We start from the raw sequence: 144179 nt of genomic DNA on the forward strand, positions 1-144179 counted from the left end.
TGTTCTGTGGTGGGTGTTGTGGCGGGAGGGAAGGGGGGAGGCTGTCTAACTCAATCTGTCCCTGGTCGTGTATCTGTCACGGTTAGCGTAAGCCAGCAGCCTTCCTTGACAGACACTCAATGACCGTCTCTGTAAGCAAACCTGCTTTTTCTACCCTCCATTTCATATGAGGAGTTTGAGGAAAGAGAGGAGGGGAAAAGGGAGGGAGACATGCAGCAGAGTCTCCAGAGAGAGTCAGCATGACATACTAGTGTAACGAAGATGGTGAATGACAGAGAGCATACACGCCAAACAGAAACACATACCGTATGCAGAGATGTACCCAAAAGTGTTATGTGTGTTTATGCATGCACCTTAAGCACTCGTTCTCTTCCACACGCACACACACACATTCTCTCTCTTTCTCGCTCTCCACCTCTGACGGACAGTCAGATGGATGGGGAGGCAGCGCGACAGAGAAATTGTATCTCTTCTAAGAGCGTTAACTCTGAGGAGAGAGGTGGCTGCATGGTTTCTCTCTCCTCAGCCTCTCTCTGCTTCTCTCTTTCTCTCCTCTTCCTCTCATTCCCAGTCGATCTCATTCTCTCCCATCACAGCCGCTCTCTCCCTCCCCCTCTCTCTCTCTTTTCCACTATCTCTCTCTCCCCCTCTCTCTCTCTCGTTCTCTCTCTCTCTCATGAATGTCACCTCTACTGATGGTGGCTGCTGAAATTCACACACAAACACACACACACGCGCACACACACACACACACACACACACACACACACACACACACACACACACACACACACACACACACACACACACACACACACACACACTCTCACACTAACTTGCTGGCTTTGGGTGGGTGGAGGGAGGGAGGGGGGGGGGTTAGGTGAGGGCTGTGTGGAGAGAGAGTATGCCAGAAGAGGCGGAAGAGAAATCTCTCTCTGTCCATCCCTCTGTTCCGTTCCCGGCTTCATTCTTGTGAGTCCGTCACCGTCCCGCCTGTATGCTGCCACTGGATCTAAGTCTGCTGGATTACCGCGCCGTTTCTCCGCTCATTATTCCTGACGCCTGCTTTTCCTCGGCAGGCAAAGTTGGGCATCCAGAAACTACATGGTGACTGCCTGTATATTTTTTATGCTGTTTAAGCTTCAAAATGATTTCACTCTTCATTGGAAGAAGTGTAATTTTTATATGACAGAGAAAAGAGCTCTGTCTCTTTTTGGGGGATTGTATACTTACAGGATAGGCTAGTGATTTTGCAATATTTTGAACTTCGTTGTCTGGTGATTTGGTCGTGAGGGACAAGATGGGTGGGGTTAAAAATGTAAGAAATGGAGATGTCTTGACATGGTTTTTTTATCGAACAGACATTCTAACCTCAATCACCCTTCTTTATTTTGACTGATGATGTGACCTTACTGGTCTTTGTTTTGGCTGTTTGTTTTAGTGTTGGTGTGTTTATTTATCATCACACTGGAGGGTCAACGTTGGATGTTTGACTGCACTTGAACTTTCACCTTCTCCAGCTATTTCCTTTTCCAGGGGGCTCTGAACCTAACCCCCATATCTGTAACACCGCGTAGAACCCCTCTCCCCCTCTGGGGCTCTCCCTGGACCTTCCCATCTCTCTCTGCTGCTTGAGGACAGAGACAGCCCCACCAGGAGAGGGGTTGTTGGGTAGGAAGACACCCCCCTCCCAAAGGTGAGAGGGGGGGAAGATGGCAGCTCTCGCCAGCTCTCTCATCAGACAGAAACGGGCGGTCAAGGACGACGGACAAAACCGACCTGTAGCCAACAAAAGGAAGCCCTGTCCCAAGAGCAACAAGTCTCTGTGCCAGAAACAGATCTTAGTCCTTATCTCTAAAGTAAGGCTATGTGGGGGTCGAAAAGGTCGAAACGAAAAGAGACCGGGTGAGTCATCGCTCTCTTCTTCCTCCTCCTCCATCTCCTCCCCTTCCTCTCTGCCAAGTCACTGATTGGTTGGTGGAATGGTGGTCACAGGTAAACACAAGATATGCTTTTGAGCCTGTCTGTAGTTTTTTGGGGTGAACATTTTGGGGGTTCGATTTTTTTTGCCTAATTCATAACAAACAGAATGTGGGGATGTTCATGTTGGAATTATTTGTCTTTTTTTGAATGAATGAATGATTAGAGAATTAGATTCTATCCCATGTGTTCGTTTGGGTCAAACCATGTCACAATGAAAAGGAACGCCATATTAGATGCCGCTGGTTGTAGTGGGTATGCCCTAGTCACAGAGAGACAACAGAGCCAAATCAGCAGTGGTGAGCAGGAGTCTCCGTCACACTGCTGGATTATATAGTGTACAGTCAGCCTTCCCCAAATCCACACAGCTGTTCCCATCCTGGGTAGTGGCTAGTTGCATAGTGGGTATGTCATGTGGAGTGGGTTATTACTCTGTCCATACTGGAGGGACCACGTGATGCAGTAGACTACAAAGAGAAAACCCACATCTCACATGCATACACTAGTCTTAGTTCGGTGCACCTTTTAGAACTGCCTTTGGGGAGGTAATTAGAGCCACTTATTTCTGTCTAAGTGTGTGTGTGTTGATAATGTGCACTGTAATGACACCTCCGGTTAAAATTCAGTTATGTGAAAGACCCTTCGACCTTTCCACCCCCACTCCAGAGCTGATTAATACATTTCAGATTGAGAGCAATCTAACCTGTGTTCTGATCTATGTAACCTTGCCACATGCAAAAAAATACAATGATCACAACATTGTTCTCTTCAATGTCCATTGGGTGGCCATGAAAATGTAGACCACATGAGCCGCCTGATTAATGAAAATGGCTGCTTTCTGTGAATTCTTCTGTGCTTCTGGATAGTGAAGAGTTGAACATAAAGGATCATAGCAGCCGCCATATTGAGTATATAACCCATAATGCATTTCATACTACACTAATATTTTATTATAACCCCAGATCATCCCTGTTTGGAGAATCACCACTTTTCTACAAAGGCTAAAATGTCTGCTACGTTATAATGGTGTTTTCAAAATGTTGCTGAATAGTGTTGCAGAGTCAAGAGATGCTGCTTCATGGACACAGTAAGGACAAGTCAGAGAGGGTCATTTTAACTACCATTTATCCAATAGCAAAAAATACAAGACGGTTTAGGTACTGAATGGAAAGAATAGTAAATGGTAAATGTAATTTTCCATGCAGTTTTTGACTATAACTTAATATGCAATTTATCTACCCAATGCAACACTGTACCTTTTCTTACATGACTTGTCAACTGATACAGTATCGCCTGTCTCTCTCTGCTTGAAATTCATCAGCTTACAATGCATAAATGACATTCAGATAGTAAGTGGAATACACAGCGTGTACAAATCATTAGGAACACCTGCTCTTTCCATGACATAGACTGACCATGTGAATCCAGGTGAAAGCTATGATCCCTTATTGATGTCACCTTTTAAATCCACTTCAATCAGTGTAGATGAAGGGGAGGAGACAGGTTAAAAAGTATTTTAAAGCCTTGAGACAATTGAGACATGGATTGTGTATGTGTCCCATTCAGAGGGTGAATTTTTCTATTGAAACATTTTATTTCACCTTTATTTAACCAGGTAGGCCAGATGAGAACAAGTTCTCATTTACAACGTGGCCTGGCCAAGATAAAGGAAAGCAGTGCGACACAAACAAAAACATAGAGTTACATATGGAATAAACAAACATACAGTCAATAATACAATAGAAAAAGTCTACATACAGTGTGTGCAAATGAGGTAAGATAAGGAATAAATAGGCTGTAGTGGCGAAATAATTACAATATAGCAATTAAACACTGACGTGATAGATGTGCAGAAGATGAGTGTGCAAGTAGAGATACTGGGGTGCAAAGGAGCAAAATAAATAAAATAAATAACAGTATGAGGATGAGGTAGTTGGATGGGCTATTTACAGATGGGCTATGTACAGGCGCAGTGATCTGTGAGCTGCTCTGACAGCTGGTGCTTAAAGCTAGTGAGGGAGATATGAGTCTCCAGCTTCAGGGATTTTTGCAGTTCGTTCCAGTCATTGGCTGCAGAGAACTGGAAGGAAAGGCGGCCGAAGGAGGAATTGGCTTTGGGGGTGACCAGTGTAATATACCTGCTGGAGCGCATGCTACATGTGGGTGCTGCTATGGTGAGTAGTGAGCTGAGATAAGGCGGGGCTTTACCTAGCAAAGACTTATAGATGACCTGGAGCCAGTGGGTTTGGTGACAAATATGAAGCGAGGGCCAGCCAACGAGAGCATACAGGTCGCAGTGGTGGGTAGTATATATGGGGCTTTGATGACAAAACGGATGGCACTGTGATAGACTGCATCCAATTTGCTTAAAGAGTGTTGGAGGCTATTTTGTAAATGACATCGCCGAACTCAAGGATCGGTAGGATAGTCAGTTTAACGAGGGTATGTTTGGCAGCATGAGTGAAGGATGCTTTGTTGCGAAATAAGAAGCCGATTCCAGATTTAATTTTGGATTGGAGATGCTTAATGTGAGTCTGGAAGGAGAGTTACAGTCTAACCAGACACCTAGGTATTTGTAGTTGTCCACATATTCTAAGTCAGAACTGTCCAGAGTAGTGATGCTGGACAAGCGGGCAGGTGTGGGCAGCGATCGGTTGAAGAGCATGCATTTAGTTTTACTTGCATTTAAGAGCAGTTGGAGGCCACGGAAGGAGAGTTGTATGGCATTGAAGCTCACCTGGAGGTTAGTTAAGACAGTGTCCAAAGAAGGGCCAGAAGTATACAGAATGGTGTCGTCTGCATAGAGGTGGATCAGAGAATCACCAGCAGCAAGAGCGACATTATTGAAAAATACAGAGAAAAGAGTCGGCCCGAGAATTAAACCCTGTAGCACCCCCATAGAGACTGACAGAGGTCCGGACAACAGGCCCTCTGATTTGACCCACTGAACTCTGTCTGAGAAGTAGTTGGTGAACCAGTCGAGGCAGTCATTTGAGAAACCAAGGCTGTTGAGTCTGCCGATAAGAATGTGGTGATTGACAGAGTCGAAAGCCTTGGCCAGGTCGATGAATACAGCTGCACAGTATTGTCTCTTATCGATAGTGGTTATGATATCATTTAGGACCTTGAGCATGGCTGAGGTGCACCCATGACCAGCTCGGAAACCAGATTGCATAGCAGAGAAGGTACGGTGGGATTTGAAATGGTCGGTGATCTGTTTGTTAACTTGGCTTTCGAAGACCTTAGAAAGGCAGGGTAGTATAGATATAGGTCTGTAGCAGTTTGGGTCTAGAGTGTCTGCCCCTTTGAAGAGGATGGATGACCGCGGAAGCTTTCCAGTCTTTGTGGATCTCAGACGACATGGGAAAGACAAAAGATTTAAGGGCCTTTGAACGGGTATGGTAGTAGGTGCAAGGATCTCCGGTTTGAGTGTGTCAACAACTGCAGCGCTGCTGGGTTTTTCAAGCTCAACAGTTTCCCGTGTGTATCAAGAATGGTCCACCACCCAAAGGACATCCAGCCAACTTGACACAACTGTGGAACTCATTGGAGTCAACATGGGCCAGCATCCCTGTGGAAAGCTTTCAACACCTTGTAGAGGCCATTCCCCAAAGCTGGTGCAACTGAGTCAGGTTTGTAGGCCTCCTTGCTCACTCAAGCTTTTTCAGTTCTGCCCACAAATGGATTGAGGTCAGGGCTTTGTGATGGCCACTCCAATACCTTGACTTTGTTGTCCTTAAGCCATTTTGCTACAACTTTGGAAGCATGCTTGGGGTCATTGTCCATTTGGAAGACCCATTTGCGACCAAGCTTTAACTTCCTGACTGATGTCTTGAGATGTTTTTTCAATATATCCACAAAATTCAGATAGTAAGTGGAACATGATGCTGCCCCACAACATGATGCTGCCACCCCCGTGCTTCACGGTTGGGATGGTGTTCTTCGGCTTTCAAGCCTTGCCATTTTTCCTCCAAACATAACGATGGTCATTATGACCAAACAATTCTATTTTTGTTTCATCAGACCAGAGGACATTTCTCCAAAAAGTACAATCTTTGTCCCCATGTGCAGTTGCAAACCGTAGTCTGGCTTTTTTATGGCGGTTTTGGAGCAGTGGCTTCTTCCTTGCTGAGCGGCCTTTCAGGCTATGTCGATATAGGACTCGTTTTACTGTGCATATAGATATTTTGTACCTGTTTCCTCCAGCATCTTCACAAGATCCTTTGCTGTTGTTCTGGGACTGATTTGCACTTTTCGCACCAAAGTACGTTCATCTCTAGGAGACAGAACACGTCTCCTTCCTGAGCGGTATGACGGCTGTGTGGTCCCATGGTGTTTATACTTGCGTACTATTGTTTGTACAGATGAACGTGGTACCTTCAAGCGTTTGGGAATTGCTCCCATGGATGATCCAGACTTGTGGAGGGCCACAATTTTTTTTCTGAGGTCTTAGCTGATATCTTTTGATTTTCCCATGATGTCAAGCAAAGAGGCACTGAGTTTGAAGGTAGGTCTTGAAATACATCCACAGGTACACCTCCAATTGACTCAAATGATGTCAATTAGCCTATCAGAAGCTTCTAAAGCCATGACATCATTTTCTGGAATTTCCCAAGCTGTTTAAAGGCACAGTCAACTTAGTGTATGTAAACTTCTGACCCACTGGAATTGTGATACAGTGAATTATAAGTGAAATAATCTGTCTGTAAACAATTGTTGGAAAAATTACTTGTGTCATGCACAAAGTAGATGTCCTAACCGACTTGCCAAAACTATAGTTTGTTAACAAGAAATTTGTGGAGTGGTTGAAAAACAAGTTTTAATGACTCCAACCTAATTGTATGTCAACTTCCGACTTCAACTGTAATTTGGTTTTACCTTCCAAGATAAATTGACTCAAATTGAAACATTTATGAGGTAAAAAGATATAAATGTACAGTGTTCAGCACTTATCAAACTATATCCGTTAACTAGGGACTATATCATTTTAGTTTAGTAGTTTTGAGCAGTTAGATTAAGTGATAGTTCATTTTATTGTTAACAAATGACCACAAAATCATATCAAAAGTAAAGTGAATATTGCTTTTTGAAAAGCAGATACTCAGATTAAATATGTATCCAAATGGAAAGAACCACTGGGCAAAAACTGGTTAAATCAACGTTGTTTCCACGTAATTTCACCCCCCCTCCAAAAAAAAGTTGTATGTGACGACGTTGAATCAATGTAAAAAATGGATACGTAAGGGTATTTCTTTTTTTTTTTTGCGTAAATCCAATGACATTGTGATTTTTTTTATTGGTTTCACATTGAATTCACATTAGTTAGACAACTCAACCAAATGTAAATCAAAACAAGACGTTGAACTGACGTATGTGCCCAGTGAGGAGTAATTTGGTGCAGTGAACAAGTGACTTTGTGAATTAGTTTGTTGTAATCAGTCAACTGAAAATGTGCTTCGATGATCTGTTTTGATATTTGTGCTTAGAGTTGTGAAACATTCTGATGATCTGTTTTGATATTTGTGCTTAGAGTTGTGAAACATTCTGATGATCTGTTTTGATATTTGTGCTTAGAGTTGTGAAACATTCTGATGATCTGTTTTGATATTTGTGCTTAGAGTTGTGAAACATTCTGATGATCTGTTTTGATATTTGTGCTTAGAGTTGTGAAACATTCTGATGATCTGTTTTGATATTTGTGCTTAGAGTTGTGAAACATTCTGATGATCTGTTTTGATATTTGTGCTTAGAGTTGTGAAACATTCTGATGATCTTTTTTGATATTTGTGCTTAGAGTTGTGAAACATTCTGATGATCTGTTTTGATATTTGTGCTTAGAGTTGTGAAACATTCTGATGATCTGTTTTGATATTTGTGCTTAGAGTTGTGAAACATTCTGATGATCTGTGTTGATATTTGTGCTTAGAGTTGTGAAACATTCTGATGATCTTTTTTGATATTTGTGCTTAGAGTTGTGAAACATTCTGATGATCTGTTTTGATATTTGTGCTTAGAGTTGTGAAACATTCTGATGATCTGTTTTGATATTTGTGCTTAGAGTTGTGAAACATTCTGATGATCTGTTTTGATATTTGTGCTTAGAGTTGTGAAACTCTAAGCACAAATACAAGAATAAGAGCACCTCCTCCCAGCTGCCCACTGAACTGAGGCAAGGAAACACTGCCACCACCAATAAATCCACGATAATTGAGAATTTCAATAAGCATTTTTCTACGGCTGGCCATGCTTTCCACCTGGCTACCCCTTCCTCGGTCAACAGCCCTGCACCTCCCACAGCAACTTGCCCAAGCCTCCCCCATTTCTCCTTCACCCAAATCCAGATAGCTGTTGTTCTGAAAGAGCTGCAAAATCTGGACCCCTACAAATCAGCTGGGCTAGACAATCTGGACCCTCTCTTTCTAAAATTATCCGCCGCAATTGTTGCAACCCCTATTACTAGCCTGTTCAACCTCTCTTTCGTATCGTCTGAGATCCCCAAAGATTGGAAAGCTGCAGCCGTCATCCCCCTCTTCAAGGGGGAGACACTCTAGACCCAAACTGCTACAGACCTATATCTATCCTACCCTGCCTTTCTAATGTCTTCGAAAGCCAAGTTAACAAACAGATCACCGACCATTTCGAATCCCACCGTACCTTCTCCGCTATGCAATCTGGTTTCCGAGCTGGTCATGGGTGCACCTCAGCCACGCTCAAGGTCCTAAACGATATCATAACCGCCATCGATAAGAGACAATACTGTGCAACTGTATTCATCGACCTGGCCAAGGCTTTCGACTCTGTCAATCACCACATTCTTATCAGCAGACTCAACAGCCTTGGTTTCTCAAATGACTGCCTCGCCTGGTTCACCAACTAATTCTCAGACAGAGTTCAGTGTGTCAAATCGGAGGGCCTGTTGTCTGGACCTCTGGCAGTCTCTATCGGGGTGCCACACGGTTCTGACTTAGAATATGTGGACAACTACAAATACCTAGGTGTCTGGTTAGACTGTAAACTCTCATTCCAGACTCACATGAAGCATCTCCAATCCCAAATTAAATCCTTCCTATTTCGCAACAAAGCATCCTTCACTCATGCTGCCAAACATAACCTCGTAAAACTGACTATCCCACCGATCCTTGACTTCGGCGATGTCATTTACAAAATAGCCTCCAACACTCTACTCAGCAAATTGAATGCAGTCTATCACAGTGCCATCAGTTTTGTCACCAATGCCCCATATACTACCCACCACTGCGACCTGTATGCTCTCGTTGGCTGGCCCTCGCTTCAAATTCGTCGCCAAACCCACTGGCTCCAGGTCATCTATAAATCTTTGCTAGGTAAAGCCCCGCCTTATCTCAGCTCACTGGTCACCATAGCAGCACCCACCCGTAGCACGCGCTCCAGCAGGTATATTTCACTGGTCACCCCCAAAGCCACTTCCTCCTTCGGCCGCCTTTCCTTCCAGTTCTCTGCTGCCAGTGACTGGAACGAATTGCAAAAATCACTGAAGCTGAAGACTCATATCTCCCTCACTAACTTTAAGCATCAGCTGTCAGAGCAGCTCACAGATCACTGCGCCTGTACATAGCCCATCTGTAAATAGCCCATACAACTACCTCATCCCCATATTGTTATTTTTTTTGCTCCTTTGCACCCCAGTATCTCTACTTGCACATTCATCTTCTGCCACACCTATCACTCTAGTGTTTAATTGCTAAATTGTAATTACCACTACAGCCTATTTATTGCCTTACCTCCCTAATCTTACCTCATTTGCACACACTGTATATAGATTTCTTTCTATTGTGTTATTGACTGTACGTTTGTTTATTCCATGTGTAACTCAACTGTGTTGTTGTTTGTGTCGCACTGCTTTGCTTCATCTTGGCCAGGTTGCAGTTGTAAATGAGAACTTGTTCTCAACTGGCCTACCTGGTTAAATAAATGGTGAAATAAAAACAACAAACAGATTCTGGGGATCTGTTTTGATATTTGTGCTTAGAGTTGTGAAAATGTAGCACATGCTGCATCTGCGTAAATTGCACCAAAGTGCTAAAGAAAACGATCTGCTGTTTCAGCTATAAGCTCTTTGTGTGACATACATTTTTTGTGTGTCTTTGTTAGTGTTTATAGATCTCTATTTACATGTGAGTGTGTGTGTGTGTGTGTGTGTTTGTGTGTGTGTGTGTGTGTGTGTGTGTGTGTGTGTGTGTGTGTGTGTGTGTGTGTGTGTGTGTGTGTGTGTGTGTGTGTGTGTGTGTGTGTGTGTGTGTGTGTGTGCGTGTGTGTGTGTGTGTGTGCGTGCGTGCGTGTTAATGTATGTACAAGTAAAATAATGGAAACGAGTAAATAAGGATACAAAGTATAATGAAGGCAGCTACTTCCACACAGCTGAGGTTAATTAAGCACCCAACATCGCATTATGCTTAGGCTTACGTATCAATATGCTGGGCAGGTCATTATTTTGGCACATTTTTGGGCTACCATGGCTATGCCCCCATAGGAAGACAATTCCCCAATCCACGGGGCACGAGTGGTCACTGAATGGTTTGATGAGCATGAAAACAATGTAAACCCAGGCAGGTCACCCGTGATACAAGTCGGTATTCGATGTCCATCCATGTCTGAGGGATGTCAGGAGATGACGTGGAAACAGATCCCTATGGGCAACAGTGATCACTTTTACCTTCAAGTAGGCTTTAGTTTTGCTTGGGCATAAGCATCTCCCTCTGGTTCCAAAGGTTGTATGTTAAAATCCAGCGATAAAGTTTGTTTTGTTTATATTTTTTGTTTTAAGCCTAGCCCAAACCTTAACCCTTACTTGACACATTCATAGTTAATCCCTAACCTTAAGAATTCAGCTTTAATGCATAAACTTAACCTTGGAACCATACAGCAACCACGCACTTCAAAATGTGACGTTTGGAGCAACTTAGAAATTTGATGTTTGAGATACATGGATGAACATCTAATTCTGATGTGAGACTGTGTGAGCTTGTTGTGTAAACCATATGCCTTGGCCGTCTCAGGTCACCAGATCTCAACCCAATTGAACACTTATGGGAGATTCTGCAGCAGCGCCTGAGACGGTGTTTTCCACCACCATCAACAAAACACCAAATGATGGAATCGCGTTCTTCCAATAGAGTTCCAGACACTTGTATAATCTGTTCCAAGGTGCATTGAAGCTGTTCTGGCTCGTGGTGGTCCAACGCCCTGTTAAGACACTTTATGTTGGTGTTTCCTTTATTTTGTCAGTTACCTGTATGTGTGCCTGTGTGTCTGTGAGTGTGTGTGAGTGCTTGCCTCCCGTATATGTGTGTTTGAGTTTATGTGCATGTTTATGTCTCTGTGTGTGAAAGACCCAGAATAATGTATGATAACAACCTCTCCACGGGCCTGAAATAGCACCGTGCTGTATTCCCATTCTTCTAGTGGCTACAGAGTGCACTGCTGCCATGCCTCATAGCTTTGTTATGGTAATACCCATTGGTGTTGCAACTGTGAGCGATATCATAAACAACAGTGAAAAACAACAGGAAAGCTTCGATGCTCTCACATATGACTGTATATTTGCACAACACAGCTTCAGGCCACTAAATGTCTCATAGTTGAGTTCACTGCACTTTAGGGTACTCACTTCGTTCCAGTGTTTGTGACTTCCATTTAGGGTGTGTGCAGAGAGTGTTATATAAGTGATCCATCGTCATTCCTCCATTTTAAGTGCATTCTACAATCAAGCCATCAGCATTGGCATGGTAGTAGTTGTCTTTTTTACAATACCACCAGGAAAAATATTTAGGCCGAGGCTGCAGATCCGTAGGTAACTGCCTTGTCCCGCCCCGCCCCCCTGGAAGACCCATATCATGTTCTGCGCATGTATTTATTTACCTTTACTTTACACACATATTTTTGTGGTCACCCTCCATTCACATTTCTCCCTGCCAATCGGAAATGATAATTCTTCCAAGTTTAACCGGTGAAACATCCATGCAGCGTCTTCATGCTAAGCATTTGATCTCAGTTTCATAGGAATATGCATTTAGGTCTTCTTAGTTATGTACAATGTTACTTTGAATTATGTACAGTGAGCAGATGGTGTTAAACTGTAGCATACCTGTGTTTTGTTTCAGTCAGATCCGCAGCCACTCTGAAGTATTTACTACTCTCATTAAACTGTAATATTTGCAGTATACACATTTCCTATAATGGTGGTAGGTGTACAGTGTTAAAGATGTCATATTACTATCAACAGTGTGATAGTTGCAAAATGCAGCATCAGCCTCTGCTCCCACCTTCCCTCCACCTCTTCCTGTCCTGGCCTTTCTTAAGATGGCCGCCTGGCTGGCCCGCTATATGAAAGCTCTCCGCTAGTGATCTGCAGTGATTCTCCCCTCTCCGATCCATCCAGCGCATTAATGTAGAGTATACTGATTAATCAATAATTACCCCCTTAGTTTGTTCAAGGAGGAATCTGACCTGGAAAGGGTGGGATATAGAGCAGTGACCCTCTTCTCCCCTCACACACACTGTCTAACTCGCTCACACACACACACACACACACACACACACACACACACACACACACACACACACACACACACACACACACACACACACACACACACACACACACACACACACACGAATATTCACGCTCACACACACCTACAACCTGGCCAATGACACCTTGGCAAGATGAGAATGAGACAGTAATATGAACCAAAGCTAAAGAGGAATGTTTGATCTGCAGTTAGTGCATGTTGACAGCCAGACAGACAGGAAGTGTAGTATAGTCCCAGATGTCTTCTGGCGCAGAGGTGGGCCGTAGTAAAGCATGAGTAGGCATCAGTAGGGCCAATCGACTGTACTCTGGAAAAGTGCTGCGGGTCACAAATCTGGGACCCTATCGGCGAGCAGGAGAACAGGGAATGTGGTGAGATCCAGCGTAGGATAGCATTTAGCTGACCACAAGAGATGAGGGCCCTAAAGTCGCTTACTGGACAACACCTGATCAGACTGAGCGGTGTTAGGTAGCCTCCCATCAGATCTTTACTGACAGCGACAGGGGTCAGAGAGAGAGAGAAGGGAGCAAGAGAGAGAAGGGAGCGAGAGAGAGAAGGGAGCGAGAGAGAAAGAGAAGGGAGCGAGAGAGAGAGAGAGAGAGAAGGGAGCGAGAAGGGATACCATGAGGTTGAGAGGTAAGAGACCACGGTCAATAGAAAAAGTATTTATTTCTACACGTTAAGCCCTTCTTTTCCCTTTTGACAAAATAAAGCATCACTATAAGCACTGTCAGATCTGACAGTAATACATTTAAATGGCAAACTACTGTACATTGAATAAGCCGTGTTGATAGCCATCACATCTGTACAATAATTACAATGTTTTTCTTTTTTTTACCCCTTTATCTCCCCAATTGGTAGTTACAGTCTTGTCCCATCGCTGCAGCTCCCGGTATGGACTCGGGAGAGGCGAAGGCCGAGAGCCATGTGTCCTCCAAAACACGACGATGCTAAGCTTCTTGACACACTGCTCACTTAACCTGGAAGCCAGCCACACCAATATGTCGGAGGAAACGCTATACAACTGGCGTCCGAAGTGAGCATGCATGCGCCCGGCCCGCCACAAGGAGTTGCTAGAGCGCAATGGGACAAGGATATCCCGGCCGGCCAAACCCTCCCCTAACCCGGACGAAGCTGGGACAATTGTGTGCCGCCTCATGGGTCTCCTGGTCGCAGCTAGCTGCGACACAGCCTGGGATCGTACCCGGGTCTGTAGTGATGCCTCTAGCACTGTGATGCAGTGTCTTAGACCGCTGCACCACTCGGGAGGCTATAATTACAATTATTAAGTGCTTTTATCACGAGTAAACCATATGCAATTCTGTTTTTAAGCTTGGTGTTTTATTTGAGATTTAAAAATGTCTTTAGCCATGACAAACAAGATTTAAAAATAACCTTTGTGTCTATTTTCAGAGTGTACTGTATTATGGAATAAAACCTAGGGAAAGAGTCGAGACCCAGCTTGTGTCTGTCAGTCGCTGGGCAAAACAATGAGCAAAGATCATTGTCCAACCAATTTCCGTGGATTTTCAAATTTGTCCATGAACAACCCTTGTTGCGTCACAATGCCTAAAATACCTCTTAGCAAATAGCATCCAAGGACCAGGATGCTAGTATCCATGCGTAAGCCTATCCGATTAGTTTAGGAACAGAGGGAGAATAATGTCCTATATTCCACAGTTTGATAATGAGAATGCCCAAGATGCATCACATTACAGCCTTATGCAACAGCAAAGATTTGGGTCCGTTCCATAATCTTTGAGGATTTTTTTGCTCAAAAGGAAAAAACACAGTTAGAAGTGAAGGGATTGATGTTTTTGGTTTGGTGGCTTAATTTTCTGTCCATAAAATAAGTCTCCAAGCTGGAGCTCCTAACTGAGCTGCAGGATACAGTAGATGGAAAGCTTCCAGAATCACGCTGATATCTAAAATAAATGCAGAATGCATAAATCAGATTATCATTCTCTTTGAATGGATCAGAGGAAACGTGGCCTTTGGCCAAATACACAGTGATATTAGAGTACAGTAGCCCTGATAGCTTTAGTGGCGGTAATCAAATCAAATTGTATTAGTCACATGCGCCGAATACAACAGGTGTAGACCTTACAATGAAATGTTTACTTACGAGCACCTAACCAACAGTTAAGAGATAAAAGTAACAAGTAATTAAAGAGCAGCAGTAAAAAATAACAATACATACAGGGGGTGCCGGTACAGAGTCAATGTGCGGGGGCACCGGTTAGTTGAGGAAGTATGTACAGTGGGGGAAAAAAGTATTTGATCCCATGCTGATCTTGCACGTTTGCCCACTTACAAAGAAATGATCAGTCTATAATTTTAATGGTAGGTTTATTTGAACAGTGAGAGACAGAATAACACCAAAAAAATCCAGAAAAACGCATGTCAAAAATGTTATAAAATGATTTGTATTTTAATGAGGGAAATAAGTATTTGACCCCTCTGCAAAACATGACTTAGTACTTGGTGCCAAAACCCTTGTTGGCAATCACAGAGGTCAGACGTTTCTTGTAGTTAGCCACCAGGTTTGCACACATCTCAGGATGGATTTTGTCCCACTCCTCTTTGCAGATCTTCTGCAAGTTATTAAGGTTTCGAGGCTGACGTTTGGCAACTCGAACCTTCAGCTCCCTCCACAGATTTTCTATGGGATTAAGGTCTGGAGACTGGCTAGGCCACTCCAGGACCTTAATGTGCTTCTTCTTGAGCCACTCCTTTGTTGCCTTGGCCGTGTGTTTTGGGTCATTGTCATGCTGGAATACCCATCCACGACCCATTGTCAATGCCAAGGCTGAGGGAAGGATGTTCTCATCCAAGATTAGACGGTACATGGCCCCGTCCATCGTCCCTTTGATGCGGTGAAGTTGTCCTGTCCCCTTAGCAGAAAAACACCCCCAAAGCATAATGTTTCCACCTCCATGTTTGACGGTGGAGATGGTGTTCTTGGGGTCATAGGCAGCATTCCTCCTCCTCCAAACACGGCGAGTTGAGTTGATGCCAAAGAGCTCCATTTTGGTCTCATCTGACCACAACACTTTCACCAGTTGTCCTCTGAATCATTCAGATGTTCATCGGCAAACTTCAGACAGGCATGTATATGTATTCTTGAGCAGGGGGACCTTGCGGGCACTGCAGGATTTCAGTCCTTCACGGCGTAGTGTGTTACCAATTGTTTTCTTGGTGACTATGGTCCCAGCTGCCTTGAAATCATTGACAAGATCCCCCTGTGGAGTTCTGGGTTGATTCCTCACCGTTCTCATGATCATTGCAACCCCACGAGGTGAGATCTTGCATGGAGCCCCAGGCCGAGGGATATTGACAGTTCTTTTGTGTTTCTTCCATTTGCGAATAATCGCACCAAATGTTGTCACCTTCTCACCAAGCTGCTTGGGAATGGTCTTGTAGCCCATTCCAGCCTTGTGTAGGTCTACAATCTTGTCCCTGACATCCTTGGAGAGCTCTTTGGTCTTGGCCATGGTGGAGAGTTTGGAATCTGATTGCTTCTGTGGACAGATGTCTTTTTTACAGGTAACAAGCTGCGGTTAGGAGCACTCCCTTTAAGAGTGTGCTCCTAATCTCAGCTCGTTATCTGTATAAAAGACACCTGGGAGCCAGAAATCTTTTTGATTGAGAGGGGGTCAAATACTTATTTCCCTCATTAAAATGCAAATCAATTTATAACATTTTTGACATGCGTTTTTCTGGATATTTTTGTTGTTATTCAGTCTCTCACTGTTCAAATAAACCTATCATTAAAATTATAGACTGATCCTTTCTTTATCAGTGGGCAAACGTACAAAATCAGCAGGGGATCAAATACTTTTTTCCCCCACTGTACATGTAGGTAGAGTTATTAAATTGACTACAACAGAGAATGGAAGTGGTGTGGAGAGGGGATGCGGTGCAATGCAAATAGTCTGGGTAGCCATTTTACTAGATGTTCAGGAGTCTTATGGCTTGGGTGTAGAAGCTGTTTAGAAACCTCTTGGACCTAGACTTGGTGCTCCGGTACCGCTTGCCGTGCAGTAGCAGAGAGAACAGTCTATGACTAGGGTGGCTGGAGTCTGACAATTTCTAGGGCCTTTCTCTGACACCGCCTGGTATAGAGGTCCTGGATGGCAGGAAGCTTGGCCCCAGTAATGTACTGGGCCGTTCACACTGCACTCTGTAGTGCCTTGCGGTCGGAGGCCGAGCAGTTGCCACACCAGGCAGTGATGCAACTAGTCAGGATGCTCTCGATGGTGCAGCTGTAGAACTTTTTGAGGATCTGAGGACCCATGCCAAATCTTTTCAGTCTCCTTAGGGGGAATAGGTTTTGTCATGTCCTCTTTAGGACATGAGCTGTAGTCAATGAATAGCATTCTCACATAGGTGTTCCTTTTGTCCAGGTGTGAAAGGGCAGTGTGGAGTGCAATAGAGATTGCATCATCTGTGGATCTGTTGGGGCGGTATGCAAATTGGAGTGGGTCTAGGGTTTCTGGGATGATGGTGCTGATGTGAGCCATGACCAGCCTTTCAAAGCACTTCATGGCTACAGACGTGAGTGCTTCGGGTCGGTAGTCATTTAGGCAGGTTACCTTAGTATTCTTGGGCATAGGCACTATGGTGGTCTGCTTAAAACATGTTGGTATTACAAACTCGGACAGGGAGAGGTTGAAAATACCAGTGAAGACACTTGCTAGTTGGTCAGCGTATGCCCGCAGTACACGTCCTGGTAAACCATCTGGCCCTGCGGCCTTGTGAATGTTGACCTGTCTAAAGGTCTTACTCAAATCGGCTGCGGAGAGCATGATCACACAGTCTTCCGGTACAGCTCATGCTCTCATGCATGTTTCAGTGTTATTTTCCTCGAAGCGAGCATAGAAGTAGTTTAGCTCGTCTGGTAGGCTTGTGTCACTGGGCCGCTCTCAGCTGTGCTTCCCTTTGTAGTCTGTAATGGTTTGCAAGCCCTGCCACGTCTGACGAGCGTCAGAGCTGGTGTAGTACGACTCGATCTTAGTCCTATATTGACGCTTTGCCTGTTTGATGGTTTGCCAGAGGGCATAGAGGGATTACTTATAAGCTTCCGGGTTTGAGTCCCTCTCCTTGAAAGCGGCCGCTCTAGCCTTTAGGTCAGTGCGGATGTTGCCTGTAATCCATGGCTTCTGGTACAGTGGGGGAAAAAAGTATTTGATCCCCTGACGATTTTGTACGTTTGCCCACTGATGAAGAAAGGATCAGCCTATAATTTTAATGGTAGGTTTATTTGAACAGTGAGAGACAGAATAACAACAAAAATATCCAGAAAAACGTATGTCAAAAATGTTATAAATTGATTTGCATTTTAATGAGGGAAATAAGTATTTGACCCCCTCTCAATCAGAAAGATTTCTGGTTCCCAGGTGTCTTTTATACAGGTAACGAGCTGAGATTAGGAGCACACTCTTAAAGGGAGTGCTCCTAACCGCAGCTTGTTACCTGTAAAAAAGACACCTGTCCACAGAAGCAATCAGATTCCAAACTCTCCACCATGGCCAAGACCAAAGAGCTCTCCAAGGATGTCAGGGACAAGATTGTAGACCTACACACGGCTGGAATGGGCTACAAGACCATCGTTAAGCAGCTTGGTGAGAAGGTGACAACATTTGGTGCGATTATTCGCAAATGGAAGAAACACAAAAGAACTGTCAATATCCCTCGGCCTGGGGCTCCATGCAAGATCTCACCTCGTAGGGGTTGCAATGATCATGAGAACGGTGAGGAATCAGCCCAGAACTACACGGGAGGATCTTGTCAATGATCTCAAGGCAGCTGGGACCATAGTCACCAAGAAAACAATTGGAAACACACTACGCCGTGAAGGACTGAAATCCTGCAGCACCCGCAAGGTCCCCCTGCTCAAGAATACATATACATGCCCGTCTGAAGTTTGCCAATGAACATCTGAATGATTCAGAGGACAACTGGTGAAAGTGTTGTGGTCAGATGAGACTAAAATGGAGCTCTTTGGCATCAACTCAACTCGCCGTGTTTGGAGGAGGAGGAATGCTGTCTATGACCCCAAGAACACCATCTCCACCGTCAAACATGGAGGTGGAAACATTATGCTTTGGGGGTGTTTTTCTGCTAAGGGGACAGGACAACTTCACCGCATCATTTGACGGGGCCATGTACTGTCAAATCTTGGGTGAGAACCTCCTTCCCTCAGCCAGGGCATTGAAAATGGGTCGTGGATGGGTATTCCAGCATGACAATAACCCAAAACACACAGTCAAGGCAACAAAGAAGTGGCTCAAGAAGAAGCACATTAAGGTCCTGGAGTGGCCTAGCCAGTCTCCAGACCTTAATCCCATAGAAAATCTGTGGAGGGAGCTGAAGGTTTGAGTTGCCAAACGTCAGCCTCGAAACTTTAATGACTTGGAGAAGATCTGCAAAGAGGAGTGGGACAAAATCCCTCCTGAGATGTGTGCAAACCTGGTGGCCAACTACAAGAAACATCTGACCTCTGTGATTGCCAACAAGGGTTTTGGCACCAAGTACTAAGTCATGTTTTGCAGAGGGGTGAAATACTTATTTCCCCCATTAAAATGCAAATCATTTTATAACATTTTTGACATGCCTTTTTTTGGATTTTTTTTTGTTATTCTGTCTCTCACTTTTTTATTGATCTAGTCACTGGTGCTTCCTGCTTTAATTTTTGCTTGTAAGCAGGAATCAGGAGGATGGAATTATGGTCAGATTTGCCAAATGGAGGGCGAGGGAGAGCTTGGTATGCGTCTCTGTGTGTGGAGTATAGGTGGTCCAGAGTTCTTTTCCCTCTGGTTGCACATTTGACATGCTGATATAAATTTGATGAAAGATGTCTGTTATATTAATGTTGTTATGGCTATACGTATGCTAGTCCCTGGTATTTAAAAGATTAGTTCACTATTTTACAATTTGATGTAAGATGGTTCCACACCCTGAAAGTAGTCTATGGACCATGAGAAACTGTAATCCATGGTTCAGTTCTTTAAACAGCCATTGCAAACTTCAGCTAACTTTAGCCACCGCTAGCAGAAAATCTGTGGAAGTGATGGAGGCATTTGATTATGTTGTATTTGTTAAAGGCAAAATCACCTTTAATTAACATGAAACCAAATATGGATTTGATTTCAGGTAATTTGGACATTCTTTTTTAAACATGCTCACATGCCCCCATCACTTTCATTGGTTTTTAGCTAGCGGTTGCTAAAGTTAGCTGAAGTTAGTAATGGCTGAATAAAGAAAATGTAACCATGGATTACAGTTTCTCCTTGCCCATAGACTACGTTCAGGGTGAGGAACCATCTAACATCAAGTTGTAAAATAGTGAAATACTTACTCCTTTAATCAGAAGTTACGTAGTGAAATGGCAATTACATCATACTGTATGAATAACTCTTCTTTTCTGGCATTAATTAAAACAAACACCATTACCATTTTGCATCAGGTTGTGTTGAACTCATTAAAGTAAGTACCAAAAACTACTGTTACTACATAACTTCCAAATAAATACTAAATCCCAAACAGGAATGCAAAATCCAGTCTGGTCATGTATTAGTATTGTGCAGCAGTACTGTGCAGTGGTAAGAGTTCACTCTGTCTATGCTGTGTAACCCTGAGTGTGCACTGAACTGAGCTGAGCTGAGGGTGTTGCCACAGGCCCTGAGGCTTATTTACCGTCACCCAGCTCAGCTAAGGGAATATGTTTGCACAGGAAACACCTTTTTGCCTTCTCTCGGCCCTAAAGATATCGCAAAAAGACAAAGAACGCAGTCAGTGCACCCCAAATATAACAGCTGAAATTGAAATTATGGAGACTTTGATTAGACCGGACAAGGACAGATTGAGTTTAACCGCTAACAAGAGAAAGACAGAGAGAGAGGGGGTGGTGGAGGACAGGCAGAGAGATAAAGATGGAGGGAGTGTGAAAGAGAGACAGGGGTATAGAGAGAGAGAGTGGGATAGAAAGTGGGTGTAGAAGGCGTGTACCATTCCTGTCCATCTGGATTAAAGTAATCTATAGAAGAAAAATAGTGCATAAGCAACGTGCCTCTGTGTGTGTTCGTGTGTGTGTGTTCGTTCGTGTGTGTGCGTGTGCATGCACGAGTAAATGTACATGTGTGTGGTTAGTATTGACTTTGTGTCAGCTGTAATCTATCTCAGGCAATGTTGGGCTGAAAAGTGGCTGATCCCAGGCAGCACCAACACAAAACGCCTCTCACACAACACCAGTACTACATAGCACCACTCCATTCATGACCCACAATGTTCTCACACCAATTTAGTTTCTCTATATGCTACAACAATCCACACATAGTAATATCTATACCAACAGTACCATTCTTCATATTGTTCATTTACTGACTGATTTATCTGCAGTTTCAATCCACTTTATTAAGAAATGCAACTGAGAAGGAGATTAGGGTCTTGGAGGCGTTCTTTGATGTGGTTGTCTCCTGTGTGTGTGTGTTTGCACGTGGGATGTGTTTGTACATTCACTCTGCCTAAACTGTACATGTGTACACAGTTACAGTCACTCACTGTTCTAGATAACTTGAAACAGTCTAACCAGGCTGGAAGTAGCCTAGGCTAACCTAACTAGCAAGCTAGCCAACCTCTTTCGCCAATTAGCCAGTGGGCTGGCTGAAGTAAGACCGTGGGAAAATTGGTTTGACCTTGTATTGCCTCTGTGGGGCTAGTTAGGGACTGTCAATAATTTAAATGGGAAAACATTTTCATATTGCACACCTTTTACATCTCATTTAATGCTTTCAATATTTGTATATGAATTGCTGACATTTAAAAATATTGTTCCATTTCCATTGTGTAATTTACCTATCGTCCCTAACTAGCCCTATAGTGATATCCAAAGTTAAACCAAATTTACCATGGGCATCACAATCAGGTTGCATGCAGCTGCGCTCTGAATTGATGACTACTAAGGTGCTGCCAGCTGTGGGCATTATTGAAATAAACCCACCCAAGGAATACTGTGGCGTACCTTTAACCCTTTACACTCATGGGAATTGGCCTATATGGATAGGGCTAAATTGAAATGTTTCTTACAAAATAAATATGAAATGCATATGCATGGTAGCAATTGAAAGGGGTAGGTGCAACATAAGACAAAACAATTACAAGAATTTGAGTGAGCGGACTAACTGGTGCCTCCAAGTGGACACACATCCCTCCAACGTGGGCACAGTTCCTAAGTCATTTCATATTTTTTTATGATTCAAAGAAGAGTCTTCAACTATAAGGTGCTGTTTTGAGCTCTCCTAGCTGTGCCGTTGAGGAACTAGAGCAAGCACACTTGTAGTTGTTTTGTTTGGAACACAACCCTGAATCTCCGGCATCACATAATTACTGTTTTTGTTTTACGCAATCCAAAAACGTCCCATTATAAATCACAATGTGGGTCAGGTGGGCATCATATGAAAGCTTGTTCTACTGCCAACATGACTAGCTAAGTTATAGAATATGATCATACGGTGTTAGGCTTTGACAAGGCAATTCGGAGAAACACATTGTAGTTTTGGAGTGCATAGAAAGGACTCAGGAGTGCATTCAGGTTTCAAATCAAACTGTATTTGTCACCTGCGCCGAATACAACATGTGTAGACATTACCGTGAAATGCTTACTTACAAGCCCTTAACCAACAGTGCAGTTCAAGAAAGAGTTAAGAAAATATTTACCAAATAACCTATATCAAAAATAATAAAAAGTAACACAAAATAACAATAATGAGGCTACAGTGTATACAGGGGGTACCGGTACAGAGTCAATGTGCGGGGCTACAGGTTAGTCAAGGTAATTTGTACATGTAGGTTGGGGTGAAGTGACTGCATAGATAATAAACAGCGAGTAGCTGCAGTGTAAAAATCAAATGGGGTCAATGTAAATAGTCTGGTGGCCATTTGATTAATTGTTCAGTGTTATGGCTTGGGGGTAGAAGCTGTTAAGGAGCCTTTTGGTTCTAGACTTGGCGCTTGCCGTGCAGTAGAAGAGAACCTGGGTGACTGGAGGCTTTGACAATCTTTTAGGCTTTCCTCTGACACTGCCTAGTATATAGGTCCTGCATGGCAGGAAGCTTGGCCCCAGTGATGTACTGGGCCATACGCACTACCCTCTGTAGCGCCTTGCTGTCAGATGCCGAGCAGTTACCATACCAGGCAGTGATGCAACCGGTCAGGATGCTCTCGATGGTGCAGCTGCAGAATTTTTTGAGGATCTAGGGACCCATGCCAAATCTTTTCAGTCTCCTGAGGGAGAATAGGTTTTGTCGTGCCCTCTTCACGACTGTCTTGGTGTGTTTGGACCATGATAGTTCGTTGGTGATGTTTACACCAAGGAACTTGAAACTCTCGTGGAGGCTGGTGACTTGAAAAATTGAGGAGGATGGGAGACCCACGGTATAGGCAAATAACGCACAAAGACGACAAATTGTGTTTCAGAAATCGTCAAAGACTAATTATTTTATCCTAAAGCATTTAATAAAGAAATGTATAGTACAATATTATGGGGTATGGGAATGAGAGGGCTACTTACAACGTGTTGGAAAGGGATCACAGCAGTGATTGAATGAGGGTATGAGGCATGAGTTGAGGTGTTCAGAGGCTTGACAAGTGCAGGACAGGATTTGACTGGGAAGACAAAAAACTATAACACAACACAGTTAGACAAAAGAGCTTAGAATGAGTTAGTCCAAGCAAGGAGTAAAATCGTTGATGTGTAATAATGTGATTGACTCTACATACAGGAATGAGAGAAAATGTATAAGGGTACTCACAGTGCTTGGAGGGGAAACATTCAATGTGCCAGTGGACGAGTAGGCACATGAGACGTGGCTTCAGTTCATGTCAGGAAAGAGTTGACAAAAGTAGTGGAGTGGAGTGGTCATCACTTCTTAATCAGGGAACAGGAGGGGACTTGGCTGTGAATACAAATAGAAGATACATTCCATTACAGCTGCGCCATCGTAGGTTTGGACAACGAGTTTCTCTATGAACTTAAAATGAATTTAGTCAAACACAGACTGCACATCTCGCTTACTTGAAACATCAAAGTAGCCCAAGAAACGTTCCTGAATGAAGCCCTGATCATCCACATACAGTACCTGACGATAACTGACAACTGCAAGCAGACTGGTGGCACCATAGGTCCCAGAGCGGTGTAGCAATTTTTACCCCCTGGGGCCTGGAGTTTTTCCTTATACGTTAACCTAACTAGGAAAACTCTGGACCCTATAAGGTATGACAGTGATTCATTTGTAAAAAGGTTTTATATGGGCTATGATGGGACCAGTTTTCCCTAATCAGGTCACATGATTTTTTTAAACTCCTGAAACAAACTCCTGGCCCTGGGGAGATGAAAACCCTGTCAAACTGCAGCTAATTTATATTTGTTCGTATGAATTTTATTCGACAAGATTAGGAGGGGGATTTCCTCTACCCAGACACAGAGACAACAACATATAGACGATAGAACTCACAGGACTGAGCTTTATGCATGTTTGCATCATGCAGGCAACTGTAGGCTTTATAAAACATTTACTCACACGCGTCAACACTATTATGTTGAATCATTAATTCCAGTTAATCATTATGGATTAAAAGCATATAGGCAGCCTAAGCCAGTTAAATGTTGAATATAAACTAAATTTGATCACATTCTCTCCTGACACACAAATGGACTATAAATACATAACGTTACCAATTATTTTACCCTGACCAGATGGACAGGGCGCATAACCTACAGTTGATCAAACTGAAAAATAGTCTCATTTTCATCCAATACAGCATGTCAGATTTCTAATGTTTAGGTGTAGCCTAGGCTGTTGCAACATTTATATCATGAGTTTTTGCTTGTGTCTGTCCGGAGTGATCATGTGTTATCATCTTCGCTAAATAAATACCTGAGGAAAGTGGAAAGGCTACTTGAGCGCACGCGAAAAAAATGCGCTGCGTCAGACTCTCTCTTTAAACTTGTAATGGATGATGCGATGGAAGCGATCAAATCATTCTGAATTATTTTCTACATCCCAGAAAAGACAGTCGAAAGTGTGATATGTTCAGCAAGTAAAGCATCGTAACGTGCAATTTCCTCTGCAAGCTCCTTGTAGTTGCCCTTGTCAGCGGAACTTTCCATCTCGTCGTGTCCTCTAAAAGCAAATTATTGCATGCCCAAAAACGCAGGCAAGGCCAATAATACATGATGAAAGTCACCCTGTTAACCAGCTATACTTTTGATACCAGTTGGTATTGAATGCCCTCACCTTTTCATACTTCTTCATGAAACTAATCTCAGGCTGAGGTCGACCCTCGCATTTAATTCGCACCTTTTCCGTGTACCCCAGAGAATGAAAGGGGTTCTTCAACAAAAAGTCCACAACATTTTCGGCAGCGTTGGCCATTCTACCGTTCTGGCGCAGAAAACTGCACACTCGCGCTGGTAGCTAGCTGGCTACTGAAGTTAGCAAGGCACATTTAAATAAATTGCACTAACTGGACACAAAAATAAAGTTCTAAAACCAAGAAAACAATTTGTAATATACCTCCTCAGTCTCCTGTAATTTGAAAAAGCAAATTTGAATTGAATAAAATCAAATAAATGCTCAACTATCACTTCACACTTAATCTCTATCCAACAATGTCACCAAGAACCTCAACACATAGATGCTCTGTGGCACAATCCCAATACAGCTCAACATGTTCAATCTCTGATCCTAATTCTAGGATTGGATGGACAACATGTCAATTCATACTGCAAAAGCTTTGATTGGTTGGAGGATGTCCTCCGGAAGTGGTCATAATTACCATGTATGTCTATGGAAGGGGGTGAGGCCTATGAGCCTCCTAGGTTTTGTATTGAAGTCAATGTAGCCAGAGGAGGATAGAAGCTTAGCTGTCCTCCGGCTGCACCATGGTACTACCCCAGACAGTGCTGTTGAAGTTATTGTAGACCTTCATTTCAAAAAAGTGTTATTTAATCAATTATTTGGTGACATATACACAATTATATTTAATATAATTTTATCTAAAAAGGATAACTTTTTTAATGTTTCACTATTTTTTTTAATGACATTTCACTGAGGAGGATAGTCCTCCCCTTCCTCCTCTGAGGAGCCTCCACTGGTCCACGATCAGCTCCTTTGTCTTGGTCACATTGAGGGAGAGGTTGTTGTCCTGGCACCACACTACCAGGTCTCTGACCTCCTCCCTATAGGCTGTCTCATCGTTGTCGGTGTTTGGCCACACAGTTGTGGGTGAACAGGGAGTACCGGCTACCGAGAGCGTTATCACACAGTCGTCCAGAGCAGCTGTTGCTCTCATGCATGCTTCAGTGTTGCTTGCCTTGAAGCGAACATAAAAGGCATTTAACTCATCTGGTAGGATCCTGTCACTGGGCAGCTCACGGCTGGGTTTCCCTTTGTAGTCCGTAATAGTTTTCAACCCTGCCACATCCTACGAACGTCGGAGCCGGTGTAGTAGGATTCAATCTTAATCCTGTATTAACGCTTTGCTTGTTTGGTGGTTTGTCTGAGGGCATAGCAGGATTTCTTATAAGTGTCCGGATTAGTGTCCCGCTCCTTGAAAGCGGCAGCTCTAGCATTTAGCTCGATGAGGATGTAATCCATGGCTTCTGGTTGGGATATATACATACGGTCACTGTGGGGATGACGTTGTCGATGCACTTATTGATGAAGCCGATGGCTGGGGTGGTATACTCCTCAATGCCATTTGATGAACCCCGGAACATATTCCAGTCTGTACTAGCAAGTCACGGGTACTTCCTGCTTTAGTTTTTGCTTGTAAGTACGAAATAGGAGGATATAATTATGGTCAGATTTGCCAAATGGAAGGTGGGGAGAGCTTTGTATGCATCTCTGTGTGTGGAGTAAATGTGGTCTAGAGTTTTCTTTCCTTTGGTTGCACATGTGACATGCTGGTAGAAATGAGGTAAAACGGATTTTAGTTTGCCTGCATTAAAGTCCCCGGCCACTAGGAGCGCCGCTTCTGGATGAGCATTTTCTTGTTTCCTTCTGACCTTATGCAGCTGGTTGAGTATGGTCTTAGTGCCAGCATCGGTTTGTGGTGGTAAATAGACAGCTACAAATAATATAGACGAGAACTCTCTTGGTAGATAGTGGGGTCTACAACTTATCATAAGGTACTCTATCTCAGGCAAGCAATACCTCGAGACTTCTTTAATATTAGACATCGCACACCAGCTGTTATTGACAAATAGACACAAACCCGCCCCTCGTCTTACCAGACGTAGCTTCTCTGTGCATGGAAAATCCCACCAGCTCTATATTATCCATGTCGTCATTCAGCCAGGACTCAGTGAAACATAGGATATTACAGTTTTTAATGTTTTTAATGTACCAACATTTCTTTACAGTAGACAAACATAGGCTCATTCTGTTTGTTCAGAACAACCCATAGTATGACATCATGTCATCTTGTAACTGTACATCAAACATAGTGATCATAAACGTTGACACTGTATATGACATGAGTTTTATGATATGAAAATGTGAACTGCACATTTGGACTCATGGGTGTTTGGCTTGCATGTAGGACTTTAAAGCAGTATGTATCATAATCCTCAAAGTGTTGTGTTTCAAAATACATTGAATCCTCTTAATTTACAGTGTTTCCTTCAGTCTGACAACCTAAAAATGGCAAAAGTTGGCCAATTAGTAGAAGGGATGGGGGAACTTCTTGTCACATACAAGTTCAGAAAGGCTGTCAGTCAAAACCCATACAGCGCTGTGAAGCACAGAACCTGAGCTCTGACTGTAATTTATAACATGTACAGCCACTACGTTCCAATTTAGATGCTTATCAGTGTCCAAATCTGCCATTTTCAACCCATATACAGGTATGAGTGTAAAGGGCTACAATAAAAAGAAAATCTGTCAGCAGTCACTTTTTGAAGATATTGGACTTTCAAGGAACAAAGTATCACTTGCCACATCCACATGATGATGCAAACTTGACTGTTGACATGTAAAACCTTTTGGGACTGTATTGACAGTGGACATATTCCTTTAATTCCGTGTCATACCATTTTCATTTTCAACCAGCTTTTTGATTCAGCTGCTCTTTAAGCAATACGGCCAGAGGGGGTGTATATGGCCAATATGCCACGGCTAAGGACTTTTCTTATGCACAATGCAATGCGGAGTACCTGGATACAGCCATATATTGGCCATATACCACAAACCCCTGCCGTGCCGTATTGGTATTATAAACTGGTTACCAACGTAATTGGAAGAGTAAACAAATAACTTTGTGTCATACCCGTGGTATATGGTCTGATATACCACAGCCTTCAGCCAATCAGCATTCAGGGCTCAAACAACCCATTTTTTTATGTCCACTATAACACTAGTTGTTTGGATCCTGGATGCTGATTGGTTGATAGCAGGGAGTTATAGCACCACAATCTCGGCATTCTCCGTGTAATGCCTGTTAGTAGCTCCATAACATTTTTCAATGTGCATCAACTGTCCCACAGCCCAGCCAGTCAATTTATAAACTTAATCTCCCCTGAAAAAAAGCATTTAGACAATATTTCCCCATGCTTCTAGGCTAGCATTTGCAACAGTTGGGGTTTGTCTAAACCAGGAATGGGCATCTGGCTGCCTGCCCCCCTTTTGTAGGCCAGCGAATCAATTTCCACAACAACAAAAAATAAATAGATATGACATTTTTTGAGGTAGTCATTTGGGGTCATAATTTACTGTTGCCAGTTAGAATACTAGAAACATAAGGTACAATTTCGAAATGTAGTTGTGCATCAGCAGTTTTTCTCTTGTTCTGTCAGAAACTGACAGTTACTCAATTAGCGAACATTCTTTATATTGGTAAGTTAGTCTAGCAGCCAGCTATCTAAGCTTGGAGTAATCATGGTCAAATTACCGACCGGGTGGCCCACATTGATTCTGTTAGTCACTCTATTTCAGATATCATATAAAAACATTTCTCTCTACCCCAAGGCAAAATTTGTAGAATTGCATGAAATTAGTGATAACATTGAAAAATCTTCTCTCCACCCCATAGCAAAATGTGTAAAATTGCAGCAAGCTTTCTTTAAAACTGCCACATTTTCTCTACGCCCCATGGCTAGGTATGGATGTCAGTACGCAGACCCGCGAACCACTGTATGAGTTCAGATTTTTTGGTAGCCCCCAGCCACATCAGTCCATCCCTGGTCTAAACGTTGCAGTCTGCCTCTCCAAGCTGTGTAATAATGCTGCAGTTCTTTTTGCGATCTCCACCGTGCCATGCATATGAACGTGACGAGACTGACAAATTAATTTATCAGGATCATTACATTTGCATTTACATTTAAGTCATTTAGCAGACGCTCTTATCCAGAGCGACTTACAAATTACAATGGATATATCCAAAGAAACTGCAACAGAAACAAAGGTAGAACAAACAAAAGTTTGCACATAGTTTGCTGTCATTTCATCTGCTTGACGTGATTGTGTGTTGGCTTTAGTTGGATAGCTAGTAAAGGAGAAGTAACTAGCCTGCATAACTACATGCCAGGGATTTGTTTAGCATAGCAACCATTGCAAATAGAATGGATAGAACGACCAGCCCAGTAGTTAGGTGGGCAGGTAGCCTAGTGGTAAGAGTGGTGGGCCAGTAACCGAAAGTTTGCTGGCTCAAATCCCTGAACTGACAAGGTACAAATCTGTTGTTCTGCTCCTGAGCAAGCCAGTTAACCCACTGTTCCCTGTGGATGTTGATTATGGCAGCCCCCGCACCTCTTTGATTCAGAGGGGTTGGGTTAAATGTGGGAGACACATTCAGTTGGGATAACTGACCCCCTTTCCTTTTAGCTAGCAACTTCAGAATCTCAGATAATTGTGTGTTGTGGAAGGATGAAATAAAATGAATTTACTCAAAATATTTTTAAAAACTATGAAAACATGTTGCTAATCTTTATATGTTGACAAACGTTTTATAAAAGCAACAACGCCCTCGTACTCTGGAATGATCAAGAATAACATCTTCCTAATAACAAATTTGAAGGTAAGACCCAGGTGCAGACAATGTCGAAGTAACAAAAGTTTATTAAAGGTAGAGGACGGTAGGCAGGCTCAGGGTCAGGGCAGGCAGAAAGCTCAAAACCGGGAAAACTAGAAAACAGGCACTATAAACAGGACAGGAGCAAGGGGAAAATGCTGGTAGGTATGAATGAACAAAACAAACTGGCAGCAGACAAACAGAGAACACAGGTATAAATGCACAGGGGATAACGGGGAAGATGGGCGATACCTGGAGGGGTGTGGAGACAAGACAGGTGAAACAGATCAGGGGGGTGAAGACAGGTGAAACAGATCAGGGTTTGACGCCTATGTGCTGTTTCTATGACCAGCCATTAGTCAGGAATTATTCACAAGATAATTACCAGGTTCTCATGCCTTATTGGTTCTCATCCCTTATTGCTTAATTATAAACTGGGTGGTTCGATACCTGAGTGCTGATTGGCTGACAGCGTGGTATATCAGACAGTATACCACAGGGATGACAAAACATTTATTTTTACTCTAATTACCTTGGTAACCAGTTTATAATAGCAATAAGGCACCTCGGGGGTTTGTGATGTACGGCCAATATACCATGGCTAAGGTCTGTGTCCAGACACTCCATGTTGCGTAGTGCTTAAGAACAGCCCTTAGCCGTGGTATATTGGCCATATACCACACCTCCTTGGGCCTTATTGCTTAAATATACCACGGCTAAGGGCTGTGTCCAGGCACTCCGTGTTGCATCGTGCTTAAGAACAGCCCTTAGCCGTGGTATATTGGCCATATACCACACCTCCTCTGGCCTTATTGCTTACATATACCACGGCTAAGTGATATTCTTTGACACAACGTGAGGCACAACCCTGATGTGCCTAATTGCTATTAAACTGTTTACCAACATAAATAGAATGGTAAACAAGCATGTTTGTGTCATACCTGTGGTATATTGTCTGATATGCAAACGGGTGGAATGCTTTTTTAGCCTATCAGCATCCAGAACCAAAACTACCCAGTTTATTATCTACTATATACACTGGCCAATCAGAATGATCTTCTGGTTTAAATATCATGACCCAGTTCTCCAGTTGACAGATTGTTCCCCTAACACACCACGCTGTGCACTGCTGTAGGGGGAGGATACCCCTCTTTCTGTTGTGAGGATGAACCCTCATGGGACAGTGTTTGTCTTCTCTGGTAAATCAGAGGTGCCTGGCTGAACTTGTGTGCGAGTGCAGACGTGTGTGTGTGTGGTGTGTGGTGTGTGTGTGTGTGTGTGTGTGTGTGTATGTATGTGTGTGTATGTGTGTGTATGTGTGTGTATGTGTGTGTGTGGTGTGTGTGTGTGTGTGTGTGTGTGTGTGTGTGTGTGTGTGTGTGTGCGTGTGCGTGTGTTGAAGGGTTCATGGGAAAGACATGGTACATGAGGGTTTGAGGGCCATGGGAAGCTGTTGGATAGGACTGAAGGGAGAGTGAATAGTGTGTGTGATGATGAACAGCACTCCTGCTGCTTTGCATTGGTTTTCTTCACCTGCCTCCAGGGGCGAAAATCTGATATCCACTTTGGAGGGGACAATTACATGAAATTTTCTCAAGAGCAATTCCTGAGGGGGACACCAAAAGTAGTGCTGTAACACATAGCCTACATTGTAATATGGTAAATGTATATTGAGGAACCAAAGAAATAAGGTGTTTGCCGTACTCCTAACTACCGGTACCCAAAACTACACAACTAATCACAACAGCAATACCATTGCCTTTAACAAATCTTAGTTCAGTCACCAGTTTAAGTTGAGAGTGGGGGTATCCATGGCATTTTCCAATTATGTTCCTATTTTACAAGTCAAAAAAATTGAGAACCTTTCATAATGTTGCCAAAGAAAGACTCAACAAACTTACGTGAGACTCCCTAACTCTGCTGTCTGTGTGCCATCTGTTGCCTGCTCTGCCTAATGACATCATTGTGAAACATTTCCATTAGAATTTCATTTCTTTCTTATGAACATTTTATCAACTAGTCTTTGAGATATTAGGCTACTAGGGTTCTTACTATGCGTTTTGGTGTATTGAAAAATACTCTGATGTCTGTCTTTTATTTTTATGCCATTTTTCTAACTGGCTGGCTACACACACAGTGTGTAGGTTATTTACAGTAGGAGATGGGCTTCTATCATCTTCAATCATTCTATATGGGCTTCGATCTAAAAGGTAGCTAGCAAATGTGAAACGGATTAAAATGACAAGAGTTGACAGCTGTATGAGTTCACCATTTACACAACATATGCTGCAACCTTTTGTAATTTTAATAGTTTGTTTCATATTGGCTGGCTTCCAACAATAGCTGAATTTGCAAAGCTAGCGAGCACCAATTCAGTTTCAGTGGTGTTTGCTATAATCTTTGCTACCCGGGTTAAATAAAGGTGAAATAAAATAAATAAATAAAAGTTCACTTGCGACAATTTAGCTTTTGCAACGAGACCATTAAATATATTTAAGACAATGGTAGAAGAGAGTGTAGTTCTGTTCAGTTTGGACTTCAGTTTATCGCTAACCTTATCACAGGGACTTTGAAGCACTAACTTACATCATCTGCATGCTGATTCCATCTTTGACGACGCCACATAAATGGAATAGGTACTAGCTAGCTTAATAGTTAATATTTGTGCGCTAGCTCTGCATATTCAGCTAGTGTGTGTGTGCGCGATTGACTGGATGAACCTCACGGCAGTTACGTAGCAAGCGAAGGAACTGGCAGTGGATCAAACCATTGTGAGGCAAAGGGCGGGGGGGTCGCAATCTTTTGAAAGTTAAAAACGCGCTATTAAGTGTCTATAATCAGCACAATTGCTTTCATTGCGTATTATTAATATTATTTAAATTACATAGTTATGTTTCAGTGATATATTGGGGGGGACAAATCATATTTTTCCCAGGATGGGGGGGTCGTGTCCCCCCCGTCCCCCCCCAGGATTTCCGCCCCTGCCTGCCTCTGGACCTTATTTCTCCAAGTAAGCAGGGTGGAGGCATTGGAGTCTGCAGCTAGTTGTTATGGAGAAAGGAGGGAAGAAACCATGGTGTATGGAGGTCTTAAGAGCAGTCCTTGCGGTGTATGGAGGTACTGTAGTAAGAGCAGTCCTTGGGGCGCACTATGGTGCTCCCTTTCTTTCTGAGCTGACAGCTCCTCAGACAGTCTTTATTGCTAATTACTAAGGACACGGATCTGTCATGATGCCAATGAGACAGATATGAAATATGTGAATATTTAATGTGTGTCAACTAGGGAATCAGTCAGTGGGAGCTCTATTTGCGTCGCTGTGTGTTTGACATGTCCTTGTCAATGTCATTAATAAGTAGCAGTAACTCTCGCCTGGCTGGCTGGCTGCTGGGTGTTTGACATGTCCTTGTCAATGTCATTAATAAGTAGCAGTAACTCTCGCCTGACTGGCTGGCTGCTGGGTGTTTGACATGTCCTTGTCAATATCATTAATAAGTAGCAGTAACTCTCGCCTGGCTGGCTGGCTGCTGGGTGTTTGACATGTCCTTGTCAATGTCATTAATAAGTAGCAGTAACTCTCGCCTGGCTGGCTGGCTGCTGGGTGTTTGACATGTCCTTGTCAATGTCATTAATAAGTAGCAGTAACTCTCGCCTGGCTGGCTGGCTACTGGGTGTTTGACATGTCCTTGTCAATGTCATTAATAAGTAGCAGTAACTCTCGCCTGGCTGGCTGGCTACTGGGTGTTTGACATGTCCTTGTCAATGTCATTAATAAGTAGCAGTAACTCTCGCCTGGCTGGCTGGCTGCTGGGTGTTTGACATGTCCTTGTCAATGTCATTAATAAGTAGCAGTAACTCTCGCCAGACTGGCTGGCTGCTGGGTGTTTGACATGGGTAACCGTTTCACTGTGGTCTAATTGAAATAAAGAGGGGAGTGTTTGATTGGCAGATGAAGAGGTCATTAAACACCCTTCTCACGCTACTACTGCATGATTTACCCAATGTACCTCTTCTCCTCTCTCTTTCCCGTTCTCTTCCTTCTAATGTTTCAACCTTCCTCATATCACATCCTTCTCTCTCTCCTCCTCCTCTTCTCCTCTCTGTCCTCTATCTTTCAGCTTCTTGTCTATCCTCATCCCTGCCTCCCTATTGTTATCCCTCTCTCTTTCTATCTCGCTCTCCACGTCCCATGTAGCATCGATAATTACCAGCGATACTCCAGAATTCATGGCTCTGTTTGGAGGGATTGAACACTCCACCAGAGACAAACTGCTCTCTCTCTCTCTCTCTCTCTCTCTCTCTCTCTCTCTCTCACACTCTCTCTCTCTCACGCACACATACAATTCCCTCACAATCTGGTTGAAAGAGGAAGGCAGAGAGCGAGGACAAATGACAAGAGGGGAGGGGAGAGGCAGAGAGTTCTTCTAATGAAAGGAGAGGGAAGCCCCTGTAGTTTAGCCCGGTCACAGAGCAGAATGAGAAATGCCCTTGGCTGCTAAGTCAAGCAGTGCTTGTGATTACTCTCCACACTTATCAAGATGAGGTAAGTCACAGATAACCCCAGCAAGCTACAGTTCCCAGGGAGCAATAGACTAACAGAGCGTTGCAGACACACTCACTAACATATACACAGGCACACACACAAAGACACACACACACACCACATACACACATGCACTCATACAAGCGCACACACACACACCAACACACACACATACACAGAAACAAAGACACGAACACAAAGACACAAACACACACATGCACACACGCGCACACACACACAAAAGGGTTCCAAAAGGGAACCCTTTGTTGGCTCCACTGACTGGCATCCATGGTTGATGATGGCACATGCGCTGTATGACTGCCCTCACCCTGGACTGGAATAGTGATGCAATAGTGATGGCTCAGCATATAGGTGCCAACAAGGGGAGTGGGTTAATTGGCTCACACTGTGGGTAACAGCAGCGAGAAGGAAACAAAAGGAAACAGCAAGAAAATCCCTCAGCCAATCATATTAATTAAAGGGTATTGATGTGTGAGATTAAATTAGACAGAGCCAGGGGTAAAAGTAGATTATTGTGGGTAGAGGGTACGGTGTGTCTGTGTGTGTGTGTGTGTTACCCTGTCTGATGAATGAATTGAGCATGGATCTGTTACTGTGGTGACAGTGTAACATTTTTGCTGTGGCACTGAGGTTGTCACCCCTACCCGTATGCTACCTGACCATTAACTAGGAGGAAAAAGCATGTGTGTCACAGGTGGCCGGTGGCACCTTAATTGGGGAGGATGGGCTCATAGTAATGGAACAAATGATAATGGTATCAAACACATAGTTTCCATGAGCCGTTCTCCCCTCAGCAGCCTCCTCTGGCGTCTGTGTATGAAAGAGAGAGAGAGAGAAGAGAGAGAGAGAGAGAGAGAGAGAGAGAGAGAGAGAGAGAGAGAGAGAGAGAGACAGAGAGAGAGACAGAGAGACACAGAGAGAGAGAGCGACACACAGAGAGAGAGAGAGACGTCCATGTGTTCATGGTAATGTAATGTAATGCATGGCTGCAGTATCCTGTGACATGGAGTACAAGGAGTCAGTGTTATGATTCTGCACTATATAGTCCGCTGTCTGGTTGACATTCACATCAATGTCATTGTGCCCATTCAAATGTGTGTGTGCATATGTCTTCGTGAGACAGCCATGGATGGAGTATTGAGGGGAGATTGTAAAACGGCTAACTAGCTTGAGGGAACCATTTTGGTAAACATATAGGTAGACGGTCATTTGGAAAATAGCATGTGTGCCTGCACTGAGATCAACTAAGAACTATGAACTGAATAAACTGAACAGTTAAACTGTGGGCATATACGTTGACATGCCAGCCTCAGTCTGACTGGGAAATGTCCTTCTGCCTTCCCCTCTCCCCTCTGGTCTTGCTTTCTCCCAGTCACCCCCTCTCCCCTCTGGTCCTACTGCCTCCCAGTCACCCCCTCTCCCCTCTGGTCCTACTGCCTCCCAGCCATCCCCTCTGGTCCTACTGCCTCCCAGTCACCCCCTCTCCCCTCTGGTCCTACTGCCTCCCAGCCATCCCCTCTCCCCTCTGGTCCTACTGCCTCCCAGTCACCCCCTCTCCCCTCTGGTCCTACTGCCTCCCATCCATCCCCTCTGGTCCTACTGCCTCCCAGTCACCCCCTCTCCCCGCTGGTCCTACTGCCTCCCAGCCATCCCCTCTCCCCTCTGGTCCTACTGCCTCCCAGTCACCCCCTTTCCCCTCTGGTCCTACTGCCTCCCAGCCATCCCCTCTCCCCTCTGGTCCTACTGCCTCCCAGTCACCGCCTCTCCCCTCTGGTCCTACTGCCTCCCAGCCATCCCCTCTCCCCTCTGGTCCTGCTGCCTCCCAGTCACCACTTCTCACCTCTGGTCCTACTGCCTCCCAGTCACCCCCTTCCCCTTCTCCCCTCTGGTCCTACTGCCTCCCAGCCATCCCCTCTCCCCTCTGGTCCTGCTGCCTCCCAGCCATCCCCTCTCCCCTCTGGTCCTACTGCCTCCCAGCCATCCCCTCTCCCCTCTGGTCCTACTGCCTCCCAGTCACCCCCTCTCCCCTCTGGTCCTACTGCCTCCCAGTCACCCCCTCTCCCCTCTGGTCCTACTGCTTCCCAGCCATCCCCTCTGGTCCTACTGCCTCCCAGTCACCCCCTCTCCCCTCTGGTCCTACTGCCTCCCAGCCATCCCCTCTCCCCTCTGGTCCTACTGCCTCCCAGTCACCCCCTTTCCCCTCTGGTCCTACTGCCTCCCAGCCATCCCCTCTCCCCTCTGGTCCTACTGCCTCCCAGTCACCGCCTCTCCCCTCTGGTCCTACTGCCTCCCAGTCACCCCCTCTCCCCTCTGGTCCTACTGCCTCCCAGTCACCCCCTCTCCCCTCTGGTCCTGCTGCCTCCCAGTCACCCCCTCTCCCCTCTGGTCCTGCTGCCTCCCAGTCACCCCCTCTCCCCTCTGGTCCTGCTGCCTCCCAGTCACCCCCTCTCCCCTCTGGTCCTACTGCCTCCCAGCCATCCCCTCTCCCCTCTGGTCCTACTGCCTCCCAGTCACCCCCTCTCCCCTCTGGTCCTACTGCCTCCCAGTCACCCCCTCTCCCCTCTGGTCCTGCTGCCTCCCAGTCACCCCCTCTCCCCTCTGGTCCTGCTGCCTCCCAGTCACCCCCTCTCCCCTCTGGTCCTGCTGCCTCCCAGTCACCCCCTCTCCCCTCTGGTCCTACTGCCTCCCAGCCATCCCCTCTCCCCTCTGGTCCTGCTGCCTCCTAGACACCCCTCTCCTCTTGTCCTGCTGCCTCCCAGCCATCCCCGCTCTCCTCTTGTCCTGCTGCCTCCCAGTCACACCCTCTCGGCTCTAGTAACTCTCCAGGGTTGCTCTGCTCTGGGGAAGAGTGAGTTGTGACATAATGGCCATCTGTAACAGGCTTGCCTGGGATTGAAAGATCAGCGTGACACAGCCTCCCCAACAATCATGTCTCTCTCTCTCTCTGCTGCCCAGTAAAGAGCTCCGCTGGGAGCGCTCTCTCTCTCTTTTTCTAGCACTAACTATCTGTCTCTCTCTTCAGTGATCATTTTTTCTGTCTGTCTGTCTTTATTCTATTTACATTTTTTTTGGGGGGGGGGGGTTCACAGCAAAGCTGTGTTGTTCTTAGATATGGTTTTTCCTTGACATGCTCAAATAACAAAGATTGGTAACTTTTTTTTGTAATCTGTTTGACTAAGAGACTTTGAACTTTGTATGTCGGTGTCTTTCCTAATGTTGAACAAATTTGTCCATAACATCCGTCAGGATAGATTTTCCTCCATCTTTGACATTTTGGAAAACTTTTTGTTATTAACAAATCAAAAATCACATTTTACACTTTAAATCCACTCCACAGTAGCCTATCAACTCAAAACGTGTCATCACCATCCTGGACGTCCCTAAGATGAACCTCACTGAATGTGGTATTGATATCTAGAAAAACAAGGAAACTATATTAACAGTAATTCTTTGCAATATATAACACTATTGCTCAAAATCATCATCTCCTCATGATCCATATGGCAGATTCACTCCAGATTTGGTATTTAGACTTATTACATCAGTCTTTACTGGTTTTGAGACAAATATGGCCGCAATGTACCTATAGATGCATGTTAGCACATATGTTAATGATAAAAATGCTTAAAACATCTTCTTCTCATGAACCATGAGTCAGATTGGCTCCAGATTTGGTATATAAACTCAATTAATTATCCTCTAATGAATTTGAGAATGATTCGTTTCTGCATTCAAAGTCGGCCACTACACCACTAGATGGTACCATATCACACCAGGGCTATAAGAACTGAACCCATGGACATGAGGCCATGAAATTTGGTATGTAAACCTTATGTATTTGTCCTTAGAAGCTGTGTGAATATAAACTCACTGCAACCATAGATGGCTGCACCAGGCCAGTTGGTGACACTATAGATGTCATTGGCACCAGTGGCACCATAGAATGCTAGAGCAGTAACTATTGATTCAGTGATCTTTGTCTCATGCAATTGAAGGTTAGATTTACATTTTACAGATGAACAACGAGAAATATCGTGATTAGTATATCTGCATAATCACATATTGTTGCCATATCACATGTTGTTGCCATATCACATGTTGCTGCCATATCACATGTTGTTGCCATATCATGTGGTCTGAACATAGTGAAACATTTATATTTTATTCTGGAAAATGAGAAACCTGAAGTCCTGCCGCTTGAGCAGTCAGTGTATTACAGCTGTGAGCGTGTATTGAAGTATTTTGGAATGCGAATGTGGAGTGTTAATGAACTTATCTTGTGTTCTTTCTGTCATCCTGTGAACCCTGTTCATTGCTGCTCTCTCTCTCTCTCTCTCTCTCTCTCTCTTTCTCTCTTTCTTTCTTTCTTTCTTTCTTTCTTTCTTTCTTTCTTTCTTTCTTTCTTTCTTTCTTTCTGACCAAGAATTTAACAGAACTCTAGTCAGTGACAAATGAAACCCTCCTTTGGCCTTCTGCACCAACTGGCTTGACATCCTTGTGACAATGTATTATGCTGTTCCTCATCCCAAAGCCACAGTCTCACTTGTTTCATGGTATAAAGAGGCTACTAGAGCTGCAATGCTTTTTCCATTGATCGATGTAGAGCGTTAGCAGAGCAACACAAGAGCCCTAATGGCACCTGGGAGATTCCCAGTGGCACTTCCTAATGGCTAGAGTTGGTAAAAGCCACAGTGGGCCATTATTTACCTCTGGTGCATATCTGGTGTGTTGAGGACTGGTTAATAGCTCTTGTCTTCCATTTGTTCTAAGCAGCCTGAGTTTGTATTGTACAGTATGTTGAGACAGTGGGACCTGTTCAGTGTGGGAGTGAAGCATCAGATGTATTGGCCCAGACAGACAGCAAGCAGTGGTGTTTATTAGCCCTGTCTTGCATGAGCTGTCTGTTGAACAGCACATACAGTCATCTTTCCCAATGAAATGACACTGTCATCTCTCTCTCTCTCTAAGATCCCTTGTTGTCTCCCTGCTCTCCCACAGACATACGCAGGGACATGTAATGAACGGCTTCCCTGCTCTGATTGGGTGATGTATGGTGTTATTGGGTAGGATGAATCCCACATAACTCAAAGGATATGAGAAAGAGAGATAGAGAGAGAATGGGGGCGATAAAGAGAGGGAGACAATGGGGAACGATAAAGAGAGAGAGAGAGACAATGGGGAACGATAAAGAGGGAGAGAGAGAATGGGGGCGATAAAGAGAGAGAGAGAGAGAGAGACAATGGGGAGCGGTAAAGAGAGAGAGAGAGAGAAAGCAAGGAAGGGAAGTAGAGAAAGAGGGAGAGAGGGGGAAGTGTGAGTGTTGTAGCTACATGGCTGTAAATATGAGAGTCTCTGTCACATTTTTACAGACCCTGACTCTGTTCCTATGGGAAATAACCCTTCAAATCATATACCCAGTCACATACCCACATAGTGAGTACACACACACACACACACACACACACACACACACACACACACACACACACACACACACACACACACACACACACACACACACACACACACACACACACACACACACACACACACACACACACACAGAGAGAGAGAGACCAATCTTGGGTTCTTCATCAGGATCTGTGTATCGATCGGGATCCTGCGCCGGTCCTGAATGTGAAGAAAAAAGGCAAGCAAATGGCTCTCAGGGAGGCTGAGAGAGGAGAGGGCAGAGTAGGAGGAGGTTAGAGGTTAGAGGAGGTTAGGAGGAGGTTAGGAGGAGGTTAGGGGGAGGTTAGAGGAGGTTAGAGGAGGTTAGGAGGAGGTTAGGAGGAGGTTAGGGGAGGTTAGAGGAGGTTAGGAGGTTAGATGAGGTTAGGAGGTTAGAGGAGGTTAGAGGAGGTAGGAGGAGGTTAGAGGAGGTTAGAGGAGGTTAGAGGAGGTTAGGAGGTTAGAGGAGGTTAGAGGAGGTAGGAGGAGGTTAGAGGAGGTTAGAGGAGGTTAGAGGAGGTTAGGAGGTTAGATGAGGTTAGGAGGTTAGAGGAGGTTAGAGGAGGTAGGAGGAGGTTAGAGGAGGTTAGAGGAGGTTAGAGGAGGTTAGAGGAGGTTAGAGGAGGTTAGGAGGAGGTTAGGAGGAGGTTAGAGGAGGTTAGAGGAGGTTAGGAGGAGGTTAGGAGGTAGGAGGAGGTTAGAGGAGGTTAGGAGGAGGTTAGAGGAGGTTAGGAGAAGGTTAGAGGCATGGGAACTAACATCTGACCTCCAGAGGGTTTCTCACAAACTGCTCTCTCATCCATGTTTCATCTCCCTCATTAAAGCTGCATTGTGGAGGAGAGGCGGCCTGCTAGCTTAGCCCGGCCAGGATGTTCTCTCTAACTGAGAGTGACTGAGCATTAAGCCATGGCACCACAGCACCTGCAGCCTCCTGCTGGCAGACTGTCAACTAGGAGCACCACAGAGCAGGGAAAGGGAAAGTGAGGAAGGTTGTAGGAGTGAACCGGACCAGACTCAGTGGCTGCATGTCTCCTAGCTGCAAGGATTCGTTATCTGTCAGTTTCTTAAATTAACAAAAGTAGACGGCAGGGACCCTGCTCATGAAACGTTGAGTTATTTTATTCCTCTGACTCCTCCTCCTCATCTCTTCCCCATCACAAATACATGTGTGATGCTGATGTATGGAGCAGAAGACAGGCTCTTTCACTTGACTAAATCCTCCAATGACCCCAAACTTTCTGCTTAAAATACCAACATGCATGATAATGGGCAGAGAGAGATAAGGTGCTGGCGAGTTCCAAGAGAGAGCCAGCAGCCACTGTTCATGACATCAGTTTGTTTATTTTTGTCGTTAACTTTTATTCAAATATTATTCATCATTATTAGATGACGTTGCAAATATTCATTGCATTGACAACTAAACAATTTGTATACCTGTCTAAAAGACAAATTTGATTGTGTGTGTTGTTTACTCAGACTACTACAAGTATTTTCCTACCTTCCTAACTGACAATCTCCTATTAACCCATTTTGTTCAACTCCATGTTCCTCTCAACCCTAAATATCTATTACATGACTCTTCTATCTGTCCCTGTCCACGGGCCCTGTCTAATAAAGTTGTGTGCTGACTGTTTCCTCTGCAGAGCCCCAGTTGAAAGGCATCGTTACCAGGCTGTACAGTCAGCATGGATACTACCTGCAGATGCAGCCGGATGGCACCATGGATGGCACAAGGGACGAAGGCAGCTCCTTCTGTAAGTGTGTGTGTGTGTGTGTGTGTGTGTGTGTGTGTGTGTGTGTGTGTGTGTGTGTGTGTGTGTGTGTGTGTGTGTGTGTCTCTGTGTGTGTGTGTGTGTGTGTGTGTGTGTGTGTGTGTGTGTGTGTGTGTGTGTGTGTGTGTGTGTGTGTGTGGTATCTGTGTGTGTGTGTGTGTGTTTTGGCACATGGCCTGCCAGTCTGGCTAGTAGCCAGGTATTGTATACTTCTCTCAGTGTCTGGTCACTGGCACCAGTTGATTGCTCATTCAACAACCGCTGATCAGGGCTATTGGTCTGTGGCTGAGGTACTGAAGCCTACGCTTTTCCAGAATAGGTGGATACTAGATACTGGTATCCTGGTATACTGGAATAACTACACCTATACGCAGCACACAACCCAATCACCATTAACACCAACTCAGATCAGGTCATGGCAACAGTACACAAAACCACACTAAGCACACAATTTGAAACACTGGAATATTCAGTGTTACACACAATGCATGACAAGTCTAAAATGACAAGGTGCAAAAAAAAATCCCTCATCCATAAAATCCTTCATATAGTGAGGTCATGTGAAGAGAAGATAGAATGAGAAGTGGAGAAATAAAGAGAGAGATGTAGCAATAGAGCAATAAAGAAAGAGAGAAAGAGAGACGGAAGAGAGAGAATGGATCCGAAAGAGAGAAGGGGGAGTGAGAGGGATGTGTGCGGTGTGTGCTGACTGGGTCTGTCCACAGCTCTCCTCCTCTGGCCCAGCTGTCTGTGTGTGTGAGGAGGAGAGCAGAGACGAGCGTGTGGAACAGATTGACTGGTCTTTGATTGGGCTGGAGGTTGTCAGAGGGTTTGGTGCAGGGTGACTATGACACTACAGAGTGATGAAAAGGGAAGAGAGAAGACAGCAGCATAGTGAGGCAGAGAATGGGGAGGTCACATCGGAGACTTATAGACATGGCTGCTTTCTTGATGGACCATGACATCAGTGTACAATAATATTGTTGTTATTCAGCAGGTAAATAAATAACCACTTGAGATGTCCTCAAGGACCGCTCGCTTTGCAGGTTCTTTGTTTCAGTGAATTGTTTATTTACTTTTAATATGGATTGGATTTATGTATTGACTTTCAATATTAATCTTATTTGATTCCCAAAAGCGCCTTTAGAAACTGTCAACAGTGAAAATACACAAAATCAACAAGAGGATTTGACAAAGATCTTATTGAAATATACTTAGAGATTGGGAAAGCCAGATTCCCCCTCACATACAGCAAGGTCTGTAAATAAACCGACAACACAATCACATGTTGACAAAGACGCTGTGCTTCTTGTTGCGTCGGGTTTAGGTTTCAGAATGGGTGTGGATTTGATATTTAGTTGGCACATTTAAAATCCATGGAAGCAATAATTGTTCCTTTATCTCTCTCATCTCTACTTTCTCTTTTCCACCCGATCTGGCTTCTACTCTCTCCACTCTGTTTTCCTTTTCTGATGGTTCCATTGGTCTCTATGTAGAAAAGCTCAGTAACACCCCTGAAACCCGACACGCCCCAGAGAGAGTGAGAAGAGACAAGAGAGATAGAGGATAGACTTGTCCTTTCTCTTCCTTCCTTCCTTCCTCCCGCCTCTGCCCCTTCCTGACGTCTATTTCTGTCATCTTTCTGTCACTCCATCCTCTCTGTTGTTCACGCTCTCTTTCTCCCTTGTTTTCTCCCACTATCTCTCTCATATGCTCTCGTTCTATTCCTTTGTTTCACCAGTCCTCTTAACTGTCTTCAGGGAGGTGCTGCACCCAGGGTAGAGCAAGAGTATGGCAAACCTGAGGTGACGTGATGATAGCGCCTCACTCCAACAACACTGCATATCTCGCTCATGTAACTCTGGCTTAGGCTCAGCGAGGTCGTGACCTTTGTGCCTGGTAGGGTTATTCAGAGGTGAAACAACAGCCATATTAATTCCTATAGAAGACATCCTAGGAAGCTCTTGATTGCTGCTCTCTGGGTCGGTCTAATGTCAGTCTCATGTTCTAATGTTTCTCTCTCCTCCCTCCCTCTTTCCGCCTCTCTGCAGCACAATTCAACTTGATTCCTGTGGGTCTGAGGATCGTGGCGATCCAGGGGGCGAAGACAGGGCTCTACCTGGGCATGAACAGCGAGGGGTACCTCTACACCTCTGTGAGTCCACATGCTCAACAATACATAAACCAGTAGCAACATTGGACAATATGTCTTTAACAGTAATGTTTCTGAGTAAATCTGGGGGAAATGGCTGTGTGGCAATAGGCCAGGGCCAGCAATAGAGATACTCAGTGAAGCTTTGGCTCTCTAAATGACAGTTTAATGACCATGCAATGGCTGGAACAGCCATATCAGGAGTGGACTGCTGTTGCGAAATCTCCTCAATTACGGTCTGTGTTGTTGCTGTCCATGGTGCTGAACTCTGTGCCAGGAGAATCTGTTTGCTGTCCATGATGCTGAACTCTGTGCCAGGAGAATCTGTTTGCTGTCCATGGTGCTGAAATGGACTTCAATCTGGAGTTGCACATCCTGTTCCATGGGCTTGGATTCAGCGGTGCAGTTGAGCCACTTAGAAATATACACCCCTCATTCAAAAATATGGGGTCACTTAGAAATGTCCTTGTTTTTGAAAGAAAAGCACATTTGTTGTGCATTAAAATAACATCAAATTGATAAGAAATACAGTGTAGACATTGTTAATGTTGTAAATGACTATTGTAGCTGGAAACGGCTGATATTTTATTGAATATCTACATAGGCGTACAGAGGCCCATTATCAGCAACCATCACTCCTGTGTTCCAATGGCACGTTGTGTTAGCTAATCCAAGTTGATCATTTTAAAAGGCTAATTGATCATTAGAGAACCCTTTCGCAATTATGTTAGCACAGCTGAAAACTGTTGTGCTGATTAAAGAAGCAATAGAACTGTCCTTCTTTAGATTAGTTGAGTATCTGAAGTGACCCCAAACTTTTGAATGGTAGTCTATATATTTATTTTGTCCATGTAGCCTGCAGGTATACATTTGCGTTGAATCTGCAATGTACAATTTTATGGGGGTTGAGTACCGTATGCAGCTATAGTACAGCGTCTGTACTGAGGATGTACTGTTCAGCGTTAAGTCTCTTTACCGAGCTTAGGTAATAGGGTGTAAGCTCTGTGTGTGATTAAGGATGAAAGGTTACTGTGCCCCGAGCGTCTAGATTGCCACACAACATAAAAACAGCAGAATAATAACAAGGGATTAGCCACTGAAGTGTGACCAATTACCTACACTGTGGCTGGTGCTACTGTAAAGGACATAGAGCAATAGCATTACAGAGTGGTGGAACATTCCCTCACTCTCACTGTGTGTGTGTGTCACAGCATCCATTTTTTAAAACACAGGGTGTAACTGTGCGATACTTCATTCGTAAAGGGGCGGCAGCGTAGCCTAGTGATTAGAGCGTTGGATTAGTAACCGAAAGGTTGCAAGTTCAAATCCCTGAGCTGACAAGGTACAAATCTGTCGTTCTGCCCCTGAACAAGGCAGTTAACCCACTGTTCCTAGGCTGTCATTGAAAATAAGAATTTGTTCTTAACTGACTTGCCTAGTTAAATAAAGGAGGGGGGGAATATATAAAGTCTGCCAGTGGACAGTGCATGTAGGGCAGATGCATTCAAGTTGGGAGAGTCACGGAGAACAATCATTTGTCAGTCGTTGGAGCGTTGGTGTAAGGTTGTAACAGCTACACCTCTGTCAGTGTGAGAGAGAGAATATCCCTGAGCTGAAGATTAACATTCTGCAATGAGAAGGCGTTTGTCTCTGTGTGTACAGAGGCAATAGGAGTATCGGGTTCAAAGGAAACACAGTCAAAACCCCTTGGTATGTGGCTTCAAGCAGACAGACAGAGTGTCTTCCCTTAGAATAGAATCATGCTGAGGATGTGTAACCTTGTGTGTTTGGTGTGTGTTACAGTCACACACCGGTAAGCTGTTGTTTGTGAGTGTGGATGCATGTTTGAAACATTGATGTATTCTGTTTTGTGACTGTGTGGGTGAGAGGCTGAGGTGAGTGACAACAAGAGACACAGAGGACACTGCCATTGGGGAAAACCTCTGCAGCGCTCTCACTCTCTCTCACTCGCTCTCTCACTCACTCTCACTCTCTCTCACTCACTCACTTTGATTCTTTGTCCTCCTCTTTTCAATTAGGCTGTGCATTGCAGTAAAAGCGTGATCAGCCAGCTTTTCTCAGGCTAGTGAAGCACATAGCCCAGGAGCGCAGTATGGAGCTAATGACAAGGGGTCTCAGCCATGAGCCTTAGCTTCCCTATACCTGTAGGAGACTCCAGGAAAATGGCTTCTTTCCTGGTAAAAATAGTGCTCAGCTCTGTCCTGACCCATTTTATCATCTGTGTTCTCTGGAAAACCCTCCTGGGCCATGAGAGGGGGGAGATGTGCGAGAGAAGGGGGCCGATTGTGTGTGTTTGTGTGTGTGTGTGTGTGTGTGTGTGTGTGTGTGTGTGTGTGTGTGTGTGTGCGTGTGTGTGTGCGTGCGTGCGTGAGAGAAAGACAGATAGAGCGATGGTGGGTGGGAAGTGGCACAATTGAGAGACTAGATTTCACAGATGCAGTGCCAGTGCATGCCAATCAGGCCTCTGACATGAGCCGCGGTGACTGCGAATTTAATGCGTGTGTTGATGTATGCATGCATACCTTAAATTAGAATGTCTATGATGTGATATATGTTCAGCGCATTTGTGTAGTGGTTGATGTGTGTGTGTGGGCAGGTTTTACACGTGCGGTTGTGTATATTTGAGTGGATAATTGGGTTTGTGTCTGTGCTTGTATGAGTAATTTCTATTGTCTGCGTTTAATTGCTTGTGAGGTTACACATGTAAATCACTGTAATATCTATGTGGTGCTGTATCCGTGTGTGTGTGTGTGTTTTTTTGTCTGTGTGCATGCATCCGTGTGTGTGTGTGTGTGTGTGTGTGTGTGTGTGTGTGTGTGTGTGTGTGTGTGTGTGTGTGTGTGTGTGTGTGTGTGTGTGTGTGTGTGTGAGTGTGTCTGTGTGAGAGAGAGAGAGAGAGAGACACACACCTTTCCTGATGAATGGCTGTGTATTCCATTCTTCACCTGTGAGGGCTGCATTGAGATGCAGGACAACACAGCCGTCCAGATAGCATCACCTCCATCACAATGGGGGAGAGAGAGAACAGGAGAGAGCTGGAAAAAACAGGAAAGGGGAAGAAGAGAAGAGTAATCGGGCAAAACGGCAGGGATAGAGAAACAAGGGATGAGGTAGAGAGAAACGGAATGGAATGATACAGAGGCAGACATGCTGCCAGCCAGGCAATGAAGTGCACTTAGGAGAAGTAATGCTGTGTGTAGGCAGGGTTCCTTCTTTCTATTCATTTATCATTAGCCAGCCCCAAGGCCCTCTGCTAAGATGGTACTAATAAGTAAGAGATGTAGACTTGGTTGCCGCACCAGTGGCATCTGTTGTTGGAGTCTTTCCAGCCACACAGCATTAGATAGTGTGTACATATCTGTATGTGTATTGGGTGTGAGTGTGTTGTGAACAAAGAGCTTTGTTTTGACAGATGTATCACTGCTGTGTAATTTGCCCTGAGCCTATGAAAAAGACCACTGCTGGTCTAATGACACACAGAGACATCATAAGTACACTATCTCCCTCCGTTCTCTCTCTCCTATGAAGGGGATATTGAAAGGGGGATGACAAATGGAGGTATAAAGGGATGAGAGGTGGATGCGTGGTCACCTCTGTCACTCCCCTGCATGTGAATCACATCAACAGAGACTGTCAATCAACCCAGAGATGAGTGTACAGTAGGCAGTAGACTCCACTTACACACCCCCTAGCCCCAACTCACTCTGCTCCTAGCTATCACTCACACAATATAACATCATACCAAGCCGTGGCATCATAAACCATTAGAGAAGGGCCATGTAGTTATGGTGACAGAGGGCCATCTGCATGCCTCACATGCTGACTACACCGGCCAGGCGCTCGCGTCCGCCGTCGCGCTCATGTTGGTTTTGTCCATCCACACCAGACACAATCTGGGCAGGCAGGTTAAAATACCAAAACCAACTGTGAATCAACTACATTCATTTCGGGGCAGGTCGAAACACACATGAAACATTTATGGATCTTTAGCTAGCTTGTCCTGGGAGATGAACATTTGGTTGTTATTTTAGATGGCATGCATATGGTCCTCTTTTTAGCTGGTTCTTTGTAGAATTTTGACCCGGAGTCATACAAAATCGTGTGTTTCTCTACTCCGACGATTAATCCACAGATAAAAAGGGAAGCCTAGTTTGTTTTTAGTTCATCGATAATGAATCTCTCCTCTTTTGTCTTTCAAGCTTCCACGTAGGTCTGTAACTTCCTGATATCCAGTTAGGACGGGATTTTCAGCGTGTGGTGCGTCTCAAATAGAAACAAGCTCTATTTTAGCGCTTGGGTACGCAGGCGCTCGTTCACAACCTCCAGCCCAATCAAAGACCAACGCTCGAGCGGTGTGGGTGAAATTATTAAATAACATGTATTTTGCAATGCTCGTGCACACAACATGACCAGTGAGGTCAGCCTCACCCTCTGTTAACCCCTCTTTTTAAGTGCATATACAGTGCCGTGAAAAAGTATTTTCCCCCTTTCTGATTTTTTCTATTTTTGCCAATTTTTTATACTGAATGTTATCAGATCTTCAACCAAAACCTAATATTAGATAAAGGGAACCTGAGTTTATAAATAACCAAAAAAATGGATACTTAATTTTTTAAATTTAATTAACAAAGTTATGCAACGCCCAATTCCCCTGTGTGAAAATGTAATTGCCCTCTTACACTCAATAACTGGTTGTGCCACCTTTAGCTGCAATGACTGCAACCAAATGTTTCCTGTAGTTGATCAGTCTCTCACGTTGCTGTGGAGGAAATTTGGGCGACTCTTGCATGCAGAACTGCTTTAACTCAGCAACATTTGTGGGTTTTCAAACATGAACTGCTGGTTTCAAGTCCTGCCACAACATCTCAATTGGGATTAGGCCATTCTAAAATGTTAAATGTGTTGCTTTTTAACTATTTTCATGTATACTTGATTGTGTCTTTTGGATCATTGTCTTGCTGCATGACCCAGCTGTACTTCAGCTTCAGCTCACAGATGAATGGCCTGACATTCTCCTGTAGAATTCTCTGATACAGAGCAGAATTCATGTTTCCTTCTATTAAGGCAAGTCGTCCAGGTCCTGAGGCAGCAAAGCATCCCCAAACCATCACATTACCACCACCATACTTGACCATTGGTATGAGGTTCCTAATGTGGAATGCAGTGTTTGGTTTTCGCCAGGCATAATGGGACCCATCTTGTCCGAAAAGTTGACTCAAGTGTGCCAAAAGGCAACTGAAAGCACCTGGATGATCATCAAGACTCTTGGATGTTCTATGGACAGATGAGTCAAAAGTATAACTTTTTGCATGACATTGGGTATTGCATAACTATGCCACTATGTTTAACAGCAAAGAAAAAACCCTAAATGATAGTTTTTCAACTTGAATTTTCTGACTTTTCCTAGAGTGACCCCAACGTTAGAAAAAGTGAAACATCGTCTTTGTTGATATTTCCATGAAAGCTGTACACCACCAGAGTACAAAGATTGTCTTAGGGTCATTTTTGCCCCGGCAGTTATAAAATAATTTACACACCACAAAAACAACAAAGACACGCACACACACACACACACACAATGAGAAATTGAGATTATGTGTGCTACTGATTGAACTCAGCCAGCAGCTCCTGAAGAGGAAGATCCCCATGGTTGGCACAGTCAGAAAGAACAAGCCTGAGCTCCTCCCTGCACTCCTCACAACAAGGGAGAGAGAGGCCTTCTCATCAAAGTTTGCCTTCACCCCCACCACCACTCTATTTTCTTACCTCCCAAAGAGGAACAAGAATGTGGTCCTCCTGAGCACACTGCACAAAGTGGCTTATTTCAGTGATCATGAGGACAGGAAGCCAGCCATCATCCTGGACTACAACCACAACAAAGGAGGCGTGGACAACCTGGACAAGGTGATTGGAACTTACAGCTGCAGGAGGATGACTGCCCGCTGGCCCCTGGTCACCTTCCATAACATCATTGATGCCTTTGAGATATGGAACAAGATCAACCCTACCTGGATGCCTGATAATGGAAACAAGAGGAGGGTGTTTCTGGAGCAGCTGGGAAAGGCACTAGTAACACCACACATTCAAAGAAGGGAGCGCCTGCCCCACACAGCAGCCTCTGCAGTTCTTGTGAAAGCTGTTCAGGGGACTGAATCTTGTCCTGATCCACCTGAGGCTGCAGCTGGGGCAGGCAAGAGGAGGAGATGCCAATTCTGCCCCCCAAAGAAGGACTGTAAAACAAATACTATGTGCTGCACATGTGAAAAATACATCTGCAAAGTCTATGCACACACTGTCTACTTGCATACTGTCCTACATGTGCTAATTAGAGATGATTGATTTATGTTCTTCACATTTTTGTTTTGTATCTATTATCTTATTTTATTTGTATTTATTGTTGTTGTTTATACACTTTGTGCTGCTTTATTTTAAGGGTTTAGTGAAGGCAGGTCATTTTTTACCCATAGGACAAGGGGAGTATACAGAATGTTAAGACTACACAAGGGTTAACTTATGTAATAGGCCATGTCACAGAACATCTGCACCTGGTTCTAAAAACATCAACAACATGTGCTAGTGTCCCCCACCTCTGCACACGCCCACACACACACACACACACACACACACACACACACACACACACACACACACACACACACACACACACACACACACACACACACACACACACACACACACACACACACACACACACACACACACACAGAGGAAAGACCCAATAGGAGATTCAGTAAAAGTTTTGAGGGGGGTTGTTGCTACAGCGTTAATGCAGCACCATGAAAATATGGCGGGATTACTGTAGCTAGGCAGATTTCACAGCATCTCTTAGAATACTCAGGACTGCTGGGGATGGTCAACAGACCCAGGCAGGGCTGCCTAATGTGTCACTACCACCCCTGCTGGCAATACAGAGCACTACACCAAGGAAACAGGACCTCAGTCTTACTATGAGCCCAACACATATTGTAATTTACTCTCCCGTCATATTTACTAAGCATTTGCACTGGTGCAAGAGGTGATTTACTTATCAGAGAAGAACAGACAAAGTAGAAGTGGCAGTAAGTGCTAAAGATGACATTTTGTTATGCGAAAGGAGGTTGTTTGAAAGGGAGAAAGTGGCATAGAACTCCCCCACTATGGGAGGCTCTCAATTACACACTCCTCACATTTTCTCCCCTCTCTTCCCACCTCCTTCTCAAAACCCATGGGAGGAGAGGTGGGACCTCTGGCTTTCTCAACCAATGGTTTTGAGAAGGAGGCTAGGAGAGGAGTATGCCATTGAGATTCTCTCTATGAATCTGCATGAATAGCCCTAAATGTATGAATGACTGATGGGTGAGGAAGAGGTACCAGCTACAATGTAAACACCTTGTGTGCTATCACCCTGGCCTGAGTCCTTGGCCTAACTAGTGTTTCAGGAGAGCAACGTAGCGTGATGTATGGTGGCGTTAGGAGTTCAGTTTCCTGGAGCAGGTAGAATACGTGTAATCAGGCAATGAGGGAGGAGGAGGAGGAAGAGGAGGAGGAGAAAGGAGTGGGGTGAGGAGAAGGTCGGGACACTGCTCTGCATGATAAAGAGGTTCTTCCCATCCTCAGGATTCTCTGCATGGACGCTGGATATTACCTATTTCGCCAGCTTTCATTAGAATTCATTCTGGCTGGAGATGCAGGGAAAGGAGGCTGCCCGAGTCAGTCAGCAAATCACAAGTGAAGAATGAGATTTTTATTTTATTTAATATTTTGTCCCCCCCTTCTACAGTTAAAAATGGTGACCCTCCCTGTCATGTTCAACACACACTCAGCAATTATTTACTCCACTGGTGGTTCTATAGGTACCCAGTGGAAGTTCAAAGGTCACATTGTGTGGGAGGGGGGAGTGTCTTCCATTCTACAGAGATAGATAGTAGATTACCTGGGTCCTTGAGGCTGACTCATGGATTAAAGGCATGGTAATTACAGAAACTAGGTTGTAGGAGATTTGTCATAGCAGTCATGGTAGCTGAGTTGGAGGTTATGAGGATGATTAGTTCAGGGGTTTAGCGGTCGGTTATGATGAGGGTCCTTCCTCTGTGCTGACGTCTTTCCAGGAAACCTCACGAGACGTCCTGCTAACATATGCTGTTAGATAGACGTCATAATGAAGATGTGGGTTATAATTAGGCTCATTCTACAGGATTTATCATAATTATCGTCATGGTAGTGTTTACAAGTACAATATGTGGATTATCGTCAGGGTCATTTCAGAAGTCGACTGGGTTTTCATGAGGGTATAATTTCAGAGAGGAAATTGTGTTATCATGAGGGTCATTTCAGAATTGAAGGTTATCTAGGTCTTAGTAATGGGTTATCCTGCCTGGTGATGATTCAGAGGCTGATTGGTGGGTTATGGTGACACAGAGGTCAGTGGTAGGGTCCTAGGTTATGGTGATTGAAGACTAATTGTCCTTGGTGCCCTGCTTCCAACTGCAGGTCCTGGGGGAGAACCAGGGGAGAACCAGGGGAGCAGGCATCAGACTCAGACCCTCTCTCTCCAAATGACATGCCTCTGGCATTAAACAAAGCCTGTGTGTCCATGTATGCTGATGATTCAACTATATACTTGTCAGCAACCACAGCTAATGAAGTCACTGAAACCGTTAACAAAGAGTTGTAGTCTGTTTTGGAATGGGTGGCCAGTAAATTGGACCTAAACATCTCTAAAACTAAAACTAAGCTCTAGACCTCAGCTGAATCTGGTCATGAATGGTGTGGCTGTTGAACAAGTTGAGGAGAATAAATTACTTGGTGTTACCTTAGATTGTAAACTGTCATGGTGAAAACATAATATACTGCTCAAAAAAATAAAGGGAACACTTAAACAACACATCCTAGATCTGAATGAAAGAAATAATCTTATTAAATACTTTTTTCTTTACATAGTTGAATGTGCTGACAACAAAATCACACAAAAATAATCAATGGAAATCCAATTTATCAACCCATGGAGGTCTGGATTTGGAGTCACACTCAAAATGAAAGTGGAAAACCACACTACAGGCTGATCCAACTTTGATGTAATGTCCTTAAAACAAGTCAAAATGAGGCTCAGTAGTGTGTGTGGCCTCCACGTGCCTGTATGACCTACCTACAATGCCTGAGCATGCTCCTGATGAGGTGGCGGATGGTCTCCTGAGGGATCTCCTCCCAGAGGAGCATCCGCCAACTCCTGGACAGTCTGTGGTGCAACGTGGCGTTGGTGGATGGAGCGAGACATGATGTCCCAGATGTGCTCAATTGGATTCAGGTCTGGGGAACGGGCAGGCCAGTCCATAGCATCAATGCCTTCCTCTTGCAGGAACTGCTGACACACTCCAGCCACATGAGGTCTAGCATTGTCTTGCATTAGGAGGAACCCAGGGCCAACCGCACCAGCATATGGTCTCACAAGGGGTCTGAGGATCTCATCTCGGTACCTAATGGCAGTCAGGCTACCTCTGGCGAGCACATGGAGGGCTGTGCGGCCCCCCAAAGAAATGCCACCATACACCATGACTGACCCACCGCCAAACCGGTCATGCTGGAGGATGTTGCAGGCAGCAGAACGTTCTCCACGGCGTCTCCAGACTCTGTCACGTCTGTCACATGCTCAGTGTGAACCTGCTTTCATCTGTGAAGAGCACAGGGCGCCAGTGGCGAATTTGCCAATCTTGGTGTTCTCTGGCAAATGCCAAACGTCCTGCACGGTGTTGGGCTGTAAGCACAACCCCCACCTGTGGACGTCGGGCCCTCATACCACCCTCATGGAGTCTGTTTCTGACCGTTTGAGCAGACACATGCACATTTGTGGCCTGCTGGAGGTCATTTTGCAGGGCTCTGGCAGTGCTTCTCCTGCTCCTCCTTGCACAAAGGCGGAGGTAGCGGTCCTGCTGCTGGGTTGTTGCCCTCCTACGGCCTCCTCCACATCTCCTGATGTACTGGCCTGTCTCCTGGTAGCGCCTCCATGCTCTGGACACTACGTTGACAGACACAGCAAATCTTCTTGCCACAGCTCGCATTGATGTGCCATCCTGGATGAGCTGCACTACCTGAGCCACTTGTGTGGGTTGTAGACTCCGTCTCATGCTACAACTAGAGTGAAAGCACCGCCAGCATTCAAAAGTGACCAAAACATCAGCCAGGAAGCATAGGAACTGAGAAGTGGTCTGTGGTCCCCACCTGCAGAACCACTCCTTTATTGGGGGTGTCTTGCTAATTGCCTGTAATTTCCACCTGTTGTCTATTCCATTTGCACAACAGCATGTGAAATTTATTGTCAATCAGTGTTACTTCATAAGTGGACAGTTTGATTTCACAGAAGTGTGATTGACTTGGAGTTACATTGTGTTGTTTAAGTGTTCCCTTTATTTTTTTGAGCAGTGTAGATTAAATAGTTATAAAGATGGGGAGAGGTTTGTCCGTAATAAAGAGATGTTCTGCTTTTTTGAAACCACACTCCGTAAAGCAAGTCATGCAGGCTCTAGTTTTGGCTTATCTTGAAAATTCCAAATTGTTTGCATAGTCAACTTACGCACAGCTCTGACATACACACTTGCCCCACCAGACATGCCACCAGAGGTCTTTTCATAGTCCCCCAAATCTAGAACAAATTTAAGAAAGCGTACAGTACTATATAAAGCCATTATTGCATGGAACTCCCATTCATCTCATATTGCTGAAATGAACAGCAGACCTGGTTTAAAAAACCAGATAAAGCAACACCTCACGGCACAACGCCTCTCCCCTATTTGACCTAGATATTTTGTGTGCATGTATTGATATGTAGGCTACGTGAGCTGTTTTTAAACGTAAATAGTTATGTCCTTGAGCTGTTCTTGTCTATTAATGTTCTGTATTATGTAATGTTTCATGTTTTATGTGGACCCCAGGAAGAGTAGCTGCTGCTTTTGCAACAGCTAATGGGGATCCTAATAAAATACCAAATACCCTTTCTCTCCCTCTCCACCCTGATTAATAATGAATGAAGCAGATCATCTATCAAGCTCCTTAAGATACCAAACCTGACAGAAGACGTATAAATAACTCTGTGATCTGGGGGGGCTGGGGGTGGAAAGTACCTACAGATGAGGGTGGCTCAGGTGGTCCGGAGGTACGATAGAGAAAACAGGGTCGAGGGGAACTGAGGAAGGATATGAGGGCATGGCGGAGCGGGGCGAGGTGGAGATATGGTACCGCGTGATTGACTTTCCCAGACACGCACAGCACCTTGAAGGTGAGAGGTGATGATCTGGGAGCGTGTGACCATGGAGCTCCTTCATCCCTGACGAGTCCACTACTGACTCCTTAATGCCCCTTCTTATTGCCGACTCGTCCTCCCCCAGTCCTCCACCGTCTCCCTCAGTCTCCCTGAGCCCAAGAGAAAGTCTCCAGTCAGCTGTTTCTGCCCTTCTGCTCGCACTATATAAATCGTGCAGATTGGGTTTGCTCTCTGGCAAGGGAAGGAGGCTGATGGTGACTAAGAGAGATGTATACCTGTCGCTAGTGGTTACAATCATCAGGCAACATTATGCAGGGTTTAGTGGTCCTTATGTTAGTTCTGGACATGGAGGGGTTAAACACTGGTGTAGGGACTGGGGAGATGTTCTAACAGCCAATGACTGTCGAGTTTCCATCTGAGATTTACCCCAGTGTTTTACCCAAAAGGCTCAGACTTTTCTGTTTCCATCTACGCGGGCCGGCAGCCATGTTTTACTGGGCCATGGCTTCGGTGGAACTGCTCTAACTTGGGGACACCTTCTCACAAAGCAATAGTCTTGAATGACGTAGAGGTTGTTGATTCTGCTCGCCCCATGTTTCTGGTCGCCCCATGTTTCTGGTCGCCCCAAGTTTCTGCTCGCCCCATGTTTCTGGTCACCCCATGTTTCTGGTCGCCCCATGTTTCTGGTCGCCCCAAGTTTGTGGTCGCCCCATGTTTCTGGTCGCCCCAAGTTTGTGGTGGCCCCAAGTTTGTGGTCGCCCCATGTTTCTGGTCACCCCATGTTTCTGGTCGCCCCAAGTTTCTGGTCGCCCCATGTTTCTGGTCGCCCCAAGTTTCTGCTCGCCCCATGTTTCTGGTCACCCCATGTTTCTGGTCGCCCCAAGTTTCTGGTCGCCCTAAGTTTCTGGTCACCCCAAGGAAACACAATAACACTAGAGCCCATATTAACATAAGACACCGGTGACACACAGGCGTGGAGTAAGTCTTAGGTGGAGGTGCACCATAAATGTTGGAAAAGCTTCAACTTCGAAGGGGATGGGTGCTGCTATGTGTGTTCACTTTCAGACAGTATTACAGTGTGTTAGTGCTCTGTATTGAATTTTGAAATTGAAGGTTGAAAGGGACTTCCATCTCAACCATTTGTTCTGCCTCCGTACTTTCCAAAATAAAGGCGAATGTATTGTTGTGTGTGTTATTCATTTGCATACTATGTGCGTTTATTTGTAGGTATGTGTCAATCTTTTGTTTATGGGAGAGTTTCCCAGTGGTTTCTCCCTTCCACTGTACCTTAGAGGGCTTTGTTAAGTTTATACCACTGATGCTATAACGTAATCCCTCACTATGAGTGGAATAATTCCACACTCTTCTCCCCAAAGACCAGGATATTCTCGCTTTTTCAAAGAAACATGAATAGAAACATGAATACACATAGAATCCTAGCATTCCCTTCCATTCCCCTTAGACACAACTCTCTTAATGAATATGTTTTTCACTGAGTGTGTGTGTGCGCCTACGGTATTTGTGAGCACATACTATGCATGCATTGGAATGTCTGTTTGTGTTTCTGGGTTGGCTTAATGGGTACAGTCGATCCTCTCATGGTGTGTGTTGTGTTTGTTCTCCTTTAGGAACACTTCACTCCAGAGTGTAAGTTCAAGGAGAGTGTGTTTGAGAACTACTACGTGACCTACTCCTCCATGCTCTACCGCCAGAACCAGTCGGGCCGCTCCTGGTATATCGGTATCAACCGCGACGGACAGGTTATGAAGGGCAACCGGGTGAAGAAGACCAAAGGAGCCGCACACTTCCTGCCTAAAGTTATAGAAGGTTGGTCACGTGCCCTCCTGTCCAAGCTATGATGAATGTTTGAGAGGAACAAATAAGACACGGATATATCAGAAACGTATCATAGATGTCCACTGGACACTCAACTGTTTTCTCTCTTCTGCTCCACAGTTGCCATGTACAAGGAGCCATCGCTACACGAACTAGTCAATGAACAGAAAGAAAAAGAGAAGGAAAAAGAGAAGGAAAAAGATAAAGACAGCCCCGCTCGGAAGACACTGAAGACGTCAGAAGAACGTCATGAAATAACATTCTCCATCAAGAACTGCAGGAAAGAGAAAAAAGCTCCCAAGGCTGATGCCTCGTAGCACAGGGGACCTAGGGGAGGGGAGGGGGAGCAGTGACACTGAGAACTCAATGGGGACTCAATCACCGATCATACGTTGGGCTGGCTGGAGGAATGGCCCTCATGGGCCCCCTTTACCAGAAGTGCACTGGGCTGCACCATGCTGAAGTGCCAGGGGTCAACAGCTCATCAGCAGCTCACCAGGTCTGGTTCTGGGAGGGTTTCTTCTCACCTGTCACCAGAGAGAGAGAGAGATGGACCAGGGCCCGAGCCAGCATCACCACCCTTCCTCCCTGTCAATCACCTCTACCCCTCCTCTAGTACACTCACTACCAAAAGCACAGCCTGTGTCATGCCTCTTTAAATGATCTACTGCCCTCCATCACCTGTCTCAATTTTCAGAAATCACCTACCCTCGCCCACACACAGTCATTTCTAATCAGTGTATTTTGATGTGTGTGCGTGCGATTGTGTGTGTGTATGTTGGAGAAAAAGTGTGTAACACTAATCACTTTATGTCATCATAATCGCTATGCGTGGGTCCACTCTTCTAAGTAATGGAAATCACCATGGTGACAGTGTCGCCATGCCTGGCCTCCACCATCTGCCCACCTGCAAATCACACACCCCACAGCTGGACTTGGGCCATCAAAGTGATGTTTTATTGGACAACATCAGGGGGATCTATTTATATTTGATAGTAGGCCTGTCTGTTGAACGGCAGTCAGCCAATCAATTTAAAAAATGCCAAATGTTCTGCTGAAAGAGAAAAGTCAAGCCAGCTCTTTTGGGATCAGAGATATCTACAGGCTACAGGATAACTTTTTCAGTGACCAGCCTTTTCTAGCTCACTCTTTCAAAGTCCATTTCTCCTTTGATCAATCACAATGAGGAAATAAATGGAGGGAACTGAAGAAGTTTATAATATTAAATCATGAGGATGATGTAAAGGATGATAATGATGATGATAAGGATAACGATAATTACAATGGTTACAGTGATTATGGTGATATTGATGATTCAACTGCCGCATAACCTTGCAACAATCTCACAGGCAAAATAACGAGACAGAAATGTCAGGGTGTTCCATTAACTGAAGTTGATAGCCATTTGCCCTTCTGGAGCCATGAAAGCAACATGTCCAAATTACTATTAGAACCCTGACTGGTACATGACTGCCATGTGTGGCCCACATAACAGTAGCCTGACAGAGATGATTTCAGATTGGGCTCAGCAGGCTGATTCTGAGCATGTGAGAGAGTGATGGAGCTAAATGCCCTCTGGGCCCAATGTTATTATGATGCAACTCTTTGAAGGTTATTTCCTGGGGATTTTATGGAATACAGCCATAATTGCTTAAGTTATTCGCTTAAATGTATGTAAAAAAAATATAATGTAACATGTCTCTGCAATATTTGTACAGGTTTGAGTCTCTGTCAGAGCTGGGCTGTGTTAAAAAAGAAAGTACGGCATTTTATACAAGTGAAGGAGATAGTGACAGTGGTTATGAATGTGTATGCTTAAAAAACTCCCAATTGCTAGCCTCCAAAACTCACCTTGTGGTGCTCATAATTCACTAAACTATTTCAGATAAATGGTAAGGATTGGACCTGTTAAATCTGATTAAATTCTCTGTCACCTGAAAGGTAGTGCTAGTGACCGCTGAGTGTATCCTTTGCTTGGCAACTGTTGTCGACATGAAGCAGAGTTTAAAGCTGACATCAAAGTCTGAGGAGGCTCTTAACTGGAGCACAATAGATATATGAGACTTTCTGGATGAGTTTTTATAAGACACAGCTGGAGCACCTACTTGCTATTCTAAAGACATCTCACTGCTTATCCCCTCACCAGAGTTATCAAATCACCACAGAGGAATCTACTCGCAAATATGGATTTCTTTGTGTGCGTGGCTGTTTGTGATTGTGTTCTTCTCCCAGTGTATGGATGTTTGTGGGAATATGTGAGTTTATTTTGGGAGTGCATAGTGTGTGTATCCATGTTTGTGCAAGTGTCTGTTTCAGTGTGTGTATGTGTGTGTTGAGTGGGAGGGGACTTCTACAATGTCCTTCATACTGGACATGGGGCACTGTGAGGGGTGTCTTAGTGATGTCCTTCTCTGGGGAGATGACGTTTGGGTGACAAATGGCCACCTTTCAAACACAGCACTGCCACTGCATTGTTATTGGCCTGAGAGTGCTGAAGAAAGCAATGGGCAGTAACATCTGAAACAAATCATGGACATAACAGTACAACATACACAGGGACATCCTGGTGTACAGAAGGCTGATTTTCTGAGCATGGGGATATATGCAGTAAAATGCCCAAAGGCATTGCTGCGTAGCTTGTTCCTGCCATGGCGGCTGTGCTGTCAGAGTGAGATAGCAGGGGTGTTCTGTGTGACCAGCTCCTGTCCTGTCTAGTGGGTCACTGAGAAGGGATGGCAGCACAAGTGAGCTTATACCACCGTCCCTTAGAGAGCTCCTCTATAAGAAACAGGCAATAGCAGTGGACTGCCTGTAAATATGTTACACAACATTACAGAAGATGAGGGAAAACACAGAGAGGGAAAATACATAACAAATGAAAATCAAATCAAATTTTATTGGTCACATACAGTACACGTGTTTAGCAGATGTTATTGCAGGTGTAGCGAAGTGCTTGTGCTTCTAGTTCCGGCAGTGCAGCAATATCTAACAAGTAATATCTAACAATTTCACAACATATACCCAATACACACAAATTTAAAGTCAAGGAATGGAATTAAGAATATATAAATATATGGATGAGCAATGTCAGAGCGGCATAGACTAAGATACAGTAAAATAGTATAGAATGCAGTATATACATATGAGATGAGTAATGCAAGATATGTAAACATTATTAAAGTGACATTATAAGAATGTTACACACGTTCCCAAAATGTACAGAATGTGAGAAGGATGTTTTGGGCATGTTATTGAGGATCAGAGTATGTCTGAGATGGTCTAGAATGTTCTAAGAGGGTCAGAGTGTGTAGGCAGTCGTTGAGATACAGTCATGTTCTGAAATACCAAGCCTGCTTTTTGGGGATGTAGACTTATCTGAGAACGTTTTTGGGTTAGACTTAATATTAGGGAATGAGGGTTCCTTGCTGAGTTCTAACGTATGAGGAGGAAACTTCACTAGTTCTGAGATAGAATGTAAGGCAGAGAAAGTTAGCAAGTTCTGAGGAAGAATGTGAGGCAGAGAAAGTTAGCAAGTTCTGAGGAAGAATGTGAGGCAGAGAAAGTCAGCAAGTTCTGAGAAAGAATGTGAGGCAGAGAAAGTCAGCAAGTTCTGAGAAAGAATGTGAGGCAGAGAAAGTCAGCAAGTTCTGAGAATGTGAGGCAAAGAAAGTGTACTATGAGAAAGAGGAAGTCAATGAGAGTCAAAGAAAGTTCAATAGTTTTGAAATAGAATGTGAGACAGAGAAAGAGGAAGTCACTTAGAGTCAAAGGAAGTTCAATAGTTCTGAGATAGAATGTGAGGCAGAGAAAGTTCACTAGTTCTGAGAAACAATGATAGGCAGAGGAAGTTCACTAGTTTTGATGTAGAATGTGAGACAAACTGGTTCTCTAGGTCTGAAACAGAATGTGAGGCAAAGTTCACCAGTTCTGTTATTGAATGTGAGGCAGTAAAAGTTCACTAGTTCTGAGATAGAATGTAAGGCAGAGAAAGTTTACTATGAGAAAGAGGAAGTCAGAGTCAAAAGAAAGTTTAATGGTTTTGAAATAGAATGTGAGGCAGAAAAAGTTCACGTTTTGTGATAGAATGTGAGGCAGAAAAAGAGGAAGTCACTGAGAAAGTCAGTTCTGAGAAAGAATGTAAGACAGCAAAAGTTTTAAGAAATAATGTGAGGCAGAGAACGTTCTGAGATAGAATGTGGGACAGAGAAAGTGCACTAGTTCTGAGAAAGAAAGTAAGACAAAGACAGTTCAATTGTTCTGAGATAAAATGTGAGGCAGAAAAAGTTTACTATGAGAAAGAGGAAGTCAATGAGAGTCAAAGGAAATTCAATAGTTTTGAGGCAGAAAACGTTCACACGTTTTGTGATAGAATGTGAAGCAGAGAAAGAGGAAGTCACTTAGAGTCAAAGGAAGATAAATAGTTCAGAGATAGAATGTGAGGCAGAGAAAGTTCACTAGTTTTGAGGTAGAATGTGAGACAAACTGGCTCACTAGTTCTGATATTGAATGTGAGGCATAGACAGTTCACTAGTTCTGAAATAGAATGTGAGGCAACGTTCACTCATTCTGATACTGAATGTGAGGCAGTGAAAGTTCACTAGTTCTGATATTGAATTTGAGGCAGTGAAATTATATTAAATGCGAAGCAGGACTGTTTGGCAGTGGTGGAAAAAGTACCCAACTGTCATACTTGAGTAAAAGTAAAGATACCTTAATAGAAAATGACTCAAGTAAAAGTCAAAGTCACCCAGTAAAATTCTACTTAAGTAAAAGTCTAAAAGTATTTGGTTTCAAATATACTTAAGTATCAAAAGTAAATGTAATTCCTAAAATGTACTTAAGTATCAAAAGTAAAAGTATGAATCATATAAAATTCCTTATATTGAGCAAACCAGACACCACCATTTTTTATTTATTTTTTATTTACAATAGTCAGGGGCACACTCCAACATTCAGACATTACTTACAAATGAAGCATGTGTGTTTAGTGAGTCTGCCAGATCAGAGACAGTAGGCAGTAGGATGACCAGGGATGTTCTCTGTTTAGTTAGTCCACTAGATCAGCGGCAGTAGAGATGACCAGGGATATTCTCTGTTTAGTGAGTCCACCAGATCAGAGACAGTAGGGATGACCAGGGATGATCTGTTGATAAGTGTGTGAATTTGACTATTTTCCTGTCCTGCTAAGCATTCAAAATGTTACAAGTACTTTTGAGTATCAAGGAAAATGAATGGGCTAAAAAATACAATATCTTCTTAAGGAATGATTTGAAGTAAAAGTAAAAGTTGTCAAAAATATAAATAGTAAAGTAAAGTATAGCTACCCCAAAAAACAACTTGAGTATTTTTACTTAAGTACTTTACACCACTGCTCTTTGGTTCTGATATTGAGAGCACGCCAGAGGGATATTTAGCTGGTTGAGGCAGAAATAATGAATTAGCTATCATAAAGTAAGGCAAAGAGAGCTCTTTTCTTGATTAGAGCAGAATTTAAGGCAGAGCAGGTCCCACAAGGGGAGGAGGAGGGGTAGTGACGTTGAGAATACAAGGACAGTTGTGGTTCACACACGCCCGCTCATGTCCGCTTCGAAGTCACACTCCACTTAATGCGCAATCTCACCAAAAGGTGTCCTATATGTCTACTGCCCATTAACCTTCCCTCTACACACTGTGTGCTTGTACGTGCGTGTGCGTTCGCTTGCACGTGTGTGTCTGTGTGGGTGAGTGAAAGAGTGACTGAGCGAGTGTAATGACCTACCTGTATGTGTGCATGAGTGTGTGAGGGAGAAAAAGGAGAGAAAGAGAGAGGGGGAAAGAAAGAAAGAAAGAAAGAAAGAAAGAAAGAAAGAAAGAAAGACAAGGAATGAGGGTGAAGTGACGATCGATAGACTCAATAAAAGCCAAAGTGGAAAGCAATAGTATAGCGTTGAGAGCAGTAATGCAATAGTATAGCGTTGAGAGCAGTGGGAGGAGCAACACATGTTTATGGACAATGAACTCAGAGCAGTTTTGTTCCATTCCAACATGTAAACTGTTTGTGAACAATGAACTCAGAGCAGTTTTGTTCCATCCCAACGTGAAAACTGGACAAAGTGGCCTGTTGCACAACAAATGTGAGGGCAGATTTTTCTCCCATCTTACGGTACACTTTAGAGATCAACAGCCCCATACAACTGGCCAGTGTGATCTGACCGTGTACTGAGCTGCTTGGGTTTCTGTCGTTTACCGTCCTTTTCTGAGACTCTGGGGACAATGCTGTGGAACTCCATTAGAGTGCACTCTGTTTGAAGGGCTTTGGTCTTAGGTTCTGATCCAACTGGGGTCAAAACAGGGAACACCACTCTCATAATAACAAGAGAAAATAGTGGTTAAAATGTCATTGTAATAATAATAATAAATATTTATAGAGTTCTTATGAAGGGATTTGACAGTACTGCCAAAGTCTGGCTTAGCCTTTTTGACCGTTTAAGTATGATTTAACAGCCATGTTTAAGGTATAGGGCTGTCAGTCTACTGTACACAACTAAAGGCCAGGGAAATTGTTTGGATGGACAACAAACCTAGCATTTGTTGGTGCTTTCCTGGCTCATTGTTTCATAGAAATATTACTATATAGCTATGTCCATATATAAATCATATATGGGATATATGTGTGTGAGGTGTTGTATTGATATTTTTCAGAACATATCTCCAAGAATAGGTGGTGAACATTTTTCTTGTTGTGTTTTATTTTGCTTTGTCATGTCTTTCTGATGCAGACTCTTGGGAAGGATGTTTTTCTTTCCTCATACCCATCCTCCCTTCAATGTGGTTTTGTAGGCGAACAACAGTGTTGTGTTGGGGTGAAGTGGTAAGGGCACTGCTTCATCATTCCCACAGAATGCTAAATGACGCAGTGTGAGCTTCCACCCAAACTAAATCCTCTGGGTGGAAGCTCACAGTGTGAATGATTTACCGTATCCCAGAGACTTAACCCTAAACTGTAAATGTTGTCAAAGTTCAAAAGAGTATGTGGAAACATGCAAAAGGCCAGATCTGTCCTCCTAAAGCCAACACCTGTCTGTCGGTCAGTTATGACCTTTCCCAGCAATGACCAGACTTCCCCAGCACCCACTGGGCTCAGCGTTATGGTCACACAAGTCTTCCAAAAACAAACTACGCCCTCTCCTTTTTCCTCTCGGCTCTTGGTTTATCTCAGTCCTTTCCTCTCGTCTTCCAAAAGTAACAGACGTCTTCCAACAAGAGCCATAAGTAATAACACAGGGCTTAGCACTGATGGACCCTATGAAAGAAGGGCTGTGGTATTACTTACCAGGTGGGACTCTACATGGCAACTGAGCCAAAGTGAGCAGAGCTGGATCTACTAACTCTCCAGCCACAACAAAAACTGAGACTAGAGAGTATGAACAATGCAGTTAGGACTAACAACCTGCAATGGGGACAACCAGCTCGCAAGGACGGTAAACAGTCTTCAGCGGGGATTAAGAGTTAGCAAGGAGGACTAACAGGCTACAAAACAGTCCAGCAGTCTGCAATAAGGACAACAAATCCAGGTTGACTTGAGAATTTTTGCAACGCATGCATGCACCACCATTTACCAACTTTCATGATAAGGGATGACTCCTCCTCCACAGCAACTAGAGACACACAGGCCCTGCCCCTCAACCTATCTCTGAGTTTGACACAGACCCGTGTACATTTCTATAGTAACTCACACCTGCCTCATCTTATTATGGAATATTATTCAATAAAACAAACAGATATATTTGTATGATTGTACGTATTGTCCCTTGGTGATTCTTTTCATGACTCATGCTCTGGTCAAAAGAGGTCATCTGATGACGTGTTTTTGATGATGTGTTGTGCAGATTGACTTATAGCTAAGTGATTACAGGTTCTAGTTATGTGGGACTACTGACCAGTGGAACTTCAAGACCTCAAGGTGAAGAAAACACATACTCTCATACCTAATCAAATCACGTGTGTGTGTGTGTGTGTGTGTGTGTGTGTGTGTGTGTGTGTGTGTGTGTGTGTGTGTGTGTGTGTGTGTGTGTGTGTGTGTGTGTGTGTGTGTGTGTGTGTGTGTGTGTGTGTGTTCCAGATGGTATTGACAGCTGCAGGTGCTCACAGGTGAGTGGAGAGAGACAGGTGACAGAGGTTCCTGGCTCCTCCTGGCTGAGCACGGTGGCCCAGGGAAACCACGTGACACATCATCACCCTACTGAGTCTCTCAGTGTCTCTCTAACTGTCACGAGAATTTTCAATCCCAATGATAATAACTAACAATCAGTAAGCTTTGACCAATCCCCAAGGTCTGTAAGACTCTGGGTTTAATAATAATTAGGCAAAGACTCAGCTTATGCAAAAGGTCTGTAAAGTTTATTCACGAGAACATTCTGAAATCAAAAATGCAAACACAGTCTTCATAACACACACACAAACAAGTTCAAATCTTAAGCTACGCCTTGCTCAGACAGTCGGTGTTTATCTACTACACAGATACATTCCTTCTTTAATCTGCAACATGTTTCATAATCTTTTGCAAGCCTAACAGTTTCTCCACACCACGGGTGGGGACAGAATGTCCTGTAAGGAACACAGTAGTACAACTTGTCTGTCGATAGCTCCTCTTATCATTTGTTTCACACTTGCACCCTGCTTACATATTAAAAAGGAGTAAAAGGTCCTTGTTCTAATTCTGACTAAAACTACACACATCATCAGATTATAGTTTTATGATGCTAATACATTTCATACAATTATATGGTTTCAGGGTGGAAATCTTTAGTCATTACTTTAAACATATAAATTCCACTAACACACACACACACACACACACACACACACACACACACACACACACACACACACACACACACACACACACACAGCCTCTCATTAATACAGGGCCAAGGTTCACCACAGCCCTCTCACACACAGCAGCCCAAAGTATAAAACCCTCCCTAGGCCTCTAGTCAGCAGCATGATGGCAAGACATTCATTTAATTGCCATTTAAACGAATTACCCACATATAACCCACTAAGTACAGAAACGCTTAATGAGTCATGGTGTGATAAACCATGTATGTTTTGGATGTGACTGACTATTTAAATGAACGATTTAGAGGGAGAATGTTTTGTGACACACACAATCATGTAGTGTTTAGAGCGTGAGAGATGAGTAAATTAGCACTAATCCACTGTCATAAAAAGAAATGGTGAAAGTGCGAGAGGATCCCCATGGCTGAGATTAAACACTCGCTCATCTCCATCTGATCGACTTTATAATCAGCCTGCATTTCAAAAACCTGCAGATTATTAAGAAACGCATCAGAGAGACGAATAGCAGCGTTTATTTCTCTTCGGCCACTCCAGGGTTGGTGAGATGGGCCAGTCTCTCAGGGATAATCATGCTAACCTGATGACGGATTAGAAGCAGTGGGGGAAATATTAATGATGTTTCTAGGCATCTGACAGCCCAGGTTGACGATCTAGGCAGGATATTCAGATGGATTATTACAAGTCACGGCTGTCAATGATTTTCAGAAATACTGAAAATGGCCACTGACCTTTTGACCTCCGTCAAGGTCAGCTTTCCTCTGGTTACAGCTAACCAGGTGACTGCTGGGTAGAGCACAGGCATGACCTCAACTACAATGGGGAAAATATATACTCAATGCAGTAGCTATGTTTCAACAGATTTAATCAAGCTGTGCTACGGTAGATTAATACAGTGAATATGGATTCAGGCATTTCATCACACATATGAGGCAATGGTCATTGTTCGTAATGTATTTGGGGTAACCCATTACCAGAAATAGTCTGCAGACAACATGTGCGCTTCAGAGCAAAGCCATGACAAATATGCTATGCAAGCTTTAATTCGTACTTTTGCCGATCTAAGAAATCTATCTACATAAATACACACTGAGACATAAATACATAGTGGTTTTTCCTACCGCTGGCTGTTTTCACAGTAGAGAAAAACGATCTGTTAAAAGTAATGATTCATTCATAAATTATTCATAATTCCTCCCAGGAGAGCCAGTGTTAGGGGGGAGGGGGACGTTGGTGCCAGGAGATGCACCTTGCATGCTGCTGAATTTCCTCATTACATTTACCATCTGGACCCAGAGCTGGGATTTCCCTCACAAACATTCTTCCACACAAACATTCCTCCACACACATGCTACACACATTCTCACCAGGGTTGGGTAGGTTACATTCTAAATGTAATCAGTTACAAAAAATGTATCAGTAACGCAACTTTTGGATTATTCAAACGCAGTAACGTAATCTGGTTACTTTCTGTTACTTTGGATTACTTTCCCCTTAAAGGGATAGTTCACCCAAATTACAAAATTTCACATTGGTTTCCTTAGCCTGTTTAATTTGATTTATTTTACCTTTATTTAGCTAGGCAAGTCAGTTAAGAACAAATTATTATTTTCAATGACGGCCTAGGAACAGTGGGGGATTCGATCTTGCAACCTTGCGGTTACAAGTCCAACGCTCTAACCACTAGGCTACCTGCCGCCCCTGTAAGCAGTCTATGGACAAGGTATGACAGCAATCCATGCTTTGGTTTAGTTCCCTGATACTAGTTCCATATGCTAACGTTTTAGCATTTGTGGCACAAATCCCACTCAAGTCCTGGTACCGATATTATCATTTTTCGTGAATAATTAGAAGAAGACAAAAAGGATCCATCAAACATATTTGACTTGTAGTCAGACTCGCTCAGGTAGAACAAACTTAAACTTGTGCCTTTTTTAAATGCTGAATTGAATATTATTGAGAAAACAGAAAGGTGTCAAATGTTTTTTTACAAATTCGCAAACATCCTTTCTGAATTTACAAATAATCCAAGAAGTCATCATCTAGTTTTTCAAAAGTATCTGTAATCTGATTATGTTTTTTAAATTGTAACGTAACTGATTACAGTTCCAACCCTGATTCTCACACTCTCTGGCCACTTCAAACCGTTTACACACCTCATCTCTACCTCACAGATGTCCTCATCTCTTGACCTTGACATACACTGAGGCTGAGGACACAGACTATCTGTCTCAGAAGGGTAGAGAAGGGTACACACACATACATGGAAACACACACAAACGCACACGCACACACAAAACGCACACACACCCACGAGGTCCATACTGCAGTTGCTCATCCTTTGAAAATGAGATCAATTAACTCCTATATTTGTGTCTTCTGCTGCACTCTGCTGGATTTATAAGCACATCATCAGTTTGTCCGGAAACCAGCACTCTCGGTCAATCACTGCAGTCAAGGCTGAAAGACATTGAAAGTACTTTTGTATACTTTTTAGCCAGTAGTACTGAAAGTAGTGTCACGAGCCAAAAGAGGTCCCTGAAAATTGCTTACTACGTCACATATGTACACCACATCAATGCTCTTTCTCTCGCTTTGCTGCGCGTGCATCTTGCTAGCTGTCACTCAAATAGCAAGGGGCTGAAGCTCATTGGCTAGAACTCTAATTGTTAGTGGGCCAGCCCCGTGGGGGGAAATGGAGGGAAGCACTACTTCCAGAAAAACAGTCGCTTTCAAACTAGGGATTTTGTGGCTAATTTAGGTAAAACAGTAATTCTGCTCATAGATTATGCATGCATGAACTACACATTGACACATAATGCCCAAAGCTGGAGGTTTAAAAATGACATAGTAGTCGCCAAAGATCCGGAGCATGTCCTAATTGGACAGACTTAAGCATTAACAGTTATAGACTGTCTCCAGTATTGAGAACCAATTTCCCGAAGATATTCAGTTATGAGTTCTAAGTGTTCCACTGCCACATCAAGAGTAGCTTACCAAAAATACAGAACAACCTGGACGTTTCAAAAATGTGTATTTCTATGTTGTGAACACACACACACGCACACACACACACACACACACACACACACACACACACACACACACACACACACACACACACACACACACACACACACACACACACACACACAGTTAGCATGCAGCACTCATCCTCATTGTCCTTCATCATCCTCTCCTCTCTGTCCCTGACAAATGTGTCACTGTTCATTTCACCTTTATCTCTCTAACACACTAGTTCTCCTCTTCTGTCTCGTTCCCCCCCATTTCAGCTTATGTTCTCATTAGGATGTAAATTTGCTTTATTGACTGACTGACGGAGGGGAGAGAGAGAGAGAGAGAGAGAGAGAGAGAGAGAGAGAGAGAGATGAGAGAGAGAGAGATAGAGAGAGAGAGAGAGAGAGATGAGAGAGGAGAGAGAGAGAGAGATGAGGGAGAGAGAGAGAGAGAGATGAGAGAGAGACAGAGAGAGAGAGAGAGAGAGAGAGAGAGAGTGAGAGAGGAGAGAGAGAGAGAGATGAGGAAGAGAGAGAGAGAGAGAGAGAGAGAGAGAGATAGAGAGACAGAGAGAGAGAGAGAGAGAGAGAGAGAGAGAGAGAGAGAGAGAGAGAGAGAGAGAGAGAGAGAGAGAGAGAGAGAGAGGGAGAGGGAGAGGGAGAGAGAGAGAGACAGAGAGACAGAGAGACAGAGAGACAGAGAGAGACAGAGAGAGGGTTGAAGCTCATGGACACCTTAATGATGTTTGGCATTCAGAGAGGTGATAACAGCAGCAGTTTTACAAATGACAGAGCAGTAAAAACATGGCAGTGTTCTCTCTGCCACATATCCCACAAACACACACCACACACACAGGTCCGTGCACAGACTTATTAGGGGGTAGGTGCTCAAAATGAAAAAAGGGCACCCACCAACGTAAGCAATAATTCATATCTCACTGACTGCATTTGTAGTGAACCATTTAGCATTTTTTAGAATAGGCCTATTTATTTATTTATTTCAATCTTCACGATGTCACGGTGACTTGTGGGCAGTAGATTCAGAACAACAACAACAAAAACTGTGTAGAAAAATTTTTGACATTTATTTATATACTACCACCCAAAAGGGCATTGGGGGAGTGGGAGTGCAAAGGGACAGGGCCAGGTAGACGCTATCTGTGCACGTGCCTGCACACACACACACACACACACACACACACACACACACACACACACACACACACACACACACCTTCATACTGTCCACTAGATGACAGTAGTGAGCTTTATCGTTTCATCAAACCTGGGGTGACTTTTTATTCTAAGACCTGCTACAACACGACGGTAGTACTTTTAATTCTCATTTTGGGAAGTCCTTACATAGACTGTGGTCAACGAAAAGCTACTCTATAAATAAAAAACACAGCTCCATCTTCCCTACACATAGGTGAGGTAATGTTTCTCTCATGAAGTGAGTATTTGACAACAAAAACTCCACCTTCAAAAGTCAAAGGGTAATTACATAGATGTGTGTTTCCTGCTCTCTCTCTCTCTCTGGCTTTCTCTTTCAGTATCACTCACCTAACCGTCTACAAAATAATTTACCTCTAAAGTGACTCAGTAAATTATGTGTGTGTGTGTGTGTGTGTGTGTGTGTGTGTGTGTGTGTGTGTGTGTGTGTGTGTGTGTGTGTGTGTGTGTGATGTCTTACTCTCACATGAGTGTATGTGTGACTAGCCATAACGTGTTTATATGTGAGCGTCATTGTTTCTGACTATGTTTGTGTACATGCATTCAGGATTCTAGATGTAAATGTGTGTCTGGTAGGATCTTCATTATAGTTTTCAGTCACTACTTTACATGTCTTTTCTTTTTTACCTTTATTTAACTATGCAAGTCAATTAAGAAACAAATTCTTATTTACAATGACGGCCTACACCGGCCAAACCCGGACGACGCTGGGCCAATTGTGCGCCGCCGCCCTATTGGATTTAAAGGTGGTTGTAAAATTACAGAGGTTGTTCAGTAAACCTGTTTGACTGGTACACCACTCCCTCCGTAATATACTTGGCTTGTAAAAGGAGAAATGTCAGATACTTAAAACCACAGTACAGTATGTAAACATGTCACAGAATGAATCATTTTTCCATTCATTTTACTAAATGACCAACACATTACTTCCTCCTTTTCGATCAGGGTATTTGCGTACATTAAAATCTGGTCAAAGCTCTGACTCCACCTGACTGAAACCTGATGTCATCCCAATCATCACAGTTTAGCCCATGCCTCCTACGCTTCCCCAGTACACAGCTAACTGTCATCTGAAAAACTCTCTGCCAACAGGCTTACCCCACCTAAATATAACACCCTTACTCACAACAGTATGACTCACCTAGATCTTAATCACTTCTGATCTTAACCCCATCCACCATCCAGTCAGGTTTGGTTTCCTAGCAGTTAAGAGTGTAGGGCCAGTAACCGAAAGGTCGCTGGAACGACCTTTCTGGGAGGAATCACCCTAGCCCTCACCCTCTGATCCAACAGGTCCCAGATGTGCTCAATGGGATTGAGATCCAGGCTCTTCGCTGGCCATGGCAGAACACTGACATTCCTGTCTTGCAGGAAATCACTCAGAGAACGAGCAGTATGGCTGGTGGCATTACCATGCTGGAGGGTCATGTCAGGATGTGCTTGCAGGAAGGGTACCACATGAGGAAGGAGGATGTCTTCCCTGTAATGTACAACGTTGAGATTGCCTGATAAACGTGAATCCGACCATCACCCCTGGTGAGACAAAACCGCGACTCGTCAGTGAAGAGCACTTTTTGCCAGTCCTGTCTGGTCCAGCGACGGTGGGTTTGTGCCCATAGGCAACATTGTTGCCAGTGATGTCTAGTGAGGACCTACCTTACAACAGGCCTACAAGCCCTCAGTCCAGCCTCTCTCAGTCTATTGCGGACAGTCTGAGTACTGATGGAGGGATTGTGCGTTCCTGGTGTAACTCGGGCAGTTGTTGTTGCCCTCCTGTACTTGTCCCACAGGTGTGATGTTCGGATGTACTGATCCTGTGCAAGTGTTGTTACCCTGGGTCTGCCACTGCGAGGACGATCAGCTGTCCATCATGTCTCCCTGTAGCTCTGTCTTAGGTGTCTCACAGTATGGACATTGCAATTTCTTGCCCTGGCCACATCTGCAGTCCTCATGCCTCCTCGCAGCATGCCTAAGGCACGTTCACGCAGATGAGCAGGGACCCTGGGCATCTTTCTTTTGGTGTTTTTCAGAGTCAGAAGAAAGGCCTCTTTAGTGTCCTAAGTTTTCATAACTGTGACCTTAATTGCCTACCGTCTGTAAGCTGTTAATGTCTTAAAGACCGTTCAACAGGTGCATGTTCATGAATTGTTTATGGTTCACTGAACAACCATGGGAAACAGTGTTTAAATCCTTTACAATGAAGATCTGTGAAGTTATTTGGATTTTTACGAATTATCTTTGAAAGATAGGGTCCTGAAAAAGGGACGTTTGTTTTTTTGCTGAGTTTATATGAGCCAATCAGAGGTTTCAGACATTTTTCCTAAGATCTATGAATGTTCTTTTCAAAATATTTTCCAATCACAGCACAATATTAAGATACCAAATGTGGGTCTTCATCATAGAGATGTGTAGAGATTATTACTTGGAAATAACTAGTTTTTGCATGGTCATTACCATTGAGGGCTTCCACCATTTTAGTTAACTGGGTGGGAATTCCTATAGCCTGGTTGCCATCTCTGTTCAGCTATTGCATTCCACTTTGGCAAATGACAGGACTGGCAAGGTACTAGTACCCAGACTAGCCAGGATTCCTATGGGTTGGCAGTAGAGTCCTGCATCAAATCTGAATCAAATCTGAATAGAGCAAAGCACAGAGAGATCCTTGATGAAAATCTGCTCCAGAGCGCTCAGACTGGGTTGAAGGTTCACCTTCCAACAGGACAACAACCCTAAGCATACAGCCAAGACAACGCAGGAGTGGCTTCGGGACAAGTCTCTGAATATCCTTGAGGGGTCCAGCCAGAGCCCAGACCTGAACCCGATCAAACAGCTCTGGAGAGACCTGAAAATAGCTGTGCAGCAACGCTCCCCATCCAACCTAACAGAGCTTGAGACATGTCCAACATGTCTCCGGACCTACTCACTGCCACAGTCATACTCTGGACTTAGTTTTGTCCCGAGGAATAAATGTTGTGGATCTTCATGTTTTTCTCATAATCCTGGACTATCGGACCACCATTTTATTTTGTTTGCAATCGCAAAAAATAATCTGCTCAGATCCCAACCAAGGATCATCAAAAGCCGTGCTATAAATTCTCGGACAACCCAAAGATTCCTAGATGCCCTTCCAGACTCCCTCCACCTACCCAAGGACGTCAGAGTTAAAAATCAGTTAACTACCTGAGGAACTCAATTTAACCTTGCACAATACCCTATATGCAGTCGCACCCCTAAAAACATAAAAAACATTTGTCATGAGAAACTAGCTCCCTGGTATACAGAAAATACCCGAGCTCTGAAGCAAGCTTCCAGAAAATTGGAATGGAATTGGCGCTACACTAAACTGAAAGTCTTCTGACTAGCTTGGAAAGACAGTACCGTGCAGTATCGAAGAACCCTCGATCATCCTATTTTTTATGCTTGATCATCCTATTTTTCCAACTTAATTGAGGAAAATAAGAACAATCCAAAATGTATTTTTGATACGGTTTCAAAGCTAACTAAAAAGCAGAATTCCCCAATTCCTCAGCAGTGATAAATTCATGAACTTCTTTGAGGAAAAGATCATGATTATTAGCAAGCAAATTACGGACTCCTCTTTAAATCAGCGTATTCCTCCAAAGCTCAGTTGTCCTGAGTCTTCACAACTCTGCCAGGATCTAGGGAGACACTCAAGTTTTTTAATACTATATCTTTTGACACATTGATGAAAATAATCATGGCCTCTAAACCTTCAAGCTGCATACTGGACCTTATTCCAACCTAACTACTGAAAGAGCTGCTTCCTGTGCTTGGCCCCCTATGTTGAACTCACTAAAATTGGCAGTAATAAAGGCTTTCTTGAAAAAGCCAAACCTTGACCCAGAAAATATTAAAAAAACTATCGGCCTATATCGAATCTCCCATTCCTCTCAAAAATGTTTGGAAAAGCTGTTGTGCAGCAACTCACTGCCTTCCCGAGGACAAACAATGTATACGAAACACTTCAGTCTGGTTTTAGACCCCATCATAGCACTGAGACTGCAGTTGTTATAGGTGGTAAATTACCTTTTAATGGCATCAGACTGAGGCTCTGCAGCTGTCCTCATGCTCCTAGACCTTAGTGCTGCTTTTGATACCTTCGATCACCACATTCTTTTGGAGAGATTGGAAACCCAAATCGGTTTACACGGACAAGTTCTGGCCTGGTTTAGATCTTATCTGTCGGAAAGATATGTTTGTCTCTGTGGATGGTTTGTCCTCTGACAAATCAACTGTAAATTTTGGTGTTTATCAAGGCTCCGTTTTAGGACCACTATTGTTTTCACTTTTCATTTTTACCTCTTGGTGATGTCATTCGGAAACATAATGTTAACTTTCACTGCTATGCGGACGACACACAGCTGTATATTTCGATGAAACATGGTGAAGCACAAAAATTACCCTCCCTGGAAACCTGTGTTTCAGACATAAGGAAGTGGATGGTGGCAAATGTTCTACTTTTAAACTCAGACAAAACAGAGATGCTAGTTCTAGGTCCCAAGAAACAAAGAGATATTCTGTTGAATCTGACAATTAATCTTGATGGTTGTACAGTCGTCTCAAATAAAACTGTGAAGGACCTCAGCGTTACTCTGGACCCTGATCTCTCTTTTGACGAACATATCAAGACTGTTTCAAGGACAGCTCTTTTCCATCTATGTAAAATTGCAAAAATCAGAAACTTTCTGTCCAAAAATGATGCAGAATTAATCCATGCTTTTGTCACTTCTAGGTTAGACTACTGCAATGCTCTACTTTCCGGCTACCAGATAAAGCAATAAATAAACTTCAGTTAGTGCTAAACACGGCTGCTAGAATCTTGAATAGAACCAAAAAATATGATCGTATTACTCCAGTGCTAGCCTCTCTACACTGGGTTTCTGTTAAGGCAAGGCCTAATTTCAAGGTTTTACTGTTAACCTACAAAGCATTACATGGGCTTGCTCCTACCTATCTTTCTGATTTGGTCCTGCCGTACATACCTACACGTACACTACGGTCACAAGACGCAGGCCTCCATATTGTCCCTAGAATCTCTAAGAAAACAGCTGGAGGCAGGGCTTTCTCCTATAGAGCTCCATTTTTATGGAATGGTCTGCCTATCCATGTTAGAGACACAGACTCGGTCTCAACCTTTAAGTCTTTATTGAAGACTCATCTCTTCAGTAGGTCCTATGATTGAGTGTAGTCTGGCCCAGGAGTGTGAAGGTGAACGGAAAGGCACTGGATCAACGAACCACCCTTTCTGTCTGTGCCTGGCCGGATCCCTTCTCTCCACTGGGATTCTCTGCCTCAAACCCTATTACAGGGGCTAAGTCACTGGCTTACTGGTGGTCTTCCATGCCATCCCTAGGAGGGGTGCGTCACTTGAGTGGATTGAGTCACTGACGTGATCTTCCTGTCCGGGTTGGTCCCCCACTCCATCCCGCCCTTGGGTTGTGCCATGGGGGAGATCTTCGTGGGCTATACTCGGCCTTGTCTCAGGATGGTAAGTTGGAGATATCCCTCTAGTGGTGTGGGGGCTGTGCTTTAGCAAAGTGGGTGGGGTTATATCCTGCCTGTTTGGCCCTGTCCGGGGGTATCGTCGGACGGGGCCACAGTGTCTCTCGACCCCTCCTGTCTCAGCCTCCAGTATTTATGCTGCAATAGTTTGTGTCGGGGGGCTAGGATCAGTCTGTTATATCTGGAGTATTACTCCTGTCTTATCCGGTGTCCTGTGTGAATTTAAGTATGCTCTCTCTAATTCTCTTTCTTTCTCTCGGAGGACCTGAGCCCTAGGACCATGCCTCAGGACTACCTGGCCTGATGACTTCTTGCTGTTCCCAGTCCACCTGGTCATGCTGCTGCTCCAGTTTCAACTGTTCTGCCTGCGGCTATGGAACCCTGACCTGCTCACCGGACGTGCTACCTGTCCCAGACCTGCTGTTTTCAACTCTCTAGAGACAGCAGGAGCGGTAGAGATACTCTGAATGATCGGCTATGAAAAGCCAACAGACATTTACTCCTGAGGTGCTGACCTGTTGCACCCTATGCAAACATTTCTAAAAACCTGTTTTCACTTTGTCATTGTGGGGTATTGTGTGTAGATTGATGAAGGGAAAAAACACCTTAATCCATCTTAGAATAAGGCGGTAATTTATCAAAATGTGCAAAAAGTCAAGGGGTCTGAATACTTTCCGAATGCACTGTATCATTCATTTTTGAATCCAGTAAATTGTTGAGTGCAATTTTGGAAATAAAAATGTAGTCAATTCTTGAATAGCTGTTCTTACTTGGAGAAAAAAGTAATAGTCTTTTGTAGCTGGGAATAAGAATCTCCAGGTGTCCTGTAAATCATTTTAGAGATTAACATTTTCAGCCTCTTTGGACTTTTTATTACTACATCTGTCAATCTTATCGAATGTATAATTTAGGTCATCTGCTAAAATAATAGTTCCTGTCTGGATTTGAATTTTATTAAAAAACACCAGATTTGCCCCTGGTGGGATATACAATGAAATCAATGTTTATTTTCCACCATGTAAGGAACAATTCAGCCTTCTTGGTCCATGTGCTTAGAAATAAGGGAAAATGGTGCATTCTTATTTATCAGGATGTCTACTCCTCTGCTGTTACTCCACTTTAAATGTTAAATTACTTTTTTTTTTAAAGCAACTCTTGCAAGAAAACCACATCTGCTGACAATCTCTTTAAGTGTTTAAGAACAATGTTATTTTTTCCCCATTATGGAGCCTGTGCATATTCCATGTGATAAATTGGATTTTGTTGGTCTTTACTTTGATTCTAAGTTAAACTTATCTGTTTCGTCTATCATTGAAGAACCAAGTAAAACATTTTAGCAGGCATGACACATGAGGGTGGTAGGCATTCCATAGAATGGGAGGATCATAGTATAAATACATAGATATGGTATTCATTACACATAGAGCGTGTGGGCATGTGGGCTGAGCAGACATTACATAAAAAATAAACATCATGCAAAGTATGTCTTTGCACTTGAGGCGCTATGCCTTTTTAGTTCCAACTCCTCTCCTAATGAACCCCCCAAAAAACTGTGGATACATACATTGTACATACATTGACATACATTTGAAGAAAGACCGCGACTTAAGTACTGTGGTTGGTTAGTCTTACCTTGTAAATTAAATGAAAGTATAGTGGCTGGAGGGGGTCTACTTGGGGTAAGTTGGTCCTCCGAGAGACTGAAATGTGCTGAGTGGAGGCCCCACGCACACCTCTGAGAATTGTCTGATGCCCTCCCAGTCACCCCATCCCAATCCCCTGGACATAGCCCCTCTCCATTCTCACCAATAACCACTATGAAATCTTAGTTGTAATGACAAACAAGGAGTGATAATGATTAGGCATCCTTTCCTAATCTGTCCAGAACTCTTATTCATTTTACAAACCAAATCCACCCCTCTCCACCCAGTGGTGGAACTAGAGTTTTATACATGGGGTGGCCGGGGGGGGGGGGGCAAGGCTACTTCAGGGGGTCCATAGACCATGACAGAAAATGAGTGTGTAACCCTAACCTGGTATCTAAGGAGCATGAATGAATCCTATGATTGCTGATTAGAGGTAGAAGTGACAATTCACTTAACCCGGAGTTCTTCAATGTGGCAGATAGTGTGGTCCAAAAGGATTACTTCACTAGAATTCTTTAGCATACTATACTGCTCAAAAAACACTTAAACAACACATCCTAGATCTGAATGAAAGAAATAATCTTATTAAATACTGTTTTCTTTACATAGTTGAATGTGCTGACAACAAAATCACACAAAAATAATCAATGGAAATCCAATTTATCAACCGATGGAGGTCTGGATTTGGAGTCACACTCAAACTTAAAGTGGAAAACCACACTACAGGCTGATCCAACTTTGATGTAATGTCCTTAAAACAAGTCAAAATCAGGCTCAGTAGTGTGTGTGGCCTCCACGTGCCTGTATGACCTCCCTACAACGCCTGGGCATGCTCCTGATGAGGTGGCGGATGGTCTCCTGAGGGATCTCCTCCCAGACCTGGACTAAAGCATCCGCCAACTCCTGGACAGTCTGTGGTGTAACGTGGTGTTGGTGGATGGAGCGAGACATGATGTCCCAGATGTGCTCAATTGGATTCAAGTCTGGGGAACGGGCGGGCCAGTCCATAGCATCAATGCCTTCCTCTTGCAAGAACTGCTGACACACTCCAGCCACATGAGGTCTAGCATTGTCTTGCATTAGGAGGAACCCAGGGCCAACCGCACCAGCATATGGTCTCACAAGGGGTCTGAGGATCTCATCTTGGTACCTAATGGCAGTCAGGCTACCTCTGGTGAGCACATGGACGGCTGTGCGGCCCCCCAAAGAAATGCCACCCCACACCATGACTGACCCACCGCCAAACTGGTCATGCTGGAGGATGTTGCAGGCAGCAGAACGTTCTCCACGGCGTCTCCAGACTCTGTCACGTCTGTCACATGTGCTCAGTGTGAACCTGCTTCATCTGTGAAGAGCACAGGGCGCCAGTGGCGAATTTGCCAATCTTGGTGTTCTCTGGCAAATGCCAAACGTCCTGCATGGTGTTGGGCTGTAAGCACAACCCCCACCTGTGGACGTCGGGCCCTCATACCACCCTCATGGAGTCTGTTTCTGACCGTTTGAGCAGACACATGCACATTTGTGGCCTGCTGGAGGTCATTTTGCAGGGCTCTGGCAGTGCTTCTCCTGCTCCTCCTTGCACAAAGGCGGAGGTAGCGGTCCTGCCGCTGGGTTGTTGCCCTCCTACGGCCTCCTCCACGTCTCCTGATGTACTGGCCTGTCTCCTGGTAGCGCCTCCATGCTCTGGACACTACACTGACAGACACAGCAAACCTTCTTGCCACAGCTTGCATTGATGTGCCATCCTGGATGAGCTGCACTACCTGAGCCACTTGTGTGGGTTGTAGACTCCGTCTCATGCTACCACTAGAGTGAACGCACCGCCAGCATTCAAAAGTGACCAAAACATCAGCCAGGAATTATAGGAACTGAGTAGTGGTCTGTGGTCCCCACCTGCAGAACCACTCCTTTATTGGGGGTGTCTTGCTAATTGCCTATAATTTCCACCTGTTGTCTATTCCATTTGCACAACAGCATGTGAAATTTATTGTCAATCAGTGTTGCTTCCTAAGGCGGACAGTTTGATTTCACAGAAGTGTGATTGACTTGGAGTTACTGTCACGGTCATCGCTAGAAATGGAGGACCAAAACGCAGCAGGTATGTGTATACTCATCTTCTTTATTTACCGGAAAAGAAGGAAAACCCAAACAAACACGTATACAAAAATAAACAAAACGATGAACGACAAAATGACAGCCTTGAAGGCACCACAGCAATCCAAGAACATTCTCCCACAACAGACAAACACAAACACACCCTCATATATGGGACTCTCAATCAAAGGCAAATAGACAACACCTGCCTTCAATTGAGAGTCCCAACCCCAATGAACCCAAACATAGAAACAGACACACTAGACTCAACATAGAATTACATAAACATAGATCATAAACCAAAACCCGGAAATACTAAATCAAACGCCCTCTTACCAACACACCACCCTGAACCACATAAAACAAATACCCTCTGCCACGTCCTGACCAAACTACAATAACAATTAACCCTTATACTGGCCAGGACGTGACAGTACCCCCCCCCCCCCTTAAAGGTGCTAACCCCGGAAGCACCTTAAAAAAAAAAAAAAAACAACAAAACAAAAATTTCCCCTCTACTAAAAGGGAGGGAAGGGAGGGTGGCTGCCGTCAACGACGGCACTGTGCTACACCCCCCCTCCCCAACCCACCTATATCAGGAGGTGGCTCCGGTTCTGGCCGTTCCAGGCAGTCGGGCCACTCTGGCAGCTCGGGGCAGTCTGGCCGGTCTGGCAGCTCGGGGCAGTCTGGGCGGTCTGGCAGCTCGGGGCAGTCTGGGCGGTCTGGCAGCTCGGGGCGGTCTGGCAGCTCGGGGCAGTCTGGGCGGTCTGGCAGCCCGGGGCAATCTGGGCAGTCTGGCAGCTCGGGGCAATCTGGGCAGTCTGGCAGCTCGGGGCAATCTGGGCAATCTGGGCAGTCTGGCAGCTCGGGGCAATCTGGGCAGTCTGGCAGCTCGGGACAGCTCGGGGCAGTCTGGGCGGTCTGGCAGCTCGGGGCAATCTGGGCAGTCTGGCAGCTCGGGACGGTCTGGGCAGTCTGGCAGCTCGGGACGGTCTGGGCAGTCTGGCAGCTCGGGACGGTCTGGGCAGTCTGGCAGCTCGGGACGGTCTGGGAAGTCTGGCAGCTCGGGACGGTCTGGGAAGTCTGGCAGCTCGGGACGGTCTGGGAAGTCTGGCAGCTCGGGACGGTCTGGGCAGTCTGGCAGCTCGGGACGGTCTGGGCAGTCTGGCAGCTCGGGCCGGTCTGGGCAGTCTGGCAGCTCGGGCCGGTCTGGGCAGTCTGGCAGCTCGGGCCGGTCTGGGCAGTCTGGCAGCTCGGGCCGGTCTGGGCAGTCTGGCAGCTCGGGCCGGTCTGGGCAGTCTGGCAGCTCGGGACAGTCTGGGCAGTCTGGCAGCTCGGGCCAGTCTGGGCAGTCTGGCAGCTCGGGCCAGTCTGGGCAGTCTGGCAGCTCGGGCCAGTCTGGGCAGTCTGGCAGCTCGGGCCAGTCTGGGCAGTCTGGCAGCTCGGCCAGTCTGGGCAGTCTGGCAGCTCGGGCCAGTCTGGCAGCTCGGGACAGTCTGGGCAGTCTGGCAGCTCGGGACAGTCTGGGCAGTCTGGCAGCTCGGGACAGTCTGGGCAGTCTGTCAGCTCGGGACAGTCTGGGCAGTCTGGCAGCTCGGGACAGTCTGGGCAGTCTGGCAGCTCGGGACAGTCTGGGCAGTCTGGCAGCTCGGGACAGTCTGGGCAGTCTGGCAGCTCGGGACAGTCTGGGCAGTCTGGCAGCTCGGGATAGTCTGGGCAGTCTGGCAGCTCGGGATAGTCTGGGCAGTCTGGCAGCTCGGGACAGTCTGGGCCGTCTGGCAGCTCGGGACAGTCTGGGCAGTCTGGCAGCTCGGGACAGTCTGGGCAGTCTGGCAGCTCGGGACAGTCTGGGCAGTCTGGCAGCTCGGGACAGTCTGGGCAGTCTGGCAGCTCGGGACAGTCTGGCAGCTCGGGACAGTCTGGCAGCTCCGGCAGTTCAGGGCGGACTGGCCGCTCCGGCAGTTCAGGGCGGTCTGGCCGCTCCGGCAGTTCAGGGCGGTCTGGCAGCTCCGGCGACTGTTGACTGGCGGGCAGCTCTGGCGACTGTTGACTGGCGGGCAGCTCTGGCGACTGTTGACTGGCGGGCAGCTCTGGCGACTGTTGACTGGCGGGCAGCTCTGGCGACTGTTGACTGGCGGGCAGCTCTGGTGACTGTTGACTGGCGGGCAGCTCTGGCGACTGTTGACTGGCGGGCAGCTCTGGCGACTGTTGACTGGCGGGCAGCTCTGGCGACTGTTGACTGGCGGGCAGCTCTGGTGACTGTTGACTGGCGAGGCTGGGTTTACGCACTTGAAGCCTGGTGCGTGGTGCTGGTACTGGGCGTACCAGATTGTGAACACGCACCTCCAGGCTAGTGCGGGGAGCGGGAACAGGACGAGTCTGACTGGGTTGACGCACTTCCGGGTCCGCACGAGAGACAGGAGTTGGAAACCCAGGGCTATGGAGGCGCACAGTCGGTCTTGATCTTACCTCCTGCACAACCCGTCTTGGCTGGATGGAACTAGTAGCCCTGTACGAGCGGGGTGCTTGTACAGGGCAGACTGGGCTGTGCAGGGGCCTGATGGTAGCCGTGCGTAGAGTGGGAGTTGGGTAGCCTGGTCCTCGGAGGCGTACCGGCGACCAGATGCGCTGCGCAGGCATCCTCCTACCAGGCTGGATGCCCGCTCTAGTACGGCACCTGCGAGGGGATGGAATAACGCGCACCGGACTGTGCGTGGGTATGGGTGAGATAGTGCGCTCCTCAGCGAAACATGGCGCTCTCCACCTCATACGCTCCTCCATATAACCACGGGTAGCTGGCTTCCGGCTTTTCCTAGGCCTAGCCAAACTACCCGTGTGCCCCCCCCCAAAAAATGATTGGGGGTGCCTCTCGTGCTTCTCTCGTGCTTCTTCCATGGCCTCGTACCTCCACCGCTCTGCCTTGGCTGCCTCAATTTCCCACTGCGGGCGGCGATAATCCCCAGCCTGGTGCCAAGGTCCAGCCCCGTCCAGAACTTCCTCCCAGGTCCATTTCTCCCGCCAGTCCAACTCGAAGTCCCCTTTCTTCTGCTGCTTGGTCCTTAGTTGGTGGGAGATTCTGTCACGGTCGTCGCTAGAAATGGAGGACCAAAACGCAGCAGGTATGTGTATACTCATCTTCTTTATTTACCGGAAAAGAAGGAAAACCCAAACAAACACGTATACAAAAATAAACAAAACGATGAACGACAAAATGACAGCCTTGAAGGCACCACAGCAATCCAAGAACATTCTCCCACAACAGACAAACACACCCTCATATATGGGACTCTCAATCAAAGGCAAATAGACAACACCTGCCTTCAATTGAGAGTCCCAACCCCAATGAACCCAAACATAGAAACAGACACACTAGACTCAACATAGAATTACATAAACATAGATCATAAACCAAAACCCGGAAATACTAAATCAAACGCCCTCTTACCAACACACCACCCTGAACCACATAAAACAAATACCCTCTGCCACGTCCTGACCAAACTGCAATAACAATTAACCCTTATACTGGCCAGGACGTGACAGTTACATTGTGTTGTTTAAGTGTTCCCTTTATTTTTTTGAGCAGTGTATGAATAGTCGGTGTCTACCTTGAAACTGTAGCTCAATTCCTTTCTCTCTCTCTCTCACACACACACTGTACTCACACACTGGAGAGACTTGGGTCACTGTTTTCATGAATATATAATCTGGGTCTATAAGTGTTGAACATCCAAAATATTTTCAGAAAATGAAGATCAAGCACCAAGGAGATAAGCTAGCATTTGTGTGTTACATAAATTGCATAGTTTTATTTACAAAAAATGTAATTTACAAGAAAAACACACTGCAATTTGACATACCAGGTATCAAGCAGAAATGGTGCCCATCAATACTACAAACTTACAGTATCATATATATTATGTTAACTAATAGCAAAGAAAAGTTTTGGAATTGGCCTAATCAAGACCAAATTCATTTTGTGTGACATGATACCCTTTGGATTTATCATTTTAGAATGTCAGTGTACTAGCTAGTACACAGTGCAGGTGTTAATCATGACCAGAGGGACCGCCTAAGTGCCAAATTATCCTTGGTAGATTTAAAACAGCAATATTCTGCGGTTCTGTTGAAAACTGGCAAAATGTTTCACAACCTCATCCATGTTGAGGGAGCGTTCCCTCCTTGACTCAACACTGAGAATTCCGAGGTGACTTAACCTGGCATCAACCATTGTTGTCCTAAGGTGGGTTTTAATCAATTTTAAAGCTGAAAAGCTTCTCTCGCAAGAAGCACTGCTGACTGGTGTAACAACAGAAATCTTGCAAAGTCGAAATAGCTGACCACACTGACTCTGACTAGCCTCAGGTAGGGAGCTGCTCTGGGGTCCGGTGGTGATGCAAGGGCTGGTGTCTGTTTGCACCTGACCTGCGTGTTTGTGCTTCTTTAAAAAGAAGTCTGATATCTCTCTCTTTCTTTTCATGTTTACTTGACCCTATGCAAAATAAGACAGTTTAATGTTACATCTAAGCATCCAATTACCCACATTTTATTCCAATCTCAATCTTAATTACAAATCCCCATTATCATAACTGTGCCTTAAAATCAACTACCAGCCTACGTTACTAGTTAGATCATGGCTAGCCCTACTCTGCAGTAAGTAACTTCGCTAACTATAATTTCTTATACCTTTACGATAGCAAACAGGCTATCTGAAAATGGTGGTAATCTTTTGAGTAACGTTAACAGATTGATAATAACAATTGTTTGTTTTGAGTTCAAGTACGAAAATCTAACTGAGTTAATGGATTTCAAATTGCTGAATGTTAACTTGCTGAACACTGACAGCAGTAGCTTACTAGTTACACCACATTAGCTAAACATTCGTATACTGTAACTTACGACACTGAACTCTATATGCGTGTATTACTAGCACAGATGTAAGCATAATGTTGGGCCAAATTGGGAACCAATCTCTTATCTGATTAACTGTCTGTTAATGGAGCCAAAGCGCTAACGTTTTAACTTATACAGCGACTCAACTTTCGTAAAAGTTGTTCAGGAAACCTAAACCCGATGCTAAACCTTAAAACTTACTTCAAATATGATGCTTTCGCCAATCGCAAAAAGAGCTCATGGAGCTGTGGAAATATTCTCTCTTCTTCTGTATGTTCTTCTTATTCTTATGTATCTCCCAACCAACATTAATATTCTCTCTTCCACGTCCTCAATTTTGAAACGTCAAAATAAATGCGTCTTTCAACAAGAGGTGAAATGAGATGTCAATCAGCATCAAACTGCCAGTAGCGAATTATATTTTGGGGTGGCAGCTGGGGTGGCCAATCAGATGTCAGGGGTGTCCATTGCCACCCCAGACACCCCTCTGGCTCTGCCCCTGTCTCCACCACCCCTTCCCTGTTCTCCCCCCTTTAACTCACCCAAGCCAAGCTTATCCCCACCTCCCATCCTAACCCACCCTTGCCCCCTCAATCCAAGCGTATCACCCTTCCTTGCCCTCCCTTACCCACCCAGGCCAAGTTTATCACCCTTACATGCTATATTTCCTCTTTTATATTGTATTTTCCGTGTCTGTGTATCTCATTGGCATCGGCTAATTCTATCATTAATTCCTAGAGTAGAACAGTTAGTTGGGGACAATAGAGCCTAGATTGTATTGGGGAGAAGGGTAAGGAATATTGTCTCAACTTATGATAAACTGGTCTTGGGCATCACTGTATGTAGAGTAGTGTGCTTATCTGTTATTTACGCTCTCTTTCGACTGTAAAGGTCTCCTGCAGCCTGTTCAGGGCTTCATTGGTGCTTGTGAATTCCATTCTCTGTGTTCCTTTCCATACCCACACTACTGCCGGGAATCGGACTTGAAACTTGATTCTTTTTTCCTCCAGTGACTGTCTGATCATAATGAATTGCTTGCATTTTTTACTCAGCCTAGCAGACAGGTCCTGACTGGATGAATCAAATGGACTAGCCCTGGACCTTGATCTCCTTCCCCCCTGTGCCCTCAGAATGTTGACTTTGGTTGTTCCACAGCTTAAAGGCTTACATGCGAGGGTATTTACAATTCTTCTGCTTCACACTGAACCGATGGCATCACTCCAGATCCTTTGGTGATACATCCACACCAAGCTCCTCCGATATCCGCTTGATCATGTAGGTGGAAAGGTCACCTTTTTCCTTGACTTCCGGTAGGGACAATATTCTCATATTGTTTTGTCTCGATTTGTTTTCTAGCTGATCCAGTTCTTTATCTATCTAGCATCTAATTATTCACACTTTCATTCATATTATTAATTCATATATTTATTTATTCCTCCAGTATGATTATGAGGTGGTGTCAATTAAATATATGTGGATGGTATCTAACACACCATTGCGTTTATCTGGCTCTGATGGTCTGAAAAGTAAATAATCAAACTACACACACTTGAGAGATGTACAACAGGTAGATAACTATAGCAGCCCAGTTATCCTGGTAAGTAGTATGGCTGCAATTAGGCGAGTGGTAGCCAGAGACTTGAAAGTGCTGGCGAGGTGTGGCCTGATTAATATAGGTGTGACCATTGTCACAAAAATCGTGCAGCACACCATTGGGTAATTCAGTACAGTACCGTTTCCATTGAATTAAACATTGAACACCATTCTGTCATACTGAATGCACCCCAGGCAAGCACAATCAAGTAATGCGCTGTGACGTTGATCAACCAATGTTGTGTTAGATATCACCCACATAAGTTTGCTTGACACCCCTTCATTATCATTTTGGAGGAAGAAATACATAAATAAATAAATGAAGAAATTATATAAATTAATAAAAATAATGAAAGTGGGATTAATTATTTAAATAATTATTTATATATTTCTGTGTGCATTCATTCATCCATTTATGTATTTATCTATTTACGTGTGCATTTATTAATATGTGCATTTATTTATGTATTCATATATTTATGTATTTATTGATTTATTTCTAATTATGGCAGGTTTGGTCCTCCATAAGAATGCCTTTTGGTAGCTACTTTCAGCAGACAGAGTGACAATTCAGGTAGGATTTTTGCATCTTTTTCTATCTTTACAAGATCCACACTGTACAGATAAATGTTGCAGCAAAAGGGAGCGCATTTTGAACGGGAAAGTGTGTTTTGGGGGGAGATGGAGGCAGTTTGATTAAAGATGCACTATCCCGAAATTGCTCTGCCATTTCCTGGTTGCTAAAATTCTAATAGTCCGCCTAATTTCAGTTTATGTGACAAAATATCAAGTATAGTGAATAGAAACATTGTACCATCTGAACCACTGTGAAATATATGTTCCATGTTTGAAGCTAGTGTACAAAATCGAAAGTAAAAGGCAAAGGAAATTTAAGAATGGGAAGCATAGAAATAGCACACATAGAACATATCTAAGGCTTCTTAGACTTTCTTTCAATGAGAATGACAGATCTATCCCACACATTTGTGTGAATTTGGTTGCACCCAATAAGTTACATATAGCAGATTTAAAGTAAGAAAACAATTGTTCATGATCATTCATTCACACTAGGCCTACTGCTATTGGGTAAATTATACATACTACTTGAAAATTAAGTTGACATGCAGACACATTGCAGGGAAGGGGAATAGCCTACTGTCTGGAGTCATAAAAACAATTTAGGGCGATATGGCCAAAATATCTTATCACAATATTTTTCACATTTTGACAGTATGATGCTATTTGACAGTATTTTATATTTTTTAATAATGAATGTTCTAAATATGCCATGAGTAGTTCATGACAACACATAAATAAGTGATTTAAATGTGTATTACTCCATTCTGATGTTCAATCCAACTTCAACTTTCAGCATTTTCATCAATCTCTGAATTTCCAGCACTAATTTGTTGACATTTCCACACTGTGCCATGTAGGGCTGCGGAATATGGGCAACAAATCTAGGCCTAATTAATTGGTGAACTGTTGGAATCATAGCATTAGAATGATTATTCTAATTCTATAGTTCGAATATAGTGGGCAGCACTTTGAATACATTGTTGTTTGACATGACAATGGCTGAAAAAGCCACAGAGGAATTATAGGGCTTGTTCGACATTGCAACTGACAGATCAGGGGACTGCATGCCGACTGACTGATCTACAAAGAACCTTGCTTCCTAAATATCTACTCATTATTACTTGTAGATCAGTCAGTCAGTCACAATTTACCCATGATACATTACGGTTTTGATCCTCACGAACATGGCCATTGTGACAGGGTAAGAACCAAAGTGTTGGTCAGTGTTTTCCAGGGGACCCTTCCTACCCCATTGAAGTTGACATTTAAAATGGTTAAGGTAAAGGGTTAAGGTTAGGTAAGAGTTATTGTTTGGATGGGGGTTAAGGTTAGGGTAGGGAAGTCCGAAGGATACCGGATAGCACTATCCTTTCTCTTACATCATGATGCTAGCTAGCGCTAGCTAAAATATTCATTCTTTATCTATTCCTCATTAATTTAGAAGATACCGTTATACATACAACATGCTGATCTAGGCCTCCACCTACACTGGTATCAGGCTGTGTAAGCTAGCTACGTTTGCACTGACTCTTTGTACATTTAGTGAGCTAGCCAACTAACTAGCAAATGAAGTAAACTATAAAAACTGACATTACACACACTGACGTGGTGGGTATCACATTTAACAAACCAAAACATTGAAAAACAGTTATAAAAAGTAAAGTTAACACCCAAACCGGTCCGTGCATCAATTCCGCTTGGAGGCAACATTAGTTATGGTACGCCATAAAACCTTAGCGAAGAAGGCGCTGCCCAAGCGAGATCTCTATGCATCTCTATGGTCTTCATCACCAATTTGAAAACAAAGAGGATCAAATCAAATCAAAATGTATTTGTCACATGCGCCGAATACAACAGGTATTTCACCTTACAGTGAAATGCTTTTATTTATTTATTTTTATTTAAACTTTATTTAACTAGGCAAGTCAGTTAAGAACAAATGTTATTTACAATGACGGCCGACCAGAAGGCAAAAGGCCTCCTGCGGGGACGGGGGCTGGGATTAAAAATGTAAAATAAATAAAATATAAATATAGGACAAGACACACATCATGACAAGAGAGACAACACAACACTACATAAAGAGAGACCTAAGACAACAACATAGCAAGGCAGCAACACAACATAACAACAACATGGTAGCAACACAACATGGTAGTAGCACAAAACATGGTACAAACATTATTGGGCACAGACAACAGCACAAAGGGAAGAAGGTAGAGACAATAATACATCACAGAAAGAAGCCACAACTGTCAGTAACAGTGTCCATGATTGAGTCTTTGAATGAAGAGATTGAGATAAAACTGTCCAGTTTGAGTGTTTGTTGCAGCTCGTTCCAGTCGCTAGCTGCAGCGAACTGAAAAGAGGAGCGACCCAGGGATGTGTGTGCTTTGGGGACCTTTAACAGAATGAGACTGGCAGAACGCGTGTTGTATGTGGAGGATGAGGGCTGCAGTAGATATTTCAGGGGGGAGTGAGGACGGTTACATAGAGATGACCAGTTTACAGAGGAGTATAGAGTGCAGTGATGTGTCCTATAAGGAGCATTGGTGGCAAATCTGATGGTCGAATGGTAAAGAACATCTAGCCGCTCGAGAGCACCCTTACATGCCGATCTATAAATGATGTCTCCGTAATCTAGCATGGGTAGGATGGTCAACTGAATCAGGGTTAGTTTGGCAGCTGAGGTGAAAGAGGAGCGATTACGATAGAGGAAACCACGTCTAGATTTAACTTTAGCCTGCAGCTTTGATATGTGCCGAGAGAAGGACAGTGCACCGTCTAGCCATACTCCCAAGTACTTGTATGAGGTGATTACCCCAAGCTCTAAACCCTCAGAGGTTGTAATAACACCTGTGGGGAGAGGGACATTTTTCTTACCAAACCACATGACCTTTGTTGTGGAGGTGTTCAGAACAAGGTTAAGGGTAGAGAAAGCTTATTGGACATTAAGAAAGCTTTGTTGTAGAGCATTTAACACAAAATCCGTGAAGGGCCAGCTGAGTATAAGACTGTATCATCTACATATAAATGGATGAGAGAGCTTCCTACTGCATGAGCTATGTTGTTGATGTAAATTGAGAAGCACGTGGGGCCTAGGATCGAGCCTTGGGGTACTCCATTGTGACAGGCAGTAGCTGAGACAGCAGATTTTATGACTGTATACACTGCACTCTTTGAGAGAGGTAGTTAGCAAACCAGGCCAAAGACCCCTCAGAGACACCAATACTCCTTAGCCGGCCAACAAGAATGGAATGGTCTACCGTATCAAAAGCTTTGGCCAGGTTAATAGAAATAGCAACATAACATTGCTTAGAATCAAGGGAAATGATGACATCATTGAGGACCTTTGCAGTGGCACATCCATAACCTGTGCGGAAACCAGATTACATAACCGAGAGAATACTATAGACATCAAGAAAGCCAGTCAGTTGATTATTGACAAGTTTTTCCAACACTTTTGATAAACAGGGCAAAATAGAAATAGGCCTATAACAGTTAGGATCAGTTTGATCTCCCCCTTTAAATGGAGGACGAACCGTGGCTGCCTTCCAAGCAATGGAAACCTTCCCAGAAATCAATGGGAACCTTCCAGGTTAAAAAGGTTGGAGATAGGCTTGGCGATGATAGGGTCAGCAACCTTAAAGAAGAAAGGGTCTAAACCATCTGACCCAGATCAAGTTTAAGGAGCTCCTTTAGCACCTCGGACTCAGTGACTGCCTGCAGGGAGAAACTTTGTAGTGGGTCAGGGGAAAAAGAGGGTAAAGCATCGGGGATAGTGGCATTAGATGGGGTGGGAGATGAGAAAATGTTGGACGGGCAAGGAGGCATGGCTGAGTCAAATAGGAATCCTGACTTAATGAAGTAGTGATTAAAGAGCTCAGCCATATGCTTCTTGTCAATAACAACCACATCATCAACATTAAGGGACAAGGGCAGCTGTGAGAAGGAGGGTTTATTCTCCAGGTCTTTAACCTCACTAGGGTAGGCAGCATTCAACATTTTGGATAAAAAGCGTGCCCAAAGTAAACTGCCTGCTACTCAGGTCCAGAAGCTAGGATATGCATATAATTGATAGATTTGGATAGACACTCTAAAGTTTCCAAAACTGTTAAAATAATGGTCTGTGCGCATAACAGAACTGATATGGCAGGCAAAAACCTGAGGAAAATCCATCCAGGAAGTGCTATTATTTTGAAATGCCTGTTTTTCCATTGAAAGCCTATCCACCATACAAAGACTTATGACCCAGTTCACGATCCCTACGGCTTCCATTACATGTGGCCAGTCTTTAGGCATTGTTTCAGGCTCTGAAAAATGAGGGAGAAACACCACTTTCAATGAGAGGACAGTGGAAATTTCCAGACATGAGTCCTGCGCATGACCGGGAGCACGCCTTTCTTGTTTTTCCTTTTCTATTGACGAAGCTATTGTCCGGTTGAAATATTATCGATTATTTATGTCAAAAACAACCTGAGGATTGATTATAAACATTGTTTGACATGTTTCTATGAACTTTTATGGTACTTTTTAGATTTTTTGTCTGTCTGTTGTGACCACGCTTTGTTTCAATGGATTACTGAACAAAACGCACCAACAAAATGGAGGTTTTTGAAAATAAAGAGGGACTTTATCGAACAAAACAAACATTTATTGTGTAACATGGAGTCTTGGGAGTGCAACCATATGAAGATCAAAGGTAAGTGATTTTATCGCTATTTCTGACTTTTGTTACTCCTCTTCTTGGCTGCTAACTGTTTGTAATGATTTGTCTGCTGGGCGCTGTTCTCAGATAATCACATGGTTTGCTTTCGCCGTAAAGCCTTTTTGAAATCTGACACAGCGGTTGGATTAACAAGAAGTTTATCTTTAAGCTGGTGTATAACATTTGTATCTTTTATGTATGTTTATTATGAGAATTTCTGTTTTGTTGAGTTTCACGCTCTGCAATTTCACCGGATGTTGTTTGAGACAGTGGATTACTGAACAAAACGTGCTAACAAAACAGAGGTTTTTGGATATAAAGAGGGACTTTATCGAACAAAACAAACATTTATTGGGTAACTGGGAGTCTTGTGAGTGTAACCATATGAAGATCATCAAAGGTAAGTGATTAATTTTATCGCTATTTCTGACTTTTGTTACTCGTCTACTTGGCTGGTTACTGTTTGTAATGATTTGTTTACTTTGTTTTGAAATCTGACACTGTGGTTGGATTAACAAGAAGTTAATCTTTAAACCGATGTATAACATTTATATGTTTCATGAATTTTATAATGAGTATTCCTGTTTTTGAATTTGGCGCTCTGCAATTTCACTGGATTTTTATTTTATACCTTTATTTAACTAAGCAAGTTATTCTTGCCTAGTTAAACTCTTATTTCCAATGACGGCCTAGGAACAGTGGGATAACTGCCTTGTTCAGGGGCAGAACGACAGATTTGTACCTTGACAGCTCGGGGATTTGAACTTGCAACCTTTCGCTTACTAGCCCAACGCTCTAACCACTAGGTTACCCTGCTGTCCCGGATGTTGGCCAGGTGGGACGGTAGCGGCCCACACCCCCTAGAGAGGTTAACCGGTTTCCAGAACTTCTTGGGGTTGGACCCACAGAGAGAGAACTGCTCCTTAAAGTAACTAACTTTGGCCTTCCAGATAGCCTGAGTGCACTTATTTCTCATTTGCCTGAACGAGAGCCAGTCAGCCTGAGTATGCGTGTGCCGAGCCTTTCGCCAAATGCAATTCTTGAGGTGGAGTATTTCTGCAATATCACAGTCGAACCAGGGGCTGAACCAAATAATTAAAGAGCAGCAGTAAAATAACAATAGTGGTGCTATATACAGGGGGTACCGGTACAGTGTCAATACGTATAGGTAGAGATATTAAAGTGATTATGCAAAGATAATAACAGAGTAACAGCAGCATAGAAGGGGGGTGATGCAAATAGTCTGGGTAGCCTTTTGATTAGATATTCAGGAGTCTTATGGCTTGGGGGTAGAAGGTGTTTAGAAGCCTCTTGGACCTAGACTTGGTGCTCCGGTACTGCTTGCCGTGTGGTAGCAGAAAGAGTTTCCGAGTTTCAAAGTGCCTCTGGAAGCAACGTCAGCACAAGAACTGTTGGTCGGGAGCTTCATGAAATGGGTTTCCATGGCCGAGCAGACGCACACAAGCCTAAGATCACCATGCACATGGCCAAGCGTCGGCTGGAGTGGTGTAAAGCTCACCGTCATTGGACTCTACGCGTTCTCTGGAGTGCTGAATCACGCTTCACCATCTGGCAGTCCGACGAACAAATCTGGGTTTGGCAGATGCCAGGAAAACTCTACCTGCACCCGATGCATAGTGCCAACTGTAAAGTTTGGTGGAGGAGGAATAATGGTCTGGGGTTGTTTTTCATGGTTGGGGCTAGGCCCCTTAGTTCCAGTGAAGGGAAATCTTAACACCAAAGCATTCAATGACATTCTGTGCTTCCAACTTTGTGGCAACAGTTTAAGGAAGGCCCTTTCCTGTTTCAGCATGACAATGCCCCTGTGCACAAAGCCAGGTTCATACAGAAATGGTTTGTCGAGATCGGTGTGGGAGAACTTGACTAGCCTGCACTGAGCCCTGACCTCAACCCCATCGAACACCTTTGGGATGAATTGGAATGCTGACTGAGGGCCAAGTCTAATTTCCCAACATCAGTGCCCGACCTCACTAATCCTCTTGCAACTGAATGGAAGCAAGTCACTGCAGCAATGTTCCAACATTTAGTGAAAAGCCTTCCCAGAAGAGTGGAAGCTGTTATAGCAGCAAAAGGGGGACCAATTCCATATTAATGCCTATGATTTTGGAATGAAATGTTCGACGAGCAGGTGTCCACATACTTTTGGTCATGTAGCGTAGATAAATGAGTGTGTCAAATTTGTCAGCAATTCCCCCATTTTTTCAGTTTTTGCTCTCAAAGTTACACTTTTTAATAAAAAAAATGATGTTCTAAGTCCACAACAATGCTTGAACCACATTAGGAGACAACTTTTAAGGTCTGGGAAAAATCTAAGAAATTTGTGTAGTTACCCTTTCTGTAGCTCACGTGATGGAGTTTGCAAAATAAATGGCAGCTGGATTGATTCAAATAATCATGACATCAAAGGTTCCCACAAATTTAGAGAATGTTCCCCTAAGAGTCTCACTAGAACATTAATGTCTTCTGTGGGTTAGGAGAATATTCCATCAAATTCCCACCAAACATACATGTTCTCATTTAACGTGTCTAGAACATTCATATCTTATATTCTGAGAACATGGAAACCATTTTTTGTGTATGTTTGATGTGATGTTGATGGATTATTGTTCTAACCCTCAGAAAACTGGAGACATGAATGTTCTTGCAATGTCCCATAAACATTAATGTTGTATATTCTGAGGACATTGTAACCACGTTCTAGATAAGTTATGCTTGACATTAAGGGAATGTTCTCCTACCTTTAACATAAAAACATTCTAAAAAGGTTCTCAGAAGGGTTTTGCTAACATAGATAGAATGCTTCCCTAACTAAAGGAAAACTGGACACTCAAACATTAGGGTAACATTACAAAACATTTTAGTTGGGTTAGGCCTTTCATTAAATGATGCCTGCCAAGCAATGTGTTGCTTGTTACTAGCTAGCTAGCTACTTAGCTTTATAGTGAGGGCTGGGTTTCTCCAAAGATTTTCACAACTAATCCTAGCTCCTTGTTCTATCTGTGGTTTCTCTGACAGCAACATAGCTAGCTAGAACTGGATAAGATTATTTCTAGCAAAAAATAATCATATATATCCTTCTGGTTTGAAGGATCAACGGCCTATGCATAGACCTCAGCCAATATAAGTTATATTTTTTTTTCATTTAGCTAGCTAGTTCCCAATTAAATTAAAATGTGTTCATGAACATTAACACCTTATTCTTCATCTTGTGAAATTGTTTTACTGACTCTCCATCTCTGCATTATCCACAGAGTAACTGTTAACTTAGGGAGCGTTTGTAAATTCGCTCTGGCTATCTACTCCGATTTCAGAGCACTCTCGTCTCAGTGTGCCAGAGCGCAGAATAACTGATAACTGATACGTTTACGAACTCTCAACACATGTTGAATATGGCTGGTGTCGGTAAACGTCGGCAAAAAAGTATATTTAAATTGTTGCCATCAGCACAGTTGCAGTCCTCTGGATAACATGAATACAACCTAACCAGCTCTGCTAGGGCGAGTAAAATGGTCAGAGTGAGGTGTTCTCTCATTTGTGTCTGGAAGTAGCTAGAAAGCTAGCCAACGTTAGCCAGTTAGCTTGGGTCAGAACGATCGGATCAACCCTTCTCCTCGGCCAGAGTGTCCAGTGTGCGCTCTGAACAATTCGAGAGCGAAATGCTCTGAATTTACTAATTTACAATCTGACAACGTTCTGAATTTACAAATGCCCAGAGTGCACTCTGGCACTCCAGAGTGAATTTACGAACGCACCCTAGTCTGGTAATGGACCAGGTGAAGGAATCTGCATTGTAAGTATCAATTGGATCTTTAAATTCCTTATTTTCAAATACAGATGAGAAGTGCACAGAGGTGAATTGTACTTTTTTTCACCAGATGCAACCTTCCAGTGACTCCTATGCCACAATTCAACAATGGACCAAATTATTTGAGCTGAAAATAAAAATTATTAAAAGCACTCCTTCAGTTGTCAGTCATGAGTCATTTATTAAAACTTTTCAAAGTATACTACAGCATGCTATTGTGTAATAGTGTTGAACTTTTTAGTGTTATGCATTGCATTTGAATGTTGCCTAACTACCGTATCTAAGGTAAATGTATACATCTTGTATTTCATAAAAATAAATGTCAACATATACTTATGAAATATATTTTGGAATATATTTTGCTAGCTACCACAGCATGTTGTCAACATGTATTTCTAGCCCACACATTTGCATATATGGTCAATAAATATCTGAATATTACATGTATGTAAAATGCATATTACCACATATGGATAAGTAATACATGTAAATATATGCACATATGTCAAATATTACAACATATATTTTTTAAATGGGCAAATTTTAATATAAGAAAATATATTTATGAAATATGTGACATAAGTAATAAATGTATTTATATTTATTTACAATTCTAGTACATATATTACATATATGTATTTCAAATATTACGTTTCAGTATGGGATGTTTGGGGTGATAAACTCACCATCTCCATGCACAGTGTTCCCTGGAGGTATCTTTCGTCATCCAATGCAGTGGAAAGAAAAATAACATTACTTTAAGCTAAAATATAATTCATTGTGCCCTGGGATAGGCCCTAGCTAGCCTATGTCTGAGCACAGGAGTTGCAGCCATTGATTTATGGAAAACAATACAAGAAATGCACTAAACTCACCAAATGATTCGAGGAAGAATAGTCACACGATCACATTCGTAAAAATATTATTGCGGTTCGGGTTTATTCTGCTGTGACTGATACCATGACATCATGAAACCTCAGGTCTTCAAGATACCTGTTGATGACTGGAAACTGTGCGCGTCCCCCGCCCCTTGTGAGGAGGAAGCTACTTTAAAAAACGCCCATTCGCAGACAAATCCCCATTATATTCAAAGTGCGGCTATTCAACAGGTGTCTGAGAAATAGTCCCTTTTGCATTTTACAGGCAAAACTCGCAAATTAGGTTTATATTTCGCTGTCTACTTTCTAAAACAATTTTACAACAACAGATTTACAAATAGCTTCTTTTTTTTAAACATCCATTGTGTGAACGCGTGGAGGACTACTTTTCTCAACCAGGTGGACAGTAATTTCCTTTTGTTCCAGCCAAACAATTTGACTTTCTACCGGTTTTACAAGGACAGTGACTTTCCTAAAACTCCGTTTGACTCAAAGAGTTCATAATGGCCAACTCGGGACTCCAGATTCTGGGGTTTGCCTTGTCGCTACTGGGTCTGATCGGGTTAATTCTAGGCACAATCCTGCCCCAGTGGAAGATGTCCGCCTATGTCGGGGACAACATCATCACAGCAGTGTCTATGTACCAGGGATTATGGATGTCTTGTGCATTTCAGAGCACCGGCCAGATCCAATGCAAAGTCTACGACTCAATTCTGCAACTTGACAGTAAGTAGGCTAATGAATTTGTTTTAATATATAAACGTGTGTGTGTGTGTGTGTGTGTGTGTGTGTGTGTATTGAACGTTTGCCTTGCCCCTGTATGGATCTTAGTGATTTGAGTGCAATAGAACGTATTATGTTGAACATGCTGTATGAATTTTTAAGGCGAGGGAATTAACACTGCTATGTGGATGAGGCATGCACCTTGCCCAATATTGGACTAAAGGAACCTAACGTCAAACCTTAGGAGTCTTACATGTTCTGTTTAGGGCGAATTGGCTCCAGGCCAAAACTACCAAATACTCCATCTAAACGTGAATTGATTCTCAATTGCGCTATGGTTCTAGAAACAAATTCCTCTACTATATATCAACTTCAGAAATGCAAACTACACACTTACTGTATACTTAACACTTGCAGCAGACCCTAATTTTCATTGACAAAAAATGTCTGGCCTCTTTCGTTTACACACAGGTGTTCAGAGACAGATAATTGGCACAGGTAGTCCAAACAAATGTTTCAATAAACAAGCGTTGTAACATGTAACCCTAAACTTATAAAGGTGTGTATGAATTGAAACTTTTTGTTTTTGAAAATAATTTCGCTCCGATTTATGAAATGTCCTTATGCTCCCAAAACCTACTGCAAGCGATGCGTGTTAATGTTCAGACCGAGCATCGCTGCTCTTAACAAAACTGCCCCCTACAGAAGATTCCTTCATCCAATGACATTTGTGTAATTTGATGGAACAGATTCATGACAAGGGCTAGCATGCGCCATGTATTATTGGCAACCTGATAATACTATGAAATTGACACACCTTGTTGCTGGATTTATGACTCATATTTAGTGTCCATGCTCAATGTAAACTTTTGGTTGCTTTGTCCATTTACTATTCAACTCAGACACTCTGCGTGCCATCCATTTTAAACATTTTAAGTTCTTTATCCCTTTCTCTATGGGGCGATATATTTCATTTTTAATCTCACTTTCAGTTCACTATCTAACCTCAGAATACAGCAATCTGGAGATATAATCAAACACAGGCCACTGAATGAATGACTTGTATTCACATTGGTTCGTGGCTATGGCTGGTTTGTGCTGTTAACACGGTAATGATTATCCAGTCTTTCATTGTCCTGTACTGGGCTATGCCATGTTCTCTTCTGCCTGCGGGGAAAAACCCTTATAGGCTAGTGCTCCATGGACGTGTTGCAGACTAGTTTCATAGATTAGACGTAACATAGTAAACGTAAATCTGGAACACTCAGATTAGTATGATGTGTTGAGCTGGACACTGCTTTCATTTTTAACAGAAACCTTTTGCACAAAGTCTTTTCAATGTCACCAGTTTATTTTTGGATGCAATGTTCAGACATTCACAGAAGCGACAGAATAACACTTCTCATCCAAACCGGAAAATGTAGGCTACATTAGTCGTAGCGTTAACTGTGGAAAGGTGGCCTAACACAAGCAGTCATATTTAGCCAACTCTTGTCTGACAGAAACCATTCTATGAATTAGCTAATAGCAATTACTATGTACGATTCATCACATCACGGGTGAGCTCACCAGTGATCAAAATAATTGAGAAGCACTAAAAATGTAAAGTAAGCCGACGATGGGTAGTTTGTGCGCGCCACCATGTGTTCTTTTTTTATGTTGAAGGGGGTATGTCATCTACCATCATTCACTTTCCTTCACCTCGTTTTGTTATTCATTACATTACATTTAAGTCATTTAGCAGACGCTCTTATCCAGAGCGACTTTCAAATTGGTGCATTCACCTTATGATATCCAGTGGAACAACCACTTTACAATAGTGCATCTAAATCTTTTAAGGGGGGGGTTAGAAGGATTACTTTATCCTATCCTAGGTATTCCTTAAAGAGGTGGGGTTTCAGGTGTCTCCGGAAGGTGGTGATTGACTCCGCTGTCCTGGCGTCGTGAGGGAGCTTGTTCCACCATTGGGGTGCCAGAGCAGCGAACAGTTTTGACTGGGCTGAGCGGGAACTGTGCTTCCTCAGAGGTAGGGGGGCCAGCAGGCCAGAGGTGGATGAACGCAGTGCCCTTGTTTGGGTGTAGGGCCTGATCAGAGCCTGAAGGTATGGAGGTGCCGTTCCCTTCACAGCTCCGTAGGCAATCACCATGGTCAATCACCATGGTCTTTATTCATCTTTGGTCTGATAGTTTGACAATCAGAATGCTTTGTATGACGTCAACAAACATGGCTGTTAATTAGCTCATCATAATCCGTACAACCTTCAAAGTATTTTACACGTGTCCATTACAATCTATGCAAGATTTGTCAACAGTACTTGAAAACATGTAAACACATTGTTCTCCAAACATATGGTGTGCAATAGAAATGACAACGCCAATATACAGAAATTATAATGATAACATAATAAGGCACTTACTTTGATGGCAACGCACATGTCAAAAGCTATTATTAGGAAGGAAAACAACAATGAAGGCAATAGGTGCGCCACCCAGAAAATGTGCAGGGGGGTTTGCAAGTTCTGAATGATCATGCTGTTTAATCAGCATCTTGATATGTCACACCTGTGGATGGCTTATCTTGGCAAAAGAGAAATGCTCATGAACAGGGATGTGCACAAAATGAGAATCTTTTTGTGCGTAGGTAAAATTTCTAGGATCTTTTATTTCAGCATGGACCAACACTTTACATGTTGTGTTTTGTTCAGTATACTTAACATGTTGGCTAGCCTTTCCCCTAACTTTTAATCTTAACCCAAACCCCTAGAGCTAGTTAACATTAGCCACAACAAATTGGAATATTGTACAGATTGCGATTTGTAACATGTCATATGAAATGGGTAATGGACATCCACAAATTAATACATACTATTCGAAACGTAATATATCATACTAAATGGAGTGTCTTGGATTTACATATAAAATAATAGGAAATACTCTGAGACCAAGTTGGGTATCGAGGGTGTGCGAGCTGCAGGCATGGGGGTAAATATCACGTTTATCATACTCTGTTTAGTCAACACGCCAGTGAATGGACTCCATATGCAGGGGTGGCACTGTATGAAACTGCATGCACAGAGAACTGTTGGCAAGGAGTATACATTCTATAACCTATATTGAATAAAACTGGCAGCAATGTTCTCCTTTTTCATCCTACCCCACTAAAGACCAAGATCAGTTTAGTAGGCGTATGATCTGATAATGATCAGGGCCCGGTTTCCCTATAGCGATGGCGCTTCCTAAAACGGCCAACGTAACACCACGCAGAGAGAGTGGTCGCTAAGTGCGTCATTGGAGCATGTCGATACTGGTAGGATCAAAAGAAAGTGAGCGCTGCTTTTGGATCCGCTTTCTCCCTAAATCTTTCCCTAACGTCATAATTACTGAGAATTATTACTCTCAACTCGGTGTCCAAGGGAAATTGTATACCTGCTAGTCTCTTTTTTTCAATAGCCCGCTCACTTTTACAGCCTTTCCACTGTCTCTTCAGGTAAATGTCCGGGGGTGTTAGAATGCGATTAGCCTATACCAAAACACCGAAATCAGTGTAAATCATGACATTGCCGTATTTTAGACATGGAGCTAAAGCAACATGTTAGCCTCTGACTACAGTACACTTACTGACCACTTCCCCCTGATTTTAAATTGCTTGATCCTATATCTTATCAATTAGTCTTGTAAAATGTAAATGTATTCTATTGTCATTTCTCTATCCACTATCTCAATGTAAAAATGTATCCTCCATTACTCTTCATCGGTATACACCCTGTGCTGTCTAGATGTAGAGTTAAGTGTGTGGCTTACTGTGGGCGTGCCATCTATTCCACTCATGTCTTCTGACACTTCACCTATGGTACACCTGTGAAGTTCCCTATGCTCCCAGAGTCCAACTGCTTGAGTTCCCTAGACTGTTTTATGTTTTTTTTTGTTTTTTTTTTGTGTCTGTAAAGTACTTTGTTTGACTTGTGTATCAACAACACCTTTAGAAAAGGCTGTATTTTTTAATAGACTCCTTATCGCTTACTCTCTTTTGCTTATATGCTTTATCGTATCTGCAAACATGAACACAAGCCAGTTCTGATAAGCACTTATCAAACCAGTGGTCAGATGTAACAAGTCAGAAAATTATAGCTTGATATCAACTTTATTGTGCTGATAGCCGGGAGATTAAATATTGCCAGATATGAATAAGGCATTAGGTTGTGCCAACTGATTACTTTAATGTCCTCATGCTGTCCTGGTAAGTGAGGATTGCAGAGTATGCCTACAGTTTTTCTCATGCCAATACTGATTGGAGCTTTTCAGAACCACGGCCACATTTTAATAGTAGTTTCAAATATTGCTATGTTGTCTAAATGGTTCCTGAATTTTTTTGGGGTGTTATAATGCAATATTGGAGAACTTTGCTGACTTCAAGGCAGCCATTTTGACTTGGGCTCTTATGAATGTGCTCAATGTCAGTTGTAAGCTAAATCCATATCTATCTGCTGTAAGAGGGTCTAGCTAGCCAATAGAGGAAGGAAATGTTTTTAGCGGCATGGAGAGGGAGTGTCTCCCTCAGTGTAACACAACTCCCCCGGTCTCAAGACCGGTCTGACCGGTTCCTGGCTGACTGAGCCAGGGAGAGGTGGCACACAAACACACGGGTCATTCTCACGAAACTGTAAAAATAAAGATGTATTCCGTCATTTTTCACAATTTCCTCTTGAATTACTGAGATTAGGATCTTTATGTAACTATTTCATAGTTATTATTTTAAATGATCAGGTAATATGCGTTTTTCCACAATTGTCATTACATAACAAGTCCAAAAAAGTGATAAGCAAATCAGTATTTCTAATACTTATATTGCTCCTCTAATGAATCAAATCAAATGTTAGTTGTTACATGCACCGAACACAACAGGTGTAGTAGACCTTACAGTGAAATGCTTACTTACAAGCCCTTAACCAACAATGCAGTAAAGAAAATACCTACAATTACGAAAAGGCCTGAATTAAACATAAGACTGGGGGAAAAAAACAACAAAAAAAACCATGCATTTTTATAATTTCATTTGAAAAAGATGTATACATTTTTCCCAGTTTGAGCTTTTTAGTGGGGTAAAAGGTGGTGGTTGAGAATAAGAACCTTAGTCTAAAGGCGTATAAGCAAATAAATTAACTCGCTGTGCTCATCTAAGGACTACTTCCAGATGCATCATGGGTGAATAAAACTTTATTTAGAAACTGATTGGAGTTTTTTACAGGAACTTAAGTGTTATGGTAATGACAGACGTTCACACACTGTTTGTACGCAATAAATATTAATGTAAACTTCAACTAGTACATTTGTTTTTGATTATGGACAAACTACAGCAACATTTGGTGTTTTATTAAAATAAATTAGGTTTTTCTAAAGTGTTAAAAAAATATATATATTTAATCCGGACGCCTAACGGTAATGAGAATTTGAGGTGAAATTGTACAATTCAGGCACATTTATGTATTTAAAATAACACTTTCCCTAAAATGAGATCTTAGTCCTCCAGAATGGTAGTTGATTTTTTTCAGATGCATCATGGTTTGTTTCACAATTTGCTACAGACATTTTAAAACTGCTTTCATGAGAATCACCCACCCACACACACTCCACCCTCGAGGGTTTCCGTTGGATATGGTTACACCCATAGAGATCGCAATGTTGTATCTGTGCCATTGTGGCGTCTGTGACAGCATGGGCAGCACCATGGAGCCAATCTAATTCTAAAAGTAGTACATCTTCTTTTGATGTTTGTAAAGCTAATATTGGTGACTTACCACCACTTGAAGTGCTGGAGTTTTGAACTAAATCTTGTCATTTATTGTGGCCACTAGACGGCGGACAAATAGCTTAAAGCCATTTACAAACTAGGCAAACCAATTTGAAGAAGACTATGCTCTGATCATTGTCTGATCGCTCCCCACCCACTTGACTACTTTAAAATGGTGAAAGCTCTCAATGGCAATGTTCATGCAAAACCGTGTTTTTTCCATGTAATGCACCTGCCTACAGGAGAGAGAGTGGTTGAGGCAGAGACAGGAGATCAGTGTGGAATGGTTTCAGTGGCTACTGCTTTCAGGTCTTAATAACCTGGCTATTAAAGCTAAACATGGCTATTAAAGCTAAACATGCCTATAAAATTAAGTTAAGCCTTTTATTCCTATGACCAAACCAACTTGTGGCAGAGTTCTCTAAAGTCTGTGGATAAATCAAACATTTGTCAACTAACATGGTCATTCATTCACTAGACCATTTGTACTTCTCCTTCCTCTATTAAACTATAACTTGTCTCTCAGTTGAAAAAAACTAAAATAATGTTTAGTAGGGCATATCACCCTAAAGGGATAACCTGGTGTATTAACCCTGTCCTCCCCACCTCTACAGGTGCCCTCCAGGCAACACGTGCCCTGATGATTGTGGGCATCATTGTGACCGTGGCTGGACTGGGGGTGGCAACCATGGGAATGAAGTGCAGCAACTGTGGAGGAGATGACAAAATAAAGAAGTCTCGCATCACCATGACTGGAGGCATCATCCTGCTGATTGGATGTGAGTTACCTTGAAATCGGCGGATATGTCATTTGCTCTAAATTCTCTGTATGATCGGATATTTTAACCTCCATTTTTTTTCTCCCTCTCCATAGCTCTGGCTGCAACTATTGCCTGCTCGTGGTTTGCTCATAACATCATCAAAGAGTTCTACAATCCATTCGCCCCTGTCAACTCCAAGTAAGTACTGCTGAATCCCTCTATGGCCTCCTTCCGTTCTTTATTGCCCCTCTCATTACCTGGAATCATTAACTCACCGTCTTGGAGTTGGTGAATGATATAAGTTGCGGTCCATTTTCTGTTACGTATGTAATTGTACTGATACCAACACAAACCCTCTTCTCCTCTAGGTATGAGTTTGGTTTAGCCATCTTCATTGCCTGGGCTGGAGCCTTCCTGGACATAATCGGCGGTGCCATGCTCGCAGCATCATGCCCCAAGGGGAAACCTACACCCAAATACCCCATCGCCGCCACCCGCCCCCCTAGCAGCACCAAGGAATTTGTCTGAGCAGGAGCTCGCCCCCCCCCCACCCTGCTGCCTGGAGGCTGAAGGGAAAGAACACATGTACCACTGTAACAACAGTTACACATTGGTCCAACTCAACCTTGTCATTTGGTCTCTGCCAAGTCCACCTAGATAGCATTGTCTTTTTTGAATTACGTATGTTTTACATTTCATCTGCGGTGTACCCTCCATTACTGATATTGTAAGGATGTAATTTTAAGATCTGTTTTTTATGTTACGGTTTTTGAGGACTACTCGTGATCTTTACTTGTAAGGGAGAGCAGATGGTGAGCATCTGCCTCTGGGAGAATGGTTTTTATATCCCCCTCTCACACCATCACTCCACTTTTCCCCATGTCTATCACTGTAGGCTACATGGACAGGCCAGATGATTGTAATGATGAAAGGGCCATCATGATTTGGTATTGCATTACAATAGCTAATCCTCCCACAACATCTTCTAGGAACCAGATGGACATCTATTGTCTGACTTATGCTAGATATTTTTATTTCAATTCTTAAGACAACACAATACGAGGTACCAGAGACTTGTATGATTTGAAGGTCTGGGACGGAGTCCTCCATGTCTTTACAAGATTGACAATTTGCTGTAGTTCAGTTATTGCCATTATCAGTGGTAAAGGAAATCGGTGTGACGCATTTGGTGAAACATTTGACTCCATACTCTCCCTTAGGTCAGGTTTTTTATTTTTTTATTAGCTAGTAGCCTATAGTAGGTGTGCTTCAAAGAGATGGTAAAATTGTAATCCTTGCTGTCACATTCAGAATATTCAACTTGTTGTTTTATTTTAGTTATTTTTATGAGATTTGGCTTCTGTAAATAAAGTTGTGGTTTTGGGCATACTTTGTGATTCAATACAAGATATGCAGAGACGTTTCTATAGTCTTGTCTAGTCCTATCCTGACTAGCTAGGTTGCTTTGTAATCAACCGGATGTGAACTCGGCTGAAATGTTTTAAAAATATATATTTCACCTTTATTTAACCAGGTAGGCCAGTTGAGAACAAGTTCATTTACAACTGCGACCTGGCCAAGATAAAGCAAAGAAGTGCGACCAAAAACAACAGTTACACATGGTATAAACAAAAGTACAGTCGTCAACACAATAGAGAAATCTGTATACAGTGTGTGCAAATGAAGTAGGGTAAGGCAATAAATAGGCCAATAGTGGTGATGTAATTACAATTTATCAATTTACACGAGTGATATGTGCAGATGAGGATGTGCAAGTAGAAATACTAGTGTGCAAAAGGGCAGGGAAAAACAAATCTGGGGATGAGGTAGGTAGTTGGATGGGCTGTTTACAGATAGCCTGTGTGCAGGGACCGGTAAGCTGCTCTGACAGCTGACGCTTAAAGTTAATGAGGGAGAAAAATAGTCTCCAACTTCAGTTATTTTTGCAATTCGTTCCAGTCATTGGCAGCAGAGAACTGTAAGGAAAGGAGGTGTTGGCTTTGGATGACCAGTGAAACATCAACTCAGCAAAAAAAGAACCGTCTCATTGTCAACTGCGTTCATTTTCAGCGAACTTAATGTGTAAATATTTGTATGAACAGAAGATTCAACAACTGGGACATAAACGCAACAAGTTCCACAGAAATGGAATGTGTCCCTGAACAAGGGGGGGTTAAATCAAAAGTAACAGTCAGTATCTTGTGTGGCTACCAGCTGCATTAAGTACTGCAGTCCATCTCTTCATGGACTGCACCAGATTTGCCAGTTCTTGTTGTGAGATGTTACCCCACTCTTCCACCAAGGCACCTGCAAGTTCCCGGACATTTCTGGGGAGAATGGTCCTAGCCCTCACCCTCCGATCCAACAGGTCCCAGACGTGCTCAATGGGATTGAGATCTGGGCACTTCGCTGGTCATGGCAGAACACTGACATTCCTGTCTTGTAGGAAATCACACACACAATGAGCAGTATGGCTAGTGGCATTATCATGCTCATGTCAGGATGAGCCAGCAGGAAGGGTACCACATGAGGGAGAAGGATGTCTTCCCTGTAACGCACAGCGTTGAGATTGCCTGCAATGACAAGCTCAGTCCGATGATGCTGTGACATACCGCCCCAGACCATGACGGACCCTCCACCTCCAAATCGATCCTGCTCCAGAGTACAGGCCTTGGTGTAACGGTCATTCCTTTGACAATGAACGCGAATCCGACCATCACCCCTGGTGAGACAAAACCGCGACTCGTCAGTGAAGAGCACTTTTTGCCAGTCCTCTCTGGTCCAACGACGGTGGGTTTGTGCCCATAGGTGACATTGTTGCCGGTGATGTCTGGTGAGGACCTGCCTTACAACAGGCCTACAAGCCCTCAGTCCAGCCTCTCTCAGCCTATTGCGGACAGTCTGAGCACTAATGGAGGGATTGTGCGTTCCTGGTGTAACTCGGGCAGTTGTTGCCATCCTGTACCTGTCCCGCAGGTGTGATGTTCAGATGTACCAATCCTGTGCAGGTGTTGTTACACTTGTTCTGCCACTGCGAGGTCAATCAGCTGTCCGTCCTGTCTCCCTGTAGCGCTGTCTTAGGTGTCTCACAGTACGGACATTTCAATTTCTTGCCCTGGCCACATCTGCAGTCCTCATGCCTCCTTACTGCATGCCTAAGGCACGTTCACGCTAATGAGCAGGGACCCTGGACATCTTTCTTTTGGTGTTTTACAGAGTCAGTAGAAAGGCCTCTTTAGTGTCCTAAGTTTTCATAACTGTGACCTTAATTGCCTACCGTCTGTAAACTGTTAGTGTCTTAACGACCGTTCCACAGGTGCATGTTCATTAATTAATGGGTGGGTGTTGCTATGGTGATCAGTGAGCTGAGATAAGGCAGAGCGTTACCTAGCAAAGACTTATAGATCATTTTAAAAATAATTTTATAGTCAATTTTAGATTAAGTTTTGTGGAAAAAACTGTGGGGGCGAAATATATTTCTCCCATGGGCAAAGAAATTCAAAAGGGGTGATGGTTTTAATTAACAGAAATTTTGATCCAAACATGCAAATTGTCCAAACAGATTATCAAGGTAGATGGATTATTTTAAATGTTATTGGACAATAAACAGATATGGCTTATTAACCTATACGGTCCGAATAATGATGATCCAAGCTTCTTTGAAAATATATATAAGAATTTATCAACTCTACAAGCAACACTAGACTCTATTATTATGGTGGGAGATTTTAATATGGTCTTAAATACCTCTATGGAAAGGAAATCACACTACAAACTATCACCCTCAGGCACTTAAGGAAATCATGAATTTCATGGATATATTGGAATTAGTGGATATATGGAGACTTAAATACCCTGACCTAGTGAGATATACATGGCGGAGGCTTAATCAAGCTAGTCATCTTGACTACTTATGCCATTCTCTCTGGCACCAAAAGTTTAAAAAGTGTTGATAGGGGACAGAATGCGGTCGGATATATTACTCTTACAGAATTTCCACGTGGGCGAGGATATTGGAAATTGAATCAAAGCCTACTAGATGATAAATTGTTTAGAACTAGGACAGAAGAATCTATAACTGACTTTTTCAGACATAACATAGGTACAGCAGATCCCCTTATTGTATGGGACACTTAAAATGTGCCTTTAGAGGCCATGCAATTCAGTACTCATCTATAAAACAAAAGCAATTTAGATCAAAAGAGTCCATATTAACAAAGGAAATTGAAGGACTAACAGTACAGTTAGATAGCAATAAAAACGGTACCATAGAGGCACAGAATAAGTTAGAGGAAAAACAAAAAGAAATGGAGGAACTTATTCAAGAAAGATCCAGTGTAATATATTCTAAAAATAAAGTGAACTGGATGGAATATGGGGAAAAATGCACCAATTTTTTTTCCAATCTTCAATATAGAAATGCTACCATGTATTAAAACTTGTTACAAATGATGGAGTCACGCATGATTCACCAAATGATATTTTGAAAGAGGAAGTAAAGTACTTTAAGAATATGTTTTCATTTCAGGCTCCTCCATCTCCACTAACTGAAACTAATTGTATGGATTTTTTTCCTAATAATAATGTAAAATTAACATTGTACAGAAAGACTCGTGTGAAGGCCAAATTACAGAGGAGGAACTGCTTGATGCAATTGGGGCCCTTAAGGATGGGAAAACTCCAGGGCTGGATGGCATACCAGTGGATGTATACAAAACTTTTTTTGATATACTCAAAGGACCATTATTAGCATGTTTTAACCACTCCTATATAAATGGTAGATTATCAGACACGCAACAAGAAGGTCTGATATCATTATTACTGAAACAGGACCCAAGTGGTATTTATAAAGATCCAGTCCATTTAAAAAATTGGAGACCTCTTACACTTCAGTGTTGTGATGCAAAAGTCCTAGCAAAATGCTTGGCGCATAGAATGAAAAAAGTATTGTCAGATATTATTCATCCTAATCAGACAGGTTTTTTACATGGACGATACATTGGAGATAATATAAGACAAGAACTGGAAACAATAGAATACTATGAAATATCGCGGACACCAGGCCTGGTTTTCGTAGCTGATTTTGAAAAGGCTTTTGATAAAGTACGACTGGAGTTTATATATAAATGCCTAGAATATTTCAATTTTGGGGAATCTCTTATAAAATGGGTTAAAGTTATGTATAGTAACCCTAGGTGTAAAATAGTAAATAATGGCTACATTCAGAAAGTTTTAAACTATCTAGAGGAGTAAAACAAGGTTGTCCACTATCGGCATATCTATTTATTATTGCCATCGAAATGTTAGCTGTTAAGATTAGATCAAACAATAATATTAAGGGATTAGAAATCCGTGGCTTAAAAACTAAGGTGTCATTGTACGCCGATGATTCTTGTTTTCTTCTAAAACCACAATTAGAGTCTCTCCACGGCCTCATAGAGGATCTAGATACTTTTGCTATCCTCTCTGGATTAAAACCAAATTATGATAAGTACTATATTACGTATTGGATCACAAAAAAATGCACATTTTACATTACCATGTAGTTTACCAATTAAATGGTCTGACGGAGATGTGGACATACTCGGCATACAAATCCCAAAAGAAAGAAATGATCTCACTCCAATACATTTTTATAGAAAGTTAGCAAAAATAGATAAGATCTTGCTACCATGGAAAGGAAAATACCTGTCTATTTGTGGAAAAATCACCCTGATTAACGCTTTAGTCATATCACAGTTTACCTATTTGCTTATGGTTTTGCCTACACCTAGTGACCTGCTTTTTAAATTATATGAACAAAAAATATTCAATTTTATTTGGAATGGCAAGCCAGATAAAATTAAAAGGGCCTATTTATATAACGAATATGAATTCGGAGGGCAGAAATTATTAAATATTAAAGCATTAGACCTCTCACTAAAGGCATCAGTCATACCAAAGTTATACTTAAATCTAAACTGTTTTTCTAGTAAATTGGTACGAATGTCTCATCCTATGTTCAAGAAGGGCCTTTTTCTCTTTATTCAGATTACACCTGCCCACTTTCGGTTGTTTGAAAAGGAAATAATCTCCAAAATATCTTTATTTTTTAAACAAGCCTTAGAAAGTTGGTTGCAATTTCAGTTTAATCCACCTGAAAAGACAGAACAAATAATACAACAAATATTGTGGTTAAATTCAAATATAGTAATTGATAAAAAAACTGTATTTTTCGAAGAAATGTTGAAAAAAGGTATACTTTTAGTGAATGGTATTATAAATAGGACTGGTGGTGTGATGTCACACATGCAGCTAACACAGACATATGGAAATGTCTGCTCTACCCAAAATTACAACCAATTAATTGCAGCATTACCACAAAAATGGAAGAGGCAAGTAGAAGGGGAAAAAAGTAAGGAACTTGTATGTCGGCCCTGTATTAAAGAACATAAATGGTTAAAGAAAAGTGTGATAAATAAAAACATATACCAATTTCATTTAATGACCAAAAAACTGACAGCTGTGCCATATAAATTGCAAAATAGTTGGGAAGAGATTTTCGATGTACCCATTCCATGGCACATGGTTTATCAATTGATACACAAAACAACGCCGGATTCAAAACTTCTAATTTTTCAACTTAAATTACTATACAAAATTCTTGCAACTAATAGAATGCTACATATATGGGGGATACAATCTTCCCAGCTCTGCAGATTCTGCTGTGAGGAGGCAGAGTCATTAGATCATTTATTTTGGTATTGTCCATATGTAGCTCGTTTTAGGTCACAGGTCCAGGAATGGCTGAAGAATTGCAACATTTGCCTAGAACTAACGCTGCAGATAGCAATACTGGGTGATTTGAAAAGCCATAGTCAATCAATCAATAATATAACAATTATTTTAGCAAAAATGTTAATTTTTAATTTACAATCTGTAGAAGCTATGAGAATAGAAAGGTTCCATTGTTTTGTGAAGCATCACAGCACAGTTGAAAAATATATGGCAAATAAAAATCCGAAATGGATGATGTTGAGAGATAGATGGGAGGGGTTGAATGGAGCTGAAGGGTGGGACTAATAACAGGATAAACAATGTAAAACATACGGGGTCTGTAAAATGTATATAGGTTCAGAACCTTTGTGAAATAGCACAGTTACAAATAGAAATCAAACTGGATGGACATCAGAAATAGAGGAAGGACTAAAAACAAACAAAAAAACTATTGTAAAATAGACTGTGTCTGTAAAATGTGTATAAGATGAATAAATTGAAGGTAACTCCCAAAAATGTTTCCAGTTTACTCCAATTGGGGGATCGGTGGTAGGGTTTGCGGGGAATAATAATAAATGTATATTCTTTAAAAAAGTATGTATGTTTATATAGGTATGTGTATGTATATATGTGTATATGTATGCATGCATGTATGGATATATATATTTACCCCAAAAATATATGGGGGATTGGAAATGATGCAGACAATTACATTGATGGAAGCAATATTCTTTCCGCAATATTAAGCTGATCCACCCCCCCCAAAAAAAACTTATAGATGACTTATAGATGACCTTCTGGATGACCTTATAAATGACCTGGAGCCAGTGGGTTTAGCGACGAATATGTAGCGAGGACCAGCCAACGAGAGCATACAGGTCGCAGTGGTGGGTAGTATATGGGGCTTTGGTGACAAAATGGATGGCACTGTGATAGACTGCATCCAATTTGCTGAGTAGACTGTTGGAGGCTATTTTGTAAATGACATCGCCGAAGTCAAGGATCGGTAGGATAGTCCGTTTTACGAGGGTATGTTTGGCAGCATGAGTGAAGGAGGCTTTGTTGCGAAATAGAAGCCGATTCTAGATTTAATTTTGGATTGGAGATTTAATTTGAGGAACTTGATACAGTAAGTTGTGGGGGGGGGGTGAATTGCAGTGTTGTCTTGTGAGATCTTCGGGGTGGCGTTGTAGAAACTGAGCTTTACCCCAAAGTCATTCTGTCCTTTTAAAACTTTCACAAAATACCAAGCCATTGGATATGAGAGGCAACAATATACATGTCCTGTCCAAAATCAATCCCGAACCTATTCCTTAGGCACTTCTTGATCCAACAGAATTGTATGCAGTTTGGCTGTAACTCACCCTTTGCTAGGCAAGTTTCCATAACGTAATGTACACTCCCCTATGTATGTAAATAATGTATTGTCATTTTGGAGTCCCTTTTTTTAGTTCCTCAGACGTTATCATTATTCACGATTCATTCATTATCTGTATCCATGGTAGCATCCACATTAATGGAGAAGTGTTCAGAAACCTATTATTTAAATAAAAGTGAGTCCAAAATGACACAATACATTTTTTTACCATTAGTTTCTATTGGGCACAATCTGAAACACAACCAAAACAAACTTCAAAGTGTCATGCAACTCTAACATGCAGAAGGGGTGAAGTCAGGCGCAGGAGACTCAGGTACGTGAACAAACACGTTTAATGAACACAGTCTTAAAGTGCCGTAAATATAAGGTAGGGTAACAAAAAGCCAGCAACAGGCAATAACCCAAAACCGGGTCGGGACACAGCCCAGCAAAACCCGTAAGCTTGAACGGCAGAGGAAAACTCGAATCCCCAACCTACAATAAAATGACACAAATAATCCTGCACAATCCCAAACCAAAACAGACAGACTAAATACCCCCACTAATGAACTAACACTAAACAGGTGCTAACATAAAACAGACATCACCAAGTGAAAATGAAAAGGAGATCGGTGGCAGCTAGTAGGCCGGCGACGACGACCGCCGAGCGCCGCCCGAACGGGGAGAGGCGCCACATTCTGTAGCCGTTGTGACAGTACCCCCCCTCCCCCCGACGCCGGCCTCGAAGACGACCCGCAGGGCGAGGCGCACGGCGATCCGGATGGAGGCTGTGGAATTCCCGCAACAGTGATGGATCCAAGATGTCCTCCACCGGTACCCAGTACCTCTCCTCCGGACCGTACCCCTCCCAGTCCACGAGGTACTGCAGGACCCCTACCTGACGCCTGGAGTCCAAGATGGACCGGACTGTGTACACCAGGGCCCCCCCAATGTCCAGGGGGGGCGGAGGGACCTCCTGCACCTCAGCGTCCTGCAGTGGACCAGCTACCACCGGCCTGAGGAGAGACACATGAAACGAGGGGTTAATACGGTATTACGAAGGGAGCTGTAACCTATATCACACCTCGTTTATTCTCCTCCGGACTTTAAACGGCCCCACAAATCGCGGACCCAACTTCCGGCAGGGCAGGCGGAGGGGCAGGTTCCAGGTTGAGAGCCAGACCATGTCCCCCGGGGTAAACACGGGGGCCTCACTGCGGCGGCGGTCAGCGCTCTCTTTGTGCCGTCCAACAGCCCGTTTAAGGGATTCCTGGACAGCGCTCCAGGTCTCCTTAGAGCGCTGTACCCAATCCTCCACCGCAGGAGCCTCAGTCTGGCTCTGATGCCAGGGCACCAGGACCGGCTGGTAACCCAACACCACCTGAAATGGCGACAGGTTAGTAGAGGAGTGGCGGAGAAAGTTCTGCGCCACCTCGCCCACTCTCCCAGCCGGTCCTGGCAATAGGACCGCAGAAACCTGCCCACATCCTGGTTAATTCTCTCCACCTGCCCATTACTCTCGGGGTGAAAACCTGAGGTCAAACTGACCGAAACCCCCAGTCGCTCCATAAACGCACTCCACACCCGGGACGTAATCTAGGGACCTCGATCAGAGACGATGTCCTCAGGCACCCTGTAGTGCCGGAAGACATGGGTAAACAGGGCCTCTGCGGTCTGTAGGGCCGTAGGAAGACCGGGCAAAGGGAGTAGACGGCAGGACTTAGAGAACCGATCCACAACGACCAGGATCGTGGTGTTCCCCTGAGACGGCGGGAGATCCGTGAGGAAATCCACCGACAGGTGGGACCATGGTCGCTGTGGAACGGGGAGGGGCTGTAGTTTCCCTCTAGGCAGGTGTCTAGGGGTCTTACACTGGGCGCACACCGAACAGGAGGAGACATAGAGCCGCACGTCCTTCACCAAAGTGGGCCACCAGTACTTCCCTCTAAGACCCCGCATCGTCCACTCAATCCCTGGATGACCCGAGGCGGGTAGCGTGTGTGACCACCGGATCAGACGATCACGGACACCGAGCGGGATGTACCTCCATCCCGCGGGACACTGAGGTGGAGTAGGTTCTGACTGCAACGCCCGCTCGATGTCCGCATCCACCTCCCAGACCACCGGTGCCACCAGACAGGAGGCTGGAAGTATGGGAGTGGGGTCGATGGACCGCTCCTCGGAGTCATGGAGATGAGACAGTGCGTCGGCCTTGGTGTTCCGGGAACCTGATATGTACGAGATAGTGAACTGGAATCTCGTGAAAAACATAGCCCACCTGGCTTGGCAAGGGTTCAGTTTCCTCGCCGCCCAGATGTACTCCAGATTACGAAAAAAAAAGAAATGTATGCATTCACTACTGCTGTAAGTCGCTCTGGGTAAGAGCGTCTGCTAAATGACTAAAATGTAAAAAAATTACGGTGATTAGTCCAGATGAGAAAAGGCCCCTTAAGCCAATGTCTCCACCCCTTCAGGGCCCTGACCACGGCTAGCAACTCCCTGTCCCCAACATCATAGTTACGCTCCGCCGGACTCAGCTTCTTAGAAAAGAAAGCACAGGGGCGCGCCCGAACGCTGTGATAGCACGGCTCCAACCCCAGCCTCGGACGCATCCACCTCCACTATGAATGGCAAAGAGGGGTCCGGATGCGCCCGCACTGGGGCTTTGGTAAACAGAGTCTTCAGCCGACAAAAGGCTCCGTCCGCCTCCGCTGACCAGCGCAGCCGCACCGGGCCCCCCTTCATCAGTGAGGTAATGGGAGCCGCCACCTGCCGAAAGCCCCGGATAAACCTCCGGTAGTAATTGGCAAACCCTAAGAACCGCTGCATCTCATTAACTGTGGTCGGAGTCGGCCAATTACGCACGGCCGAAATGCGGTCACATTCCATCACCACCCCGGATGTGGAAATGCGATACCCCAGAAAAGAGACGGCTTGTTTGGAGAACTCACATTTCTCGGCCTTGACGTACAGGTCATGCAGCTAGTAGGCCGGCGATGACGACCGCCGAGCGCCGCCCGAACGGGGAGAGGCGCCACCTTCTGTAGCCGTTGTGACACAAAGCTTGATGTAGTCATTGTGTGCTAGGATATGGAATCCAATACTAAACGTTTGACTACTTTAAAGTATTTGGAATTTGTCCAAATACTTATGACACCTTCAGATGGGAGGACTAGATAAAAAAAAGTGTTTGATTTGTAAACGGATACACTATATCCAAAAGTATCTAGACACCCCTTCAAATTAGTGGATTCGGCTATTTCAGCCACACCCGTTGCTGACAGGTGTAAAAAAAATTGAGCGCACAGCCATGCAATCGACATAGACAAACATTGGCAGTAGAATGGCCTTACAGAAGAGTCCTGACTTTCAACATGCCACCATCATAGGATGCCACCTTTCCAACAAATCAAGAAATGGGGTTCTATGGCTGAGCAGCCACACGCAAGCTTAAGATCACCAATGGCAATGCCAAGCTTCAGCTGGAGTGGTGTAAAGCTCGCCTCCATTGGACTCTGGAGCAGTGGAAACACTTTCTTTGGAGTGATGAATCACGCTTCAGATACGTGAACAAACAGTCTGGCAGTCTGATGGCCGAATCTGGGTTTGGCGGATGAAGAACGCTACCTGCCCCAGTGCATAGTGCCAACTGTAAAGTTTGGTGGAAGAGGACTAAGGGTCAGGGGCTGTTTTTTTCATGGTTTGGGCTAGGCCCCTCCAGCATGACAATGCCCCCATGCACAAAGCGAGGTCCATACAGAAATGGTTTGTTGAAATCGGTGTGGAAGAACTTGACTGGCCTGACCTCAACCCTTTCGAACACCTTTGTGATGAATTGGAACGCCAACTGCAAGCCAGGCCTAATCGCACAACATTAATGCCTGACCTCACTAATGCTCTTGTAGCTGAATGGAAGCAAGTCCCCGCAGCAATGTTCCAACATCTATTGGAAAGCCTTCCCAGAAGAGTGGAGGCTGTTATAGCAGCACAGGGGAGACCAACTCCATGTTAATGCCCGTGATTTTGGAACGAGATATTCTCAGAGCAGGTGTCCATATACTTTTGGTCACGTAGTGTATGTATGAAAAAATGCATATGGGGGGCACGCATCACCGGGTGCACGCTGCACTCGGTGTCAAAGGAAGGCCAATAACATCATCAAGGACCTCAGTCACCCAAACCACGGTCTGTTCACTCTGTTACCTTCTAGCAGAGACCGAGAGACTGAAAGAAGCAGTTTATCTCCATGCCATCACTGATGAACAGCCATCACTAGCCGGCTGCCTGCCCGGTACTTTGCCCTGCACCTTGAGACTAATTCCCCATTTACAGAGTCATTGAACACGGGTCACCTCATATTCTGTTGTTTACTCACTGTGTAAGTATATACTGTATTCTCAGGTCAGCCTTGGTAGTACGGCGCCCCTGGAGCAAATTAGGATTAAGTGCCTTGCTCAAGGTCACATCAAAATATTTTTTTCACGTTGTCGGCTTGGGTATTCAAACTAAACCTTCAGTTACTGGCCCACAACGCTCTAACCACTAGTTTACCTGCTGCCATAACAGCTGCAAATCTGTGTATGCAACCAATAAACTTTGATTTGAAATACCCTCAAATAAGAGGTGACATTCTGTACTGAAACATTAGATCTCAAAACCAAAATGCTGGAATATAGAGCCAAATTAAATGTTTTAGCTTCACTGTCCAAATAAATATGTAGGGAAGGGTACATCCACAAAGTTCTCTCAGATCTACATGTTGCCTACCAAAATAACACTTCTCCTCAAACCAAAAATGTTCTCATTGTCTTCAACAGTGATCTTGTGACTTAGGTTAATTTCCAAAGACTACCCAAAAATAGGTTCATTTCCAAAGACTACCCAAACAGGTTTTATTCCAAATGAATTACAAGTCTGTACTAGTTGAGTGAGACAAAAGTTCTGGGCAGAGCACTGTGTTCCTTTGACTTTATCACCATCTGGTGGTACTCTCACTGTACAACAGCATATCACATTCCAAGAAGTATAATCAAGGTTTTACAATAATACATGCCACTTATCAGACTCTTTCATACAAAGTGTAAAAAAAAACCACCCACTTTAGTATCAGTTCAAGCATATAATTTATTTTTGTTTTAATGAGAATTGAATTACTGTAACTGGAGTTGAAGTAGTCCTAACCCTTTTAGTGATAATAATTGTATAACTTTACAGCTATCGGGAAAAAGTCTGAGCCAAACTGACCAATGGTTCCATATTAAAACAATGTATTCCTCACAGCTCCTTCAGTCATACACCAAATACCGAACTTCTCCTCCGTGTTGCGATCTACTTCATCGTTCTGATTCGTAACTGGGTTTTACATGAACCACCAAAATGAATGATACACCAAGAGCAGAGGTAGGCAACTTGTCTGAATGTCATATGATTTTTTTTGTTGTTGACCAGATTAGATTATTATGGTGATTGGTGAAGGACATTGGACAAGAAGCTAATTCAAAAAAAAAAAGGTGTCTTTACACCTCTATTCAGGGATACATTGAAGTTCACTAGTTCACAGTGAGAACTCCTTCGTCTAGGAGCTCAAGGGTAAAAAATAAACTACATTACAACACAGGCAGGGTATAGGCCTACTAAGCTTCTAATTAGGACATGCATGACAAATGAAAGTCTACAGTGTATCTATCTATCTATGTTTTAGAACAGATTTTACAGACACTTCATTTGCACCAAAACGAGACAGTGTTGTCGACCATCAAAGGCTAAAATAAAGTGTATTTGTCAACATAATATGTGAAACAATGAAAAGGCATAGGTCAACTCATTTTTAAGGGGCAGGTCTTGATGGGTAGGGCCTTCTCGTATGTGCTTATGTTTCAGCCTGTCTGGCTCCAAATCTATCCAACTTGCTCCCCTCCTGTTGAAAACCAGAACAGCAGCAGAGATGCACCGTGTTCTCTCTACTTCCTTGGGACACCCACCTTCCCCCCAGGAAGAGCTAAACTACAGGTGATGCGCATGCTGCTATTGTAAACTTTGCAATGGGCACCTGAACTGGGTATGGTCCGGAACAAGTGGTATTCGCTTCAGAATTTCACAAATGAGCACGATAGCTTCTTGAGGTCTGGACAGTCTGACAGTGTTCAGGCAACAGGAGAGATATTGATTGATATGGGGAGGCCATTGTTGTTCATGACGTCATCCAAGTCCTCATCCTCTATCACCACTGTAAAAAAATATATATGTATAAAATGCAGGAAAAAAGACATACAAGGTTCATCTGATTCTGTAGAATCATACAATTAAAATAAGTACATTATCTGGTCTGACTAACTTAGTTATTTTATCGGTAAACCTAGAATGAAACTATATTTTAGACAAACTATATTTTCAGTTTCTTTCGTCTCAATTCTCGTTCCTTATCTTTTGCTTGCTTCATCTGCCGCACTCACCTCTCTTCGACCGTCCTATTTGCCCTAGCTTCGGGGCCCGTTGGCCTCGTCTCCGCTGGGGGGAGTCAGAGCTCAGCACACCCCTGTTGAATCGACTCCCCAAACCAGGCACCTCACCAGACTCGAGTGGGATTACTGAGCTGGGCTGGAGTACGCCAGAGGGGGGTAGAAACTCGGGTATTCCCGCTATTCCGTACATTTCCACTGGTTGAGGTGCGCTTTCACGGTTCTTTCGGTTTTTCTCTGTCTCTAGAATTCTCGACACATCAGCAGCGTCTGAGCGCTGCTTCTCCTTGTCCTTGCTTCCACAACAGTACAGCATGCAGGATACCGGCAGATATTTTAGTGTTGATGAGATAAATGTCGTTGTTCTTGGCTAAAGACGTAGTTAAAATGGAGAATGTGGTAGATAACAAAACTCATGAAAATCAACTGAATACATATTTCACACTTTACCGGCACAGTATCCCTGCTGATCCACAACACATTTCTTTCCATAAATGTCAGACTATTAAATTACAACATTCTAGAGGCAAATCAAAACGAAAAATATCAGCCTTTGAAACTGTCACACTAAATTTGTTGACGTCTGCAGACCAAGACGCTTGCTCGACCATTGCGCAAAACTTATCCCAAATGCATTTCACCATCAATATGGTTTCAGAATGATTCACTTTTCAGCTACTCTGGTAAAATATTGGTGTACATTATTTCAAACCTTTTCTATAACTAGTGGTCATTGCAGAGAGTCCTCTTCACATACTCCCCATTGCGATGTGTTGTTGTGATTTTACAGTTGAACATATGCCCACTCCCAGTACGCACAGTTTCGACGTCTTAAAGGTGTAGACCGTCAATGATAAATGCGTTATTACAATCCGGGATTTCCCAAACCCGCACCTGATAGCGTCATGATGAACGAATTGAAGTTGCAGGAATTGTGGCAACATGTTAAAAAAAATAATCGATCACTCATACACTCGTATTTATGGAATTCCATTACAAACAGGTAAATAATAAAGAGACTATAGAGGTTGTAAATCTGATCATAGTCACAGCATTAAACAAGTGCCTCCATTTAGCTGACTGGGTGGAGGTAGAACAGACATAGTTCGGGCAGACACAGTCACAGAATAGGCCTGCATATTTCAGGCATCTGGCCTTATTCATTTAGATGTGTTAAATTGGTCTTTCTGTTTCTATGAGTCATCAAACTTTCTGATGAAGGTGTTATTTGGAACCTGCATGGTATTCAGCTTTATATCCTGCTTCTCATGGTGAGAGAATGTTGGAAAGACTTGGTGTAGTACATGGCAGGACTAGCTGGGTTTTGTATTGCAACACACTTATGTTCAACATGTCTGTCCATTCACTCCCCTGGTGCAATTATATCCCACGTGTGAAAGGATTTGTCAAAGTAGTAGGACAGTTCTATGTTTGATTATCACATCTCCATTATTAATGTCCTTCCTGGACATCCTCAGTTCCTGGAAATGAGAGGTCGATAAAAGGGGAAAATGCAATGAAGCGTTTTGGTGTTGTGACCCTAATATCTTCCTGAACATGTTGGGTGCACAAGAGTTAAAATGCTAATCAACATTTTTTAAAGTCACTCTAATAAAATTATTCTGAGGTAAGTTGATCTAATATTTGGTCATTTAAAAACATTTATATATAATCAGTTATCCTGCTACACCCATTTTCTAAAAACCACATATACACTTTTACCATGCTTTGCTATTTTTTGTGCCAGCAATTGGACACTGTTCTTAGGTCAGACTAGTTACCCAGCCTGGTTTTGTTTACTTTTACATCATTTAGCAGTCACTATTATCTAGAGTGACCTATAAGAGTAATTAGGGTTAAGTGCCTAGTTGGTCTGGGGATTTGAACCAGCAACCTTTCAATTACTGGCATTGTGCTCTAAACCGCTAAGCTACCTGCTTAGCAATTAAGAATAGATGCAACATAGTAAACATAAATCAGGGACACTCAAATTAGTACAATATTTAACACGAACGACTAGCAACCCAAAGGTTGCGTGTTTGAATCTCACCACAGACAACTTTAGCATTTAAGTAACTTTACAACTACTTTCAACTTTTTAGCTACTTTGCAACTACTTAGCATGTTAGCAAACCCTAACCCAGGGGTGCCCAACCAGTCGATCGCGATCTACTGGTCGATCGCGGAGTGCTTGCCAGTCGATCATGAGATGATTATACATCTACTAAAATTCAGCCACACAAATCAATGCCTATAATCTCTATCTGTTTTAATGTTTCGACAGTCCTCCATTCACAGCAATGTCTAAAAAGTCATGTTATTTACATGAAATATGACCAGTCCCTGCCCACTTATTGACTGACGTATGCTTAGTTAGCGCGGTCAGATGCCGCCCACCAACTCCAAGTCGAGGTAACGGTGATGCCAGGCAGGTAGCTAGCTAGCTAACTTTGTAGCTAGATTCATTCTTAAATTGTTTTTAAGTTGTGTGGTCGACAGCACCAATAATGAGTGAAGGGAAGAATAGAAAAAAAAGAAAACGTGTCATTTCCACAAATAATTATTTTATTATAATTTTTTCGTCATGTCAAACTCAAAATGTGTGTCTCATCTGCCATAATAGCATCGTTATCCCAAAGAAAAGTAACATAAAACAACATTTTAAAACCACACACAAAACCCAGGAAAGAGATTCTCCAGCAAAGACTGAATTACGAAGAAGAAAGGGTACAAAAACTAAAGAATCAACTGCCAGCGCAGCAATCAATTTTCACAAGGCCTGTGACCAAAGGGAAGGCGGCAACCATAGCATCTTATCGTGTGAGTCGCGTTCTTGCTAAGCATAAAAAGTAATTCAAAGATGGGGAGACGATTAAGGAAGCATTTATTGAGGCTGCCATCAATGACATTCAGTTGTCCAGAAATACTGTGACAAGAAGATGTGAGGGAATAGCAGAGAACCTCGAGGATCAACTGAAGAAGGATATTCTCAACTGCAAGTGTTATTCCCTCCAGTTTGACGAGTCCACAGATATGGTAGATGTGGCACAGTTATGCATTTTCATCAGAATGGTATTTCACAACATGAGTACAAAGAAGGAACTACTCGCCATTTTGCCACTGAAAGGACACACTAGGGGCAAAGATATTTTTCAAGCTTTTATGGAGTTTGCTAACAAATTCCAACTGCCCTTTTGTAAGCTTGTCTCCATTACTACTGATGGGGCATCCGCTATGGTAGGCCGCATTAGTGGGTTTGTTGCATTGTACAAGCAGGTTGATTCTTTCCCGGATTTCCTTAGTTATCACTGCGTAATTTATCAGCAAGCTTTGTGCAGGAAGATGTTAAACATGAAAGAGGTGATGGATGTCGCGACGAAGATTGTGTGTTCTATTCGAGCAAGAAGCCTACAGCGGAGGCTATTTCGGGCTCACTTAGAAGAGACTGAAGCGGGGCACACAGACCTGCTGCTGCACACGAATGTGCGGTGGCTGAACCGAGGTACATCTTTAGGGAGATTCAGTGAGTTGTTGCCTGAAATCAAGGAGTTTCTCAAGGTCTCCAAACATGCAGAATATGTACAGCTAGAGGACACACAGTGGCTTCTGGATTTAGCTTTTCTCACTGACCTAACTTACATGCTTAATAAACTAAATGTAGAGCTGCAAGGAAAAGGCAAACATGTAATCGACATGATCAGCTCTGTGAACACTTTTAAATGCAAACTACAACTGCTCACAAGAAAGCTGCAACGTAAGGACCTGCACTTCTTTCAACACATGCATTCAGAACCTGAACGTCAGGGCAAGGATACAGCACAGCTTGACAGTGCACGCTAAGTGGAGCAAGTCCAGAGCATCTTATCTGAGTTTGACAGTTGTTTCACTGACTTTGCATCACTTGAGCCTATTGCCACTTATATGTGCTTTCCGTTTGGCACAGACATAAATCTGGAAGTCATTGACTCCAAAATGGAATCACCTTTTCAGTTGGACACAACAATAGCAGAAACTACATTTCTCACCCTTCAAAATGACATTCAGCTGAAATCCAGGGCAACCACTGAGATGAAGGAAGAGTTCAGGGAGCTACTGCTAGAGGAGAAGTATCCCAGCATAAGAAGATGTGCTCTCAACTTATCAGCCCTTTTTGGATCAACCTACCTCTGTGAGTCTGCATTTTCTCACATGAAGATAATAAAGTCCAAGTGCAGATCTACTATGAATATTGACCACCTTGTGGCCTGCATGAGACTTGCAATAAGCTGCTACAGCACTGACTATGAAACCTACTTGCCTCCACCCAATGCCAAAAGTCACAGTAAGGTAGGAAATTAAACGAGTTGCACTTATTTGTGGATTTTATTTTATTGGTCCACATTATATTTGGGTACCAAATAGGTATCATAGCAGCAGGTCCATGCTCAGTGGTGTGTTGCGTTTCATACATTTTGTTGGTTAGTTTAGATTTAGAGACTGGTAGATCTCATCAGGCTGGCAAATGAAAAAATAGATCTCACGTCAAAGAAGGTTGGGCACAAATACCAAAACCTTAACCCCTTAACCTAACTCCGAATCTTAACCTAAACCCCTACCCATAGCCTAGCTAACATTATCCACCTAGCTAACATTAGCGTTAGCCACCTAGCCACAAAAAAATTGAATTCGTAACATATTGTGGTGTTACAGGACATACAGTGCATTCGGAAAGTATTCAGACCCCTTGACTTTTTCCACATTTTGTTACTTTATAGCCCTATTCTAAAATTGATTAAATTAATTTCTTTCCTCATCAATATACACACAATACCCCATAATGAAAAAGTGAAGACATTTTTGCAAATGTATAAAAAAAAAAACAGAAATACCTTATTTACATAAGTATTCAGACCCTTTGCCATGAGACTTGAAATTGAGCTCAGGTGCATCCTGTTTCCATTGATCATCCTTGAGATGTTTCTACAACTTCATTGCAGTCCACCTGTGGTAAATTCAATTGATTGGATATGATTTGGAAAGGCACACACCAGTCTATATAAGGTCCCACAGTTGACAGTGCATGTCAGAGCAAAAACCAAGCCATGAGGTTGAAAGAATTGAACGTAGAGCTCCGAGACAGGATTGTGTCGAGGCACAGATCTGGGGAAGGGTACCAGAACATTTCTGCAGCATTGAAGGTCCCCAAGAATACAGTGGCCTCCATAATTCTTAAATGGAAGAAGTTTGGAATCACCAAGACTCTTTCTAGAGCTGGCCGCTCGGCCAAACTGAGCAATTGGGGAAGAAGGGCCTTGGTCAGGGAGGTGACCATGAACCCGATGGTCACTCTGACAGAGCTCCAGAGTTCCTCTGTGGAGATTGGAGAAGCTTCCAGAAGAACAACCATCTCTGCAGCACTCCACCATCAGGCCTTTATGGTAGAGTGGCCAGATGGGAGCCACTCCTCAGTAAAAGGGACAGCCCGCTTGGAGTTTGCCAAAAGGCACCTAAAGGACTCTCAGACCATGAGAAACAAAATTCTCTGGTCTGATGAAACCAAGATTGAACTCTTTGGCCTGAATGCCAAGCGTTACATCTAGAGGACACCTGGCACCATCCCTACGGTAAAGCATGGTGGTAGCAACATCATGTTGTGGGGATGTTTTACAGCGGCAGGGACTGGGAGACTAGTCAGGGTCGAGGGAAAGATGAACAGAGCAAAGCACAGAGAGAGATCCTTCATGAAAACCTGTCCCAGAGTGCTCAGACTAGTGCGAAGGTTCACCTTCCAACAGGACAACGACCCTAAGCACACAGCCAAGACATCACAGGAGTGCCTTTGGGACAAGTCTCTGAATGTCCTTGAGTGGCCCAACCCGATCGAACATCTCTGGAGATACCTGAAAATAGCTCTGCAGCAACGCTCCCCATCCAACCTGACAGAGCTTGAGAGGATCTGCAGAGAAGAATGGGAGAGACTACCCAAATACATGTGTGCCAAGCTTGTAGCGTCATACCAGAGAGGACTCGAGGCTGTAATTGCTGCCAAAGGTGCTTCAACAAAGTACAAAGTAAAGGGTCTGAATACTTATGTAAATGTGATATTTCAGGGGTTTTTTATATACTTTTCCGACAACAACAAAACAATTACAGTTTTGGTTTTGTCATTATGAGGTATTGAGTGTAGATTGTTGAGGGAAAATAACGATTTAATCGATAATAGAATAAGACTGTAATGTAACGTAAATGTGGAAAAAGTCAAGGGGTCTGAATACCTTCCAAATGCACTGTAGCTCTTCCTAGCAACTGATGTGTGGGTCAAGAATGGCCACGACAAGAATGATTCACATTTGGTGGATGTTTACTGAAGGATCTTCTCAGATGATACCGGTATGATGAGGATGGGAATTCACATGAAGATACTGGCATTCCGTAGATGATCTTATACAAATGGTGATTACACAAGCTATGTCTAGGCGCCTTTGCTCGGGCACAGATCGATGTCCACCTCCATGCCATGAGCTGTGGGAATTACTAGACAACTAGCTAACCTAAACATGGCACACCCATTAACGCTATCAAGCGCACAGAACGTACATCTTAGAACACATGTGGGGAACAAGGGCTATGCCATTTGCACTACACTACCCCCCTCCATGACTACCGAGTCCCTTCGGTACAGGTAACCCTAAATTACAAATGACATAACTACCGTCGTTACGGTCTAAACTTGCTGTAGACCGGCTTAAACAATAAAGATAAATAAACAATGTCCACAGTCTCTCTGACTTATAACTTGACTGGAAACTACACAGTCCATGTTTTCTTGCTTTTCCTGTTTAACTACTGTTGTATCTCGCAGGTTTGTGAACCTTTCGTCCACGGAGTGTTGTCTTGTTTTTCTTCGGGTCTTCTCCACTCTTTGTGTTTTGTACAGCCGTCAACGGCGTGCAGCAGGCTGACGCTACTTTTCTTTGCTTTCCTGTCTCTCTTTTGGCTCCTGTTCAGAAGCGTCTGAAGCTGTGTCTCTGCCATCTGGTTGTGGCTCAAGTAGTTGCTGAGGTTCCAGGTGTATGGGAGTCTCAGTGGAGACTTTACTCTGCTGTAGGACTTGATTTCTTTGTTGCCTGATCCACGCCGGGATAACCTCACTGTCGTAGGGCTTGAGGCAGTCATGGTGCATTATCCTTCTGTGTTGTTGTATCTCATACAGCACAGGGCCACGGCATGCAGAGACCATGTGAAAGGGTGCTTGGAGTTTGGGGCTCAGCCCTTTCTTCTTGGTGCTATCCTGGATGTACAGCTGAAGTCGGAATTTTACATACACCTTAGCCAAATACATTTAAACTCAGCTTTTCACAATTCCTGACATTTAATCCTAGTAAAAATTCCCTGTCTTAGATCAGTTAGGATCACCACTTTATTTTAAGAATGTGAAATGTGAGAATAATAGTAGAGAGAATTATTTATTTCAGCTTTTATTTCTTTCATCACATTAACAGTGGGTCAGAAGTTTACATACACTCAATTAGTATTTGGTAGCATTGCCTTTAAATTGTTTAAATTGTTTATTGTTTCAGGTAGCCTTCCACAAGCTTCCCACAATAAGTTGGGTGCATTTTGGCCCATGCCTCCTGACAGAGCTGGTGTAACTGAGTCAGGTTTGTAGGCCTCCTTGCTCACACATGCTTTTTTAGTTCTGCCCACACATTTTCTATGGGATTGAGGTCAGGGCTTTGTAATGGCCACTCCAATACCTTGACTTTGTAGTCCTTAAGCCATTTTGCCACAACTTTTCTTGCAAGTATGCTTGGGGTCATTGTCCATTTGGAAGACCCATTTGCAACCAAGCTTTAATTTACTTACTGATGTCTTGAGATGCTGCTTCAATATATCCACATAATTTTCCTGCCTCATGATGCCATCTATTTTGTGAAGTGCACCAGTCCCTCCTGCAGCAAAGCACCCCCACAACATGATGCTGCCACCCCGTGCCTCACGGTTGAGATGGTGCTCTTTGGCTTGCAAGCCTCCCCCTTTTTCCACCAAACAGAACAATTGTCATTATGGCCAAACAGTTATATTTTTGTTTCGTCAGACCAAAGGACATTTTTCCAAAAAGTACATTCTTTGTCCCCATGTGCAGTTGCAAACCGTAGTGAGGGTATTTTATGGCAGTTTTGGAGCAGTGGCTTCTTCCTTGCTGAGCGGCCTTTCAGGTTATGTCGATATAGGATTCATTTTACTGTGGATATAGATACTTTTGTACCTGTTTCCTCCAGCATCTTCACGGGGTCCTTTGCTGTTGTTCTGGGATTGATTTGCACTTTTCGTACCAAAGTACGTTCATCTCTAGGAGACAGAGCACATCTCCTTCCTGAGCAGTATGACTGCATGGTCCCATGGTGTTGATACCTTTTTTGTACAGATGAACGTGGTACCTTCAGGCATTTGGAAATTGCTCCCAAGGATGAACCAGACTTGTGGAGGTCTACAATTTTTTTAAGGTCTTGGCTGATTTCTTTTGACTTTCCCATGATGTCAAGAAGGTAGGCGTTGAAATACATCCACAGGTACACCTCCAATTGACTCAAATGATGTCAATTAGCCTATCAGAAGCTTCTAAAGCCATGACATAATTTTCGGGAATTTTCCAAGCTGTTTAACCTCTTCGCTATAGGGGGCAGTATTTTCACGACCGGATGAAAAACGTACCCACATTAAACGGCCTACTTCTCGGGCCCAGAGTAAAATATTTGCATATTATTAGTAGATGTGGATAGAAAACACTCTGAAGTTTCTAAAACTGTTTGAATAGTGTCTGTGAGTATAACAGAAATCATATGGCAGGCAAATACCTGAGAAAATTCCAAGCAGGAAGTGGCCTGTCTGATCATTTGTAGTTCTTCTTTTGATTCTCTATCGAAACTACAGTAGCACTTTCTAAGGCTTCCATTGGCTCTCTAAAGCCCTAAGAAAGTGGATTGAGGCGTCTCCTGTCTCTGGGCAGAGTATAGTAGCTCAGTTTCTCAGTGGTCTGCCTGGTGACAAAGAGATTGGATATGCGTGTTCACGCGACCACGCTGTTTTTTCTTTTCCTCTTTGAATGAATACACTATTGTCCAGTTGGAATATTATCTCTATTTTACATGAAAAATACCATAAAAATTGGCGCGAAATACAAAACCTCAAAAAATGCAATCATTTCAATTTTTCAAACATACGACTATTTTACACCATTTTAAAGACAAGACTCTCGTTAATCTAACCACATTGTCTGATTTCAAAAAGGCTTTACAGCGAAAGCAAAACATTAGATTATGTTAGGAGAGTACATAGCCACAAATAATCACACAGCCATTTTCCAAGCAAGCATATGTCACAAAAACCCAAAACACAGCTAAGTGAAGCACTAACCTTTGATGATCTTCATCAGATGACACTCCTAGGACATTATGTTATACAATACATTTTTTATTTATTTATTTATTTATTTATTTTGATTTCACCTTTATTTAACCAGGTAGGCAAGTTGAGAACAAGTTCTCATTTACAATTGCGACCTGGCCAAGATAAAGCAAAGCAGTTCGACAACAAACAAAAACAGAGTTACACATGGAGTAAAACAACATACAATCAATGATGCAGTAGAAAAATAAAAAATAAATAAGACTATATACAATGTGAGCAAATGATGTGAGATAAGGGAGGTAAAGGCAAAAAAATGCCATGGTGGAAAAGTAAATAAAGTATAGCAAGAAAAACACTGGAATGGTAGATTTGTAGTTTGAAGAAAGTTCAGAGATAAAATATAAATAATATGGTGCAAAGGAGCAAAATAAATTAAAGAAATAAATACAGTAGGGGAAGAGGTAGTAGTTTGGGCTAAATTATAGATAGGCTATGTACAGGTGCAGTGATCTGTGAGCTGCTCTGACAGCTGGTGCTTAAAGCTAGTGAGGGAGATAAGTGTTTCCAGTTTCAGAGATTTTTGTAGTTCGTTCCAGTCATTGGCAGCAGAGAACTGGAAGGAGAGACGACCAAAGGAGGAGTTGGCTTTAGGGGTGACCAGAGAGATATACCTGCTGGAGCGCGTGCTACAGGTGGGTGCTGCTATGGTGACCAGTGAGCGGAGATAAGGGGGGGACTTTACCTAGCAGGGTCTTGTAGATGACCTGGAGCCAATGTGTTTGGCGACGATTATGAAGCGAAGGCCAGCCAACGAGAGCGTACAGGTCGCAGTGGTGGGTAGTATATGGGGCTTTGGTGACAAAACGGATGGCACTGTGATAGACTGCATCCAGCTTGTTGAGTAGGGTATTGGAAGCTATTTTGTAAATGACATCGCCGAAGTCGAGGATTGGTAGGATGGTCAGTTTTACGAGGGTATGTTTGGCAGCATGAGTGAAGGATGCTTTATTGCGAAATAGGAAGCCAATTCGAGATTTCACTTTGCATTGGAGATGATTGATGTGAGTCTGGAAGGAGAGTTTACAGTCTAACCAGACACCTAGGTATTTGTAGTTGTCCACAAATTCTAAGTTAGAACCGTCCAGAGAAGTGATGCTGGACAGGCGGGCAGGTGCAGGCAGCGATCGGTTGAAGAGCATGCATTTAGTTTTACTTGTGTTTAGGAGCAGTTGGAGACCACGGAAGGAGAGTTGAATGGCATTGAAGCTCGTCTGGAGGGTTGTTAACACAGTGTCCAAAGAAGGGCCAGAAGTGTACAGAATGGTGTCGTCTGCGTAGAGGTGGATCAGAGATTCACCAGCAGCAAGAGCGACATCATTTATGTATACCAAGAAAAGAGTTGGCCCAAGAATTGAACCCTGTGGTACCCCCATAGAGACTGCCAGAGCTCCAGACAGTAGGCCCTCCGATTTGACACACTGAACTCTGTCAGAGAAGTAGTTGGTGAACCAGGCGACGCAATCGTTTGAGAAACCAAGGCTACTGAGTCTGCCGATGAGGATGTGGTGATTAACAGAGTCAAAAGCTTTGGCCAGGTCAATGAATACGGCAGCACAGTATTGTTTCTTATCGATGGCGGTTACGATGTCGTTTAGGACCTTGAGCGTGGCTGAGGGGCACCCATGACCAGCTCTGAAACCAGATTGCATAGCGGAGAGGGTGCGGTGGGATTCGAAATGGTCGGTAATCTGTTTGTTGACTTGGCTTTCGAAGACCTTAGAAAGGCAGGGTAGGATGGATATAGGTCTGTAGCAATTTGGGTCAAGAGTGTCACCTCCTTTGAAGAGGGGGATGACAGCAGCTGCTTTCCAATCTATGGGAATCTCAGACGACACGAAAGAGAGGTTGAACAGGCTAGTAATAGGGGTTGCAATAATTTCGGCAGATAATTTTAGAAAGAAAGGGTCCAGATTGTCAAGCCCAGCTGATTTGTAGGGGTCCAGATTTTGTAGGGGTCCAATACATGCATGTTTTGTTCAATCAAGTTCATATTTATATCCAAAAACAGCTTTTTACATTGGCATGTGATGTTCAGAACATGCATTCCCACCCCAAACTTCCGGTGAATTTACTAAATGACTCACCATAAACGTAGACAAAATACATAACAATTATTTTAAGAATTATAGATACAGAACTCCTTTATGCAATCGCTTTATGCAATGTCAGATTTTAAAATAGCTTTTCAGCGAAAGCACATTTTGCAATATTCTGAGTACATAGCTCAGCCATCACGGCTAGCTATTTTGACACCCGCCAACTTCGGGGCTAACTAAACTCAGAATTAGTATTAGAAAAATAGTATTACCTTTGCTGATCTTCGTCAGAATGCACTCCCAGGACTGCTACTTCCACAGGAAATGTTGTTTTTGTTCCAAATAATCCATAGTTATGTCCAAATACCTCCGTTTTGTTTGTGCGTTCAGGTCACTATCCAAAGGGTAACGGGCGAGCCCAATTCGAGACAAAACAATTCTAAATGTTCCTTTACCGTACTTAGAAGCATGTCAAATGCTGTTTAAAAGCAATTTTTATGGTATTTTTCTCGTAAAATAGCGATAATATTCCAACCGGACAATAGTGTTTTCATTCAAAGAGGAAAAGAAAAAACAGCATGGTCACGGGACCGCGCATCTCCAATCTCTTTGTCACCAGGCAGACCACTGACAAACTGAGCTATCATACTCTGCCCAGAGACAGGAGATGCCTCAATCCGCTTTCTGAAGGCTTTAGAGAGCCAATGGAAGCCTTAGAAAGTGCAACGTAACCCCAGAGATACTGTAGTTTCGAAAGTGACTAGAAAGAAGAACTACAAATTGTCAGACAGGCCACTTCCTGCTTGGAATTTTCTCAGGTTTTTTCCTGCCATATGAGTTCTGTTATACTCACAGACACCATTCAAACAGTTTTAAAAACTTCTGAGTGTTTCCTATCCAAATCTACTAATAATATGCATATTCTTGTTTCTGGGAAAGAGTAGTAACCCATTTAAATCGGGTACATTTTTTATCCGGCCGTGAAAATACTGCCCCCTAGCCCAGACAGGTTAAGCTGAGTGAAGGTATTCTGGTGCTATTTTCTCCACAGCAACTTAGCTTCCTTCCTGAGTAGAATGTTGAGTGGGATGGCAAAGTTCTGCAAATGCTTGAATGGAATTGCGGTAGTAATTGCCTAACCCTATGAAGGCTTGCAGTTCTTGCATATTACTAGGAGGTTGCCAGGCTTACACATCCTTGATCAGAGCAGGGTTGTGACTTCTGCCTTCACCACTCACAACATGCCCTAAGAACAGGACTTCTTCCTTGAGCAGGTGGCACTTGGATGACATCAGCTTCAGTCCGTAGCTGTGAAGGGATTGGAAGACATCTGCAAGCCGTTCTAGGCCCTTGTCAACTCTTCTCCCCAGGAAGATGATGTCATCCAGATAGAGCAGTAGGTGTTTCCCATTAGAGTCCACAGAGGACGAGCTCCATGGCCCTCTGGAACGTACTTGGGGCATTGCAAAGGCTGAATAGTATACGGGTGTATTGTTAGAGCCCAAATTTACTCAGGCAGTGAGTATACATTTCTGATGGCTGATCCCCGCAGGCATTCTTGTAACCGGTCAACCCGCTGAGCACCGTTCCAGCCATACTTCCTAGCCTGCAGTTTGAATGGCAACAGAAAGGACCCCTAATCTTAATTTCCATCGAACATGGCTAGCTTGGCTTTTGGGCCATCCTGTGTGGTGTGATAGTTCTGGTGATTTGCTTTTACTATGTCATGTTACCCTTACTCTTTGACCTTAAGTAGCCTAATTGCCTCGTCCTCTTTTTGACTCTGTTCTAGAGTTGAGGAACAAGGCCTGACCCTGACCAGGAATGTTCAGGATTGACAGGCTGGTGCGGTTTCTAGGAATGTATCTGGGTCATGGGTCTCTTCCACAGCTCTTATTCAGAAAATCCTGTATCAGATGTCAGTTCTGCTGATGTCATCAATTGTTCAGTCTCAAAGCTCTCTCTCACAGGTAAGAGGTGACCATCTTTTGAGATGTTCAGACTATCAATGGACTTTTATTTTTTACTTTTATTATATTTTATCAATAAACATTTTAAGATAAAATGCACTTGTGAGATTCAATAAGGTTAAACGGAGAGTTGTGTTTCAGATCATTTCTTTGGCTCCATAGTTTACTCTCTAATCCAAGTCATTTTTTTTATCAGTTATGGTTGAGATCTACTTTGATTATGTTTTCCTGATGGAAAAGGTTCTTGTAATCATTCGGTAATAACAGAAGACCAGACACTTTTAGAATTATTTTTTGGGATTGAAGTTTGACGGAATGATTAATGAATGTGTCATCTTTTGGGAATTAGGAATTGTCTGATTACTGGCATTAGTTCTGTACAATGATGAGAACAGCTTAAGAACTGTCTCTCAAAGCAAACCAAAGCCATGAGTGGTTTATTGAAGATGTCCTCTGATCTCTGCTTTTGTAGGTAAGAAGTCATCATGTCTTCCTTTGTCATCGATCAGCCTCTACCCGTCATGGAGTCCAAGGAGTCTGACCAGTGGAGTTCCGAAATCTGTGACTGCACCGATGACATGGCAGACTATTTGTGTGTGTGTGCATGTGTTTGTGTGATCACATTTGTTTGTGTATATTTGTATGTTAGAGTGTTAGTGTGCGTATCATTAAAATTCATAGTTTATGTAAGTGTGTTTTCTCGATTGGTGCTTCATTCACTTTGGCCAGGCTGTTTTGGATTCTGGTGTTGTCCCTGCCATGCCTGTATACATACAAGGGAGTACGGACAGTGTCTTTGTCTCCCTCTGCTGGACATCTTCGGCATCATCCCACCCGTCACAATGTCCATGAGGGTGTCCATGCGCCAGCGCTACGGCATCAAAGTAAGTACTTTTAGAGTTGGCTGCTAATGGAAAAAAAATATTACATTTACCGAACTCAAATAAAGTACATTATGATACACATTTTGTCATCCAACCACCTACCTAGTGCACTGTGATATTCATAGGTTTAATAGTTAACATTTTCCCTTCTCTAGGAATTAATAACTTTCTGGTGCTGGGCCATTCCAATGTCTGCTATATAACCATTGTTGTAAATTTGCTGACTGTGTCTCCGGGGCACCATCTGTAACGACTGTGTGAATGCCACCTGCTGCAACTGCTGTGTCTGGTGCCAGATGTCCAGAGAGAGGAAGAGCCGCAACATCCCCATTGTCCTGGTCAGTGCTAGGAAGTAGGAACGAATGACCAACATGTTCCCATAACCTCAATGTCACCGTAGTCATCACAATACAGCCGTAACCTTTTTCAGAGTCATGTTTCTGTGTTTATAGAATGGATATTTATTCCTACATGCCTGAATTGTCAGATTGTTTGACAAGAAGTCATTGTAAACAGTGTATATTAAAACAATATTTATGTATGCTTAAAGTGATGTATATATGTCATTCTATGAACTATTATGCCCACATTAAGAACATATATTATATATGTTTTATTCTATAAAATATATATATCAAATAAATATATTTACAAATGCTAACATTTTTCCTTCCTGTTATCTCTGTTCATCTCTGTTTGTTGAATATCTTCATATGTGTCTTTTGTGTAGCGGGAGATGGTGCAAACTGTACGATACACAGTTTAGATTGAGTTAAGTCAGGTTTCTCTTTCTCCCTCTCTGTCCCTCTCCCTCTTCTCTTCTCTCCCCCTTGTCGTGGATATCAAGTAATCTGGAGCAGTGCTCGATCCTGCCCATGATCGTAGACCTGCTCCTGCCCATGTCAAACACGCAGGTGTACTAGCCCAAGGTTTCCCAAACTCAGTCCTGGGCCCCCCCCCCCCTGGGTGCACATTTTGGTTTTTGCCTTAGCGCTACACAGCTGATTCAAATAACTGAAGCTTGATGATGAGTTGGTTATTTGAATCCGATGTGTAGTGCTAAGGCAAAAACCAAAATGTGCACCCAGGGGGGCCAGGACTGAGTTTGGGAACCTCTGTACCAGCCCACTAGTATAGCAAGCAACACAGTGGTGCTTTCCATCCACTGGTGCTGGATTGAGATGAGCGCTTTTCTCCGTGATGGATCGTCGCGATGGATAAGCCGAGTCTTAATAGGCACAATCTTAGTTACAACACCACTCTCATTATCTCTCTCTTGTTGTAATTTTGCAGTAGGCCTTGTTACAGGCTTTGGTTTTACCATTTATATTTAGAGGTTGAACATTAGCACGTTGGGCACACCGATTGGCATCACCTCATTAGTCAATATGTATTACACCTGTGCTAGCTTATCATCTCGTTAGTCAGAAGGTGTTTCAGCTGTACTGGCACCGATGATATTTAAGAGTGGATGGCTCTCCCTATTTGATTTCTATGTATAATCTCTGTTTTCATTTTGCTCTCCTTTTTGGTTTTCTTCCGGTCTTTAAATTGTGTGGGTTTTAATTTTGTTTGCCTCTACTTGGACAAATTTTGTGGGCTCTCATGGTGGGTGTCTTAGGTTACAGTTGTTGTTGCTAGTCAACTTTCAGTGAACACCCCCATGAGTGTCTATTAGAACCCCTCCTATTTTGTTTTGGTTGTTAGTGACTCTGTTAGTTTCCCCTTCTGTTTGAGCAACAACTTTTGGTTTCTTGCTAGGGAACATAACAGCCTACAAAGAAAAGTGCACTATTTCATAACAACGTATTCCTAGGCAGCATGTGAGTTTCAAGTTTGGGGAAGACTTAAAATGTATCCTACCATTTCTACCAACCTGCGAGCCAGTTATGAACTTCATAAGTCCATTTTTTTGTGGAATAGTTTCATTTCAATAACTTTTTAGTTTCTTAATCATTGTATCGTGGTTAATAATACAAATCAAAATTAAAATGATAAAGCTAAGTTCAAATTCCACTAATGCGAGAGCATACAGGTTCTTTAAATCACATTAATCTCTATTCCTCCTGTCTGCCTCCCTTCCTATCTGTCTTGACGTTTGCTATCGCTAGTGAAGTGCAACATTATATGAAATCAATCAAATGAGTGTGGGTCCGGCCCAATTACTGTGTACAAAACAAAAAACACCTTCCTAATAAATAATAAGTTGACTGCATGCCCTTTGGGTGGTGGACCATTCATGATACATGCAGGAAACTGTTAAGTGTGAAAAAAACTAGTGTGCCTAGCACCAACTACCATACCCCGTTCAAAAGCACTTGAATCTTTTGTCTTGCTCATTCACGCTCTGAATGGCAGACATACATAATCCATGTCTCAATTAAGTCAAGGCTTTAAAATCCTTATTTAACCTGTCTCCTCCCCGTCATCTACACTGATTGAAGTGGATTTAACAGGTGACATCAATAAGGGATCATAGCTTTCACTTGGATTCACCTGGACAATCTGTCGTGGAAATAGCAGGTGCTCTTAATGTTTTGTTCACTCAGTGTACACTACCGGTCAAAAGTTTTAGAACACAAGTGTTTTTCTTTATTTTTTACTAATTTCTACATTGTAGAATAATAGTGAAGACCTCAAAACTATGAAATAACACATATGGAATCATGTAGTAACCAAAAAACGGTTAAAAATAAAATATATTTTATTTTATTTCAGATTCTTCAAATAGCCACCCTTTGCCTTGGTGATAGCTTTGCACATTCTTGGCATTCTCTCAACCAGCTTCATGAGGTAGTCACCTGGAATGCATTTCAATTAACAGGTGTGCCTTCTTAAAAGTTAATTTGTGGAATTTCTCTCCTTCTTAATGCATTTGAGCCAATCATTTGTGTTGTGACAAGGTAGGGGAGGTATACAGAAGATAGCCCTATTTGGTAAAAGACCAAGTCCATATTATGGCAAGAACAGCTCAAATAAGCAAAGAGAAACGACAGTCCATCAATACTTTAAGACATGAAGGTCAGTCAATCCGGGACATTTCAAGAACTTTGAACGTTTCTTCAAGTGCAGTCGCAAAAACCATCAAGCACTATGATGAAACTAGCTCTCATGAGGACCGCCACAGGAATGGAAGACCCAGAGTAACCTCTGCTGCAAAGGATAAGTTCATTAGAGTTACCAGCCTCAGAAATTGCAGCCCAAATAAAAGCTTCAAGTAACATTTCAAAACTATACTCAAGACACATTATCTTCACACATATGTTAGATGCATTACATTTCACTGGCAGCTTCAGATTGTGGGCTTCCCAACTAGGCATATTGGCTTGAAACATTCCACCTCATGATCCTCTGTGGCTAAATCATGCTGTCTGGAAAAGTATTTTGAATTATTATTTATTTCTGTATAGAGTAATTAAGCCTATATAATTTTGGCTAATTTATTTCAAGTTGTTTAGGCTGCAGTGATACTGTTACCGAATTTTGTCCTACGCTTAGGCTACTCATCACATTAGGAATTTTATTTAATTGTTAGCCTGCAAATTCTTAATTATAAATATGATTTATTTTTCCTGCACTCAGCACCCCTCTACTCAAAACATCTTCCTGCACTCAGCACCCTCTACTCAAAACATCTTCCTGCACTCAGCACCCTCTACTCAAAACATCTTCCTGCACTCAGCACCCTCGACTCAAAACATCTTCCTGCACTCAGCACCCTCTACTCAAAACATCTTCCTGCACTCAGCACCCTCTACTCAAAACATCTTCCTGCACTCAGCACTCCCTACTCAAAACATCTTCCTGCACTCAGCACCCTCTACTCAAAACATCTTCCTGCACTCAGCACCCTCTACTCAAAACATCTTCCTGCACTCAGCACCCTCTACTCAAACATCTTCCTGCACTCAGCACCCTCTACTCAAAACATCTTCCTGCACTCAGCACTCCCTACTCAAAACATCTTCCTGCACTCAGCACCCTCTACTCAAAACATCTTCCTGCAGCTATGGTTTCACCATTTTCTTTTCAGGACAACCAGGGCTACAAGTAGAACACAAAACAATTTGACATAAACAGTTGCATTCATAAGATTTATGAATGTCAATAAAAATAATGTCCACCAAAGCAAAAACCTGATAAAATAAATGTATATGAATGCTGTAAGTACAGAAATTGTTTGCTCACTGGGAAATTAATATCCAACCAGTCAGTGAGAACTGTGTGGAGTTTGGAGTTTGTGACAGCAACTATGTGAGCTTATTACAGTATTATAGACACTATGTCCTGGGATTTCCTCTGATGTTCTATGTAGAAGAACCCCTTACCTTCTAACGACGCTTGTGAGAGTCATAGAGAAAAACATGTTACATGTGCATGTTCGCCAGTGTTTGTAGCTCAAACCATTCGGTCTCCTTCGGATTCCGCCCTTGTCTCCCAAATGCAGCTCTACCCTCGTTAATCACACAGACTAATGGTATCTATGGATGAAGAAGGGATAAACACATCCAATTGTTCAACCCAGAAGTCTGTAGCTCAACCATACAATGTTTAAAATGAGTTAGAAGTCCAAAGTGCACCGGCAATACGGTGGGACTCATTGGGTTAAGCGTCAATCAAAACGATTTAACACGTTAGTAAACAGGTATGACTAAAATTGTGAGAGAGTCATTCAGTGCTTGACAAACTGTGAGCCTATTAAGCTTGGTTGAATAACGGTTTCTAAATTCACTTCAAATGTTCATAAGACAACCTCTTATTTCATCATGGAACCTTGCAAGGGTTTCACGGTTGAGGAACATTCTCACTTTTGGATGGGATGCATTGGTGCACTTATATATTTATCCCAGGTAATAAGGCATCACGCCACAATCTGCCCATCTGTGCAACATGCTCAAAAGTGACAGTAGTGACAGTGTGCAAAATCCAGACATGAGATTGTCATGAAAGAGAGTGTTGTAGAGGAGACACAAATGTCCACAGAGAGAGAAGGTAGGTCTTTCATGCAATTTGTTTGGCTTTTTGAGTACAGAAATTGTGCTGGATGATTTAGCATATAGGTAGTTAGCTAGCGTTTGCCAGCTATCTATTCTGGTGTTGGCTAGCTAACTAACAATAGCTTGCTAGCTGGCAAACGCTAGCTAACTAGCGAACTACTTACGCTAAATCATCCAGCATAATACCCAAGCTAGCTAGCCTCTTCAGCATCTCATCCCGTCAGCGGGATCAAAATCCAGCGAAAAATCATATCGCCAATTAGCATTAAAAAAATATAATAATTAAAGTTTATTTTTAATTTTTTTATAGATACACCTCTCCTGAATCGACCCACGTCATCCGATTTCAAAAAGGTTTTACAGGAAAAGCAAATCATTAGATTATGTTAGATGAGTCCATTGTAAAAAGCAGCAACATAGCCATTTTCCGACCAACCACTTGCATCACAAATAACCAAAAAACAGCTAAATGCAGCACTAACCTTTTACAAACTTCATCAGATGACACACCTAGGACATCATGTTACACACAGCATGCATTCTTTTGTTCAATAAAGGTCATATTTATATATAAAAACAGCATTTTACATCGGCGTCTGACGTTGACTAACTATTTTCCCCTCAAATGCGTCCCGGGAAACAGTGCTACAATTCCCTAAATTACTATTCGAAAACAATTTTTTAAATTTATATTGTCAATCTAACATTTATAGACGAATATCTCTTGAGAACACCTGTCATACCAGATTTTAAATTAACTTTACTGGGTAATCACACTTTGCGATAAAAGGAGATGCGATACTCAGAAAATGAGCTAGGAAAACTAGCGCGGCGCCATCTTGGAACAATGGCAAATCACATCTGATCTTGTATAATATTGTCAATAACCAGAAAGCACTTCCAGGAATCCCAGGTCCACAACAGATGTATTTTCGGTTGAAATAGTCCATCCTTCATGTTCCATTAGCCTGCTGTTGGTAGCGCGTCCTAGGGCTGTCTCCAAATGCTCCGACGTGCGCAGGACTGCAGTTTCGGAAAATGAGATTTTTCCCTCCTTTAGGTTCGTTCAAACATGTCAAACGTTGTAAAACATTAATCTTCAGGGCCTGTAACACCAAGAGAGCCAATAAGATTCGACGGGGACGGTTGCAGAGTGTTTTAAAACGTTTCCAAAGGTGGGGGTAGACTGGGCCGCCGGCGTCATAATGGTGATGGCCCATCCCCTGTGACCAATTTCCAATGCGTCTCATTCACTGAGTTTCGACTGTAGAAGGCTCAAACCACTGTGAAAAGACTGGCGACATCTTGTGGAAGCAATAGGAAGTGCTCACTAAACGATATCTCAAGGTGTGAATTATAGGCGATGACGTGAAGTTTGCATACTATAACCCAATGACCAGAGCAGCACATTGGCCTCTCAGATGAGTCCCACTGGGCACACACTGGTTGAATCAATGTTAACAAACTATAGTTTTGACAAGACGGTTAGGACATCTACTTTGTGCATGACACAAGTAATTTTTCCAACAATTGTTTACAGACAGATTATTTCACTTATAATTCACTGTATCACAATTCCAGTGGGTCAGAAGTTTACATACACTAAGTTGACTGTGCCTTTAAACAGCTTTGAAAATTCCAGAAAATTATGTCATGGCTTTAGAAGCTTCTGATAGGCTAATTTACCTCATTTGAGTCAATTGGAGGTGTACCTGTGGATGTATTTTAAGGCCCACCTTCAAACTCAGTGCCTCTTTGCTTGACATCATGGGAAACTCAAAAGAAATCAACCAAGACCTCAGAAAATAAATTGTAGACCTCCACAAGTCTGGTTCATCCTTGGGAGCAATTTCCAAACGCCTGAAGGTACCACGTTCATCTGTACAAACAATAGTTTGCAAGTATAAACACCATGTGACCACGCAGCCATCATACAGCTCAGGATGGAGACACATTCTGTCTCCTAGAGATTAACGTACTTTAGTGCGAAAAGTGCAAATCAATCCCAGAACAACAGCAAAGGACCTTGTGAAGATGCTGGAGGAAACAGGTACAAAAGTATCTATATCCACAGTAAAACGAGTCCTATATCGACATAACATGAAAGGCCGCTAAGCAAGCAAAGAAGCCACTGCTCCAAAACCGCCATAAAAAACCCTGACTTTCATGTTATGTCGAACAGAAGTTCGACTGTCCAGGGGGCACATTTTGTGACCATGAGTGCATAACACCTTAGAGGCGTAAAAAAAATGTTTCTCCACGTCTCTAAAATGTATGTTTCTCTCCATTGCCTTGGAGTTGGCATTCATCTTGGCTATGTCATGATGTTGATCACTGTTACTCAACCTTCTCATTTGCATACTATTTTCATTCCACGAAAAGATTAAATAGAAATTGAAGATGTCCTCTTGGCCCTGGTTCTGTCTTTTGGCCTTGTTAAAACTGATCCTTTCTGTATTTCCTGTTGGATGATTTGAAGGATCCTTTACATGAGATAACTTAATCAGTCATCCAGACATGCAGGGTGGCAGGTAACCTACTACAGCTGTCATCCCTGTGAAAACAACAGTAGTAACCCAATGACCAGAGCAGCACATTGGCCTCTCAGATGAGTCCCACTGGGCACACACTGGTTGAATCAATGTTGTTTCCACGTCATTTCAATGAAATGACTTTGAACCAACGTGAAATAGTCATTGAATTGACGTCTGTTTCCAGTGGCAGGCAGATAGACATGCTGCTAGAGTCAGGGCATACTGTATATATCCGTCATTGGCTCAGTCTGCTGTCAATCTCCACTGCCACAATGCCCTCTCAATCAAACTACATTTGAGTTTATCTCAGTTTAAACTGATCTGAACTCATCTTAACTTTATTTGTAAAGCACTTTTTATACATTATACTCAAAGCACCAACCTAATGCCAGTTGTAACACTTTTGTTTTCCATGAATCAAAATGAAAGGTCCTCATTCAGATTTTGCAGCTTTTGCGTGAGCTTTCCATTAAGTAGCTTGCATACCTGCAGTTATTCCAGACATATTTCATTGTGCTTCATGACTAAGTCAAAGTCGTCTCCTGTCATCCCAGCTAACAATTCTAGGGAGAGAGAATGTATTTGTAATGTAACCCGTAATGTTCCCCAGATGTTTGAGTGTCCAGTTTTCCATTAGTTGGGATGTATGTAAGCAAAAACCTCAACCATGTTTGGTGGGAAGTTGATGAAAAATTCTTCTAACCCTCAGAAAACTGTAAACATTCATGTTTTTGCAATGTTCTCACGAAACGTGTCTAGAACATTGCTATCTTATATTCTGAGAACATGGCAAGCAACATTTCAGTACTTCAGCATAACGTTTCCTACAGGCTTCTTCATGGTTCTATTAACCTGTTGGGGCTAGGGGGCAGTATTTGCGCGGCCGGATAAAAAACGTACCCGATTTAAACTGGTTACTACTCTTGCCCAGAAACGAGAATATGCATATAATTAGTAGATTTGGATAGAAAACACTCTAAAGTTTCTAAAACTGTTTGAATGGTGTCTGTGAGTATAACAGAACTCATATGGCAGGCCAAAACCTGAGAAGATTCCATACATGAAGTGCCCTGTCTGACAATTTGTTCTCCTTCTGTGGCATCTCTATCGAAAATACAGCGTCTCTGCTGTAACGTGACATTTTGTAAGGCTTCCATTGGCTCTCAGAAGGCACCAGAAAGTAGAATGACGTCTCTCCTGTCTCTGGGCGAAAAACAGCAGGAGATTTTGTGAGTGGTCAGGCAGTGAACAGTGACACTGGAGATGCGCGTTCATGTGAATTCTCAATTTTTTTCTTTCAGCCTTTGAATGAATACAACGTCACCCGGTTGGAATATTATCGCTATTTTACGAGAAAAAATTGCATAAAAATTGATTTTAAACAGCGTTTGACATGCTTCGAAGTACGGTAATGGAATATTTAGAAATATTTTGTCACGAAATGCGCTCGCGCGTCACCCTTCGGATACTGACCTGAATGCACGAACAAAACGGAGGTATTTGAATATAACTATGGATTATTTGGAACCAAAACAACATTTGTTGTTGATGTAGAAGTCCTGGGAGTGCATTCTGACGAAGACCAGCAAAGGTAATCCAATTTTTCTTATAGTAAATCTGAGTTTGGTGAGGGCTAAACTTGGTGGGTGTCAAATTAGCTAGCCGTGATGGCCGGGCTATGTACTCAAAATATTGCAAAATGTGCTTTCGCCGAAAAGCTATTTTAAAATCTGACACCGCGATTACATAAAGGAGTTCTGTATCTATAATTCTTAAAATAATTGTTATGTATTTTGTGAACGTTAATCGTGAGTAATTTAGTAAATTCACCGGAAGTTTGCAGTGGGTATGCTAGTTCTGAACATCACATGCTAATGTAAAAAGCTGGTTTTTGATATAAATATGAACTTGATTGAACAAAACATGCATGTATAACATAATGTCCTAGGAGTGTCATCTGATGAAGATCATCAAAGGTTAGTGCTGCATTTAGCTGTGGTTTTGGTTTTTGTGACATATATGCTTGCTTTGAAAATGGCTGTGTGATTATTTTTGGCAGGGTACTCTCCTGACATAATCTAATGTTTTGCTTTCACTGTAAAGCCTTTTTGAAATCGGACAATGTGGTTAGATTAAGGAGAGTTGTCTTTAAAATGGTGTAAAATAGTCATATGTTTGAGAAATTGAAGTTATAGCATTTTTTAGGTATTTGTATTTCGTGCCACGCGATTCCACTGGCTGTTCACTAGGTGGGACGCAAACGTCCCACCTTGCCCAGGGAGGTTAAAAGTCATGTTCTCAAATTGATCAGAGAACTTTAAGAAACAATGTTCTTAAGTAGAACCACATGGGAACGTGTGTGGAATGTTCTGTGGAAGTACTGAAATTTCCTTTGAACAATCCACACAAGTTCCCATGTGGTTCAATTTATTGTCATAACGTTCTCAGAACGTTCAGAGAATGTATGGTTCTCTTTTATGTCAGTTCTTGGCAATATTCTGGGAATGTTCTACAAAATAGAAGTGTGCACATAAACATCAATAAGCTTTAAATTCCATTCTCAGAAGCTGAAGAAAACTTCTGACAAAAACCGCAAGAAAACTTGACTAGTGTTCAGAGAATGTTCTAAGAATGCTATTTAAAAACATATGTGTTCCGTTCTCAGCATCAACAAATCCTGGTGCCACAGTGAACTAATTCAATGGATTAGAGACCAGAAAATCATAGGTTTGAATCTCACTGATGCTGTGTCACAATAAAAAAGAAACATGTTCACATGATTAATGCCTAAGGAAATGCATTTCCATGTGTCCTATCTGTGCTTGGTGTTGAAAATAAGCTAGCAGTGTTATTTAATGTCTTATTGAAACATTCAGTGAGAACGTTTTAACCTCCAAATAACCTACCATTTCATTTCTCTGAGCGTTAATAAAACCGCCCAGTAAACATTCAAGTAACCAGAGTAAAACATTCTCAGAACCTCCATGCAACCTAAAAATAAACGTTCCCAGAACAGTCAAAATGTTCACTTCTGTTCTCAGAATGTTTTCTTTACAAATTCAGTTTTACCAGTCAGGAAACTTATGGCTTCGTTCCCACAACCAATGTGAAACCAAAAACATACGTTCCCACAACTTCCAAGGAACCGAATGTGCTAGCTGGGTATAGATCCCAAAATGTTTCTTTATAATAAAAATTATAAATAATTGATAATAATGGATAATAGTGTAAAATGGGTAAAAAGGGGGCAGTTATTTTGTGGAAGATTTGGTCATATCTTTACAGGGTTACAGCCAGACTGTGAATGAGTAAACAGGAAGCCACAATTGTGTCACGCTGCTATACTTTCCTGGCAACATTTTTATGAGTTTACCTCTGTACACTGTAAAAAAAAACATCTGAGGGGGGCGAACTAAATAGGATTTAGCAACTAGTTACTCACACAACAAGTTTATTTTGCCAAGACTCGCAATTTAAAATACTGTGTTGGCTTAAGATACATCAGTTTAATAAACATATTGCCCATTGTGCCTTTCAGCAAATACTTTATTTTATTCAATTTACTTGTTAAGGAATATTTACAATTCAAAACATAGATATCAGTTGAAATATGAGGCATTTAATCAAATAGAGCAAGAATGGGGATTTGTTCTCGTTATTAGTGAGATTTTTGTACCTGTTTATCTGGTCGGATAGATTTGAAAGATAGATTTGAAAGAACCCTCCATCTGGCCCATAATTGAACCATGGCTGAAATTAGAAAGGAAGTGGATTCTATTAGTAGAACAGTAATTTACTTTTATTTTGTTTTTATTTTGTATCAGTCATCTGTCTATCACTTGCTATTTCCCAACTTGTCTCGTTGACTCAGAAAAAGTTTTGGTCAACTCCAAATGTGAATTGCATGCAACACAAATGTTAGGTGAAGTTCAAAAAGAAGTGGAACTCAATATTTTTGAGTTGGACCACCTTGAATGATTTACAGTGCAGCCAATAATTAGGTTTGAACTTGATGCTGAAAAACCATTTTAAAATGCCAACCCACAAGATGCCAGGTATATTCTGCTAGATCTTAGAGAACAATAGAAAGTTGACATTTAGAGCCTGGGGAAGCATACTACTGAAGCATGTTGAAGCATGTTGAAGCAATATCATGTGAACATACAACTCAATAGGAGCACAACAATTAAAACAATACTTATTTTGAAAATATTGAAGACGTCATGATGCTGCATCTCTATCCAGCTTTAATGTTACTTTTAGGTGATTTAGGCTTGTTAACAGCATTCCAACCACATCCATTTTTGTTCCCTCAGCAATGCTGATGCTATGTAAACAAAACCAAATCCTTGGGTCACTTGAGTAAAAAGCCAACAATATACAGCATATATGTAAAGTCTGTTGTATCTCGCTACTTCTGTGTTATTACAAGACATATTGTCCCCCACAAGAAAAGGACTATTAAGAGTGTTGTCTTCCTTGTCATTGTGTCTGCATGCAGGTCTGATCACCATGCAGCAAATATCATAGTCCATCAGCAGGTGGCAGCACCTTTTCTGAAGGGCTGGAATACCGGCCACTTCGACTGCTGTCTGGACATTCATTCCTGTGAGTATCCATTGGAAATCATATCCCATCAGCCCCTATGCTCAGAGTATCCTTTCACAAAGCCACCACTGTAACACTGACGAATTACAGACACGATCAGGCTATGACTGTTTTTACTCCTTGTAGTAAGAGTTACAAAACTAATAGTGTCTCAAAAGAGTGGTATTGTTGTTGCTCTCTCTGTTGATGAGGTGTCTGACTGTTTGTGTAGGTTGCTATGGTTTCTGGTGCTGTCCTTGCTTTGCCTACTCCACCTTGGGAGAGTTCAGATAGAGTACCTGTCTGCCCTTAGTGGAGCTCATGGGCCCTGCTTGGTTGGTTGCTTTTCAGGTGCCCATCTGTGTGCCACCCGCAAGTCTGT

At 43.1% G+C, this 144179-nt stretch overlaps 3 protein-coding genes, 1 long non-coding RNA gene and 1 pseudogene across 5 annotated transcripts; 4 read left to right on the forward strand and 1 right to left on the reverse strand.

The window, feature by feature from the left end:
* The first annotated feature begins 928 nt into the window (after positions 1–928).
* LOC106603208 (fibroblast growth factor 11-like) lies at positions 929–61409 on the forward strand. The gene is made up of 5 exons (XM_014196562.2): positions 929–1905; positions 41277–41387; positions 43457–43560; positions 56461–56659; positions 56789–61409. The coding sequence occupies exons 1-5, from the start codon at positions 1713–1715 to the stop codon at positions 56983–56985; spliced, it is 804 nt and encodes a 267-aa protein (XP_014052037.1). The 5' UTR covers positions 929–1712; the 3' UTR covers positions 56986–61409.
* Positions 61410–95688: 34279 nt separating this feature from the next.
* LOC106603209 (claudin-7-B) lies at positions 95689–104155 on the forward strand. Its single transcript, XM_014196563.2, has 4 exons — positions 95689–96222; positions 102622–102786; positions 102882–102966; positions 103137–104155. Exons 1-4 carry the CDS (start codon positions 96000–96002, stop codon positions 103294–103296), a joined length of 633 nt encoding a protein of 210 aa, XP_014052038.1. The 5' UTR covers positions 95689–95999; the 3' UTR covers positions 103297–104155.
* An 11832-nt stretch (positions 104156–115987) lies between these two features.
* On the reverse strand, positions 115988–118145 carry LOC106603210 (uncharacterized). The gene is made up of 2 exons (XR_001328388.2): positions 117334–118145; positions 115988–117107 (listed from the first exon to the last, which is right to left on the reverse strand). It is a non-coding gene; the product is annotated as an uncharacterized lncRNA (long non-coding RNA).
* A 12576-nt stretch (positions 118146–130721) lies between these two features.
* Positions 130722–132263, forward strand: LOC106603221 (cornifelin homolog B). 2 transcript variants are annotated; one of them, XR_001328391.2, is made up of 4 exons: positions 130722–130795; positions 131268–131391; positions 131525–131679; positions 131835–132263. XR_001328391.2 is itself a non-coding variant. In XM_014196580.2 (4 exons), exons 2-4 carry the CDS (start codon positions 131281–131283, stop codon positions 132033–132035), a joined length of 384 nt encoding a protein of 127 aa, XP_014052055.1. In that variant the 5' UTR covers positions 130722–130795; positions 131268–131280; the 3' UTR covers positions 132036–132263. The 2 variants fall into 2 exon arrangements, 1 of the variants encoding a protein (XP_014052055.1); XM_014196580.2 differs by having other exon boundaries at positions 131268–131389; positions 131525–131678; positions 131915–132263.
* A 10995-nt stretch (positions 132264–143258) lies between these two features.
* The window catches only part of LOC106603191 (UDP-glucuronosyltransferase 2B15-like), a 16833-nt pseudogene continuing 15912 nt past the window's right edge, over positions 143259–144179 (forward strand).

Source organism: Salmo salar, chromosome ssa04 (assembly GCF_905237065.1).
Source record: "Salmo salar chromosome ssa04, Ssal_v3.1, whole genome shotgun sequence".
Lineage (NCBI taxonomy): Eukaryota > Metazoa > Chordata > Actinopteri > Salmoniformes > Salmonidae > Salmo > Salmo salar.

What these genes read in the sequence shown, in the direction of transcription:
- LOC106603208 (XM_014196562.2), top strand. Translation starts at nt 1,713, where the DNA reads ATGGCAGCTCTCGCCAGCTCTCTCATCAGACAGAAACGGGCGGTCAAG. An exon ending in TCGAAACGAAAAGAGACCGG is followed by an intron (nt 1,906 to 41,276) that starts GTGAGTCATCGC and finishes TTTCCTCTGCAG; the next exon opens with AGCCCCAGTTGAAAGGCATC. An exon ending in AGGGGTACCTCTACACCTCT is followed by an intron (nt 43,561 to 56,460) that starts GTGAGTCCACAT and finishes GTTCTCCTTTAG; the next exon opens with GAACACTTCACTCCAGAGTG.
- LOC106603209 (XM_014196563.2), top strand. Translation starts at nt 96,000, where the DNA reads ATGGCCAACTCGGGACTCCAGATTCTGGGGTTTGCCTTGTCGCTACTG. An exon ending in CATCATCCTGCTGATTGGAT is followed by an intron (nt 102,787 to 102,881) that starts GTGAGTTACCTT and finishes CCCTCTCCATAG; the next exon opens with CTCTGGCTGCAACTATTGCC. An exon ending in TTCGCCCCTGTCAACTCCAA is followed by an intron (nt 102,967 to 103,136) that starts GTAAGTACTGCT and finishes CTTCTCCTCTAG; the next exon opens with GTATGAGTTTGGTTTAGCCA.
- LOC106603221 (XM_014196580.2), top strand. Translation starts at nt 131,281, where the DNA reads ATGTCTTCCTTTGTCATCGATCAGCCTCTACCCGTCATGGAGTCCAAG. An exon ending in TGACATGGCAGACTATTTGT is followed by an intron (nt 131,390 to 131,524) that starts GTGTGTGTGCAT and finishes CACTTTGGCCAG; the next exon opens with GCTGTTTTGGATTCTGGTGT. An exon ending in CGCCAGCGCTACGGCATCAA is followed by an intron (nt 131,679 to 131,914) that starts AGTAAGTACTTT and finishes ACTGTGTCTCCG; the next exon opens with GGGCACCATCTGTAACGACT.